Genomic DNA, 144,179 nt, shown 5'->3' with positions numbered 1-144,179 from the left:
AACAGCTAGAAATCACAGCTGAAAGGACACTGGACTTGAAGGATGTCTCAGAGTGTGCTTGGTTGGTTCTGTTAGTTTACTGACTTTAATCTATTTCTTTTCTTTTTTTATTTATTTTATTATTTCTCTGTAAACCTCATCTTTGTAGAGAGGAATAGCACACCAATAATGAGGTTGGTTAGCTTGAATGTTAGCATCATTGTGTGTTTTAGTTTTATCGTATGGGGTTGTCGGTTAGTTTGTAGTCATGGTTAGTGTTTTTCTTTATATCTGTTTCAGTCTTTGTGTCTCTTTTCACTTGTTAGTCAGTATGCTCATCTGTTTTCCCTCTTACCGCTCTCTCTCTCCACTCCCCCTCGTCCCTCCACTGCCAGCTATATTCTCCTCACTCTGTTAACCTCATATTAAATTCAGGGACTAAACCTACAACCCCACTGCATGGACAGTTTCCAAGACAGTGGGAAGTGGGTTTCAGATTATCCACACACCTCTCAGTGGATACTGGGATCTGCAGATAGATTTTGAATCAAAGCTCCACCCTTATATAAATGTCAAAACTGCAAAAAGGACCGCCCTCAACCTACAGTCCAACTACAGAATTGAACAAAGCAAGAGGAAATACAAAGGAAGAATAGGAGATTGAACAAATAAAAGTAAAATAATCCCCTCCATGCCTGAGTAACAGAATTAAAGAAGATGAAGAAGTGTAGGGAAGGAAAAAGAAGGAAGGAAAAATCTACACAAACGAAGACAAACCAAAAGAAGAATATAGGTCTCACACAGACACTGAGAAAACAGACTTTGGAACACAATCAATGAAGAGCACCCAGAATGACTGGTCACATGCAATAAATCAGACAACAAGACATTAATAGAGAGATTTTAAAAAATTGAGGAGTGACAAGAGTAAAATAGGAAGGAGCTGATGATAGAAATAACAGCAGAAAAGAATACTGTGATGGAAATAATTAAAAAACTGATAAGAATGGAAACCAGAATTAGCCAAGCAAAAGAAAAAATCTGAGTTTAAAAACCAAAATACAGAACTAACCCAAACTGTCAAAAACAGAGAAAAGAAGTTTAAAAAGATAGAACAAAACTTACAAGAGATGAATGAATACTAAAAGAGACCGACCAAGAGTAATTGGCCTTGCTGAGGCTGAGAGAGAGAGTCAGAGGCCACACTGGAACAAGCATTTCATGAAATCACTCAAGATAACTTCCTTCATCTCATCAGTGATGCAAGAATTCAATCACAAGAGATTCAGAGAACCTCTGCAAGAAAACAGATGAGAAGACCAACTCCAAGACACATAATAGTTCACCTAAACAAAGCAGGTGTAAAATAAAAAATCCTAAAGGTAGCAAGATATAAATGAATCCCTGTGTACTCTCTTTTATCAGGGAGGGAGAATTGAAATCTTTCCCAGATATCCAGTCCTTAAGAACCTACGCTGCCAATAGACCCACCTCTACAAGAAACACTTAAGAAAGTACTGAACACAGAAGAAAAGGAATAAAAGACAACTGCGTTCTTCACAAGAGTACAGGCAAAGGATTAAAAACAAATATGAACCAACTCCAAAACCAAAAAAAAAGAAAACAAGCAAACAGGAACAACTACAACAACTCTGTAAGAATGTTGTGATAGGGATCAACTGTCACATTTCAATAATTAGCCTGAATGTAAATGGACTAAATGCACCACTGAAAAGACATAGAATGGCAAAATGAATAAAATATCACCAGACAACAATTTATTGCCTTCAAGAGACTCACTAGAAAGGACACTCACAGACTCAAAGTAAGAGGATGGGAAACAACTTTTCAGGCAAACGGATGACAAAAGAAACAAGGAGTCGCGATCTGAATTTCAGACAAAATACCGTTTAAGCAATCAAAACTTTTAAAAAGATACAGAAGGCCACTACATAATGATAAAAGGTCCAATCAATCAACAAAAAATATCCATCCTGAACATATATGCATCGAATAGAGGAATGCCACCTTTCACAAAGCAGCTTCTAGGTAAACTCCAAAAAGATATTGACACTAACATTACCATAGCTGGGGACTTCAATAGCCCACTCACAATCCTGGATAGATCATCAGGACAAAAAATCAACAACAAGATGCAGAACTTCAATGTGACTCTTGGCCAAATGGACTTAATTTATACCTACAGAACACTTCATCCAATGGCCATAGAATTACATCCTACTCATCACCACAGGGGACATACTCTAATAACGACCACAAACTTTGTCATAAATCAAGCAAAAGCAAATTTTAAAAGATCAAAATTTTGCCATGCACCTTCTCAGACCACAGTGGAATAAAAATAAACCTGAACACCAACAACCTACCCCCAAAACCCGCAATGACATGGACACTAAACAGCATGATGCTAAGCAACAACTGGGTCATTGATGAAATCAAAACAGATATTAAAAGATACTTGAAAACAAATGAATATGAAGTAGCATCTTACCAAAATCTCTAGGATGCCATGAAAGCTGTAGTAAGAGGGGAGTTCATATCTTTACACACAAACATGAAGAAAATGGAAGGATCACAAATAAATAGCCTAACACCTAAGGAAACTGGAAAAGCAAGACCACCAAAACTCTAACTTCAGCAGAAGAATCCAGATCAGCAAATTAAAAACCCAAATCCAGGACATTGAAGACAATAAGATAATACAAAAAAAAAAAATGAAACAAAAAGCTGGTTCTTTGAAAGGATAAACAAGATCAACAGTCCCCTAGCTAGAGTGACCAAAAAAAAGGAGAGAGAAAACCCAAATAAACATGAACAGAAACAAAAAAGTTGAAATCACACCTGACCCTGAAAAAATACAAATGATCATTAGAGACTACTTTGTACACTGGTATGGAAACCAACCTGAAAACCTTAAGGAAATGGAAGACTTTCTGATATCACACAACCTGCCTAGGTTAAAACAAGAAGAAATCGAGTCCCTAAATAGTCCAATAACAATCAAGTAAATTGATTATGTAATAAGAAATTACCTACAAAAAATATCCCCAGACCAGATGGCTGTCCAGCAGAATTCTATAAGACATTGAAGGAGGAGATGATACCAATTCTACTGAAAGCATTCCAGGAGTTTGAGAAAGATGGAACCCTCCCCAAATCATTTTATGAAGTTAACATCACATTGATACCCAAGCCAGGTAAAGACTCAACAAAGAAAGAGAAATAAAGGCCAATATGTTTGATGAATATAGATGCTAAAATTCTCAACAAGATCCTAGCAAATCAGATTTTACAACATGTCTCGAAAAATCATCCATTATGACCAAGTAGGCATCAACCATGGGATGCAAGGCTGGTTCAACATTCATAAAACCATAAATGTAATTAAATATATCAAGAGATGTCAAAACAAAAACCACATGATTATATCATTAGATACAGAAAAAGCTTTTGATAAAATACAGCACCCCTTCTTCATAAAAACCCTCAAACATCTAGGCATACGAGAAACAGATCTCAAAATAGTAAATGCCATCTATAAGAATCCCACATCCAGCATACTTCTAAACAGACAAAAATTGAAAACATTTCCCTTGAAAACTGGAGCAAGACAAGGATGCCCACTCTCAGCTCTCCGGTTCAATATACTATTAGAGCAATCAGAGAAGAGTAGGCAATCAGGGGTATCCAAATAGGAAAAGAGGAATTTATGTTATCTCTCTGGCAGACGATATGATTGTGCATCTTGAAAATAAAAGAGAATCTGTCAAAAACCTCCTGGCATTGGTAAAGGACTTTGGCAAAGTGTCAGGGTATAAAATAAATGTACAAAAGACATTCACATTTCTTTACACCAAAAATAAACAAACAGAAACCCAAATAAAAAGCACAATTCCATTCACAATAGCCACAAAATAAATGAAATACCTTGACATCCTCCTAACTAGAAATGAGAAAGACCTTTACAATGAAAACTACAAAACACTGCTCAAAGAAATCAAAGATGACACAAATGGGTGGAAAAATATCCCATGATCATGGATTGGAAGAATCAACATTGTGAAGATGTCCATCATACCTAAGGCAATCTACAGATATACAGAAATACCCATTAATTACCAGCAACATTCTTCTCAGAGCTAGAAAAACAATACAGGAATTTATATGGAAATACAAATGACCAAGAATAGCCAGAACAATTCTCAGCAAAAGAAAAAAAAAAAAACAAAGCAGGAGGTATCACATCACCAGACTTCAAACTTTACTATAAAGCTACAATGATTGAAACAGCTTGGTATTGGTACAGGAACAGGCATATAGACCAATGGAATAGAATTGAGATTCCAGAAACAATACCTCAATTTCTCAACTAACTCATCTTAGACAAAGACTCCACCACATACCACTGGGGAGAGGAGAAACTATTCAGTGAATGGTGCTGGGAAAACTGGCCAAACACATGCAGAAGAATCAAACAAGACCCCTATTTTTCCCCATACACAAAAATTAACTCTAAATGGATCATAGACCTAAATGTAAAACCTCAAACCACAGAACCTTAGAAAATTCAGGACACAGCCTTATGGAAATTGGAACTGTCATCCAATTCCTGAACAAAACCCTAAATGCACAGGCCATAAGAGATAAGATAGACAAGTGGGACCTCATTAAACTGACAAGCTTCTGCAAAGCCAAAGAAACCATCAAGAGAGCAGGGAGACAACCAACAGACTGGGAATAAGTATTTGCCAACTCAATGTCTGACAAAGGCCTAATATCTTGGATCTACAAGGAAATCAAAAGTGCTGAAAAGAAAAAAATGAACAACCCCATTACAAAGTGGGCAAAAGATATGAACAGACACTTCTCCAAAGAAGACATCTGAGTGGCCAACAGACACATGAAGAATAGTTCAACCTCACTAATCATCAAGGAGATGCAACTTAAAACTACACTGAGATACCAGTCAGAATGGTCATTATCAAGAACTCAAAAAATAACAGATGCTGTACAGGATGTGGTGACAAGGGAACACTTCTACACTGTTGGTGGGAGTGTAAACTAGTGCAGCCTCTGTGAAAATCATTGTGGTGATTCCTAAAAGTTCTAAAAATCGGCCTTCCATATGACCCCGCAATCCCCCTGCTGAGAATATTCCCTGAAGCACTAAAATCACTCTATAAAAAAGATGCCTGCACACATATGGTTATTGCAACATTTTTCAGAATAGCAAGATCATGGAAGCAACTATGCTGTCCATCAAAAGAGGACTGGATTTCAAAAATGTGTTACATATACAGAATGGAATATTATGCAGTCATAAAAAAGAACAAAATCATGAATTCTGCAGCAACCTGAATGGAACTGGAATTCATAATACTGAGTGATCTCTCACAGGAACAAAGATCTGAGTATCAAATGTTCTCACTCATAAGTGGTCCTTTAAAAACTACTGAAATACTATAAAAATGGATTGACAGTGGTGGGAAACTATGGGGGGCAGGGAGGGGAAGGGAGGTGGGATTAACAGTAGTCGATATTGGTCTGGGGATGGGGTGCATGCCTCATCAACAATGGTATCTGCAAAATACATATTTCTATACCTAACCCTTAACTGTACCCCACAATTTTAAAATAAAAAATATGAAAAAAAGTAAAATAGATCAGAAATACAAGTTATACAAACAAATTCAATCCCTCTAAATCACTCATCCACTAAAAAAGAGTGGGTTGTGTATTTATTATGTGCATATCAACAAACTTTAAAATATTTCAAAAATAAACTTGTGGCAAAAAAAGGTTTTCCAATTTTTTCAAAGGACATAAAATATCTTTTATCTCTGCCTATGTTGGCTGCACACTTAGCGGTACAGTAAGCTTACATCTGGCTCATTTGATGGCCAAGGTTGTCCTGGACAAGTACATGACTACTCTCAATATGATGCTTCTTGCTGCAAAAATGGGAAATGGCCACAGTACTGGGCAGTTGTGAAGACTGTATTAAACCACTTAAGCAATATGGAAAATTACATTCTTAAATGAGCAATTAATTTGAAAGATTGTCCTGTGCACATTTGTAACTAAGAGATTGTGCAGTTATCAGTTATATTGTAGCTTCTTTAACTTCCTGCATGTCCCCTTTTACCTGGTGGAGCTGAACTAATCTGAGTAGACTATCACACGTGAAAAGACATAATTGAAATATGAAACTATTTGTATTTAAAAGTTTACTGTACACCTTGAAGGATTGTTTAGTGCACATATCACTTCAAACTGTGATGGATTTTTAAAAAGTTAAATGAGGATTAAATATTAAATCAGAGTTAAAAATCACCTCTTACCAAATAAACATTTAATTTAGTACAAAAAAAACCATAATTCTTGGTACATAATATGTTACCAAAATATACTTTCTTGGATTGTGGTCTCCACTGTTATTTTTCTTTTCTTTCATGTTTATTTATGGATTTTAATTTTTTTTAACTAGGATTCAGCTGATAAGTCATGAGTTTACTCTCTCATTAACAATTTATTTATACATCTATTGTATTTTGATGGATTGATATACCTGATGCTACACTAATTAGTCTCAATATAATCATATTAAATCACAACTGTTTTCCTTCCTATCAACAATTCATTCATTCTATTGCATTTTAATGCACTGATATACATGATGGTCCACTAATGAGTCTCAATATAATCTTATTGAGTTGCAGAAGTTTTCAACAAATATTCACTCTGGATGAGTGAAGTATAAGAATTTAGATGATATATTTATTTATGTTGTGTAATTTGGTCTAATGTCCATACCATGCCTGCTGCACCATCCCATCCTGCCAACACACCCAGTACCAAACCAATCAGCAGCTACTGGCTAACCCACACTATGCCTCCCACAGTTCGGCCTGATGGGAGGGTCTGGAGAACAGCAAGAACCCTGAGACTGGGCAAAGACTACATTGACCAACCCACCACAGCCGGCTACGCCCAGCTCCACCTGCCTCCAGCTTGAGATCTAAGGTAATAAAATCAAACTGGGAGAGACAGAAACCCATCTCCCATGCTAGATCGACACAGATCAGACTTGAATGGCAGACTACTCAGGCAGCAAACTGACTGAGCTTAGATCTGATCACATCTGCCCCTGCAGCAGGCCTGGGGCAACAGATCTTAGCTGTGAACAACCCTACCAGCCTGCAATAAGAATGAGAGATCAGAGCTGAAAAGACATTGGACCTAGAGAAATGATCTAAGAGCATACTTAGTTCTCTTGTATATATTTTTTCTATTTGTATTATTTGGGTGTTTGCTTTATTTATCTTTTTTTCCTCTTTTTCTCTCTTCTTACAATTGATAGAATTTTCATACTTGCTTTGTTTCTCTTAGTTTACTGATTTTTTTTCTTTAGACTTCTTGTTTGTGTAGGGCAGGGGTCCTCAAACTTTTAAAACAGGGGACCAGTTCCCTGTCCCTCAGACCATTGGAGGGGCAGAGTATAGTTTAAAAAAAAAAAGAATTTGTTCATAGTTTTTTTTTTTAATTATAGTCCGCCCCCCCCAACAGTCTGAGTGACAGTGAACTGGCCCCCTGTTTTAAAAGTTTGAGGACCTCTGGTGTAGGGGAATAGTAGCAAAAAGATTGATTGATTTGTGTCTCTGTATGATTGTCTATATGCTTTAGTTTTTCATTTTTTGTTTTTGTATTGTTTTTATTCTTTTCTTTCTTTTTTCTGTCTTTGTGTCTCTTTTCACTTATTAGTCAGTATATTAGTCTGGTTCCCTGGTTACTCTTCTCACTCTCCACCTTCCTCTTCCTCCCCTCCCCTGTTCCATTGCTTTCCTTTTTCTTACCTCACTTTACTTTCAGAAAGTAAACCTATTCCCCCCTGCAGGAACAGATTGCAAGTCAGTGGGAAGTAGGTTCCAGAGTATTTATACACCTGTCAGTGGATAGTGGAATTTGTAGATAGATTTTGAATCACAGCTTCCCTCTCAATTCAATCTCAAAACTGCACAAAAAAGTATAACCCTCAACACACAGTCAATCTTCAGAAGTAGACAAAGCTAGAGGATTCACAAAGGAAGAAAAGGAGCTCAAGCAAACAGAAGTAAAAGTAAACCTGTCACCCCAGAACAACAAAATAAAGGAAGAGGGGGGGAAAAGGAAAAAGAGGGGAGTAAAACCTACTCAAATGAAGAAAAACCAAAAGAAAAACATAGATCTCACACACACCCCTGGGAGATTTCAGAATGCAAACAATGAAGAGCTCCCAGAATGACTGGTCACATACTACAAACCCAGACATCAAAACACTAATAGAGAGAATAAAAAGAATTGAGGAGAGATAGAGGAAAATAGGAAGGAGTTGATAATGGAGAAAACAGCAATAAAGAATATTTTGAGTGAAATAAATAACAAACTAATGAGCATGGAAAGCAAAATTAATCAAACAGAAAAAAGAATCTCAAGCTTGAGACCAAAATATAGAAGCAACCCAAACTGTCCTAACCATAGGAAAGACGCTTAAAAAGTCAGAACAAACCTTCAAGAGATGAGTAATTACTTCAACAGACCGAACCTAAGAGTAATTGGACTTCCTGAGGCAGAGAAATAGACAGAGACAATCCTGGAACAAACATTCCATGAAATTATTCAAGAAAACTTCCCTCATCTCATCAGTGACATGAAAATTCAAACACAAGTGATTCAGAGAACCTCTGCAAGACAACAAATGAGAATACTAACTCCCAGACACATAATAATTTTCTTAAACAAAGTAGGTATTAAAGAATAAATCCTAAAGGCAGCAGGAGAAAAAGGTCAGACTACCTACTGTGGTTGACCAATTAGAATAGCAGCAGACTCATCCCACAGAAACACTTCAGGCTAGAAGAGCTTGGAACTCAATCTTCAAAGCCCTCAAAGACAATCAGTTTCAACCAAGAATAACCTACCCAGCTAAACTAAGCTTCAACAGTGAGGGAGAACTAAAATATTTTCCAGACATTCAATCCCTAAAAATTATGCTGCCTCTATACCAGCCTTACAAGAAACACTTAAGAAAAGGAAAAAAAAAGATGAAAGGGAAAAAAGAGCAAAAATATTCTTTACAAGAGTGCTAGAAAAAGGTTGAAAACACACATAAATCAACACAAAAATCAAAAGAAACACAACAAACAAACATGCTCAACAACAACTCTATAAGAACCCCATGACAGGGATAAACTCTCATGTTTCAATAATTAGCCTGAAAGTGAATGACCAAATGCACCACCAAAAAGACATTGAATGGAAAAATGGATAAAATATCACAAGGCAACAATACTATATTTTCTCCAAGAGACTCATCTCACCAGAAATGGCGCTCACAGAACCAAAATAAAAGGATGGCATCAAAATTTCAGGTAAATGGAACACAAAAGGAAGCTGGATTCACCATTTTAATCTCAGACAAAATACACATTAAGCCATTAAGATTTTAAAAAGATAAAGAAGGTCACTATATAATGATAAAATGTTCAATCTATCAACAAGAAATATCCACCCTAAAGATATATGCAACCAAGAAAGGAGCACCAAAGTTCATAAAGCAACTTCTATGGAAACTTAAAAAAGAGATTGACTCTAACACTATCACAGCTGGGGACTTTAATACCCCACTCCCAACCCTGGACATATCATCAAGGCAAAGAACCAGCAAGGAGATAGGAAACTTATTGAGACTTGAACAAATGGAACTAATTGGTACCTACAGAGCACTCCACCCAACAACTACAGAATATACATTCTACTCATCACCACAAGGAACGTACTCCAAGATTGATCACATCATTGGCCATAAATCAAGCATAAGCAAACTTCATAAGACTGAAATTTTGCCACGAACTTTCTCAGAACACAGTGGAATAAAAATAAAAATCAACACCAACAAAGTTCCCCCAAAACCCACAAAGACATGGACGCTAAACAGGATGATGCTAAGCAACTCCAGGGTCAATGATGAAATCAAAACAAGGATTAAAGGGAACCTGTAATCAAATGAAAATGAAGAAACATCTTACCAAAACCTCTGGAATGCTGTGAAAGAAGTACTAAGAGGGAAATTCGTATTTTTAAAAACACACATGAAGAAAATGGAATGATCACAAGTTACCACCCTAACAAGCCACCTAAGGAAGCTGGAAATGCAAGACCACCAAAACTCTAACTTTAGCAGAAGAATCTACATCACCAATATAAAAGCCCAAATTCGGAACACTGAAGACAAAAAGACAGTACATAAAATAAATGAAACAAAGCTGGTTATTTGAAAAGATAAACAAGATAGATGGTCCCCTAGCCAGATTGACTGAGAAAAAGAGAGAAAAAGCCCACTTAAACTCATTCAGAAACACAAAAGATGAAGTCACAACTGACCCAGAAGAAATACAAAAGATTATCAGAGACTACTATGTACAATTGTATGGAAACAAACTTGAAAACCTAAAGGAAATGGAGGACTTTTTAATATCACACAACCTCTCTAGGATGAAACAAGAAGACACTGAGACCCTAAATAGACCAATAACAACCAAGAAAATTAATTATGTCATAAGAAAACTACCAACAAAAAAATGTCCTGGACCAGATGGCTTTCCAGCAGAATTCTACAAAGCATACAAGGAGTAACTGAAATCAATCCTATTGAAAGCATTCCAGGTGATTGAGAAAGATAATACTCTCCCCAAATCATTTTATGAAGCTAATATCACACTGATATCCAAGCCAGGTAAAGACCCAACAAAGAAAGAGAACTTCAGGCCAATATCTTTGATGAACATAGATGCTAAAATTCTCCACAACATCCTAGTAAACTGGATTCAACAACACATCTCAAAAATCATCCTTCATGACCAAGTAGGCTTCATCCCTGGAATGCAAGAGTGCTTCAACATTTGTAAGAACATAAACATAATTAAATATATCAACAAATGTAAAAACAAAAACCACATGATTATATCATTAGATGAAGAAGAAGCTTTTGATAAAATCCAGCATCCTTCTTGATGAAAACCCTCAAACATCTAGGCATACGTGGCTCATACCTCGAAACAGTGAAAGCCATCAAAGAGAAACCCACAGCCATCACACTCCTAAACAGACCAAAATCGGAACAATTTCCACCAAAAACTGGAACAAGACAAGGATGTCCACTCTCTCCCCTCCTGTTGAACACAGTTTTGGAAGTCCTAGAATGAACAATCAGAGAAGAGAAGGCTATCAGGGGTATCCAGAGAGGATAAGAGGTAGTCAAGATATCTCTCTTTGCAGATGACATGATTGTATTCCTTGAAAACCCAACAGAATTTGCCAAACCCCCCCTGGCACTGATAAAGGACTTTGACAAATCTCTGGTTATAAAATAAATGTACAAAAGACAATCCCATTTCTATACACCAACAATAAACAAACAGAAATCAAAATAAAAAAGCACAATTCCATTTAAAATAGCCACAAAAAAGTGAAATACCTTGATATCTTCCTAACCAGAGATGTAAAAGACCGTTACAATGAAAACTACTAAACACTGCTCAAATAAATCAAACATGACAAAAACAAGTGGAAAAATATTCCATGCTCATGGATTGGAAGAAACAACATTGTTAAGATGTCCATTTGACCTAAGGCAATCTACAGATTTAATGCAATACCCATCAAATTAGCAGAAGCATCCTTCTCAGACCTAGAAAAAACAATACAGGCATTCATGTGGAAACATAAACGACCAAGAATAATCAAAACAATCCTCACCAAAAAACAAAGCAAGAGGTATCACACTCCCAGACTTTAAACTATACTATAAAGCTACAATAATCAAAACAGACTGGTATTGGTACAAGAACAGGCATATAGACCAATGGAATAGAATTGAGATTCCAGAAGCAAAACCTCCATTTCTCAACTAATACATCTTTGACAAAGCCGCCACCACCCACTACTGGGGAGAAGAGAATCTATTCAGTAGATGGTGCTGGGAAAACTGACTGATCACATGCAGAATATTGAAACAGGATCCCTACCTATCCCCTACACAAAAATTAACTCTAAATGAATCAGAGACCTACATGAAAACCTCAAACTGTAAGAACCTTGGAAAATGCAGGAGACACTCATGGAAGTTGGAACTGGCAACCAAATCCTGATCAAAACCCGAAATGACCAGGTCATAAGGGCTAAGATACACAAGTGGGACCTCATTAAACTGAGAAGCTTCTGCAAAACCAAAGAAACCATGAATAGAGCAGGGAGACAGCCCATAGACTGGAAAAAATATTTGCCAACTCCACGTCTGATAAAGGCCTAACATCAAGGATCTATAAGGAACTCAAATGTGCTGAAAAGAAAAAATAAACAGCCCCGTTACAAAGTAGGTTAAAGATATGAAGAGACAGCTCCTAAAACAAGACATATGAGTAGCCAACAGACAATGAAAAAATGTTCAGCCTCACTAGTCATCAAGGAGATGTAAATTAAAACTCCACTGAGATATCACCTAACTCCAGTCAGAATGACCATCATCAAAAACTCAAAAAAATAACAGATACTGGAAAGGATGTGATAAAAAGGCAACACTTCGACAGTCTTGGTGGGAGTGTAAACTAGTACAGCCTCTGTGGAAATCAGTGTGGCAATTCCTAAGAGATCTAAAAACTGACCTTCCATATGACTCCGCATTCCCCCTACTGGGAATATACCCAGAAGAACTCAGGTCACTCTGTTAAAAATACCTGCACATGTGTGTTGATCGAAGCATTGTTCACAATAGCAAGAACATGGAACCAACTGTGCTGCCCATCAAAAGAGGACTGGATTTTTTAAAATGTGGTATATATATATATGCAATGGAATATTATGCAGCCATAAAGAAGAACAAAATCATGAACTTCGCAGCAAAATGACTGGAATTAGAGTTCATAGTACTGAGTGATCTCTCACAGAAACAAGAGCTGAGTGTCACATGTTCTCACTCATAAGTGGACCTTGAAAAAATACCGTATTACTGTAGGAAAGGCATTGAAAGTAGCAGGAAACTGCGGGGAGTAGGTGAGAGGTGGGTAGCTGGGATTGACAGTTGTCGATATCCGCCTGGGGAAGGGGGGGCACACCTCATCAATAAGGGTACCTGCACAATGAACATTTGTATACCTAACCCTGAATTGTGTCCCACAATTTTAAAATAAAAATTAAAAGAGAAAAAAAAAAGGCTTCAATATAAAGTAGCTTGACCTAGGTATACCAAATGGTGTGAGGACAAGAAAAGAGAATTACAGAATGGTAAAAGGCCCAAGGGCAAAATACAAGTAATAGAAGTAAAGTGGAGAGGAGAACAAGATCTGAGGGAGAAAATTGTGTGGAGAAGGATGGGAAGGAGTGCATAGGGCAAGGTGAAAAAGGAAAGAAATACCAATGTATTCGTAGCTCCATCAAAACGTTTATGAAAAGATAGGACAGCTGCATATTCAACACTTAGATGTCAAATCATTGTCTATGGATCCCACCAAGGGGACTCAAAACAGTTGCTATATGAAAAGAAGATCATTGTTCATGTCTCTGTTTTTCCTCTCTAGTGAAATCCTCATGCCATTTGTGTGTCAATAGAGTCAATATTTTCTCCCTGAAGAGATATTATGTTTCCTTTAGACAGTTCAGTGTCTACATCTCTTATGTGGTTAAAGCTTATTACTTTTGGAGGGTGCCTAGTCTACTGAAGCTGCATGACTGGACAATGGGTTTCCACTTCTTTGTGGGTCAGAGAAGCAAAATCCTTCTGGAGCAAAACTTGCCCTATGCTGTTCTTGGAATGCATTTCAGGGTGGGTGAGGATGCAGCTGCTGCCCTACTAATCTGCCAAGAGTCACATGAAACACCTCACACTCAGAAGAAACTCTATTCATTGTCTGCTCTCATTTTACTGTCCATCTACTATGTGCTAACCTGTCACCCCCGTGTCCTCTGAAAATGGAATTCAGGCTCTGCTTTAAATCATTCATTAGTTACTCAGATATAAAGTTCTTGTTTAAATAGATTTTCATTTTTTTCTCATAAGTTCTATCTCCTTAGGTTTATTCTTTAAATAAAAGGGAATAACATAAGAAAAAAGTGACCAGGAATCCTTAGGGACCCCTGAGAACTGGGCATAGAAGACAGCTAGAGACTCCCAAACCAGAGTTGTACACCAAATTTAGCTGATACCAAGACCATCCAGCGTTCCCTGTGTCTTTATGCCCCCAAGAATTCGGTAACTTCAGAGCAATACCTTGGACAAATACCTTCAATGACTGCACTTCAGTCTCCCTCCCAAGACAGTGAAGACTTGCTTAAGCAAAAAATTGCAAGGCCCTAAACAGCCGAGCTGTTATTTCATTCCTTCCTTTAGTTTTTCACTTTCATGAAATAACACAGCTTTATTGACAAAGTGTCAGGGAATTTGCAATGATCAAACTGTGTCACTTTTCATATACTGCTTGCTTTTAAATAGAGAAGCCAGTGAATTCACTAAGATTCATATAATATTAGGCAGAATAAGTGCTAAGAAATAACTTAAGCTGTGTGTGGGTTTCTGTAGCCAGCTGTCTCTGAGAAAGACATATTTGAGAAGAGACCTGAGTGAAGGAAGCTCTTGCCTTAAGTAAAGTCATGAGACTGAGGAGGAAATACCAAGCATCATTGCTTATTTATCTCCCTTAGGATGAAGTACATGATCCAACATTCTGAGGAGTTCTTCATTTCTTGCACTAATGGAAGTGCACCATTTTCTTCTATAACCCTCATTTAGCTCTAAACTATTTGTTTCTGGATCTTCTAATTAGAGAAAACAGTAATAGAATTCAAATGCAAAAATCTCTGTAGTTCTACTTTCTTCAGAAACTGAGGAAAGAGCATCCCTTGAGCCTACGATTTCCAGGTTACACCGAGTTATGATCACTCACAGCACACCTGTCTAGTTGATAAAGTGAGGCCCTGTCTGTATAACAATAATATGCTACAAACAATAATAATAATAATTTAGGCATCTCTTTGGTGTGTAGAATATATTGATTTCATTATAGTAATTTTGGTTAATAATAAATTTTATCCAAAGATGCTTCTTGTTCATTTAATTGAAGAATAATTATGCTATTTTTTAAAATTTTGTTTGTTTAAAATTGCAGTAACAATTCTCACCTTAATTGTACATTATAACTTAATATGGTGCTAACACCAACTATGTACAACGCACCAAATGTTTCTCAATATTTATTCTTAGATTGAATATACAAAATAACATAAAGTTGGACAATCCTCATGGATTATATAAGTGTTTTTGTCTGATTGAACTACTGATTGCAAGTAATCATATGACACATGCAATCAATTTTATTAAGGTTGCATAAAATCAAGTATTTTCAAAGTTTTAGTCTATTCTCAGCTGTACCTTCAAAGAAACTAAAAGGTAAATTATTTATTTTAACCAGAATAATGAATAGATATGTATAGAGAGAAGAATCGAGTCAGTGTCATAAATTTTATAATAAATTGTTTAGAAAATGATCACAAAGTACATTCCATTTTTAAATAATCGAAAAATCATTTCTGGCAACAAAATAAATGTGAAATGCTATGAAAACTTGTCAAAGAGTTATACTGACATAGGCATCAACTGATTGTTTAGCCAACTTCTTCAACGTACATACACATACATTTCTAGTAGCATTTAGAAAAAACATACACTTCCAAGACAAGTTAATCTCCCCATCTAAAGGCTGTAATAGAATTTTATGGTGGGAAACAGAAATTGCCATATTTCAGATTCCCATAATGACAAATAATAACCCAATCCTCAGAGTATAAAGTCTTCTTATGGGCACATGTTAAAACTTCTTACATGATTACAAATCTCAGAAACCATAAATCACCTTAGACAAAACCTAGAATAGTGCTGTCTAAAATGAAGTATCCAACCTAAAGGAATGAGAGCAACATCTAGCAAACCAACAGCTCAGTCAGGACAAAAAGCTACTTCCAGATTCAGAAGGCTGTTCCCCAGGCCTTATTCAGACCCATGTTTCACATTTGATCCTCCACAATATCCACAGAAGTTATATCACCGATATCTTAATCCTTATTTACTTACAAGTTTGGATGACAAGAGCACTTTCAAAAAAGAAAGAAACACAATCTTCCTATTGTAACAGAGAAAAGAGAAGAACAAAGAATCTTCAGACACAAGAGATGTAACATAAAATGATATGCGGAGGAGCTCTCTCCTCTTTCTGTTCTTTATTGGTGTAAAAAAACTGTCACCACACATTTTATCAAAGAGTCCTTATTTTTTAAAAAATAAAACATTTAAATAAGATGAAATTTCTTGAAAACTTTAAGATATAAAATGAGCGATTTCAGATGTATTCCTCTTCAGTGAGAGTGTTCCAGGGCACATGTATGTGTTTTTGACCCTCATCTTCTATCCTGGTGTGGAATGCGGTAAAAGAATAAGTCCGTATGTCCATAGCTTTATCAAAACTTTTATAAAACCTAGAATATCTACATATTAATCACTTGCACATTAACTTGCTGTCCAGGGACCCCACACAGGACTCAAAACAGCTGCTATATGGAAAGTAGAATATAGTTTAGTTTTTTCCACCACCAATAGAAGTCTTGTGCCCATTAATAAGTCAAAAAAATTAATATTCACACTTTGGCAACTTGATATGGTCCCTTCATACAATTCAGTGACAATGTCTCTTCTGTGATTAAAGTTCAGACATCTAAAGGGTGGTTGATATTCTGAGATGCATGCCTGGACAATATATTTATCATTTCCATATGTCTGAAAAGCAAACCATTTCTAGAGCAGAACTTGCCCTGGGATCTCCTTTTCAGGGAGTGTATTGGGAGATGGATGAGGATGCAGCTGCTGCCCTATCAGGTTACCTGGAGTCACACAGAGAACCTTACACTAAGAAGAGACCTTATTCCTTGTCTGTTCCCACTTTGCTGTCCATCTGCTAGATGTGCTTATGTACCTCTTTGTGACCTTGGAAGATGTGTCAGGGTTAACTTGAAATTGTTCTTTCACATTTTTATTCCTCAGCTAAAGTTCACATAGATTATTCACACTGATTTCACATCTGCTTCTTCCAAGTTCTAGCTGCTCACATAAATTCTTTAATAAAAGGGTCTACAGCGAAGACAAGTTATCCTCAAACGTCCTCAGGAACTAAACATAGATACCACCAAAAAGCACAGAAAGATGAGGGTAGGGTGTGTGCAAAGTACAGCTGATATCAGGACCATCCTCTGTTCCTTTTGTCCTTATGCCTCAGGAATACAGTGACCTCAGAGCAGCACTATGGATACCTACCTGCAGTGACCACGACTCTTCTTTCTACTCCACCTACAGTAGATTTCTCTAGGGGAAAACGTGGCAGTAGTGGGAATCTGCCTGTGCCGGGAGGCATACCCCATCAACAAGAGTACTTGCATAATGACCATTTGTATACGTAATCCTAAATTGTACCCCATATGTTTAAAAAACATTTTTTAATAAAAAAAGGGAAATGTGGAATTCCCCAAATGTCTTCAAGTTAGTTCTTTTCTATTTTTTTATTTATACATCTATTTACTCAATCAACACAGTATTACTGAATATCTGTTTACAGTGTCAAGAATACTGCATGAACAAACTGTGTCACTGCCCAAATAGAGCCCAAATAGAGCTCACAACAGAAAAGGCAGGGAATACACTAAGAAGAATATAATGTTATGTAGAAGATGTGCTATGAAAACAACCAAAGGTGGGTGCGAGGTCAGGGACCAGCTTTCTCTGAGGAACACTTATTTAGGGAGAGAGCCAAGTAAAGGGAGCTCTCTACCTGAGCAGAACCAGGACATTGGGGAGGGATTAGCATGCACCATGGCTTCATTTATCTCACCTGAAGAAAACTGAAGAACACATGGTCTGATGGGTTGGTTATTTTTTCATATGATGCCCACAGTTTTATTTTTTTAGTACTTCCATTCATATGATGCACTGAAATATTGGTTCTGTTATAAATGAATACTTACAAGAGATTATAATATAAAATTTTAAAGAAAATGTGCCTCTAGTTTTAGCTATTCCAGAGATTAGGGCAGGAAGTTCTCCTGAGGCCAGGTATTACAGGTTACAATGAGAAATAATCTGGACTCCACTGCAGCCTAAGCAAGAGAGGGAGTGGCAATTTCTGAAATAAACAAGGTGGGGAGATATGAGAATCTATTAATTTTTGTTTTTTTCATTTGTTATGCAAGAATATACCACCTGTATTATTGTAATTTTTGCTAATCACATCTTTTTTTTTTTTGAGTTGGAGTCTCACTCTGTCGCCCAGACTGGAGTGCAGTGGCCGCTCCCGGCCACCACAGCCTCGACCTGTTGGGCTCCGGCGATCCTTCTGCCTCAGCCTTCCAAGTAGCCGGAATTACAGGCATGCGCTACCATGCCCAGCTGATTTTTTGATTTATTATAGAGATGATGTCTTGCTGCCCAGGCGGGTCTCGAACTCAAAAGACTGACTGTCCTTTAACTAATAGAATAATTATATTATTGCATTCTAATGCCATTTATTTAAAATTATAATCATCTTCACCACTATAACTGTATTTAAAACCCAATCCAATGTTCAGTGGTAAAGGTTCCTCCTGGTGCATCATTAATCCAGATTACAGGTATTCAGGAAAAAGTGGGCTGCAGATGCTAGAGAAAGCCCACAGGCAGGAGATGCAGGAGCTAGATCATGGAAGTCAGTTCTGCTCAAACTGAAATGACAATGGCAAAGGGAAATGTTGCAACAGACAACTCATATTTTACTAAAAGATGATGTAATTTGATGTTTAACTTCACATCTCTAAGTTATGTGCCATATTGTTACTTCTTAATTTCTCATTTCTTAAGATATTATTGCTTAGGGTACCATATAGATCACGAGGAATCAGCTCTCTCCACTCTCCCACTCCTTTACCACCACAACTACCACAGACTTGCATTCTCCCCATTATCTCCTCCTTTCAATATTGTTATGCAATCTTGAAGGTTAGATTAGCAATCTGATTTTCGTTACAATGGGGGTGGAACAATTTCCATATTATGACTACTATGATAAGGGCTCTAATGGAGACGGCAAACAACATTCAACAACAAATAGACGATGTAAGAAAAGAGATAAACATTTAGGACAGCATCAAGAAGATAATCTCAGAGGTTTTTTTGTTTTGTTTTGTTTTTTTAGGGAAGAGACACAGACCCCATTTCTGTACTTCTTTCGTGAATGGACTCAGGATCCTACTGTATTGCTCAACTGATCTTGAACTTCTGGTCTCAAGAAATCCTCCCTCCACAACCTCTCAAGCTGCTGGGTTTACACGTGAGAGTTTCCACACCGGGCTAGAAAAACGCTGCAACAGAAGTCAAAAATGCCTGTGTTGAGTTGATTTTGAGACTGCAAATTGCTGAGCTTCTGGATATCTCTAAAACTAAAAAGCAAACAAAAATTAGAGGAAAAAATCTAGAACAGAATGTCCAATAACAATTAGACAACTACCAAAGGTATAACTTTTGCTTTTAAAAAAAGGAAGAAAAAGAAAACCTTACGTTGGATGTCAAACCACTAATTCAGGAAGCTCAGAGAACACCAACCAGGATAAATAACAAAAAATCCTTCCTGGAGAACATGATATATAAATTTCCAAAAATTAAACATTTAAACTATTTTAGGAGAACTAAAAGGAACAAACAATTTCCCATCTAGAATTGAAAAAAAAAAGTATCCGGCTTCTCAGGAACAAATAAAAGTAATGGAATAGTGGAGTAAAATTTAAAATTATTGAGAGAAAAAGCCCATCAATTAAGGGTGTAGTGCCCTGAGAAAATGTCCTTCAGAACTTCAAGAAAAATATTGATGTATTCAGACAACAAAACTTGATTAAGTTACTCCCAGTAGATCTATCTGGGAAGAAATATAAGCAGTCTGAAAAGAGAAGAAAAACAATAAAGTGGAATAGTGTTATTTGAAAATGTTCTTGAAGTAGGTGTAAATGCTGTTGTAAATGCTTACACTGAACACTGAAACACTGAAAAAGAGGATCTGATATGCTAAGAAAGGAGATACAACGAAATAATATAAAAAATTCACCTAAAATCACAAATGGTAAAACAAGAGTGAATGGCAAAAATTAGAAACAAAATAGAACAAGAAATAAACAGTAACAAATATGCTAAATATGAATCCTATTATATCTAAAATAACTTGGAAGGTCAATGGTCTAACTGAAAATTATTTTCAGCCACGATTTGGAAATAATCTAAATGTTCAAAAAAGCACGTTTTAAAATCTATTGCAGATTTATAACAAAAATATTAAACAGTAGTGAAATACAAAAGATCAGATTTTATACATTACAAATAGAAAGAAATAAGTTTTTCTTTGTACTTGAGGCCAACCATTCACGATATAGTGGAAGCTGGAAGATGGTGGAGGCAGAGGTGAAGAACAAAGGAATTCATAGAGGCTACAGAAGTTCAGAAGCCATCTGCCATCTGGGTGAAATCAGAGACCTTTGAAATGGGGAGTCCAACACACAAGAGCAAGAAGTGCACTGAAAACTTACAGCTCAGACAGGAGAGAGTTGCACTCAATGTGGAAAGCAGCTGTGCAGACCTTGCCCTGGCCCACAACCCTCATCCTGTTGACCACAACATTCCCAGTAGCTGAGTACTTGGTCCCAGGATCTACATTCACTGTTTCTTTATTGTTCTTTTTTTCTTTCTTAGATCTGATAATATAGTTTATTTAGAAAGTAGGTTATAGGGGCAGAGAGAGGAGATACACCTCTCCAAGGTAGGGGGGAGGGACAAGACAGGAAAACACAGCAGCCAAAGCCCAATGAACACATGGCCTAGTCAGTGCTTAACAAAAACAATGACCTATTCACTGTTTCTTATTACATGAATCCTTTTCCAGTAGTATAAAGATTTTCTGTAGTAAACCATCCAGTATAAAGACTCGAATAGTCAATTATTTTAAAATATCTAATTCACTAAAGTATGCGTAAAATTCTCTAGGAAACTGATGACTATAAGTTTGCTACTAAAATTAAAATGAATTCTGCATACATAAATGTGCATACATTTGTTAAAAATTGTGCTATCTATACATAACACGTAACTCTTAAGTTGTGACTAGTCTATGAAATTAGTATACAATCCTATTAAACCTCTGATTAACGCCAGCAGGTTAATGCTACCTTTCTAGTCAACTGCACATCGGTATAGGTCTTCCTCCATATGCTGCTTCACCTCCCTTTTGGTGTCTGTTTCAGGCAAGAAAGGAAGGAGACACAAGAAGACTTAATGCTTGCATCAAGAAAGTAAGGCCTTTCAGAAACCTTCACACGTATGCTTAGGTTGTATTGGGCAGAACTATGTCACATGAAAACTGCCACTTCTGAAAGACATGGAGAAACCAGGTGTACCAGGTGCAGCCTTGAGAGTTGCTGGTCTTGTCACACAATGGCTCTTCCAAATTTTTCAGTCTGAACTTACTAAAACTTCCTCGTTCATATTAATTACAACTGAAACTAGATCCACAGATACACTAGAACTAAAACAAAGGGCTTTCGAATGAGTAGACATGGGCAGGAATCCAAGCTCTAGCTCTCACCAGCTGCAGATATGGACACTAATTTTTTCTCCTTAAAGGTTTTCTAGTATACTCAAAGGACATAAAATATCTTTCATTTCTACCTATGTAGGCTGTCAATCCTGCATTTTCTTGTGTCAGTTAACAGTTCAGTAATTCTACACTGGCATATTAGCTGGCCAAAGTTGTTCTGGACAAGTACATGACCTCTCAATTTATTCTTTTTCTTGGTAAAATGAGAAAAGGGCCCTGTTCTGGGCAGTTCTGAGAACTCTCTAAACCCACCCAAGCAACTGGAAAAATTAAAGTGTCCATGGAAAATTACATTTTAAATGAACAATTCTTTGGAGGACAATTTGTGCCCAATTTTTTTTTTTGCAAAAATCTGTCAACCCGCAAAAATACCTTCAAACCTCAGTGTTAAAAGGCCTCTGCCAAGCTGCTTGCTTTACTGAAAACACATTGAAAAGCTGTTTTTCTGGCTACCACATAGCTTTACTCTTCTTATAATTTTTTATTTTAACATGTGAAGTCCAATTCCGGGTTAGTTATACAAATATTCATTGATCAGGAATTTTTTGAAGAATTACACAATGTTCAGCATTTGATCTGTACTGAATGGGCCCTGTTGAAATCAGCAGCATATAGAAATGAGACACTGTATTCCACAGCTGAATTTGCAACTAAGAGATTGAAGAATTATCTCTTTTAAAGGTACCTTAACTTCTTGCCAGCCTACTCTTTACAATGGGGCCCTGAATGTATCTGAGTAGATTATTACCACAAGAAAATAAAATATGGAAAAAAAGCCTATTTGCACTTGAAAGTTTCCTGCACATCTAGAAGGATTGTTCAGGACACTTACCACCTCAAACAGTATTGAATTTTCAGCAATTTAAATAAGAAGATATTACAAATCACCTCTTGCTAAATACAGTAAACATAGAATTCAGTAAAACAAATAAAAATAAATTTTGGTCTGGAACATGTAACCAAAATATACCTTCTGAGATAATGGATTCCACTGCTATTTTTCGTGTATGTTAACTTCTATATTTTAATTTCCAGCCAGGTTTAAGATGAAAAGTCATCAGTTGTCCCTCTCACCAACAATGTACTCATTCATCTATTATATTTTTATGGAATGATACACCTGCTGCTATACCAATTATTCTAACTAACTATAATCTTGAACTCAGAAGGGTTTTTATCAAATGCTCACTCTGGATGAGTGACATGTAAGAATTGGGGTGATATCATTTTTATTCCTGTGTGCAGTTCGGTCTAAAGGCCATGCCTTGCTTCGAAGTAAATGAAAGGTTTCACTTATAAAATAACTTAACCTAAGCAAACAAAATGCAGTAAGGTCAAGAAAAGAGAGAAGAAGAGAATAAGAGTGAATAAAGTCCCAAGGCCAAAAGGACAGAAAAGTGGAGGAAAGGTGGAAGGAGAAAACAACATCTGAGGGAGAAAATTCTGGGATGGTGGACAGAAAGGGGGTGGGGTTGGAACCATTGACTCACAGCGAGTGATAGCCCAGGGGACATAAAAGCCGGGTTGTTCCAGGTAGGAAAGCAGCCTGAGTCCAGGAGAGGTACCCAGGAAAAGCTCCTGAAGCTACAGCAGCTGCAGTCCCCAGAGGTTGGCTGAAAAGCCCCAAGCAGGAGAGGCCGGGTCCAGAATGGCTCATCAATAATGGTTCCTTCGTATAGGAATCTGTCTACTGCTGAGTCAGCCTTCCAGAGCGGCCAAGCCCGCGTGGATGGACGAAGTTATCAAAGCATGCGACCGCCATTTAATCCGCGCCCAGATCGACGTTTGTGGCAGGAGCACCGTGGAAAGGAAGGCTCGGAGCCTGGAAGATGCTTTTCTGGCTTCAGGACCGACCGCAGGTGAGAGTTGCCGCCCCTTTGCCTTCCACAGTTCCCATTGGCTGTCCCTGGGTGGCCGACCAATGGAAACCGCGGGTCGTTGGCTACACGCGCTCTGCCGCCACTCCTCTATCGCTAGTGCTTAATGTTTGGCTTTTCTTTTGTAAGGTGCTTTAATAGGAAGAGTCTCATCGTGAGTTCACCAGGGAGACTGACAAGTGAGGGAAGAGTCAGTTCCCTCACCCGAGAGTTCAGTGGTGTCCACTTGGCTGCCAGATGTATAGGGTGGAAATGAGGTGTATCCGCCTAAGAACCTGCCGGGGGCCAAGTGCACTCCTGGATCTCACTGAAAGTCTGCGGTGGCTGCACAAGGGAGTGCTAGTAAGCAGCATTTGGACGTGGCACCTCGAATTGAGAGGAAAGGGGGAAAAAAGTGAGGTGATGAACTGGTTATCAGCCGATTTGTACGCTAAGGGCACCGAGGCAACACTCAGACCTCTGTTAGGGTCCTGGGATGACAGAAAACTCTTGACATTGTTGAAAATCTGGGCTGCGGCCTAGGGCATCGGAAACATCTTTTAATAAACAGTTCAAAAATGAAATGATAAACAAAAGGAAAAGAAAGAGAAGGAAGATGAGAGGGAGAGAGTGAGAATGAGAGGAGGGAACAATTAAAATTTTTCCTGAAAAGAGTTTGCAGAGCACATTATATTGTAATACATTTATTTAGACATATGTCTATTTCCCTAGAAGATGATTTGCAATTTTTTAAAAATTTAAAAGATTTTTATTGATACCTAGCACATAATTTAAAGGGAAATCACCAGAGAAAATATTTCCTGCAGATGAGATGTAAGATCAAGATTTCCATTTCTAGGTAGGTATTATTTGGGGAATATATGGCACTAATTTTTTATTCATTTGAATTTTCAGTTGTCTACTTTTGGCTAATTGATATTTTTCTATGAACATTACTATAGTTTTTCTGAATGCTCCTTCATATGAATATTCCCTCTAACATTGTTCTTTTCTTTTTTAACATATTGCACCTTCCTTCATCAATGAAGATGCAGAAACCTCAAATACGATATCCAAATTCATGAATAATTTGCCAAAGGAGCTGAAGGCAACACTGTCTGAGAGGGAGCCATCATCACCAGAGCTACAGCACTATGGTCCTGAATCCAACAATCCAAAACTAAGCTTTGAGGAACTGAAACACATATTTTTAATAGACATAGAGAAGTTGATGACAGCATTCCTTCAGAATCAAAATCCTCAGGTTTGCATACTCAGTCCTGAAAAAAGAGACAGTTTGATATGACACCAGTTTTGAAATGTTGCCAAGTTGGTTGCACCAAAGGCTACCTTGCCAGATGGTGCTGAGATGAGCTCATTGTGCTTCCTTCATCTCACATTCGCTGGTCCTGATGACATTTTCTGTCTCTGTCTGGTGCCACAGATTATTGGAACCTAAGAGATCATTATTAATGTTTAGAATCTTCATTTGGTGTATAAAAAAATTAACCTCATATTAGTATAGTTTCTGTTACTAACAAATTTTAGGCTGGGAAATCCTTTTGATTTTAACAGTGTGGTTGCATTTTTGCTTTTGATTGTTGTTAACTTACAATTAGAATAAAATAATTATCACTTTAACCATGCATAATACCTTGACTTAATACAATGCCTAACACCAGGTCAAAAAATGACCAAACTTTTTAATAAATAATAAGTCTTAGAGTGGGTATGCATCAGTCTAAAACACATGGACTTTCCCAATAAATCTTGAAATGCTTTGTGTCATATTGAGCTACTAATTGAAAGAAATCGGATAACACACCATATGAATAGTATTTGCTGGAGGCAATGAAAGCTCAAATGCTGGTTAAACTAGGGTCTATTCTCAGTAAAACACCTAGGATTCTAAAAATAAATTATTTGAGCATAAGATGGAATAGATATATGTGATAGAACACACAAGTCAGTGTCATAAGTTACAGAAGAAGTAATTTGATGAGGATTAGTTAAGTATGTTAACTTGTTAAATAATTTACAAACCATTTCTCGAAGCAAAATAACTAACATGATATGAAAGCTTGTCAAAATGGTATACTGACTTAGTTATTGACTTAGAATTTAGTTTATCTCTTCAAATTATATACACTTTATTTTTACCTGCATATACGGAAAAAATACTCCTAATTGGCAAGTTAATATCCCATCAAATGTGTAAGCAAAATTTACAAATGAAGACAGCAATTCTCATATTTCAAATTCCCATAATTGCTAAATAATAACCAAGATTAGAGTTTAGTAAGACCTCACCAAGGCACATTTTAAACCTTTATAAATTATTGAGATAAAAGATCTAAATCCACCTTGAATACAACCTGGAAGTGTACTGTGTGAAATGGACATTACAACCTAGAAAAATGGAGGCAACACCCAACAAAGTTACAGCTCAGGCTGGACAAAGAGTCACATCCAGACTCCTGAGTCTTCTTCCTAGGCCATCTTGACTGCTTCCTAGGCCATCTTGACTCACGTTCCACATCAGACGCTCCACAAAATCCATAGAGAAAAAAACCAAAATCCAGAAGCACATATACTTACATTATTACATGGCCACTTAAAAATGACAAGAGAAAAACTCTGCCCATTGCTTCAGATAAAAGATAAGAACAAGTAGTCTTCAAATACCAGGTATGTAAAGTAAAATGATAGAATCAGTTGATTTGTCCTGTCATGTATTTTATACTGGTTAAAAATCTTCCTGGTATATTCACATCGTATAGTACTTTTTTTGAAAAAAGAAAATGTTTAAGCAATACGTCATTTCTGGAAAGCATTATGATGTATAATGAGAATGTTCAGATGTGGACCTTTCCGGTGAGAGCATCCCAAGGCACATCTATGTGCTTATTGTCCCTCATATTCTTTCATGGATGGGGGTGTAGGAAAGGAGATAAACTAGAGAGTTCATTGGTCTACCACAACTTTTATGAAAACAGAGGATATCTATATACTATTCACTTATACATCAAATTTTGTCTCTGAATCCCACCAAGGGGACTCAAAATAGTTGCTATACAGAAGGAAGATGACAGCTCTCTGCTCACGTTTCTGTTTTTCCTCCTGCAATGAAAGCCTCATGCCATTTGTGTGTCAACAAAGATAATATTCTCCATCGAGGACTTGATGTGGTTCCTTTAGAAGATTTCAGTTTCTTCATATCTTCTGTGATTACAGCTTATTACTTCTGCAGAGTGTTTGGTCTGTTGAAGGTACATGAGTGGACTATAGTTTTCTCATGCTTTATAAATCTCAGAAGCAGAGCCTTTCTGGATAGAAACTTACCCTGGTGTGCCATTATGGGAATGTATTTGGTGATACATAAAGGTACAGCAGCTGCCCTCTCTGCCTATCCAGAGTCACGCAGACAACCTCACACTAAGAATTGACCTTATTCATTGTTTCCTCTTCTTACTGTCCATCTACCACATATGCTAAACTACCTCCAACTTGGCCTCTAAAAATAGGTTTCATGCTCAGCTCCAAATCATTCATTAAGATTTTGATACCTCAGATATAAAGTTCTCATTTCTTAAATTGATTGTACTCTACAAGTTCTATTTCCTTAGAATTATCTTTCAAACTAAAGTCGATAAGATGGAGAATGATATGACCAGGGACCCTTGGAGCTCTGAGATAACAGGGCATAGACAGCAGGTAGAGACTCATAATCCTGAAGGTGTGTGTCAAGTACACACAACAGGGCCAGGAACTGCTCTTTGTGTCTTTAACCTCCATTAATTCAATGACTTTAGAATAGCACCTTGCACAACAACCAGCACTGACTAAAATTCCTTCTTCTATTCCAGTCACCGTAGACTTGTTTAGAAAAAAATTTTCAGGCCCAAGACTGCCTAAATGCTACTTTACTCCTTCCTTTAGTTACTCACTTTCATTAAATATTATAGATTTATTCAACTTCTACTTAAAGTGTAAGGAATGCTGTAACAAAAAAACCATGACACTGATGATATGTGGCTTATATTTTAATAGAGAAGGCAGGAAATATACTAAGAATTATATAATGTTAGGTAGAATAAGTGTTGTGAGAAAACTAAAGCTGGATGAGGGTGTCTGTGACCAGATGTCTCTGAAGAAAACATATTTGAGAAGATAACTGAATAAAGAGAGCCCTTTACTTCAGTATAAACAAGAGACTGGAGATGGAAGGGCAAGAATTATCGCTTCCCTTTTCTCCCTTGTGGATAGTACCTATCCTATTTTCCAATGAGTTCTTCATTTATTGCACTAATGGAAGTGAACCACATTCTTTTGTAGCCTTCATAATCACATTTAGTTCTAAACTGTTGGATTCTGGTTAAAGGCTTTCTCCTTTGAGAAAACAGTAACAGAATAAAGATGTGAGCATCTCTGTAGTTTTAGCTTCTCCAGGGCCTGAGGTAAGAGTGTCCCTTGATACCAGACTTTCCAGGTTTTATTGAGTGATGATCACTCACAGCACTCCAGTCTAGGAAACAGAGTGAGGACCTAACTCTATGAATAAGAAAAATAATAATAACAATAATACATAAGAAATCTTTATGAATATTTAGATTTTTCATTTGGTGTGTAGACTATATTGTTTTCCATGTTGTAATTTTTGTTAATAATAATTTTTATCTCAAAAAACTAGTTGTCCATCATACTGCAGTATAAATGCTATTGCTTTTCAATTCTGTTTATTTAAAAATCACATCACCATCATTTGAATTGTACATATAACTTAATAGACTGCCTAATTCAGTTAAATAATCAAATGTTTTAAATATTTATTTTTAGATTGAATATACATTACAACTTAATAGTTAGACTTTTCAAATAGAATTTATAAGTGTTACGTCTCATTGAATTACTAATTATAAACAATTTTTATTGCCCTTTAGTTAATTTAATTTTATTAAGCCACTTAAAATCAGGTAGTTTTCAAAGTAGCAATCTACCTTTAACTGAACCTCTAAGAAACATAAAGATAAACTATTTATTTAAACAGAATAGATATGTATAGAGGAGAAGAAAAAAGTCAGGGTTATAAAAGTCAGAATAACTAGTTTTATAAAGAAACATAAAGTATGTCCACTTCATAAAGAATTTACAAGACAATTCTGGAGGGAAAATAACTGTGAAATGATGTGAAAATAGGACAAAGAGTTAGACTGACTTAGTTACCAACTTAGTCTTCAGCTGGCCTCTACAACTTACATACACAATCATTTCCACCACCTTTACTGGAGAAAAATACGCATACATGGCAAGTTAATCTCCCCATCTATGGTCATAACCAGAATTTTAGAAAGGAAAATAGCAATTTTGATATTTCAGATTCCCATAATGACTAATAATAACCAAATCTCCATAGTTTATTAAAGTCTCACAATAGCACATTGTAAAGCTTCTTAAATGATTGCAAAATCTCAGAGACCATACATCACGTTGGACAAAATCTGGAAGAGTGTTGTCTGAAATGGAGATTACAACCTAGAAGATTCAGAGCAATATCAAGCAAATCAACTGCTCAATCAGAATAAAGAGTCATCTCCAGACTCAGAAGACTGCTTTCCAAATCCTATCCAGACCCATGTTCCACATTTGGTCCTCCACAAAATCCATAGAAGCAAATTCCCTGAAAATGAGAATACTCATTTTCTGGTTTTGAGGACATGACCACTACTAAAATATGAATAAAGAAAAACAATCTTCCTAAAATAACAAATAAAAGGGAAGAACAAGGAATTTTCAGATACATGAGATTTAACATAAAATTATACAAGAAATAGCTCTCTCCTCTTTCTGTACTTCATTTAAATAGAAAAACTGTACCTTGGAATCCCAAGAGAATCTGTCAAAAACTTCCTTGCACTCATAAGGGACTTTAGCAAAATCTCAGGATATAAAATAAATGTGCAAAAGACAGTCCCATTTCTATACACCAACAATGGACAAACTGAAACCCAAATAAAAAGCACAATCCCATTGACAATAGCCACAAAAAATGAATTACCTTGGCATATTCCTAACCAGAGCCATGAAAAAACTTTACAACGAAAACTACAAAACACTGCTCAAATAAATCAAGATAATACAAACAAATGGAAAAATATTTCATGCTCATGGGTTGGAGGAATCAGCCTTGTTAAGATGTCCATCCTACTAAAGGGAATCTATAGATTTAGCACAATACCCATTAAATTAGAAAGGACAATACAGGAATTCATATGGAAACATAAACAACCATGATTAGCCAAAACAATCCTTAGAAAAATAAAAAGTAGGGGCATCACACTCCCAAGCTTTAATGATTATTATAAAGCTATAATTATCAAAACAACGTGGTATTGGCACAAGAACAGGCATACTGACCAATGGAACAGGATAGTGATTCCAGAAGCACAACCTCAATTCCTAAGCCAAGTCATCTTTGACAAAGCCTCCACTAAAAATCACCTGGGAGAGGACAACCTATTCAGTAAATGGTGCTCAGAAAACTGACTGACCACATGCAGAAGATTCAAACAAGACCCCTACCTATAACCATACACAAAAGTCAACTCTAAACGGATCAAAGACCTAAATATAAAATCTTAACCAATAAGAATCCGCTAAGGGAAATTGGAACTGTCAACCAATTTCTGACAAAAACCCCAGTGTCCATGCCATAAGAGATAACATAGGCAAGTGAAATCTCATCAAACTGACAAGTTTCTGCAAAGTCAAAGAATCCATCAAGAGAGTGGAACACAACTCACAGACTGGGAAAAAATATTTGCCAACCATATGTCTGACAAAGACCAAACATCTAGGATCTACAAGGAGCTCAGATGTGCTGAAAAGAAAAAAGCAAACAACCCCATTACAAAGTGGGCAAAATATAAGAATAGACATTTCTCAAAAGACATACAAGCAGTCAACAAATACATGAAAAAATACTCAGCCTCGCTTGTCATAAAAAAATGCAAATTAAAACTACACAGAGATACCACCTTACTCCAGTCAGGATGGCCATCATCAAAACAGTTGGCTGATTCCTAAAAGATCTAAAAATCAACCTTCCGCTGGGATCGGTGTCTCAGCCTGTAATCCCACACCTTTGGGAGGCTGAGGTGAGTGCATTGCCTGAGCCCGTGGGGTCAAGACCCACCTGGGCAGCATGACCTCATCTCTACAATAAATAAAATAATCAGCCGGGCATGGTAGCACATGCCTCTAATTCTGGCTACTTGGAAGGCTGAGGTGGAAGGATCATCAGAGCCCAGCAGGTTGAGGCTGCGGTGGCCAGGAGTAGCCACTGCACTCCAGTCTGGGTGACAGAGTGAGACTCCAACTCAAATAATAATAATAATAATAAAAATACAATAAAATAAAAATCGACCTTCCATATGGCCGCACAATACCCCTACAGGGAATATACCCGGGGGAACTCAAATCACTCTATGTAAAAGACACCTACACATATATGTTTATTGCAGCATTCTTCACAATAGCAAAAACATGGAACAAACCGTGGTGCCCATCAGAAGAGGACTGGGTAAAAAATGTGGTACGTATCTATAATGGAATATTACACAGTCACAAAGAAGGACAAAATCATGAACTTCAGAGTAACCTGGATGGACTTAGAATCTATAATACTGAATGACCTATCACAGAAAAAAAGAAATGAGTATCATGTATTCTCACTTATAAGCGCTCTTGATCAGAATTAGCCAAGCAGAAGAAAGAATATCAGAGCTTGAAGACCAAAATGCAGAACTAACCCAAACTGTCAAAAACAGAGAAAAGAAACTTTAAAAGACACACAAAAAACCTTTAAGAGATGAGTGATTACTTCAAGAGACCCAACCTAAGAGTAATTGGCCATCCTGAGGCAGAGAAGGAATCAGAGGATACACTGGAACAAACATTTCATGAAATCATTCAAGAAAACTTGCCTCATCTCATCAGTGATGCAAAAATTCAAACACAAGAGATTCAGAGAACCCCTGCAAGACAACAAATGAGAAGACCAACTCCCAGACACATCATAATTCACCTAAACTAAGTAGGTTTAAAAAAAAAGCCCTAAAGCCAGCAAGAGATAAATGAATCCCTGAGCACTCTCTTTTATCAGTGAGGGAGAATTGAAATCTTTCCCAGATATAAATCCATAAGAAACTACGCTGCCACCACACCACCTCTACAAGAACCACTAAGATGTACTGAACACATAAGAAAAGGAAAAAAGAACAACAATGTTCTTCACAAGAGCACAGGCAAAAGATTAAAAACACACATGAACCAACTCCAAAATCAAAAGAAAGACAACAAACAAAAAGGAACAACAGCAAAAACTCTGTAAGAACGTAATGATAGGGACCAACTGTCACATTTCAATAATTAGCCTGAATGTGAATGGACTAAATGCACAGTGAAAAGACAGAGAATGGCAAAATGGATAAAATATCACCAGGCAACAATTTATTGCCTTCAAGAGACTCACCTCACTAGGAAGGACACTCTACAGACTCAAAGTAAGAGGATGTGAAACAAATGTTCAGGTGAACGGAACACGAAAGATGGAGGGAATTGTGATCTTAATTTCCCTTTAAACTATCAAAAATTAAAAAAGATACAGAAGGCCACTACATAATGATAAAAGGTTCAATTCATCAACAAGAAATATCCATCCTAAATATATATGCACCCAACATAAGAGCAACAACTTTCATAAAGCTGCTTCTAGGTAAACTCAAAAAAGATATTGACTCTAACAATACCATAACTGGGAACTTTAATACCCCACTCACAACCTTAGACAGATCATCAGACAAAAAATAAGTAACGAGATCTGGAATCTCAATGTGACTCTTGACCAAATGGACATAATTGACACCTGCAGAACACTCCATCCAACGACCACAGAATATGCATTCTACTCATCACTGCATTGAACGTACTCTAAAATTGACCACATACTTGGCCATAAATCAAGCATAAGCAAATTTTAAAAGATCGAAATTTTGCCATGCATCTTCTTGCCACAGTGGAATAAAAATAAATATCAACATCAACAAGTTTCCCCCAAAACCCAGAAAGACATGGACACTAAACAGCATGATGCTAAATAACTCCTGGGTCAATAAAGAAATCAAAACAGAGATTAAAAGATACCCAAAACCAAATCAAAATGTAGAACCATCTTACCAAAATCTCTGGGATGCCATGAAAGCTGCAGTAAGAGGGGAATTCATATCTATACAAACACACATGAAGAAAATGAAAGGATCACAAATTAACAGCCTAACAAGTCACCTAAGGAAGCTTGAAAAGGAAGAAAACCAAAACCCTAACTTCAGCAGAAGAATCCAGATCACCAAAATAAAAGCCCAAATCCAGGACATAGAAGACAAAAAGATGATACAAAAAAATAAATGAAACAAAAAGCTGGTTCTTTAAAAGAATAAACAAGATCTATGGTTCCCTAGCTAGACTAACCAAGAAAAAGAGATTAAAAGGCCAAATAAACACAATCAGAAACATAAAAGATGAAATCACATCTGACCCCGAAGAAATACAAAAGATCATTAGGCACCACTATGTACACCAGTATGGAAACAAAATTTGAAAACCTTAAGGAAATCGAAGACTTTCTGATATCACACAACCTGCCTAGGTTGAAAGAAGAAGACATTGAGACCCCAAGTTGCCAATAACAATCAAGGAATTTGAATATGTTATAAGAAAATTACCTACAGAAAAAGCCCTGGACAAGATGCCTCTCCAGCAGAATTCTATGAGACATTTAAGGAGGAGCTGATACCAATCCTACTGAAAGTATTCTAGGAGTATGAGAAGGATGGAATCCTCCCCAAATCGTTTTATAAAGCTAATATCACATTGCTACCTAAGCCAGGTAAAGACCCCCCAAAAAAGAGAACTACAGGTCAAGATCTTTGATGAACATAGATGCTAAAATTCTCAACAAGATCCTAGCAAACGAGATTCAACAACACATCTCAAAAATCATCTATCATGACCAAGTAGTTTTCAATCCTGGGACACAAAGCTCGTTCTACATTCGTAAAACCATAAGTGTAATTAAATATATCAATAGATGACAAAAAAAACCTCATCGTTATTTCATTAGATGCAAAAAAAGTTTTTGATATAATCCACCACCGCTTCTTGATAAAAACCCTTGAACATCTAGTCATATGTGAAAAATACCTCAAAATAGTAAAAGCCATCTACAAGAAACCCATAGCCAGCATACTCCTAAACAGACAAAAATTAGAACCATTTACCTTGAAAACTGGAACAAGACAAGGATGTCCACTCTCACCCCTCCTGGTCAATATAGTATTGGAATTCCTGGCTAGAGCAATCAGTGAAGAGAAGGCAATCAGGGGTATCCAAATAGAAAAAGGGGAAGTCAAGTTATCTCTCTGGCAGACGACATGATTGTGTACCTTTAAAATCCAAGAGAATCAAAGTATAAGGGTATAAAATAAATGTGCAAAAGACATTCATCTTTATGCCAGTAATAAACAAACAGAAATACAAATAAAAAGCACAAGTCCGTTCACAATAGCCACACAAAAAAATGAAATACCTTGGCATCTTCCTAACCAGAAATGTGAAAGACCTTTACAATGAAAACTATAAAACACTGCTCAAAGAAATCAAAGATGGCACAAGCAAGTGGAAAAATATCCCATGCTCATGGATTAGAAGAATCAACATTGTGAAGATGTCCATTTTGCCTAAAGCAATCTAGATATTTAATGCAATACTCATCAAATTACCAGCAAGATTCTTCTCAGAGCTAGAAAAAAACAATACAGGAATTCATATGAAAACACAAACGAACACGAATAGCCAGAACAATCCTCAGCAAAAAAAAAAAAAAAAAAAAAGCAGGAGGTATCACACTACCCGACTTCAAACTTTACTATAAAGCTACAATAATCAAAACAGTTTGAAATTGGTACAGCAACAGGCATATAGACCAATGGAATAGATTTGAGATTCCAGAAGCAAAACCTCAATTTCTCAACCAACTCATCTTCGATAAAGCCGCCACCACCACTACTGGGGAGAAGAGAATCTATTCAGTAAATGGTGCTGGGAAAACTGACAGACCACATGCAGAAGATTGAAAGAGGACCCCTACCTACCCCCTACACAAAAATTAACTCTAAATGTATCAGAGACCTAAACGAAAACCTCAAATTGTAATAAACTTAGAAAATGCAGGAGACAATCATGGAAGATGGAACTGGCAACCGATTCCTGATCAAAACCCGAAATGCCCAGGCCATAAGGATAAGACAGACAAGAGAGATCTCTTTAAACTCACAAGCTTCTGCAAAGCCAAAGAAACCATCAAGAGAGCAGGGAGACAGCACACAGACTGGGAAAAATATTTGCTAACCGCAATGCTGCCAAAGACCTAACATCAAGGATCTACAAGGAATTCAAATGTGTTGAAAAGAAGCTAAACAGCCCAATTGCAAAGTGGGCTAAAGGTATAAATAGACAGCTCTCAAAAGAAGACATATGAGCAGCCAACAGACACATGAAAAAATGTTTAGCCTCACTAGTCATCAAGGAGATGCAAATTAAAACTGCACTGAGATATCACCTAACTACAGTAAGAATGGCCATCATCAATAACTCAAAAAATAACAGATGCTGGAGAGGATGTGGTGAAAAGGGAACACTTTGACACTCTTGGTGGGAGCGTAAACTAGTACAGCCTCTGTGGAAATCAGTGTTGCAATTCCTAAAAGTTCTAAAAATTGACCTTCCATATGACCCCGCAATTCCCCTACTGGGAATATACCCAGAAGAACACAGGTCACTCTGTTAAAAAGATACCTGCACATGCATATTTACCGCAGCATTGTTCACAATAGCAAGAATGTGGAACCAACCGTGCTGCCCAACAAAAGAGGACTGGATTTTTTAAAAAGTGATATATATATGGAATGCTACACAGCCATAAAGAAGAACAAAATCATGACCTTCGCAGCAATGTGAATGGAATTAGAGTTTATAATACTGAGTGATCTCTCACAGAAACAAAGAGCTGAGTATCACATGTTCTCACTCATAAGTGGACCTTGAACAAATACAGTATTGCTGTAGGAAAGGCATTGAAAGTAGTAGGAAACTGCGGGGATGGGGGTGGGAAGCGGGTAGCTGGGATTGATAGTAGTCGATATCCACCTGGGGAAGTGGAGGCAAACCTCATCAATAAGGGTAGTTGTACCATGAACATTTGTATATCTAACCCTGAATTGTATCCTACCATTTCAAAATAAAAATTAAAAGAGAAAAAAGCAGGCTTAAATATAAAGTAACTTGACCTAATTATACCAAATGGTATGAGGGTAAGAAAAGAGAGAATTACAGAATGGTAAAAGGCCCAAGGGTAAAATGACAAGTAATGGAAGTAAAGTGGAGAGGAGAACAAGAGCTGAGGGAGAAAATTCTGTGGAGAAGTGTGGAAAAGTAGTGAATAGGGTAAGGTGAAAAAGGAAAGAAATATCAGTGTATTCGTAGCTCCATCAAAACTTTTATGAAAAGATAGGATAGTCTCATATCAAACACTTAGATGTCAAATCATTGTCCATGGATACCACTAAGGGGACTCAAAACAGTTGCCATATGAAAGGAAGATCATTGTTCATGTCTCTGTTTTTCCTCCTCTAGTGAAATCCTCATGCCATTTGTGTGTCAATAGAGTCAATACTGTCTCCCTGAAGACATGACATGGCTCCTTTAGACAGTTCAGTATCTACATCTCTTAGGTGATTAAAGCTTATAACTTTTGGAGGGTGCCTAGTCTGCTGAAGGTGCATGACTGGACAATAAGTTTCTCATTCTTTGTGGGTCAGAGAAGCAAAACCTCTCTGGAGCAAAACCTGCCCTAGCATATGCTGTTTTGGAATGCATTCAGGATGGGTGAGGATGCAGCTGCTGCCCTATTAGTCTGTCAAGAGTCACATGAAACACCTCACACTCAGAAGAAACCTTCTTCTCCGTCTGCTCTCATTTTACTGTCCATTTACTATGTGCTAACCTGTCACCCACGTGTCCTCTGGAAATGGAGTTCAGGCTCAGCTTTAAATAATTCACTAATTCCTCAGATATAAAGTTCTTGTTTAAATAGATATTCAATTTTTTCCCACAAGTTCTGTCTCCTTAGGTTTATTCTTATAATAAATAGTTTAGAAAAAGATCATAAAGTAAATTCCATTTTTAAAGAATGGAGAAATCATTTCTTGACACAAAATAACTGTGAAATGCTAAGGGAAGTTGTCAAAGAGTTAAACTGACATAGGCATCAATTTATTCTTTACCCAGCTTCTTCAACTTTATATACACACTCATTTGTATTAGCAATTAGAGAAAAAACACACTTGCACGACAAGTTAATCTCCCCATCTAAAGGCTGTAAATAGAATTTTATGGAGGGAAACAGAAATTGCCATATTTCAAATTCCCGTAATGACTAATAATAACCCAATCTTCAGAGTACAAAGTCTTCACAAGGGCACATGTTAAAACTTAAATGATTACAAATCTCAGAGACCATAAATCACCTTAGACAAAATCTAGAAGAGTGCTGTCTAAAATGGAGTAGCCAACCTAGAGAAATGAGAGCAACATCTAGCAAACCAACAGCTCAGTCAGGATAAAAACCCACTTCCAGACTCAGAAGGCTGTTCCCCAGGCCCTATTCAGACCCATGTTTCACATTTGATCCTTCACAAAATCCACAGAAGCAATACCACCAAAATCTTGATACTTGTTTGCTTGCAAGTTTTGATGACAAGAGCACTTTCAAAAAATAAAGAAAAACAATCTTCCTATTGTAACAGAGAAAAGAGAAGAACATGGAATCTTCAGACACAAGAGATATAACATAAAATTATATACAGAGGAGTTTTCTCTTCTTTCTGTTCTTTATTGGTGTAAAAAAAACTGTCACCACACATTTTATCAAATAGTCCTATTTTTTTAAAAAGAAAACATTTAAACAACATAAAATTTCTTGGAAACTTTATGATATAAAATGAGCTATTTCAGATGTATTCGTCTTCAGTGAGTGTTCCAAGGCACATATATGTGTTTTTTGCCCCTCATCTTTTATCCTGGTGTGGGATGCAGTAGAAGAATATGCCAGTATGTCCATAGCTTTATCAAAACTTTTATATAAAACTATGATATTTACATATTAATAACTTGCACATCAAATTGCTGTCCAGGGACCCCACACAGGACTCAAAACAGCTGATATATGGAAAGTAGAATATAGCTTAGTTTTTCCACCATGAATAGAAGTCTTGTATCCATTTGGAGGCCAAAATAATTAATATTCACTCTAGGGCAACTTGATATGGTTCCTTCAGACAGTTCAGTGACAACATCTCTTCTTTGATTAAAGTTCAGACCACTAAAGGGTGGTTGATATTCTGAGATGTATGCCTGGACAATATATTTATCATTTGCATATGTCTGAGAAGCAAAGCATTTCTTGACCAGTACTTGTCCTGGGATCTCCTTTTCAGGGAGTGTATTGGGAGATGGATGAGGATGCAGCTGCTGCCCTATCAGGTTACCTGGAGACATACAGAGAACCTTATACAAAGAAGAGACCTTATTCCTTGTCTGCTCCCATTTTGCTGTTCATCTGCTAGATGTGCTTATATATCTCTTTGTGACCTTGGAAGATAGGATTCAGGGTTAACTTAAAACTGTTCTTTCAGATTTTTATTCCTCAACTAAAGTTCACATAGATTATTCACATAGATTTCACATCTGCTTCTATCAAGTTCTAGCTCCTCACATATATTCTTTAGTAAAAGGGTCTACAGCGAAGACAAGTTATCCTCAAAAGTCCTCAGGAACTAAACATAGAACCACAAAGCACACAGAGCTGAGGGTAGGGTGTGTGTCAAGTACAGCTGATATCAGGACCATCCACTGCTCCTTGTGTCCATATGCCTCATGAATGCAGTGACCTCAGAGCAGCACACTGGAAAACTACCTGCAGTGACTGCACTTCCTCTGTCTACTCCACCTTCAGTAGATTTCTTTAGGGAAAACGTGGCAGGGACAGGAGGCATACCTCAATAACAGGGGTTCCTGCATAATGAACATTTGTAAACGTAACCCTGAATTGTACTCCACATCTTTAAAAAACATTTTTTAATAAAACATAAAAGGAAAATGTGGAATTCCCCAAATGTCTTCAAGTTAGTTCTTTTCTATTCCTTTATTTATACATCTATTTACTCAATCAACACAGAATTACTAAACACCTGTTAACAGTGTCAAGGATACTGCATGAACAAACTGTGTCACTGCCCAAATAGAGCTCACATTCTAACAGAAAAGGCAGGGAATACACTAAGAAGAATATAATGTTAGGTAGAAGAAGAGCTATGAAAACAACCAAAGGCTGGTGCGAGGTCAGGGACCAGCTTTCTCTGAGGAACACTTATTTAGGGAGAGAGCCAAGTAAAGGAAACGCCCTACCTGAGTAGAAGCAGGACACTGGCGAAGGATTAGCATGCACCATGGTTTCATTTATCTCACCTGAAGAAAATTGAAGAACCCATGATCTGTTGGGTTGGTTATTTTTTCATTTGATGCCCACAGTTTTATTTTTTAGTACTTCCATTCATATGTTGCACTGAAATATTGGTTGGGTTATAAATGTATACTTACAAGAGATTATAATATAAAATTTAAAATAAAATGTGCCTCTAGTCTTAGCTACTCCAGAGATTGGGGATTCGTTTCCGCTGATGCCTGGCATTACACATTACAGTGAGAAATAATCGGGACTCCACTGCAGTCAATCAACAGAGAAAGTGCCAATTTCTGAAAGAAACAAGATGGAGAGATATGAGAATCTATTAATTTTTGTTTTTCATTTGTTATGCAAGAATATACCGCCTGTATAATTGCAATTTTTGTTAATAACATTATCTCAAAAGACTGGCTGTATTTTAATTAATAGTATAATTATATTATTGCATTTTACTGCCATTTATTTAAAATTACAATCAATCTTCACCATTATAACTATATTTCAAACCCACTCCAGTGTTCAGTGGTAAAGGGTTACTCCTGGTGCATCATTAATCCAAATGGCAGGTGTTCAGGAAAGAGTGGGCTGCAGAAGCTGGAGAAAGCCCACAGGCAGGAGATGCAGGTGCCTGAACATGGAAGTCAGTTCTGCTTAAACTGAAATGACAATGGAAAAGGGAAATGTTTCAACAGGCAAATCATATTTTACTAATAGATGATGTAATTTGATATTTAACTTCATGTCTCTAAGTAACATGCCGTGTTGGTACTTCTTAATTTCTCATTTCTTAAGATATCGGAGTATCAAGAAGATAATCTCAGATTTTTTCTTTTTTTTTTTAGGGAGGAGACACAGACCCCATTTCTCCTTTTATTCATTTATGAACTTCTTTGGTGAATACACTCAGGATCCTACTGTGTTGCTCACCTAGTCTTGAACTTCTGGCCTCAAGAAATCCCTCCTCCACAACCTCTCCAGGTGCTGGTTTTACACGTGAAAGCCAGCATAACTGGTCAGAAAAATGCTGTAACAGAATTCAAAAATGCCTGTGTTGAGTAGATTTTGAGACTACAAATTGCTGAGCTTCCAGATATCCCTAAAACTAAAAAGCAAACAAAAATTACGGAAAAAAAGTCTAGAAAAGAATGTCCAATAACAATGGGAAACTACCAAAGGTGTAATTTTTGCATTAAAAAAAAAGAAAGAAAGAAAATGAAAAACACGTTGAATGTCACACCACTGATTCAGGAAGCTCAGAGAGCACAAACCAGGATAAATAACAAAATATCCTTCCCGGAGAACATGATATATAAATTTCCAAAAATTAAACATTTAATTATTTTAGAAGAATTAAAAGGAACAAACACTATCCCATCTAGAATTGAAAAAAAAGAAAGTATCTAACTTCTCAGGAACAAATAAAAGTAACAGAATAGTGGAATAAAATTTAAAATTATTGAGAGAAAAAGCCCATCAACAAAGGGTGTAGTGCCCTGAGAAATTCTCCTTCAAAACTTCAAGAGAAAGAATGACATATTCAGACAACAAAACTAGAGTAAGTTGTTCCCAGTAGATCTATCTGGGAAGAAATATAAGCAGTCTGAAGAGAGAAGAAAAATGATAAAGTGTGATAGTGTTATTGGAAAATGTGCTTGAAGTAGGTGTAAACGCTGTTGTAAAGCTTAGCAACTACTATACACTGAAAAAGAGGATAACTGATATGCTAAGAAAGGAGATAAAATGAAATAATATAAAAAATTCACCTAAAATTACAAATGGTAAAACAAGAGAGAATGACAAAAATTAGAAGCAAAATAGAACAAGAAATAAACAGTAACAAATATGCTAATATTAATCCAATTATATCTGCAATAACTTGGAATGTCAATGGTCTAATTGCAAATTATTTTCAGCAAAAATTTGGAAATAAGATAAATGTCTAACAAAGCACGTTTTAAAATCTATTGCAGATTTATAACAAAAATATTACACAGTGGTGAAATATAAGAGAACAGATCTTATGTCTTAAAAATAAAAAGAAAGAAGTTTTTTCTTTGAATTTGAAGACAACAATTCATGATACAGTGGAAACTGGAAGATGGTGGATGAAGAGGCCACAAACAAGGAAATTCAGGGGCTACAGAAGGTCAGAAGCCATCTGCCATCTGGGTGAAGTCAGAAAGAGCACTCTTTGAAATGGAGAGTCCAACACACAAGAGCAAGAAGAGCACCGAAAACTTACAGCTAAGACAGGAGAAAGATGCACCCAATGTGGAGAGTAGCTGTGCAGAGCTTGCCCTGGCCCACATCCCTCATCTTGTCCTCCACAACATTCTCAGTAGCTGAGCACTTGGTCGCAGGATCTACATTCACTGTTTCTTTATTGTTCTTTTTTTTCTTTCTTAGATCTGAAAATATAGTTTATCTAGAAAGTAAGTTAGAGATAAAGAGAGAGGAGATTCACCTCTTCAATGTAGGGGGAGGGGCAAGACAGGAAAACACAGGAGCCAAAGTCCAATGAACCCATAGCGAAGTCAGTGCTTAACAAAAACAGTGACCTATACACTGTTTCTTATTACATGAATCCTTTTTCAGTAGTACAAAGATTTTCTGTAGTGAACCATCCAGTATAAAGACTCGAATAGTCAATTATTTTAAGATATCTAATTCACTAAAGTATGCCAGAAATTCCCTAAGAAACTGATGACCATAAGTTTGCTACTAAAATTAAAATGAATTCTGCATACATAAACGTGCATACATTTTTTTTAAATTGTGCTGTCTATACATAACAGATAACTCTTAAGTTGTGAATAAATATTCTATAAAATTAGTATAAACTCTGGTTTAACCTCTGATTAACGCCAGCAGGCTAATGCTACCTTTCTGGTCAACTGCACATAGCTATAGGTCTACCTCCATATAATGATTCACTCTCTTTTGGTGTCTGTTTCAGGCAAGAAAGGAAGTAGTCACAAAAAGGCTTAATGCTTGCATCAGGAAAGTAAGGCCTTTCAGAGACCTTCATACTTGTGCTTTGGTTGTATTGGGCAGAACTGTCACATAAACTGCCACTTCTGAAAGACATGGAGAAACCAGGTGTACCAGGTGCAGCCTTGAGAGTTGCTGGTCTTGTCACACAATGGCTCTTTCAAATTTTTCAGTCTAAACATATTAATACTTCCTCATTCATAATAATTCCAACTGAAACTGGATCCACAGATACACTAGAACTAAAACAAAGGCCTTTGGAATGAGGAGACATGGGCAGGAATCCAAGCTCTAGCACTTACCAGCTGCAGATATGGACACACTAATTTTTTCTCCTTGGAAGGTTTTCTAGTATCCTCAAAGGACACAAAATTTCTTTCATTTCTGACTATGTAGGCTGTCAATCCTGCATTTTCCTGTGTCGGTTAGCAGTTCAGTAATTCTACACTGGCACATTAGCTGGCCAACGGTGTTCTGGACAAGTACATGACCTCTCAATCTATTCCTTTTCTTGGCAAAATGAGAAAAGGACAGAAAGGGGGTGGTACAACAGAAAGGGGGGAGCTGGAACCATTGACTCACAGTGAGTGATAGCCCAGGGGACATAAAAGCCGGGTTGTTCCAGGTAGGAAAGCAGCCTGAAGTCCAGGAGAGGCACCTAGGAAAAGCTCCTGAAGCCACAGCAGCTGCAGTTTCCAGAGGTTGGCTGAAAAACCCCAAGCAGGAGAGGCCAGGTCCAGAATGGCTCAGCAATACTGGTTCCTTCTGCTAGGAATCTGTCTACTGCGTAGCCAGCCTACCAGAGCGGCCAAACCCGCGTGGATGGACGAAGTTATCAAAGCAGGCGGCCGCGATTTAATCCTCACCCAGATCGACGTTTGTGGCAGGAGCACCGTGGAAAGGAAGGCTCGGAGCCTGGAAGATGCTTTTCTGCATTCAGGACCGACTGCAGGTGGGAGCTGCCGCCCCTTTGCCTTCCGCACTTCCCATATGTTGTCCCTGGGCGGCCGACCAATGGGAACGGCGGATCTTTGGCCACCCGCGCTCTGCCGCCACTCCGGTATCGCTGGTGCTTAAAGTTTGGGCTTTTCTTTTGCAAGTTGCTTTAATATGAGGAGTCTCACCGTGAGCTCACCAGGGAGACTGAGAAGTGAGGGAAGAGTCAGTTTCCTCACCCGAGAGTTCAGTGGTGTCCACTTGGCTGCCATATATACAAGGTGGAAATGAGGTGAATTCGCCTAAGCACCTGCAGGTGGCCAAGGGCACTTCTGGATCTCACAGAAAGTCTGCACTGGCCGCACAAGGGAGTGCTAGTAAGCAGCATTTGGACGTGGCACCTCGAATTGAGAGGAAAGGTGGGAAAAAGTGAGATGATGACCTGGTTATCAGCCGATTTGTACGTTAGGGGCACCGAGGCAGCCCTCAGACCTCTGTTAGGGTCCTGGAAAGAGAAAACTCTTGACATTGTCGAAAATCTGGGCTCTGGCCTAGGGCATCAGAAACATCTTTTAATAAATAAATCAAAAATGAAATGAGTAAGAAAAGGAAAAGAAAGAGAAGGAAGATGGGAGGGAGAGAGTGAGAATGAGAGGAAGGAATATTTAAAATTTTTCCTAAAAAGAGTTTGCAGAGCACGTTATATATTAATATATTTATTTACACAAATGTCTATTATGTAGAAGATGATTTGCGATTTTTTAAAAATTTAAAAGTCTTTATTGATACACAGTACATAATTTTACTGAAAATCACCAGAGAAAATATTTCCTGCATATGAGATGTAAGATCAATGTTTCCATTACTAGGTAGGTATTATTTTAGGAGTATATGGTACTAATTTTTTATTCATTTGAGTTTTCAGATGTCTACTTTTGGCTAATTGATATTTTTCTATGAACATTATCATAGTTTTTCTGAGTGCTCCTTCATATGAATATTCCCTCTAACATTGTTCTTTTCTTTTTAAACTTATTGCGCCTTCCTTCATCAATAAAGATGCAGACACCTCAAATACGATATCCAAATTCATGAATAATTTGCCAAAGGAGCTGAAGGCAACACTGTCTGAGAGGGAGTCATCATCACCAGAGCTACAACACTATAGTCCTGTATCCAACAATCCAACACTAAGCTTTGAGGAACTTAAAATATATACTTCTAATACACATAGAGAAGTTGATGTTAGCATTCCTTCAGAATCAAAATCCTCAGGTTTGCATACTCAGTCCCGAAAAAAGAGACAGTTTGATACGTCACCGGTTGCGAAATGTTGTCGAGTTGGTTGCACCAAAGGCTACCTTGCCAGATGGTGCTGAGATGAGCTCATTGTGCTTCCTTCATCTCACATTCGCTGGTCCTGATGACATTTTCTGTCTCTGTCTGGTGCCACTGATTATTGGAACCTAAGAGATCATTATTAATGTTTAGAATCTTCATTTGGTTTATTAGAAAATTAACCTCATATTGTATAGTTTCTGTTACCAACAAATTTTAGGCTGAAAAGTCTCTTTGATTTTAACAGTATGGTTATATTATTGCTTTTGATTGTTGCTAACTTACAATTAGAATAAAATAATTATCACTTTAACCATGCATAATACCTTGACTTAATACAATGCCTCACACCAGGTCGTAAAATGAACCAAATTTTTTAATAATTAATAAGTCTTAGACTGAATATGCATCAATCTAAAACACGTGGACTTTCCCAATAAATTTTGAGATGTTTTGTGTCATATTGAGCTACTAAATGAAAGAAATCGGTTAACACACCACATCAATAATATTTACTGGAGGCAATCGATATTCAAATGCTGTTTAAACTAGGATTCTATTCTCAGTACAACATCTAGGATTCTAAAAATAAATTATTTGAGCATAAAATGGAATAGATATATGTGATAGAACAAACAAGTCAGTGCCATAAGATACAGAAAAACTAGTTTGATGAGGAATAATTATGTTAACTTTTAGAATAATTTATAAACCATTTCATGAAGCAAAATAACTGTAACATGATATGAAAGCTTGTGAAAGAGGTATACTGACATAGTTATCGGCTTAGAATTTAGTCAATCTCTTCAAACTATATGCACATGCATTTTTACCTGCATATACAGAAAAAATACTCCTAATTGGCAAGTTAATATCCCATCAAATGTATAAACAAAATCTTAAAAATGAAGACAGCAATTCTCATATTTCAAATTCCCATAATTGCTAAATAATAAACAAGATTAGGGTTTAATAAGTCATCACCAAGGGCACATTGTAAACCTTTATAGATTATTGCGATCAAAGACCTTAATCCACCTTGAATACAACCTGGAAGTGTACTGTGTGAAATGGGCATTCCAACCTAGAAAAATGGAGGCAACACCCAACAAAGTTACAGCTCAGGCTAGACAAAGAGTCACTGCCAGACTCAGGATGCTGCTTCCCAGGCCATCTTGACCAATGTTCCACATCAGATACTCCACAAAATCCATAGTGAAAAAAACCGAAAATCCAGAAGCACATATACTTACATTATTACTTGACCACTTACAAATGACAAGAGAAAAAACTGTGTTCATTGTTTCAGATAAAAGATAAGAACAAGTAGTTTTCAGATACAAGGTATGTAAAGTAAAATGATAGAGTCAGTTGATTTGTTTTCTCATGTATTTTGTACTGGTTAAAAATCTTCCTGGCATAACACACCATATATTCCTTTTTTAAAAAAAAGAAAATGTTTAAGCAATATGTCATTTCTGGAAAGCATTATGATATATAATGAGAAAGTTCAGATGTGGACCTCTCCGGTGAGAACATCCCAGGGCACATCTACATGCTTCTTATCCCTCATATTCTTTCATGTAATGGGGTGCAGGAAAGGAGATAAACCAGAGTGTTCATAGCTATACCACAACTTTTATGAAAAGAGAGGATATCTACATAATAATCATGTATGCATCAAATTTTGTCTCTGAATTTCACCAGGGGGACTCAAAATAGTTGCTATACAGAAGGAAGATGACAGCTTTCTGTTCACATTTCTGTTTTTCCTCCTCCAATGAAAGCTTCATCCCGTCTGTTTGTCAACAAAGATAATATTATCCCCTGAGGGCTTGATGTGGTTCCTTTAAAACAATTCAGTTTCTACATATCTTCTGTGATTACAGCTTATTACTTCTGCAGAGTGTCTGGTCTGTTGAAGGTACATGAGTAGACTATAGTTTTCTCACGCTTTATAAATCTCAGAAGCAGAGCCTTGCTGGATAGAAACTTACCTGGGAGTGCCATTCTGGCAATGCATTTGGTGATACATAAAGATACAGCAGCTGCACTTTCAGCTTATCCAGAGTCACACAGACATCCTCACACAAAGTATTGACCTTATTCATTGTTTCCTCTCTTCACTGTCCATCTACCAGATGTGCTAATCTATCTCTAATTTGTCCTCTAAAAACAGGTTTCATGCTCAGCTCTAAATCATTCATTCAGATTTTGATCCTTCAGATATAAAGTACTCATTTCATAGATTGGGTGTACTCTCCTACAAGTTCTACTTGCTTAGGATTATCATTCAAATTAAAGGGGATGAGATGGAGAATGATATGACTAGGGACTCTTAGAGCTCTGTGATAACAGGGTATGGACACCAGGTAGAGACTCACAATCCTGAGGGTATGTGCCAAATACACACAACAGGGCCAGGAACTGCTCTTTGTGTCTTTAACCTCCATTAATTTAGTGACTTTAGAACAGCACCTTTGACAACAACCAGCAGTGACTAGAATTCCTTTTTCTACTCCTGTCATAGTAGACTTGTTTAGGGAAAAATTTTCAAGCCCAAGACTGCCTAACTGCTACTTCATTCCTTCCTCAGGGATGCTGCAACAAAGAAACCAAGACACTGATGATATGCTGCTTATATTTTGATAGAGAAGGCAGGAAATATACTAAGAATTATATAATGTTAGGCAGAATAAGTGCTGTGAAGAAAACTAAAGCTGGATGAGGGTGTCTGTGACCAGATGTCTCTGAGGCAAACATATCTGAGAAGATAACTGAATAAAGGGAGCTCTTTATTTCAGTATAAACAGAAGACTGGAGATGGAAGGGCAATCATTATTGCTTCGTTTTTCTCCCTTGGAAAATAGTACCTGATCCTATTTTTCAATGGGTTTTTCATATATTGCACTAATGGAAGTACACCAAATCCTTTTGTAGCCTTCATAATCACATTTAGCTCTAAACTATTTGTTTCTGGTTAAAGGCTTTCTCCTTTGAGAAAAGAGTAACAGAATAAAGATGTGAGCATCTCTGTAGTTTTAGTTTATCCAGGGCCTGAGGTAAGAGCATCCTTTAATACCAGGATTTCCAGATTTCTTTGAGTTATGATCACACACAGCACTCCAGTCTAGGAAACAGAGTGATGACCTAACTCTATGAATAAGAAAATTATAATTATGATAATACCATAAGAAATCTTCATGAATATTTACATTTTTCATTTGGTGTGTAGACTACATTGTTTTCCATATTGTAATTTTTGTTATTAATAATTTTTATCTCAAAAGGCTAGCTGTTCATCGTATTGTAGTATAAATATGTTATTGCTTTTCAATTCTGTTTATTTGAAATCATAATAACATCATCATCATTTTAATTGTACATAATAACTTAATACACTGCCTAATCCAGTAATATAAAGTAATCAAATGTTTTGAACATTTATTTTTGAATGAATATACACTACAATTTAATAGTTAGACTTTTCTAATAGAATTTATGTTACGTCTCATTGAATTACTAATTGTAAACAATTTTTATTGCCCTTTAATTAATTTAATTTTATTAAGCCATAAAAAATCAGGTACTTTTCAAAGTAGCAATCCACCTTTAACTGAACCTCTAAGAAACTTAAAGGTAAACGATTTATTTAAACAGAATAGATATGTATAGAAGAGAAGAAGCAAGTCAGGATTATAAAAGTCAGAATAACTAGTTTTGTAAAGAAACATAAAGTATGTCCACTTCATAAAGAATTTACAAGACAATTCTGGAGGGAAAATAACTGTGAAATGATGTGAAAACAGGACAAAGAGATATACTGACTTAGTTACCAACTTACTCTTCAGTTGGCCTCTTCAACTTACACACACATTCATTTCCACCACCTTTAATGGAGAAAAATACACATACATGGCAAGTTAATCTCCCCATCTATGGTCTGTAACCAGAATTTTAGAGAGGAAAATAGCAATTTCAATATTTCAAATTCCCATAATGACTAATTATAACCAAATCTCCAGAGTTTATTAAAGTCTCACAATGACACGTTGTAAAACTTCTTAAATGATTGCAAAATCTCAGAGACTATACACCACCTTGGACAAAATCTGGAAGAGTGCTGTCTGAAATGGAGATTCCAACCTAAAAGAATAAGAGTAACCTCAAGCAAATCAACTGATCAGCAGGGCTCGATGGTTCAGCCTGTAATCCATGCTTTGGGAGGCTGAGGTGAGTGGATTGCCTGAGCCCGCGGGTTCGAGACCCGCCTGGGCAAATTTGACAGACCTCATCTCTACAATAAATCAAAAATCAGCAGGGCATGGTAGCACGTGCCTATAGTTCCAGCTACTTGGAAGGCTGAGGTGGAAGGATCACCAGAGTCCAGCAGTTTGAGGCTGCAATGGCCGGAAGCAGCCACTGCACTCCACTCTGGGCGACAGAGTGAGAATCCTACTCAAAAAAAAAAAAAAATCACCTGTTCAATCAGATAAATAGCCATCTCCAGACTCAGAAGACTACTTTCCAGAGTCTATCTAGGCCCATATTCCACATTTAGTACTCCACAAAATCCACAGAGGCAAATTCCCTGAAAAAGAGAATACTTATTTTCTGGTTTTGAAGACATAACCACTTCTAAAAAATGAATAAAGAAAAACAATCTTCCTAAAATAACAAATAAAAGGGAATAACAAGGAATTTTCAGATACATGGGATCTAACATAAAATAATATAAGAAATAGCTCTCTCCTCTTTCTGTACTTTATTTAGATAGAAAAAATGTACCTTTAAATCCCACGAGCATCTGTCAAAAACTTCCTTGCACTCATAAAGGACTTTAGCAAAACCTCAGAATATAAAATAAATGTGCAAAAGACAGTCCCATTTCTATACACCAACAATAAACAAACTGAAACCCAAATAAAAAGCACAATCCCATCGACAATAGCCACAAAAAAAATGAATTGCCTTGGTATCTTCCTAACCAGAACTATGAAAGAACTTTACAATGAAAACTACAAAACACTGCTGAAATAAATCAAAGATGATACAAACAAATGGAATAATATTTCATGCTCATGGGTTGGAGGAATCAACATTGTTAAGATGTTCATCCTACCCAAGGCAATCTATAGATTTAGCACAATACCCATTAAATTAGAAATGACAATACAGGAATGCATATGGAAACATAAACAACCATGATAAGCCAAAACATTCCTTAGAAAAATGAAAAGCAGGAGGTATCACACTCCCAGACTTTAATATTTACTATAAAGCTACAGTAATCAAAACAACCGGGTATTGTTACAAGAACAGGCATTCCGAACAATGGAGCAGGATAAAGATTCCAGAAGCAAAACCTCAATTTCTCAACCAACTCATCTTGATCAAAACCTCCACCAACAATCACCTGGGAGAGGACAACCTATGCAGTAATGGTGCTGGGAAAACTGTCTGACCACATGCAGAAGATTAAAACAAAGCCCCTACCTTTAACCATACACAAAAGTCAACTCTAAATGGATCAAAGACCTAAATATAAAATGTCAAACAATAAGAATCGCTGAAACTGCAGGAGACTCCCATAGGGAAATTGGAACTGTCAACCAATTTCTGACAAAAACCCCAAGTGTCCATGCAATAAGACATAACATAGACAAGTGAGATATCATCAAACTGAAAAGCTTCTGCAAAGTCAAAGAATCCTCAAGAGAGCAGGGGCACAACTTACAGACCGGAAAAAATATTTGACATATGTCTGACAAAGACCAAACATCTAGGATCTAGAAGAAACTCAAATGTGCTGAAAAGAAAAAAACAAACAACCCCATTAAAAAGTCGGCAAATTATATGAAGAGACATTTCTCAAAAGACATACAATTACTCAACAATTACATGAAAAAATACTCAGCCTCACTAGTCATAAAAAATGCAAATTAAAACTACACTGAAGCCGGGCTTGGTGGCTCAGCCTGTAATCCCGCGCCTTTGGGAGGCTGAGGTGAGTGGATTGCTTGAACCCGCGGGTTCGAGACCCGCCTGGGCAGCGAGACCTTATCTCTACAATAAATCAAAAAATCAGCCGGGCGTGGTAGCGCATGCCTGTAATTCCGGCTACTCGGAAGGCTGAGACGGAAGGATCACCGGAACCCAGCAGGTAAGGCAGTGGAGACTGGGAGCGGCCACTGCACTCCAGTCTGGGCTACCGAGTGAGACTCCAACTCAAAAAAAAAAACCCCAAAGCTACACTGAGATACCATCTTACTCCAGTCAGGACGGCTATCATCAAAACAATTTGTTGATTCCTAAAAGATCTAAAAATCGACCTTCCATATGGCCCCACAATACCCCTACTGGGAATATACCCAGAGGAACTCAAATCACTCTATGAAAAAGACACCTCACATGTATGTTATTGGAGCATTGTTCACAATAGCAAAAACATGGAACCAACCATGCTGCCCATCAGAAGAGGACTGGGTAAAAAATGTGGTATGTATCCATAATGGAATATTACACAGCCACAAAAAAGGACAAAATCATGAACTTCCGAGCAACCCGGATGGACTTAGAATCTATAATACGGAATGACCTATCAGAGAAAAAAAGAACTAAGTATCACATATTCTCACTCTTGATAATAAGCACTCTTGATCAATTATTGTAATACTATGATAAAAGTTTTGGCAGTAATGGGATACTGCTGGTGGGAGGCAGCAGGATAAGTACTGGTGGAAATCTTCTGAGGGAGGGGGGCATACCTCATTAACAAGGGTACCTGCATATTGAACATTTGTATACATAACCCTGAATTGTACCCCACATCTTTAAATTTAAAAATTAAAAAAGAGAAAAACTGCCACGTAATATCTTATCATTTAGTTCCATTTTTTAATTGAGCAAGATGTAATTTCCTGAAAGTTTTATGATGCAAAATGAGGTATTTCAGATGTGGACATCTCTGGTAAGAGTATTCCAAGGCACATCTATATCCTTTGTCCCCTCCACTTCTATCATGGGGTGAGATGCAGTGGGAAGGGTATTCCAGCATGTCCATAGCTTTACCAAAACTTTAATGAAAAGTTAGGCCATCTACATGTTAACCACTTACACATCAACTTGTTTTCCAGGGACCTCACTAAGGGGATTCAAAGCAGCTGCTATATGGCTGATAGTTCATTGCACAATTGTCATTTTTTCCACCTCCAGTGGAAGCCTTGTCCCATTTATAGGTCAAGATAATAAATATTCTCTCTTGGATGACTTGATTTGTGTGGTCCCTTTAGAAGGAGCAGTGTCAACATCTCTCCTGTGTCTATTACTTATAGGAGTTTCTAATATGCTGAAAATGCATGACTGCATAATCAGTTTATCGTTCTGCACAGGTCAGAGAAACAAAGGGTTTCTGGATCAGAACTTACCCTAGGATCTCTCCATCAGGGAGTACCTTGGTGGAGGTATGAGGATGCAGCTTCTGCCCTATCATGTTGCCTGGAGTCACACAGAGAACCTCACCCTAAGATGGTATTAATTCATCGTCTTCTCCCATTTAAATGTCCATCTACTAGATGTGGTAACCTCCTCTTATGAGTCCTCTGAAGTTGTGGTTCAAGGTCAACTTTAACCCATTCATCCAGATTTTGATTCCACAGATTTACATAATTTACATAGATTTAATTTACATAGATTTCAGCTATGCTTTGTTCAAGTTCTAAATCCTCACATCTATTCTTTACTAAATGGGTATATGATGGAAACCAACGATCCTCAAAGGTCCCTGAGAACTAAACCAACCACCAGGAAGAGCTCACAAACCTGATGATGTGTACCAAGTACAGTTGACATCAGGACTATCCACTGCTCTCAGGGTCTTTATGCCTCATGAATTCACTGACCTCAGAACAGCACCATGGACAACTACTTCAGTGACTGTCCTTCTCCTCCCTCCTCAGCCACAGTATTTGTTTGGGAAAAAATTTGGGAGTCCTAACATACCTTTGTATTACTTTTTTTCCCTTTGTTTATGCCTTTCTTCACCCAGTCAAAACAAATTTATTGAATATCTACATAAAGTGTCAGCGATATGCAGTGAACAAATCGTGTCTCTACACATAAACAATTTACTTTTTTAATTGTGAAGGCAGGAAATACACTAGAATTAACATAATGTTAGGTAAAATAAGTGGTATGAATAGAAGTAAAGATGGGTATGTGAAGTCACGGACTGGTTGTGTCTGCAGAAGACATAATCGAGGAGAAATCTAAGTAAAGGGGGCTCTTTAACTGAGTAGAGTCATGAAACTAGGTAGGGATTATCATGCACCATTGCTTCATTTATCTCACCTGAAGAAAATCATGAACCCAAGTTCAGATGGGTTGTCATTTTTTCAAATGAAACACACAATATTGCTTTGTAGTCCTCTGATTCATATTTTGCACTGACATACATTTGTTGAGTCATAATCTTTACATCTGAGTAATATAATATAATTAAACTTGTAAACTTGCCTGTAGTTTTGGTGACTTCACAGGCTGAGGAAGAAGGAAACCTTGAGGCCTGGTGTTCCAAATTACAGTGAGAAATGATCCAACCTGTGCTGTAGTCTAGTCAACAAAGTGAGAATCTGTCTCTGAAGAAAAAGGTGGGGGATTGTAAAATATATTAATTTTTATTTTTCATGTGTTATGCAAGAAAATGTTACATGAACTTTGTAATTTCTGTTAATTTTTATCCAACAAGACTTCCTGTCTTTTAATTAACATAATTATTGTGTTATTGCTTTTTTTTAAAATGTGGAATACATTTCAGGGTTAGGTACACAAACATTGATTATGCATATACCCTTGCTGATGAGGTGTGCCCCTCCCTCCCCTGGCAGATTCCCTCAACTGCCAATCCCATCCTCCCTCCCCTGGCAGTTTCCCACTACTGCCAATCCCTTTCTTATCATATTATGACAATTGGTCAAGTTTTGCTTATAAATGAGAGCATGTGGTACTCTGTTCTTTATTGTTATTGCTTTTTAATACTTTTGTTTTTGAGTTGGAGTCTCACTCTGTCGCCCAGACTGGAGTGCAGTGGCCGCTCCTGGCCAACGCAGCCTCGACCTGCTGGGCTGCGGTGATCCTTCCGCCTCAGCCTTCTGAGTAGCTGAAATTACAGGCGTGTGCTACCATGCCCGGCTGATTTTTTGATTTATTGTAGAGATGAGGTCTTGTTGCCCAGGCGGGTCTCGAACCCGCGGGCTCAGGCAATCCACTCACCTTAGCCTCCCAAAGGCGCGGGATTACAGGCTGAGCCACCGAGCCTGGCTTTTAATGCTTTTTTTTTAAAACATTACAATAAATTTTCATCGCTGTAAATGTATTTGTAATCTACTCCAGTGTTCACTGGTAAACAGCAACTACTGGTGCATTATGTCTCCAGATTGCAGGTGTTCAGACAAAAATGAGATGTGGAGGCTCAGGAAAGTCCTCAGACAATAGATTCGAGTGATAGAACTTGAAAATCAGGTCAGCTCAAACTGAAATGACAATGGTAAAGAGATGTACTTCAAAAAGCAATTAATATTTTACTTACAGACAATTTTACCTTGATGTTTAACTTCACATCTCTAAGTAACATCACCATGTTGGTATTTCTCACTTTGTTATTTCTTAAGATATTAGTTCTTGGTGTACCATCTTCATTATGAGGAATTAGCTCTCTTAACTCTCCCATCCTTTACCACCACAACCACTAGAGATTTGCACTCTTCCCATTCTCCCATGCTTCCAATATTTTATGATATCATGAAAGTAAAGGACAAAATGAGTTTTTACACTACAATGGTGGTGAAACACTTTTAACATTATGATTAATATGATAACCGCTCTAATGGAGACCATAAATAATGTTCAACAACCAGTATACAATGTCAGAAGAGAGATAGAAATTTGAGGAAATTTTGTTGTCTTTTCAAACTTCCTTTCTATATTTTTAACAGTTAGGTTTAAAAATGAGACAGCATGGTAAAGTTGACAAATTTTCGGTCTAAGTTCAAGTTTTAAGTCTATCAATTCCCACTTCTTGAGCCTTGAACATCTCAGAGCTCCAATTTCCTCATCTGTACAATTAAGATAATATCTATCTCTTATGATAGTTGAGAGGATAGGAATGAAATAACATAGAGCGTAGAGCAGTTTCTAGCTTGTAAAGACTAAATAAATATTAGTTATTAATTATTTTCATTTATGAAACTATCACTTATTAGACACAAAATTAACTCAAAAAAAGATATTCTAGGAAAGAATCAAGAAGATACGCTCATATACATTTTTTTAAAGGGGGAGAACACAGACCTCACTTCACCTTTTCATCATTTATTTATTTATGTATTTCATAGACACAGGTTTTTGCTGTGTTGTTCAATTTGTCTTGAACATCTGTCCTCAAGCAATCTTTACACCACAGTTATACATGTGTGCGCCACCACACCCAGCCAGAAACAGGCTATAACAGAAGAGAAGAATGCCTTTGTTGAGCTTATTTGGAACTAGAAATTGTTGAGCTTGAGAATATCTCTATAAGCTTCTCAAGAACTAAAAACAAACAAAAAATGCTGAAATAAAAACCCAGAATGGAGTGTCCAAGAATTGTAGGAAAAGTAAAAAAAAGTATAAATTTTGCATTAAAAGATACTACAAGAAGAAAAATGTATGCTGGATGACAAACCACTGGTTCAGGAAATTCAGAGAATACTAACCTTGATTATTAACAAAAAAAATCCTCACCTGTTCATAGGATAATTAAAAACCTGAAAATTAATGATTAAAAATATTTTAGAAGAATCAAAGGAACAAAGCACCTTCCCATCTAAAAGAGAAGAAGAATTATATCTGACTCTCCAGAAAAAAAAAAAAAGTAAGAGGACAGTGAAGTGAAATATTAAAATTGTGAGAGGAAAAGCACATCAACTGAGGGTCTGTGCCCATGTGAAATTGTCCTTCAAAGCAGCAGGATAAATAAGACTTGTTCAAAGAAAAAATAATTGACCAAGTTCTTCCCAGTAGACCTACCTGATAAGAAATATAAACCAATTTTAGAGACAAGGAAAACAGTAAAGGGGCATAGGGTTATTTGAGATAGCCTTAGATTACTTTCAAATGCATATTGTAATGCTTGTCACCCAACTAAAACAGTAAAAATTAATAATAATAAACACCCAAAAAAGTAAGTGATATGCAAAGAATAGATTAAAAGTTGAAATTTTATGAAAAGTTCTACTAAAATTACAAGTGGTAGAACAAGCATGATGACAAAAATTAGAAGTTAAATAGAGCAAAATAGAAACAGTATCAAATATAGTAAATATTGATTCAACTATGTCTGCAACAATTTACATGTCAGTGATCTAAATGCAAATTATTTTCAGCAACAATTTGGAAATAATCTAAATGTCCACAAATGAATGTTTAAAATGTATGACAGATTTATAGCAATAATAATACATACTGGTGATCATAGATGAGAACAGTTTTATATCTTTAAAAAAAGAATGAGAAGTTTCTCTTTGAACTGGTGGTCAAACATTCCGAACAGATGGAAGCTTGAAGTAGGTGCATGCAGAACCCATTCATGCAATGAAGGTAAGGAATTTAGTAAGGGTTTATAAAAGGTCACAGGCCACCTTCAATCTGGGGAATGTCAGAAATGAAGATTTCAACACAGAAGAGCGAGGCAATGTCCTGAAAATTTGCAACTTGGACAGGTAAGATGTACACACAGATAAAGAAAGCAGCTCTATAGACCTTGCACTTTTCTTTCTCTCTCATCCTTTCTTCCACAACATCCTGGCAGCAGAACACCTAGTTCCAGAATCTACATTCACTTTTTCTTATTTTGTGACTCATTTTTCAGTGGCTCAAAGATTTTGTGTAATATACAATCCAGTATAAAGACTCAAATAGTCACTTCAATCTTTAAGATATCTAATCCATTCTAAAGTATGCCTACAATTCTCTAAGAAAACTGATGTCTATAAGTTTACTTGTCAAATAAAAAGTGTATTCTGCATACAAACAATATATATTTATATTTCTTTTTAAGATTGTGCTCACTATAGATAATAGAAAATTCTTAAACAGAGGCTGAAAAGAGCCTATGAAATTATCAACACTGTTTAATCCCTGTATAATGCCAGGAGGCCAATTCTACCATCCTAGTCAGCTACACGTAGCATATAGGCCTTTCTACTTGGGCTCCCCCATCAGGGTCCCAAGTTGGCTGCCTCACCTCCCTTTACATGTATGTTTCAGGCAGGAAAGGAAGGAGAAACTAAAAGGCTTAGGGCTTGCTTCAGGAAAGTAGAGGGTTTTCAGAAACCTCCACACTTGTGCATAGGATGTATTGGGCACAGCTGCGTTACATGGACACTACTAATTGTGAAAGACATGGAGAAACCATGTCTAACACTTACAGCCTTGAGAGTGAAATGAACTAAATCAGTTAATTAAATCAAATTGCTAAATCAAATTGCTAGCAAAATAATAGTATCAACCAACTTACTCCATTTTGTTTAAAACTTTCATCTTAGCAACCGGCCTGACCTAAGAATCAATGCCTATGTGTGATTACAATAACATTCCCATGACCCCAGGCCTCCAGCTTTATCTCCTTTCGGCAGGTCATGCTGACCATTTCCTTCTGACTGTCACAGAACTCCTTAGCCATAAGTTCCGTGTGATTGTATGTATTGTTAACTGAAATCAAATGTTACACTTTGACATTTTTATACTTTTTCTTATATTTTGGTAGTGACCTAGCCTAGTTAACTCTATTATATAATGATTAATTTTTTTCTTGTCTCTATATAATTACCTTAAATTATATCTTTGTGGCAGAATTCCGGGATCTTTCTGGGCACTGACTATACCTATTACATGAAATTAATCAAAGCACACTAACAATTAAAGTTCCCATTTTGGTTGCAAAGTTGTTAGTTAATAGTTGCTATGCTCACTAATTTGCTATGTAGCCAATGTTGCAGATTTTACCAAAAAAAGCTTGCCAGACTGCACCAATTTGTCAAGTTTTCTTTCCTACTCATGGCCCACGTGCTTAATAAATTCATAATGAACTAAACTCAACTTGCTGGCACAGCTTCTTCCCGCTTACTCAGTCATAACAAAAGTTGCTGCTTTCATACATAAAATGACTCTTTCAAGGACATTAATGTGTACTTATTAACCTTCCCCAATCAGATGTACTACAACTGGAACTGGCTCCACAGGGATCCAGTGAAATCCAAGAAAAGGGCTTTGAAATCCAGTAAACATGGCTTGATATCCCAGTTCTAGTACTTGGCAGCTGTGTGTGTGGACACATTAATTTGTTCTCTTTAAAAAGATTTTCTGGACTTCTGGCAAGATGGCGACGGGGCAGCATGGTCTGTGACAATCCGCAAAAAAGAATACACATAAAGACTCTAGCTCTCTCCCCATGGGCTGCAGCTCCAATCGTTGGCAGCCTGCTCTTCACAGGGAGATCAGCCACCCTCACCGCTGAAACATCAAGGTGGTCTGGGCCACAGACACAGCCAAATATGCGGCCGTCATGGCCATCACCCCGCCCATGCCTGAGGTGACCCACGACTAGATCGCCGCTGCTGAGGCTGCTGTTGTCCCTACCAATGCCACGACGCACCAAGCCCCCTCGTCCAGAGCCACGCTCGTGGAGCTCCTTTGTGTACCGGGAGGCAACTGCGCCACCACGGCTACCGGCTACCCTCACTCACTCCCTCCTGTCCTGGTTGCTGACTTGCAGGCTTCAGCAGCTGCAGATAAAGATAGACAGGAGCGGTGAGATAGCACCACCTGCTGGGGATCCAAGGTAACAACATTAAAAGGGGAATGACAGAAGCTCTTCCCCCTTGATAAATAGACAAGGCCAGATCTGAGTAATTGACTGGGCAGGGATCCCCGATCTGAACTGCCCTTCACAGCAGGCCAGGGGCAACTGACCCTAACCGTGAACATATCTACCAACCTGTAAATACAGCTAGAAAACAGAGCTAAATACATGAAAAAATACTCAGCCTCGCTAGTCATAAAAAAATGCAAATTAAAACTACACAGAGATACCACCTTACTCCAGTCAGGATGACCATCATCAAAACAGTTGGTTGATTCCTAAAAGATCTAAAAATCAACCTTCCGCTGGGCTCGGTGGCTCAGCCTGTAATCCCACACCTTTGGGAGGCTGAGGTGAGTGGATTGCCTGAGCCCATGGGGTCAAGACCCACCTGGGCAGCATGACCTCATCTCTACAATAAATAAAATAATCAGCCGGGCATGGTAGCACATGCCTCTAATTCTGGCTACTTGGAAGGCTGAGGTGGAAGGATCACCAGAGCCCAGCAGGTTGAGGCTGCGGTGGCCAGGAGTAGCCACTGCACTCCAGTCTGGGTGACAGAGTGAGACTCCACCTCAAAAAATAATAATAATAGTAAAAATAAAATAAAATAAAAATCGACCTTCCATGTGGTCACACAATACCCCTACTGGGAATATACTTGGAGGAACTCAAATCACTCTATGTAAAAGACACCTACACATATATGTTTATTGCAGCATTCTTCACAATAGCAAAAACATGGAACAAACCGTGGTGCCCATCAGAAGAGGACTGGGTAAAAAATGTGGTACGTATCTATAATGGAATATTACACAGTCACAAAGAAGGACAAAATCATGAACTTCAGAGCAACCTGGATGGACTTCAAATCTATAATACTGAATGACCTATCACAGAAAAAAAGAAATGAGTATCACGTATCCTCACTCATAAGTGCTCTTGATCAGAATTAGCCAAGCAGAAGAAAGAATCGCAGAGTTTGAAGACCAAAATGCAGAACTAACTCAAACTGTCAAAAACAGAGAAAAGAAGTTTAAAAAGACAGAAAAAAAACATTAAGAGATGAATGAGTACTTCAAGAGACCCAACCAAAGAGTAATTGGCCGTTCAGAGGCAGAGAAACAGTCAGAGGACAAACTGGAACAAACATTTCATGAAATCATTCAAGAAAACTTGCCTCATCTCATCAGTGATACAAAAATTCAAACACAAGAGATCAGAGAACCTCTGGAAGACCACAAATAAGAAAACCAACTCCCAGACATATCATAATTCACCTACACTAAGTAGGTAAAAAAGAAAAAAGCCTAAAGGCAGCAAGAGATAAATGAATCCATGTGTACTCTCTTTTATCAATGAGGGAGAATTGAAATCTTTCCCAGAAATCCAATCTATAAGAAACTACGCTGCCACCAGACCACCTCTACAATAAACACTTAAGAAAGTACTAAACACAGAAGGAAAGGAAAAAAGAACAACAACGTTCTTCACAAGAGCACAGGCAAAAGACTAAAAACACACATGAACCAACTCCAAAATCAAAAGAAAGACAACAAACAAACAGGAACAACAACAATAACTCTGTAAGAACTTTATGAAAGGGATCAACTCTCACATTTCAATAATTAGCCTGAATGTGAATGGACTAAATGCACCACTGAAAAGACGTAGAATGGCAAAATGGATAAAATATCACCAGGCAACAATTTATTGCCTTCAAGAGACTCACCTCACTAGGAAGGACACCCACAGACTCAAAGTAAGAGGATGGGAAACAAATTTTCAGGTTAACAGAACACAAAAGATGGAGGGAATCATGATCTTAATTTCAGACAAAATACCCCTTAAACTATCAAAAATTTAAAAAGATACAGAAGGCCACTACATAATGATAAAAAGGTTCAATCCATCGACAAGAAATATCCATCCTAAATATATATGCACCCAACATAAGAACAACAACTTTCAAAAAGCTGCTTCTAGGTAAACTCAAAAAAGATATTGACTCTAACAATACCATAACTGGGGAATTCAATACCCCACTCACAATCCTAGCCAGATCATCAGGACAAAAAATAAGCAATGAGATCTGAAATCTCAACATGACTCTTGACCAAATGGACAAAATTGACACCTACAGAACACTCCATCCAACAACCACAGAATATGCATTCTACTCATCACTGCATTGAACGTACTCTAAAATTAACCACATACTTGGCCATAAATCAAGCATAAACAAATTTTAAAAGATTGAAATTTTGCCATGTACCTTCTCAGACCACAGTGGAATAAAAATAAATATCAACATGGACAAGGTTCCCCCAAAACCCAGAAAGACATGGACACTAAACAGCATGATGCTGAATAACTCCTGGGTCAATGAAGAAATCAAAACAGAGATTAAAAGATATTGAAACCAAATGAAAATGTAGAAGCATCTTACCAAAATCTCTGGGATGCCATGAAAGCTGCAGTAAGAGGGAAATTCATATCTCTACAAACACACATGAAGAAAATGAAAGGATCACAAATTAACAGCCTAACAAGTCACCTAAGGAAGCTTGAAAAGGAAGAAAACCAAAACCCTCACTTCAGCAGAAGAATCCAGATCACCAAAATAAAAGCCCAAATCCAGGACATAGAAGACAAAAAGATGATACAAAAAATAAATAAAACAAAAAGCTGGTTCTTTAAAAGGATAAAAAAGATCTATGGTCCCCTAGCTAGATTGACCAAGAAAAAGATATAAAAAGCCCAAATAAACACAATCAGAAACATAAAAGATAAAATCAAATCTGACCCTGAAGAAATACAAAAGATCATTAGACACTACTATGTACACCTGTAAAGAAACAAACCTGAAAACCTTAAGGAAATAGAAGAATTTCTGATATCACACAACCTGCCCAGGTTGAAAGAAGAAGAAATCGAGACCCCCAAATTGCCAATAACAATCAAGGAAATTAAATATGTTATTTAAAAAACTACCTGCAGAAAAAAGCCCTGGACCAGATGGCTGTCCAGTAGAATTCTGTAAGACATTTAAGGAGGAGCTGATACCAAGCCTACTGAAAGCATTCTAGGAGTATGAGAAAGATGGAATCCTCCCCAATCATTTTATAAAGCTAATATCACATTGCTACATAAGCCAGGTAAAGACCCAACAAAAAAGAGAACTACAGGCCAATATCTTTGATGAACATAGATGCTAAAATTCTCAACAAGATCCTAGCAAACCGGATTCAGCAACACATCTCAAAAAACACCCTTCATGACCAAATAGGCTTCAACTCTGGGATGCAAAGCTGGTTCAACATTCATAAAACCATATATGCAATTAAATATATCAAAAGATGTCAAAACAAAAACTTCATTATAATTTCATTAGATACAAAAAAAGTTGTTGATAAAATCCACCACCCCTTCTTGATAAAAACCGTTGAACATCTAGGCATGTGAAAAATACCTCAAGATAGTAAAAGCTATCTACAAGAAACCCACAGTCAGCATACTCCTAAACAGACAAAAATTGGAACCATTTCCCTTGAAAACTGGAACAAGACAAGGATGTCCTCTCTCAGCCCTCCTGTACAATATAGTATTGAAAGTCCTGGCTAGAGCAATCAGAGAAGAGAAGGCAATCAGGGGTATCCAAATAGGAAAAGGGGAAGTCAGGTTATCTCTCTGGCAGGCGACATGATTGTGTACCTTTAAAATCCAAGCGAATCTGTCAAAAACCTCCTTGCACTGATAAATGACTTTGCCAAATATAAGGGTATAAAATGAATGTGCAAAGACATTCGCATTTCTTTACACCAAAAATGAAAAAACAGAAATACAAATAAAAAGCACAATTCCGTTCACAGTAGCCACAAAAAAAATGGCATCTTCCTAACCAGAAACATGAAAGACCTTTACAATAAAAAATACAAAACACTGCTCAAAGAAACCAAAGATGACACAAACAAGTGAAAAAATATCCCATGCTCATGGATTAGAAGAATCAACATTGTGAGGATGTCCATGTTACCTAAAGCAATCTAGAGATTTAATGCAGTACTCATCAAATTACCAGCAAGATTCTTCTCAGAGCTAGAAAAAACAATACAGGAATTCACATGGAAACACAAATAAACACGAATAGCCAGAACAATCCTCAGTAAAAAAAAAAAAAAAAAAAAAGCAGGATATATCACACTACCAGACTTCAAAATTTACTATAAAGCTACAATAATCAAAACAGCTTGGTATTGGTATGAACAGGCATATACACCAATGGAATAGAATTGAGATTCCAGAAGCAAAACCTCCATTTCCCAACCAACCATCTTTGCCAAAGCCACCACAAACCACTACTGGGGAGAAGAGAATCTATTCAGTAAATGGTTCTGGGAAAACTGACGGACCACATGCAGAAGATTGAAAGAGGACCCCTACCTATCCCCTACACAAAAATTAACTCTAAATGAATCAGAGACCTAAATGAAAACCTCAAACTGTAAGAACCTTAGAAAATGCAGGAGACACTCATGGAAGTTGGAACTGGCAACCGATTTCTGATCATAACCCGAAATGCCCAGGCCATAAGGAATAAGACAAGTGAGACCTCTTTAAACTGACAAGCTTCTGCAAAACCAAAGAAACCATCAAGAGAGCAGGAAGACAGCCCACAGACTGGAAAAAATATTTGCCAACTGCACGTCTGCCAAAGACCTAACATCAAGGATCTACAAGGAACTCAAATGTGTTGAAAAGAAAAAATAAACAGCCCCATTGCAAAGTGGGCTAAAGATATGAATAGACAGCTCTCAAAACAAGACATATGAGGGGCGAAAAGACACATGAAAAAACGGTCAGCCTCACTTGTCATCAAGGAGATGCAAATTAAAACTACACTGAGATATCACCTAACTACAGTCAGAATGGCCATCATCAAAAACTCAAAAAATAACAGATGCTGGAGAGGATGTGGTGAAAAGGGAACACTTTGACACTCTTAGTGGGAGTGTAAACTAGTACAGCCTCTGTGAAAATCAGTGTGGCAATTCCTAAAAGTTCTAAAAATTGACCTTCCATATGACCCCACAATTCCCCTATTGGGAATATACCCAGAAGAACTCAGATCACTCTGTTAAAAAGAAACCTGCACGTGTATGTTTATCATAGCATTGTTCACAATAGCAAGAACATGGAACCAACTGTGCTGCCCATCAAAAGAGGACTGAATTTTTTAAAAAGTGGTTCATATATACAATGGTATATTATGCAGCCATAAAGAAGAACAAAATCATGAACTTCACAGCAATGTGAATGGAATTAGAGTTTATAATACTGAGTGATCTCTCACAGAAACAAAGAGCTGAGTATCACATGTTCTCACTTATAAGTGGACCTTGAACAAATACCATATTACTGTAGGAAAGGCATTGAAAGTAGCAGGAAACTATGGGGAGGGGGTGAGAAGTGGTTAGCTGTGACTGACAGTAGTCGATATCTGTCTGGGGAAGGGGAGGCACACCTCATCAATAAGGGTACATGCACCATGAACATTTGTAGACCTAACCCTGAATTGTGTCCCACAAATTCACAATAAAAATTAAAAGAGGAAAAAAAAAGTCTTCATATATAAAGTAACTTAACCTAGGTATGCCAAATGGTGTGAGGGCAAGAAAAGAGAGAATTACAGAATGGTAAAAGGCCCAAGGGCAAAATGACAAGTAATGGAAGTAAATTGGAGAGGAGAACAAGAGCTGGGGGGGGGGAGAAAATTCTGTGGAGAAGTGTGGAAAAGCAGTGAATAGGGTAAGGTGAAAAAGGAAAGAAATACCAGTGTATTCGTAGCTCCATCAAAACTTTTATGAAAAGATAGGACAGCTACATATCAAACACTTAGATGTCAAATCATTGTCCATGGTTCCCACCAAGGGGACTCAAAACAGTTCCTATGGGAAAGGAAGATCATTATTCATGTCTCTGTTTTTCCTCCTCTAGTGAAATCCTCATGCCATTTGTGTGTCAATAGAGTCAATACTGTCTCCGTGAAGACATGATATGGCTCCTTTAGACAGTTCAGTGTCTACATCTCTTATGTGATTAAAGTTTATTACTTTTGGAGGGTGCCTGGTCTGCTGATGGTGCATGACTAGACAATGGGTTTCTCATTCTTTGTGGATCAGACAAGCAAAACCTCTCTGGAGCAAAACTTGCCCTAGGATATGCTGTTCTTGGAATGCATTTCAGGATGGGTGAGGATGCAGCTGCTGCCCGATTAGTCTGCCAAGAGTCACATGAAACACCTCACACTCAGAAGAAACCTTATTCCTTGCCTGCTCTCATTTTACTATCCATTTACTATGTGCTAACCTGTCACCCATGTGTCCTCTGAAAATGGAGTTCAGGCTCAGCTTTAAATCATTCATTAATTCCTCAGATATAAAGTTCTTGTTTAAATAGATTTTCATTTTTTTTTCCCCACAAGTTCTATCTCCTTAGGTTTATTCTTATAGCAAATAGTTTAGAAAAGGATCATAAAGTACATTCCATTTTTAAAGAATCGACAAATCATTTCTGGAAACAAAATAACTGTGAAATGCTATGAAAACTTGTCAAAGAGTTAAACTGACATAGGCATCAACTTATTCTTTACCCACCTTCTTCAACTTTATATACACATTCATTTGTATTAACATTTAGAGAAAAAACACACTTGCATGACAAGTTAATCTTCCTATCTAAAGGCTGTAAATAGAATTTTATGGAGGGTAACAGAAATTGCCATATTTCAAATTCCCATAATGACTAATAATAACCAAATCTTCAGAGTATAAAGTCTTCACAAGGGCACATGTTAAAACTTCTTAAATGATTACAAATCTCAGAGACCATAAATCACCTTAGACAAAATCTAGAAGAGTGCTGTCTAAAATGAAGTATCCAACCTAGAGGAATGAGAGAAACATCTAGCAAACCACAGCTCAGTCAGGATAAAAAGCCACTTCCAGACACAGAAGGCTGTTCCTCAAGCCCTATTCAGACCCATGTTTCACTTTTGATCCTCCACAAAACCCACAGAGGCAATATCACCAAAATCTTGATACTTGTTTACTTATAAGTTTTGATGACAAAAGCACTTTCAAAAAATAAAGAAAAACAATCTTCCTATTGTAACAGAAAAAAGAGAAGAACAAGGAATCTTCAGACACAAGAGATGTAACATAAAATTATATACGGAAGAGCTTTCTCCTCTTTCTGTTCTTTATTGGTGTAAAAAAACTGTCACCACACATTTTATCAAATAGTCCTATTTTTAAAAAAATAAAACATTTAAACAAGATGAAATTTCTTCAAAACTTTATGATATAAAATGAGCTATTTCAGACTTATTCCTCTTCAGTGAGAGTGTTCCAAGGCACATGAATGTGTTTTTGCCCCTCATCTTCTATCCTGGTGTGGGATGCAGTAGAAGAATATGCCAGTATGTCCATGGCTTTATCAAAACCTTTACAAAAAACTATGATATTTACATATGAATCACTTGCACATCAAATTGCTGTCCAGGGACCTCACACAGGGCTCAAAACAGATGATATATGGAAAGTAGAATATAGCTTAGTTTTTCCACCACCAATAGAAATCTTGCATCCATTTGGAGGCCAACATAATTAATATTCATTCTTGGGAAACTTGATATGGTCCCTTCAGACAGTTCAGTGACAACATCTCTTCTGTGATTAAAGTTCAGACCACTAAAGGGTGGTTGATATTCTGAGATGTATGCCTGGACAATATATTTATCGTTTTCATATGTCTGAGAAGCAAAGCCTTTCTTGACCAGAACTTGCCCTACTTTTCAGGGAGTGTACTGGGAGATGGATGAGGATACAGCTGCTGCCCTATCAGGTTACCTGGAGACACACAGAGAACCTTACACAAAGAAGAGACCTTATTCCTTGTCTGCTCCCATTTTGCTGTTCTTCTGCTAGATGTGCTTATGTACCTCTTTGTGACCTTGGAAGATATGATTTAGGGTTAACTTAAAACTGTTCTTTCAGATTTTTATTCCTCAGCTAAAGTTCACATAGATAAATCATATAGATTTCAGATCTGCTTCTTTCAAGTTCTAGCTCCTTACATATATTCTTTAATAAAACGGTCTTCATTGAAGACATGTTATCCTCAAAAGTCCTCAGGAACTAAACATAGAACCACAAAGAAGCACACATTCAACAACAAATAGACGATGTAAGAAAAGAGATAGACATTTTAGGACAGCATCAAGAAGATAATCCCAGTTTTCATTTTTGTTTTGTTTTGTTTTTTAGGGAGGAGACTCAGACTCCATTTTTCCTTTTATTCTTTTATTTACTTCTTTGGTGAATAGACTCAGGATCCCACTGTATTGCTCAACTGGTCTTGAACTTCTGGCCTCAAGAAATCCTCCCTCCACAATCTCTCAAGGTGCTTGTTTTACACTTGAGAGCCAACACAACAGGTCAGAAAAATGCTGTAACAGAAGTGAAAAATGCCTCTGTTAAGTTGATTTTCAGACTACAAGTTGCTGAGCTTCCAGATATCCCTAAAACTAAAAAGCAAACAAAAATTATGGGAAAAAATCTAGAACAGAATGTCCAATAACAATGGGAAACTACCATGGTGTAACTTTTGCATTAAAAAAAAGCAAGATAAAGAAAAACTTACGTTGAATGTCAAACCACTGGTTCAGGATGCTCAGAGAACACCAACCAGTATAAATAACAAATTATCCTTCCCAGAGAACATGATATATAAAAAAATTTCCCAAAATTAAACATTTAAAATATTTTAGAAGAATTAAAAGGAACAAACACTATCCCATCTAGAATTGAAAAAAGAAAGTATCCAACTTCTCAGGAACAAATAAAAGTAACAGAATAGTGGAGTAGAATTTAAAATTATTGAGAGAAAAAGTCCATCAACAAAGGGTGTAGTGCCATGAGAAATTCTCTTTCAAAACTTCAAGAGAAAGAATGACATATTCAGACAACAAAACTAGAGTAAGTTGTTCCCAGTAGATATATCTGGGAAGAAATATAAGCAGTCTGAAGAGAGAAGAAAAATGATAAAGTGGAATAGTGTTATTGGAAAAAGTGCTTGAAGTAGGTGTAAATGCTGTTGTAAAGCTTAGCAACTACTAAACACTGAAAAAGAGGATAACTGATATGCTAAGAAGGGAGATAAAATGAAATAATGTAAAAAATTCAGCCAGGCTCGGTGGCTCAGCCTGTAATCCCACGCCTTTGGGAGGCTGAGGTGAGTGGATTGCCTGAGCCCACGGGTTTGAGACCCGCCCGGCAGGTGAGACCTCATCTCTACAATAAATCAAAACATCATCCAGGTGTGGTAGCGCATGCCTGTAGTTCCAGCTACTTGGAAGGCTGAGGCGGAAGGATCGCCGGAGCCCAGCAGGTCGAGGCTGCGGTGACCGGGAGCGGCCACTGCACTCCAGTCTGGGCGACAGAGTGAGACTCCAACTCAAAAAAAAAAAAAATTCACCTAAAATTACAAATAGTAAAACAAGAGAGAATGGCAAAAATTAGAGGTAAAATAGAACAAGAAATAAACAGTACCAAATATGCTAATATTAATCTGCAATATCTTGGAATGTCAATGGTCGAATTGCAAATTATTTTCAGCAAAAATTTGGAAATAAGCTAAATGTCTAACAAAGCATGTTTTAAAATCTATTGCAGATTTATAACAAAAATATTGTAGAGTGGTGAAATATCAGAGAGCAGATCTTATATCTTAAAAATAAAAAGAAAGAAGTTTTTCTTTGAACTTGAAAACAACCATTCACGATACAGTGGACACTGGAAGATGGTGGAGGCAGAGGCCATAAACAAGGAAATTCATAGGGGCTACAGAAGCTCAGAAATCATCTGTCATCTGAGTGAAGTCAGAAAGATCACTCTTTGAAATGGGGAGTCCAACACACAGGAGAAAGAAGGGCGCTGAAAACTTACAGCTAAGACAGGAGAAAGATGCACCCAATGTAGAGAGTAGCTGTGCAGACCTTGCCCTGGCCCACATCCCTCATCTTGTCCTGCACAACATTCTCAGTAGCTGAGCACTTGGTCGCAGGATCTACATTCACTGTTTCCTTATTGTTCTTTTTTTCTTTCTTAGATCTGAAAATATAGTTTATTTAGAAAGTAAGTTAAAGATAAAGAGAGAGATTCACCTCTCCAAGGTAGGCGGGAGGGACAAGACAGGAAAACACAACAGCCAAGGCCCAATAAACCCATACCCAAGTCAGTGCTTAACAAAAACAATGACCTATTCACTGTTTCTTATTACATGAATCCTTTTGCAGTAGTACAAAGATTTTCTGTAGTGAACCATCAAGTATAAAGACTCGAATAGTCAATTATTTTAAGATATCTAATTCACCAAAGTACGCCAAAAATTCTCTAAGAAACTGATGACTATAAGTTTGCTACTCAAATTAAAATGAATTCTGCATCCATAAATGTGCATACAAGTTTTAAAAATTGTGCTATCTACACATAACAGATAACTCTTAAGCTGTGAATAAATATTCTATAAAATTAGTATAAATTCTGGTTTAACCTCTGATTGACGCCAGCAGGCTAATGCTACCTTTCTGGTCAACTGCACATAGCTATGGATCTTCCTCCAAATGATGCTTCACCTCTCTTTTGGTGTCTGTTTCAGGCAAGAAAGGAAGGGGACACAAGAAGACTTAATGCTTACTTTCTAAATAAACTATATTTTCAGATCTAAGAAAGAAAAAAAAGAACAGTAAAGAAACAGTGAATGAAGATCCTGCGACCAAGTGCTCAGCTACTGAGAATGTAAGAAAGTAAGGCCTTTCAGAAACCTTCACACTTGTGCTTAGGTTGTATTGGGCAGAACTGTGTCACATGGAAACTGCCACTTCTGAAAGACATGAAGAAAACAGGTGTACCATGTACAGCCTTGAGAGTTGCTGGTCTTGTCACACAACGGCTCTTTCAAATTTTTCAGCCTAAACTTATTAAAACTTCCTCGTTCAAATTAATTCCAACTGAAACTGGATCCACTGATACACTAGAACTAAAACAAAGGGCTTTGGAATGAGTAGACATGGGCAGGAATCCAAGCTCTGGCACTTACTAGCTGCAGATATGGACACACTAATTTTTTCTCCTTAAAGGTTTTCTAGTATACTCGAAGGACACAAAATTTCTTTCATTTCTTACGATGTAGGCTGTCAATCCTGCATTTTCCTGTGTGCGTTAGCAGTTCGGTAATTCTACACTGGCACATTAGCTGGCCAAGTTGTTCTGGACAAGTACATGACTTCTCAATGTATTCCTTTTCTTGGTAAAATGAGAAAAGCCTCCTGTTCTGGGCAGTTCTGAGGACTCTCTAAACCCACCTAAGCAATAGGAAAAATTAAAGTGTCCCTAGAAAATTGCATTTAAAATGAGCAATTCTTTGGACAAAATTTGTGCACAATTTTTTTTTTTGCAAATATCTGTCAACCCACAAAAATACCTTCAAACCTCAGTCTTTAAAGGCCTCTGCCAAGCTGATTGTTTTACTGAAAACACATTGAAAAACTGTTTTTCTGGCTACCACATAGCTTTACTCTTCTCATAATTTTTTATTTTAATATGTGAGGTCCAATTCTGGGTTAGGTAAACAAATATTCATTGATCAGGAAACTTTTGAAGAATTACACAATGTTCAGCATTTGACCAGTACTGAATGGGCCTTGTTGAAATCAGCAGCATATAGTAATGAGACATTGTAATCCACAGTTGAATTTGCAACTAAGAGATTGAAGAGTTGTTATTTATTTTAAAGCTACCCTAACTTCTTGTCTGTCTTCTCTTTAAAATGAGGCACTGAATGTATCTGATTAAATTATTAACACAAGAAAATAAATTATGTAAAAATAAGCCTATTTGCACTTGAAAGTTTACTGCACGTCTAGAAGGATTGCTCAGGACACTTACCACCTCAAACAGTTTTAATTTTCAGCAACTTAAACTAGAAGATATTACAAATCATCTCTTGCTAAATACAGTAAACATAGAATTCAGTAAAACAAATATAAATAAATTTTGGTCTGTAACATGTTACCAAAATATACCTTCTGGGATAATGCATTCCACTGCTATTTTTCTTGTATGTTTACTTCTACAGATTTTAATTTCTTGCCAGGTTTAAGATGAAACGTCATCAGTTGTACCTCTCACCAACAATGTACTCATTCAATTATATTACATTTTTATGGATTGATACACCTGGTGCTATACCAATTATTCTAACTAACTATAATCTTGAGGTCAGAAGGGTTTTTATCAAATGCTCACTCTGGAAGAGTGACGTGTAAGAACTGGGGTGATATCATTTTTATACCTGTGTGTAGTTTGGTGTGAAGGCCATGCCTTATTTCGAAATAAATGAAAGCTTTCATTTATAAAATAACTAAACCTAAGCAAACAAAATGGAGCAAGGACAAGAAAAGAAAGAAGAACAGAATAAGAGGGATAAAAGGCCCAAGGACAAAAGGACAGAAAAGTGGAGAAAAGGTGGAAGGTGGAAGGGGAGAACAACAGCTGAGTGAGAAAATTCTGGGGCGGAGGACAGAAAGGGGGAGATACAACAGAAAGGGGGTGGAGCTGGAACCATTGACTAACAGCGAGTGATAGCCCAGGGGACATAAAAGCCGGGTTGTTCCAGGTAGGAAAGCAGCCTGAGTCCAGGAGAGGCACCCAGGAAAAGCTCCTGAAGCCACAGCAGCTGCAGTCCCCAGAGGTTGGCTGAAAAGCCCCAAGCAGGAGAGGCCACGTCCAGAATGGCTCACCAATACTTATTCCTTCTGCTAGGAATCTGCTGCTGAGCCAGCCTTCCAGAGCGGCCAAACTCGCGTGTATGAACGAAGTTATCAAAGCATGCGGCCGCGATTTAATCCGCGCCCAGATCGACGTTTGTGGCAGGAGCACCGTGGGAAGGAAGGATCGGAGCCTGGAAGGTGCTTCTCTGATTCAGGACTAAGTGCAGGTGAGAGCTGCCGCCCCTTTGCCTTCTGCACTTCCCATTGGTTATCCCTGGGCGGCCGACCAACGGGAGCAGCGGATCCTTGGCTACCCGCGCACGGCCGCCACTCCGCTATCGCTGGTGCTTGAATTTGGGCTTTTCTTCTGTAAGGTGCTTTTATAGGAAGAGTCTCACCGTGAGCTCACCAGGGAGACCGACAAGTGAGGGAAGAGTCAGTTCCCTTACCCAAGAGTTCAGTGGTGTCCACTTGGCTGCCAGACATACAGGGTGGAAATGAGGTGAATTCGCCTAAGAACCTGCAGGTGGCCAAGGGCACTTCTGGATCTAACGGAAAGTCTGCGCTGAACGCACAAGGGAGTTCTAGTAAGCAGCATTTGGACACGGCACCTCGAATTGAGAGGAAAGGGGGGGAGAGTGAGGAGATGACCTGGTTATCAGTCGATTTCTACGCTAAGGGCACTGAGGCAGCACTCAGACCTCTGTTAGGGTCCTGGAATAAGAGAAAACTCTTGACATTGTCGAAAATCTGGGCTGTGGCCAAGGGTATCGGAAAAATCTTTTAATGCATAAATCAAAAATGAGATGAGAAAGAAAAGGAAAAGAAAGAGAAAGAAGATGGGAGGGAGAGAGTGAGAATGAGAGGAAGGACCATTGAAAATATTTCCTGAAAAGAGTTTGCAGAGCAACTATATATTAATATATTTATTTAGACAAATGTCTATTTCCTTAGAAGATGACTTTCGATTTTTTAAAAATTTAAGTCTTTATTGATACCCAATACATAATTTAACTGAAAATCACCAGATAAAATATTTCCTGCATATAGGATGTAAGATCAATGTTTCCATTACTAGGTAGGTATTATTTTAGGAGTATATGGTACTAATTTTTTATTCAGTTGAGTTTTCAGAAGTCTACTTTTGGCTAATTGATATTTTTCTATGAACATTATCATACTTTTTTCTGAATGCTCCTCATATGAATATTCCCTCTAACATTGTTCTTTTCTTTTTTAACTTATTGTGCCTTCCTTCATCAATGAAGATGCAGACACTTCAAATATGATATCTGAATTCATAAATAATTTGCCAATGGAGCTGAAGGCAACACTGTCTGAGAGGGAGCCATCATCACCAGAGCTACAGCACTATAGTCCTGTATCCAACAATCCAACACTAAGCTTTGAGGAACTTAAAATATATACTTCTAATACACATAGAGAAGTTGATGGTAGCATTCCTTCAGAATCAAAATCCTCAGGTTTGCATACTCAGTCCCGAAAAAAGAGACAGTTTGATACATCACCGGTTGTGAAATGTTGTCGAGTTGGTTGCACAAAAGGCTACCTTGCCAGATGGTGCTGAGATGAGCTCATTGTGCTTCCTTCATCTCACATTCGCTGGTCCTGATGACATTTTCTGTCTCTGTCTGGTGCCACTGATTACTGGAACCTAAGAGATCGTTATTAATGTTTAGAATCTTCATTTGGTGTATAAGAAAATTAACCTCATATTATATAGTTTCTGTTACAAAGAAATTTTAGGCTGAGAAGTCTTTTTGATTTTGACAATATGGTTACATTATTCCTTTTGATTCTTGTTAACTTACAATTAGAAAAAAAAATTATCACTTTAACCATGCATAATACCTTGACTTAATACAATGCCTAACACCAGGTCATAAAATGAACCAAACTTTTTAATAAACAATAAGTCTTAGAGTGGATATGCATCAATCTAAAATACATGGACTTTCCCAATAAATCTTGAAATGTTTTGTGTCATATTGAGCTACTAACTGAAAGAAATCAGATAACACACCACATCAACACTATTTACTGGAGGCAATGGAAACTCAAATGCTGTTTAAACTAGGGTTCTTTTCTCAGTACAACATCTAGGATTCTAAAAATAAATTATTTGAGCTTAAAATGGAATAAATATATCTGACAGAACAAACAAGTCAGTGTCATAAGTTACAAAACAACTAGTTTGATGAGGATTAATTATGCTAAATTTTTAAATAATTTACAAACGATTTCTTGAAGCAAAATGACTGCAACATGATATGAAAACTTGTCAAAGAGGTATACTGACATAGTTATTGACTTAGAATTTAGTTGATCTCTTCAAACTATATACACATGCATTTTTACCTGCATACACAGAAAAAATACTCCTAATTGGCAAGTTAATATCCCATCAAATGTATAAACAAAATCTTAAAAATGAAGACAGCAATTCTCATATTTCAAATTCCCATAATTGCTAAATAATAAACAAGATTAGAGTTTAATAAGTCCTCACCAAGGGCACATTGTAAACCTTTATCGATTATTGCGATCAAAATCCTTAATCCACCTTGAATACAACCTGGAAGTGTGCTGTGTGAAATGGGTATTCCAACCTAGAAAAATGGAGGCAACACCCAACAAAGTTACAGTTCAGACTGGACAAAGAGTCACCTCCATACTCAGGATGCTGCTTCCCAGGTCATCTTGACCCATATTTCACATCAGATACTCCACAAAATCCATAGAGAAAATAACCCAAAACCCAGAAGCACATATACTTACATTATTACTTGGCCACTTAAAAATGACAAGACTCTGCTCATTGTTTCAGATAAAAGATAAGAACAAGTAGTTTTCAGATACAAGGTATGTAAAGTAAAATGATAGAGTCAGTTGATTTGTTGTCTCATGTATTTTATACTGGTTAAAAATCTTCCTGGCATATTCACACCATATATTCCTTTTTTTAAAAAAAAGAAAATGTTTAAGTAATATGTCACTTCTGGAAAGCATTATGATGTACAATGAGAAAGTTCAGATGTGGACCTCTCCGGTGAGAACATCCCAAGGCACATCTATGTGCTTTTTTCCCTCATATTCTTTCATAGGATGGGGTGCAGGAAAGGAGATAGACCAGAGCGTTCATAGCTCTACCACAACTTTTATGAAAAAAGGGGATATCTACATAGTAATCACTTATACATCAAATTTTGCCTCTGAATCCCACCAAGGGGACTCAAAATACTTGCTATACAGAAGGAAGATGACAGCTCTCTGCTCACGTTTGTTTTCCCTCCTCCAATGAAAGCCTCATGCCATCAGTGTGTCAACAAAGATAATATTATTCCCTGAGGACTTGAAGTGGTTCTTTTAGAACAATTCGGTTTCTATATATCTTCTGTGATTACAGCTTATTACTTCGGCAGAGTGTCTGGTTTGATGAAGGTACATGAGTGGACTATAGGTTTCTCACGCTTTGGAAATCTCAGAAGCAGAATTTTCTGGAGAGAAACTTACCCTAGAGTACCATTCTGGCAATGCATTTGGTGATACATAAAGATACAGCAGCTGCACTTTCAGCCTATCCAGAGTCCCACAGACATCCTCACACTAATAATTGACCTTATTCATTGTTTCCTCTCCTTACTGTTCATCTAAAAGGTGTGCTAATCTACCTCTAATTTGTCCTCTAAAAATAGGTTTCATGGTCAGCTCTAACTCATTCATTCAGATTTTGATCCCTCAGATATAAAGTACTAATTTCATAGATTGGGTGTACTCTCCTACTAGTTCTATTTCCTTAGGATTATCTTTCAAATTAAAGGGGATAAGATGGAGAATGACATGACTAGGGACCCTTTGAGCTCTGTGATAACAGGGCATAGACACCAGTCCTGAGGGTGTGTGCCAAGTACACACAACAGAGCCAGGAACTGCTCTTTGTGTCTTTAAGCCCCATTAATTCAGTGACTTTAGAACAGCACCTTGGACAACAACCAGCAGTGACTAGAATTCCTTCTTCTACTCCTGTCACAGTAGACTTCTTTAGGGGAAAATTTTTTGGCCCAAGACTGCCTAACTGCTATTTCATTCCTTCCTCAGGGATGCTTCAACAAGAAACCATGACACTGATGATATACTGCTTATATTTTAATAGAGAAGGCAGGAAATATACTAAGAATTATATAATAATAGGTAGAATAAGTGCTGTGAAGAAAACTAAAGCTGGATGAGGTTGTCTGTGACCAGATGTCTCTAAGGCAAACATATCTGAGAAGATAACTGAATAAAGGGAACTCTTTACTTCAGTATAAACAGGAGACTGGAGATGGAAGGGCAAGCATTATTGCTTCATTTCTCTCCCTTGGAAGATTGTACCTGATCCTATTTTTCAATGGGTTCTTCCTATATTGCACTAATGGAAGTGCACCACATTCTTTCGTAGCCTTCATAATCACATTTAGCTCTAAACTATTTGTTTCTGGTTAAAAGCTTTCACCTTTGAGAAAACAGTAATAGAATAAAGATGTGAGCATCTCTGTAGTTTTATCTTCTCCAGGGCCTGAGGTAAGAGCATCCACTGATACCAGGATTTCCAGATTTCATTGAGTTGTGATCACATACAACACTCCAGTCTAGGAAACAGAGTAAGGACCTAACTCTATGAATAAGAAAATAATAATAATAATAGTACAAGAAATCTTCATGAATAATTAGAGTTTTCGTTTGGTGTGTAGACTACATTGTTTTCCATATTGTAATTTTTGTTATTAATAATTTTTATCTCAAAAGGCTAGTTGTCCATCTTACTGTAGTATAAATATATTATTGCTTTTCAATTCTATTTATTTAAAATCATAATAACATAATCATTTTAATTGTACATAATAACTTAATACACTGCCTAATCCAGTAATATGAAGTAATCAAATCTTTCGAACATTTATTTTTAGAATGAATATACACTACAACTTAAAAGTTAGACTTTTCTAATAGATTTTATAAGTGTCATATCTCATTGAATTACTAATTGTAAACAGTTTTTATTGCCCTTTAATTAATTTAATTTTATTAAGCCACATAGAATCAGGTACTTTTCAAAGTATCAATCCACCTTTAACTGAACCTCTAAGAAACTTAAAGGTAAACTATTTATTTAAACAGAATAGATATGTATAGAAGAGAAGAAACAAGTCAGGGTTATAAAAATCACAATAACTAGTTTTGTAAAGAAACATAAAGTAAGTCCACTTCATAAAGAATTTACAAAACAATTCTGGAGGGAAAATAACTGTGAAATGATGTGAAAACAGGACAAAGAGATATACTGCCTTACCAACTTAGTCTTCAGCTGGCCTCTTCAACTTACACACAAAATCATTTCCACCACCTTTCGTGGGGAAAAATACACATACATGGCAAGTTAATCTCCCCATCTATGGTCTGTAACCAGAATTTTAGAGAGGAAAATAGCAATTTCGATATTTCAAATTCCCTTAATGACTAATAATAATCAAATCTCCAGAGTTTATTAAAGTCTCACAAGGGCACATTGTAAAGCTTCTTAAATGATTGCAAAATCTCAGAGATCATAGTCCACCTTGGACAAAATCTGGAAGAGTGCTGTCTGAAATGGAGATTTCAACCTAGAAGAATAAGAGCAACATCAAGCAAATAAACTGCTCAGGAGGGCTCAGTGGCTTAGCCTGTAATCCCACGCCTTGGAAGGCTGAGGTGAGTGGATTGCCTGAGCCCGCGGGTTTGAGACCCACCTGGGCAACTTCGAGAGACCTCATCTCTACAATAAATCAAAAATCAGTAGGGTGTGGTAGCACGTGCCTGTAGTTCCATCTACTTGGAAGGCTGAGGTGGAAGAATCGCTGCAGCCCAGCAAGTCGAGTCTCAGTGACCAGAAGCGGCCACTGCACTCCACTCTGGGCGAGAGAGTGAGACTCCAATTCAAAAAAAAAAAAAAATCAACTGCTCAATCAGACAAAGAGCCATCTCCAGATTCAGAAGACTGCTTTCCAGAGTCTATCCAGGCCTATGTTCCACATTTAGTCCTCCACAAAATCCATAGAGGCAAATACCCTGAAAATGAGAATACTTATTTTCTGGTTTTGAAGACATGACCACTTCTAATATATGAATAAAGAAAAACAATCTTCCTAAAATAACAAATAAAAGGGAAGAACAAGGAATTTTCAGATACACGGGATCTAATATACAATTATACAAGAAATAGCTCTCTCCTCTTACTGTACTTTATTACATAGAAAAACTGTGCCTTGAAATCCCAAGAGAATCTGTCAAAAACTTCCTTGCACTCATAAAGGACTTTAGCAAAACCTCAGAATATAAAATAAATGTGCAAAAGACAGTCCCATTCCTATACACCAACAATGAACAAACTGAAACACAAATAAAAAGCACAATTCCATTGACAATAGCCACAAAAAAGTGAATTACCTTGGCATCTTCCTAACCAGAGCCATAAAAGAACTTTACAATGAAAACTACAAAACACTGCTGAAATAAATAAAAGATGATACAAACAAATGGAATAATATTTCATGCTCACGGATTGGAGGAATCAACATTGTTAAAATGTCCATCCTACCCAAGGCAATCTATAGGTTTAGCACAATACCCATTAAATTAGAAATGACATTACAGGAATGCATATGGAAACATAAACAACCATGATTAGCCAAAATATTCCTTAGAAAAATGAAAAGCAGGAGGTATCACACTCCCAGACTTTAATGTTTATTATAAAGCTACAATAAACAAAACAACCAGGTATTGGTACAAGAACAGGCATACTGAACAATGGAACAGGATAAAGATTCCAGAAGCAAAACCTCAATTTCTCAATTTCTCCACTCATCTTTGACAAAAACCTCCACTAACAATCACCTGGGAGAAGAAAACCTATTCAGTAATGGTGCTGGGAAAACTGTCTGACCGCATGCAGAAGATTAAAACAAAGACCCTACCTATAACCATACACAAAAGTCAACTCTAAATGGATCAAAGACCTAAATATAAAATCTCAAACAATAAGAATCTCTGAAAATGTAGGAGACGCCCATAGGGAAATTGAAACTGTCAACCAATTTCTGACAAAAACCCCAAGTGTCCATGCCATAAGACATAACATAGACAAGTGAGATGTCATCAAACTGACAAGTTTCTGCAAAGTCAAAGAATCCATCAAGAGAGCAGGGACACAACACACAAACTGGAAAAAAATATTTGCCAACCATATATCTGACAAAGACCAAACAGATAGGATTTACAAGAAACTCAAATGTGCTGAAAAGAAAAAAACAAACAACCTTATTACAAAGTGGGCAAAATACATGAATAGACATTTCTCAAAAGACATACAATCACTCAACAAATACATGAAAAAATACTCAGCCTCACTAGTCATAAATAAATGCAAATTAAAACTACACTGAGATATCATCTTACTCCAGTCAGGATGGCTATCATCAAAACAATTGTTTACCCAGGCTCGGAGGCTCAGCCTGTAATCCCGCACCTTTGGGAGGCTGAGGTGAGTGGATTGCCTGAGCCCGCGGGTTTGAGACCCACCTGCGCAGCGAGACCTCATCTCTACAATAAATCAAACAATCAGCCGGGCTCGGTAGCGCATGCCTGTAATTCCGGCTACTTGGAAGGCAGAGTCAGAAGGATCGCCGGAGCCCAGCAAGTCGAGGCTGCGGTGACCGGAAGCGGCCACTGCACTCCAGTCTGGGCGAGAGTGAGACTCCAACTCAAAAACAAACACAAAAAAAAAACAGTTGGTTGATTCCTAAAAGATCTAAAAATCGACCTTCCATATGGCCCCACAATACCCCTACTGGGAATATACCCAGAGGAACTCAAATCACTCTATGAAAAAGACACCTAGACATGTATGTTTATTGGAGCATTGTTCACAATAGCAAAAACATGGAACCAACCATGCTGCCCATCAGAAGAGGACTGGGTAAAAATTGTGGTACATATCCATAATGGAATATTACACAGCCACAAAGAAGGACAAAATCGTGAACTTCAGAGCAACCTGGATGGACTTAGAATCTATAATGCTGAATGACCTATCACAGAAAAAAAGAACTAAGTATCACAGTCTCACTCTTCATAATAAGCGCTCTTGATCAATTATTGTAATACAATGATAAAAGTTTGGGCAGTAATGGGATACAGGTGGAGGGGCAGCAGGATAAGTTCTAGTGGGAATCTTCTGAGTTAGGGGGGTACACCTCATCAACAAGGGTACCTGCATATTGAACGTTTATATACATAACCCTGAATTGTACCCCACATCTTTAAATTTAAAAATTAAAAAAGAGAAAAACTGTTCACGTAATATCTTATCATTTAGTTCCATTTTTTTAATTGAACAAGATGTAATTTTCTGAAAGTTTTATGATGCAAAATGAGGTATTTCAGATGTGGACATCTCCGGTAAGAGTATTCCAAGGCACATCTATGTCCTTTGGCCCCTCCCCTTCTATCATGGGCGAGATGCAGTGGCAAGGGTATGCCAGCATGTCCATAGCTTTACCAAAACTTGTTTGAAAAGTTAGGCCATCTACATGTTAATCACTTATACTTCAACTTGTTTTCTAGGGACCCCACTAAGGTGATTCAAAGCAGCTGCTATATGGCTGATAGTTCATTGCACACTTGTCATTTTTGCCACCTCCAGTGGAAGCCTTGTGCCCATTTATAGGTCAAGATAATAAATATTCTCTCTTGGATGACTTGATTTGTGTGGTCCCTTTAAAGTGCAGTGTCAACATCACTCCTGTGTCTATTACTTATAGGTAGTGTCTGATACGCTGAAAATTCATGACTGCATAATCAGTTTATCATTCTGCACAGGTAGGAGAAACAAAGGGTTTCTGGAGCAGAACTTACCATGGGATCTCTCCTTCAGGGAGTGCCTTGGTGGAGGTATGAGGATGCAGCTTCTGCCCTATTATGTTGCCTGAAGTCACACAGAGACCTCACCCTAAAATGGCATTCATTGTCTTCTCTCATGTAAATGTCCATCTACTAAATATTGTAACCTCCTCTTATGAGTCCTTTGAAGTTGTGGTTTAAGGTCAACTTTAACCCATTCATTCAGATTTTGATTCCACAGATAAAGTTCTAATTTACATAGATTTCAGCTATGCTTTGCTCAAGTTCTAAATCCTCACATCTTTACTAAATGGGTATATGATGGAAACCAGCAATCCTCAAAGGTCCCTGAGAACTAAACCAACCACCAGGAAGAGCTCACAAACCTGATGGTGTGTGCCAAGTACAGTTGACATCAGGACTATCCCCTGCTCTCAGGGTCTTTATGCCTCACGAATTCACTGACCTCAGAGCAGCACCAAGGACAACTACTTCAGTGACTGTACTTCCTCCTTCCTCCTCAGCCACAGATTAGAGAAAAAACTTGGGAGTCCCAAAATGCCTTTGTATTACTTTTTTTCCCCTTTATTTATGCCCTTCTTCACCCAGTCAAAACAAATTTATTGAATATCTACTTAAAGTGTCAGCGATACTGCAATGAACAAATCCTGTCTCTACACATAAACAATTTACTTTTTTAATTGAGAAGGCAGGAAATACACTGGGAATTAACATAATATTAGGTAAAATAAGTGGTATGAATAGAAGTAAAGATAGGTACGTGAAGTCAGGGACTGGTTGTGTCTGCAGAAGACATATTTGAGGAGAAATCTATAAAGGGGGCTCTTTATCTGAGTAGAGTCATGAAACTGGGTAGGGATTATCATGCACCATTGCTTTATTTATCTCACCTGAAGAAAATCATGAACCCAAGTTCAGATGGGTTGTCATTTTTTCAAATGAAACACACAATATTGCTTTGTAGTCCTCTGATTCATATTTTGCACTGACATATTTGTTGAGTCATGATCTTTACATCTGAGTAATATAATAATATAATTAAACTTGTAAACTTGTCTGTATTTCTGGCTACTTCACAGGCTGAGGAAGAAGGAAACCTTGAGGCCTGGTGTCTCCAAATTACGGTGAGAAATGATCCAACCTGTGCTGTAGTCTAGTCAACAAAGTGAGAATCTGTCTCTGAAGAAAAAGGTGGGGAATTGTAAAATATATTAATTTTTATTTTTCATGTGTTATACAAGAAAGTATTACATGAACTTTGCAGTTTCTGTTAATTTTTATCCAAAAAGACTTGCTGTCTTTTAATTAACATAATAATTATGTTATTGCTTGTTTTTAAAGATGTGGGATACATTTCAGGGTTAGGTACACAAATGCTGATTATGCAGATACCCTTGCTGATGAGGTGTGCCCCTCCCTCCCCTGGTAGATTCCTTCAATTGCCAATCCCATCCTCCCTCCCCTGGCAGTTTCCCACTACTGCTAATCCCTTTCTTATAGTGTTATGATAATTGGTCAAGTTTCGCTTATAAATGAGAGCATGTGGTACTCTGTTCTTTGTTGTTATTGCTTTTTAATGCTTTTTAAAAACATTACAATAAATCTTCATCGCTGTAAATGTATTTGTAATCTACTCCAGTGTTCACTGGTAAACAGAAACTACTGGTGCATTATGTCTCCAGATTGCAGGTGTTCGGGCAAAAAAGGGTTGTGGAGGTTCAGGAAAGTTCTCAGACAACAGACGCAAGTGATTGAACTTGGAGATCAGGTCAGCTCAAACTGAAATGACAATGGTAAAGAGATGTACTCCAACAAGCAACAAATATTTTACTTATAGACAATTTTACCTTGATGTTTAACTTCACATCTCTAAGTAACATCACCATATTGGTATTTCTAAATTTGTTATTTCTTAATATATTAGTTCTTGGTGTACTATCTTCATTATGAGGAATTAGCTCTCTTAACTCACCCATCTTTTATCACCACAGCCACTGGAGATTTGCCCTCTTCCCATTCTCCCATGTTTCCAATATTTTTATGATAACATGAAAGTAAAGAACAAAATCAGTTTTTACACTACAATGGTGGTGAAACACTTTTAACATTATGATTCATATGATAAGGGCTCCAATGGAGACCATACATAATGTTCAACAACCAATATACAATGTCAGAAGAGAGAGAGAAATTTTAGAAAATTTCCTTGTCTTTTCAAGCTTCCTTTCTATATTTTTAACAGTTAGGGTTAAAAATGAGACAGTATGGTAAAGTTGATAAATTTTCAGATTCTAAGTTCAAGTTTTAACTCTATCAATTCCCACCTCTTGAGCCTTGAGCATCTCAGAGCTCCAATTTCCTCAGCTGTACAATTAAGATAATATCTATCTCTTATGATAGTTGTGAGGATAGAAATGAAATAACATAAAGTATAGAGCGGTTTCTAGCATGTAAAGACTAAATAAATATTAGTTATTAATTATTTTCATTTATGAAACAGTATCACTCATTAGACATAAAGTTAACTCAAAAAAAGATATTCTAGGAAAGAATCAAAAAGATATGCTCATATACATTTTTTAAAGGGAGAGAACACAGACCTCACTTCACCTTTTCACCATTTATTTATTTATGTATTTCATAGACACAGGTTCTTGCTGTGTTGTTCAATTTGTCTTGAACTTCTGTCCTCAAGCAATCTTTCCACCACAATTATACATGTGTGGGCCACCAAACCCAGTCAGAAACATGCTGTAACAGAAGAGAAGAATGCCTTTGTTGAGCTGATTTGGAACTAGAAATTGCTGAGCTTGAGAATATCTCTATAAACCTCTCAAGAACTAAAAAACACACACAAAAAAATGCTGAAATAAAAACCCAGAACAGAGTGTCCAAGAATTATCCAAGAAGTGTTCAAGAAGAGTAAAAAAAAAAAGTATAACTTTTGCATAAAAAGATACCACAAGAAGAAAAATGTATGCTGGATGACAAGCCACTGGTTCCGGAAATTCAGACTACACCAACCTTGATTATTAACAAAAAATCCTCACTGGTCATAGGATATTTAAAAACCTGAAAATTAAAGATTAAAAATATTTTAGAAGAATCAAAGGAACAAAGCAACTTCCCATCTAAAAGAGAAGAATTATATCTGACTTCCCAGAAAAAAATACAAATAAGACAACAGTAAAGTGAAATATTAAAATTGTGAGAGGAAAAGCACATCAACTGAGGGTCTGTGCCCATGTGAAATTGCCCTTCAAAGCAGCAGGAGAAATAAAGACTTGTTTAGAGAAAAAAAAATCGACCAAGTTCTTTCCAGTAGACCTATCTAGTAAGAAATATAAACCAATTTTAGAGATAAGGAAAATGGTAAAGGGGGATAGTGTTATTTGAGGTAGCCTTAGATTACTTGTAAATGCATATTGTAATGCTTGGCACCCAACAAAACAGTAAAAATTTTTTTTAAAAAAACACCCAAAAAGGTAAGTAATATGCAAAGAATAGATATAAAATGAAATTTTCTGAAAAGTTCTACTAAAATTACAAGTGGTAGAACAAGGATGAGGACAAAAATTAGAAGTAAAATAGAGCAAAAGAGAAACAGTATCAAATATAGTAAATATTGATGCAACTGTATCTGCTACATTTTACATGTCAATGATCTAAATGCAAATTATTTTCAGCAACAATTTGGAAATAATCTAAATGTCCAAAAATGAATGTTTAAAATATATGACAGATTTATAACAATAATAATACATAGTGGTGATCATAGATGAGCAGAGTTTTATATCTTTAAAAAAAGAAAAAGTTTCTCTTGGAACTGGTGGTCAAACCTTCAGAACGGAGTGGAAGCTTGAAGGAGGTGCATGCAGAACCCATAAACAAAGCAATTCAGTAAGGGTTTACAGAAGGTCACAGGCCACCTTCAATCTGGGGGATGTCAGAAATGAAGGTTTCAACACAGAAGAGTGAGGCAATGTCCTGAAAATTTGCAACTTGGACAGGTAAGATGTACACACAGATAAAGAAAGCAGCTCTGTAGACCTTGTACTTTTCTTTCTCTCTCATCCTTTCTTCCACAACATCCTGGCAGCAGAACACCTAGTCCCAGAATCTACATTCACTTTTTCTTATTATGTGACTCATTTTTCAGTGGCTCAAAGATTTTGTGTAATATACAATCCAGTATAAAGACTCAAATAGTCACTTCACTCTTTAAGATATCTAATCCATTCTAAAGTATGCCTACAATTCTCTAAAAAACCGATGGCTATAAGTTCACCTGTCAAATAAAAAGTGTATTCTGCATACAAAAAATATGTATTTATACTTCTTTTTAAGATTCTGCTCTCTATAGATAATAGAAAATTCTTAAACAGTAACGGAAAAGGCCTATGAAATTATCAACACTGTTTAATCCCTGTATAATGCCAGGAGGCCAATTCTACCATCCTAGTCATCTACACATAGCATATAGGCCTTTCTCCTTGGCTCCCACATTGGCTGCCTCACCTCCCTTTACATATCTGTTTCAGGCAGAAAAGGAAGGAGAAACAAAAAGGTTTAGGGCTCACTTCAGGAAAGTAGAGGGTTTTCAGAAACCGCCACACTTGTACTTAGGATGTATTGGCACAACTGTGTTACATGGACACTACTACTCGTGAAAGACATAGAGAAACCGTATCTAACACTTACAGCCTTGAGAGTGAAATGAGCTAAATCAGTTAATTAAATCAAATTGCTAAATCAAATTGCTGGCAAAATAATAATATCAACCAACTTACTCCATTTTGTTTAAAACTTTCATCTTACAACGGGCCTGACCTAAGAATCAATGCCTACGTGTGACTACAATAACATTCCCATGACCACAGGCCCCCAGCTTTGTCACCTTTGGGCTCCTTAGCCATAAGTTCCTGTGATTGTATGTATTCTTAACTGAAATCACATGTTATACTTTGACATTTTTATACTTTTTCTTATATTCTGTTAGTGACCTAACCAAGTTAACTCTATCATTTAATGATTAATTTTTTTCCTTTCTCTATATAACTACTTTAAATTATATCTTTGTGCCAGAATTCCGGGATCTTTCTGGGCACTGACTATACCTAGGACATGAAATTAATCAAATCACCCTAACAATTGAAGTTCCCATTTTGATTGCAAAGTTGTTAGTTAATAGTTGCTGTGGTCAATAATTTGCTATGTAGCCAATGCTGCAATTTTTACCTATAAAAGCTTGTCACAGACTGCACCAATTTGTCAAGAGTTTTCATTCCTACTCATGGCCCACGTGCTTAATAAATTCATAATGAACTAAACTCATCTTGCTGACACAGCTTCTTCTTGCTTGCTCGGTCATAACAAGAGTTGCTGCTTTCACACATAAAATGACTCTTTCAAGGACATTAATGTGTACTTATTAACCTTCCCCATTCAGATGTACTACAACTGGAACGACTCCACAGGGATCCAGTGGAATCCAAGAAAAGGGCTTTGAAATCCAGTAAACATGGCTTGATATCCCAGTTCTAGTACTTGCCAGTTGTGTGTGGACACATTAATTTGTTCTCTTTAAAAAGGTTTTCTGGATTTCTGGTAAGATGGTGATGGGGCAGCATGGTCTGTGAGACAATCTGCAAAAAAGAATACACATAAAGACTCTAGCTCTCTCCCCATGGGCTGCAACTCCCATCGTTGGCAGCCTGTTCTTCACAGGGAGATCAGCCACCCTTACTGCTGAAACATCAAGGTGGTCTGGGCCGCAATCACAGCCGCAGATGCAGCTGTCATGGCCATCGCCCCACCCATGCCTGAGGTGACCCACAACTTCAGACCGTGAAGCCCCTGCAAGCACGATCTACTGAGACCGCCACTGAGGCTGCCACTGTCCCTGCCAAGACCACACCACACCACACTCCTCACCCAGAGCCAGGCTCGTGGAGTTCCTTCGTGTACCAGGAGGAAACTGCCGCCACTGCGGCTACCGGCTACCCTCGCTCGCTCCCTCCTGTCCTGGTCGCTGACTTGCAGGCTTCAGCAGCTGCAGATAAAGATCAACAGGAGTGATGAGATATCACCACCTGCTGGGGATCCAAGGTAACAACATAAAAAGGGAAAATGACAGAAGCTTTTCCCCCTTGATAAATTGACAAAGCCATATCCGAGTAATTGACTGGGCAGGGAGCCCAGATCTGAACTACCCTTCACAGCAGGTTAGCGGCAACTGAGCCTAACTGTGAACAAATATACCAACCTGCAAAAACAGCTAGAAAACAGAGTTAAAAGGGCTTTGGACTTGAAGGAAGTCTCAGAGTATGCTTGGTTGCTTCTGTTAGTTTACTGACTTTAATCTATTCCTTTTCTTTTTTATTTTATTTTATTATTTCTCTGTAAACCTCTTCTTTGTATAGAGGACTAGCACACCAATAAGGAGGATGGTTAGCTTGTATGTTAGCAACATTGCATGTTTTAGTTTTTTCGTATGGTTGTTGGTTAGTTTGTAGTCGTGGTTAGTGTTTTTCTTTTTATTTGTTTCAGTCTTTGTGTCTCTTTTCACTTATTCGTTATGCTCATCTGTTTTCCCTCTTACTCCTTTCACTATCCACTCCCCTCTTCCCACCGCTGCCTGCTCTATTCTCCCCCCTGTGTTAACCTCATATTGCTTTCAGGGAGTAAACCTAAAACCCCACTGCACTGACAGATTCCAAGGCGGTGGAAAGTGGGTTTCAGATTATCCACACACCTGTCAGCTGATACCGGGATATGCAGATAGATTTAGAATGAGAGTTCCCCCCTTAATTAAATCACAAAACTGCAAAAAGGACCACCCCCAACCTACAGTCCAACACCAGAATTGAACAAAGCAAGAGGAAATACATTAGTAAGAATAGGAGATTGAACAAATAGAAGTAAAAACATCCCCTCCACCCCTGAACAACAGAATTAAAGAAGACGGGGAAGTGGAGGGAAGGAAAAAGTAGGGAGGAAAAATCTGCACAATTGAAGTAAAACCAAAAGAAGAATATAGGTCTTACACAGATCCCTGGGATGTCAGAGACTGAGAAAACAGACTTCAGAACACCAACAATGAAAAGCCCCTGAATGACTGTTCACATGTAACAAACCCAGACATGAAGACATTAATAGCAAGAATAAAAAAATTGAGGCGAGACAAGAGGAAAATTGGAAGTAGCTGATGACACAAATAACAGCAGTAAAGAATACTGTGATAGCAATAAATAAAAAACTAATAAGCATGGAAAGCAGAATTAGCCAAGCAGAAGAAAGAAAAACTAATCCAAACTGTCAAAACAGAGAAAAGAAGCTAAAAAGACAGGAAAAAACCTTCCAGAGATGGATGATTACTTTAAGAGACCCTAGGAATAATTGTCCTTCCTGAGGCAGAGTCAGAGGCCACACTGGAACAAACATTTCATGAAATCATTCAAGAAAACTTCCTTCATCTCATCAGTGATGCAAAAATTCAAACACAAGAGATTCAGAGAAACCCTGCAAAAAACTGATTAGAAGACCAACTCACAGACACATCATAATTCACCTAAACAAAATAGGTATAAAAGAAAAAATCCTAAAAACAGCAAGAGAAAAATGAATCCCTATGCACTCTCTTTTAATAGTGAGGGAGAATTGAAATCTTTCCCAGATATCCAATCCCTAAGAACCTACGCTGCCACCAGACCACCTCTACAAGAAACACTTAAGAAAGTACTGAACACAGTAGAAAAGGAAAAAAAAACATCAACGACTTCACAAGAGCACAGGCAAAAGATTAAAAACACACATGAACCAACTCCAAGATCAAAAGAAAGACAACAAACAGGAGCAACTTACAAGTTCAACTCTGTAAGAACTTTATGATAGGGTTCAACTCTGACATTTCAATAATTAGCCAGAATGTGAATGGACTAAATGTACCACTGAAAAGACATAGAATGGTAAAATGGATAAAATATCACCAGGCAACAATTTATTGCCTTCAAGAGACTCACTTCACTAAAAAGGACACTCAAAGATTCAAAGTAAGAGGATAGGAAACAAATTTTCAGGCGAATGGAACACAAAAGAAAGGAGGAGTCACGATCTTAATTTCAGACAAAATACCTTTTAAGCCATCAAAAATTTAAAAACATACATAAGGCCATTATATAATGATAAAAGGTTCAATCCATCAACAAGAAATATCCATCCTAAACATATATGCATCCAACATAGTAGTGCCACCTATCATAAAACAACTTCTAGGTAAACTCAAAAAAGATATTAACTCTAACAGTACCATAGCTGGGAACTTCAATACCCCACTCACAACCCTGCACAGATCATCAGGACAAAAAATCAGCAAGATGATACGGAACCTCAATGTCACACTTGATCAAATGGACTTAATTGATACCTACAGAACACGCCTCCAATGACCATAGAATTACATTCTACTCATCACCACATGGAACATACTCTAAAATCGACCACAAACTTGGCCATAAACCAAGCAAAAGCAAATGTAAAAAGATCAAAATATTACCATGCACCTTCTCGGACCACAGTGCATAAAAATAAACATCAACACCAACAAGTGTTCCCCAAAACCCACAAAGACATGGACACTAAACAGCATGATGCTAAACAACACCTGGGTCAATGATGAAATCAAAACAGAGATTAAAAGATACCTCAAAAAACAAATGAAAATGAAGAAGCATTTCACCAAAATCTCTGGGATGCCATGAATACTGTAGTAAGAGGGGAATTCATATCTCTACACACGCATATGAAGAAAATGGAAGAATCACAAACAGCCTAACACCTAAGGAAGCTAAAAAAGCAAGACCACCAAAACCTTAACTTCACCAGAAGAATCCAGATCATGAACATAAAAGTACAAATAAGGACATAGAAGACAAAAAGATAATACAAAAAATAAACAAAACAAAAAGCTGGTTCTTTGAAAGCATAAACAAGATCAATGTTCCCCTAGCTAGACTGACCAAAAAAGAGAGAAAAAGCCCAAATCAACATAAAAAGAAACATAAAAGATGAAATCACATCTGACCCTGAAGAAATACAAAAAATCATTAGAGACTATTATGTACACTTGTATGGAAACAAACTTGAAAACCTTAAGGAAATGGAAGACTTTCTGATATCACACAACCTGCCTAGGTTGAAACAAGAAGAAATCGAGACCCTAAATTGACCGATAACAATCAAGGAAATTGACTATGTAATAAGAAAACTACCTACAAAAAAAAAGCCCTGGATCAGAGGGCTTTCCAGCAGAATTCTGTAAGACGCTTAAGGAGGAGCTGATACCAATCCTACTGAAAGTATTCCAGGAGATTCAGAAAGATGGACCCATCCCCAGATCATTTTATGAAACTAACAACACATTGCAACCCAAGCCAGGTAATGACCCAACAAAGAAAGAGAACTACAGGCCAATATCTTTGAAGAATTCTCTTCAAAGAATATCTTTGAGAATGCTAAAATTCTCAACAAGATCCTAGCAAACCAGATTCAACAAAACATCTCAAAAATCATCCATCATGAACAAGTAGGCTTCAACCATGGGTTGCAAGACTGGTTCAACTTTCATAAAACCATAAATTTAATTAAATATATCAACAGATGTCAGAACAAAAACCACATGATTATGTCATTAGATGCAGAAAAAACTTTTGATAAAATGCAGCACCCCTTCATGATAAAAGCCCTCAAACATCTAGACATATGAGGAACATACCTCAAAATAGTTAACACTATCTACAGGAAACCCACAGCCAGCATATTTTCTAAACAAACATTAATTGAAACAATTTCCCTTGAAAACTGGAACAAGACAAGGATGCCCACTCTCACCCCTTCTGTTCAATATAGTATTGGAAGCCCTGGCTAGAGCAATCAGACATGAGAAGGCAATCAGGGGTATCCAAATAGGAAAAGAGGAAGTCAAGTTATCTCTCTGGCAGACGACATGATTGTGTACCTTGAAAAAGCAAGAGAATCTGTCAAAAACCTCCTTGCATTGATAAAGACCTTTGGCAAAGTCTCAGGGTATAAAAATGTGCAAAAGACATTCGCATTTCTTTACACCAATAATAAACAGAACCCAAATAAAAAACACAATTCCGCTCACAATAGCCACAAAATAAATGAAAAACCTTGGCATCTTCCTAACCAGAAATGTGAAAGACCTTTACAATGAAAACTATAAAACACTGCTTAAAAAAATCAAAGATGACATAAACGAGGGGAAAAATATCCCATGCTCATGGATTGGAAGAATCAACATTGTGAAGATGTCCATCCTAACTAAGGCAATCTACAGATTTAATGCAATTCCAATCAAATTACCAGAAACATTCTTCCAGACCTAGAAAAAATAATACAGGAATTCATATGGAAACACAAACGACCAAGAATAGCCAGAACAATCCTTGGCAAAAAAACAAAACAGGAGGCATCACATTACCAGTCTTCAAACTTTACTATAAAGCTACAATAATCAAAACAGCTTGGTATTGGTACAGGAACAGGCTTATAGACCAATGGAATAGAATTGAGATTCCAGAGGCAAAACCTCAATTTCACAACCAACTCATCTTTGACAAAGCCTCCACCACCTACCACTGGGGAGAGGAGAACTTATTCAGTAAATGGTGCTGGGAAAACTGGCTGACCACATGCAGAAGACTTAAACAAGACCCCTATCCATCCCCATACAAAAAATTAACTCTAAATGGATCATAGACAAAAATGTAAAACCTCAAACCATAGAACCTTGGAAAATGCAGGAAATACCCTTATGGAAATTAGAACTGGCAAAAAAATTCCTAAACAAAATCTGAAACACACAGGTTGTAAGAGATAAGATAGACAAGTGGGACCTCATTAAACTGACAAGCTTCTGCAAAGCCAAAGAAACCATCAAGAGAGCAGGGAGACAACCAACAGACTGGGAATAAGTATTTGCCAACTCCATGTCTGACAAAAACCTAACATCTTGGATCTACAAGGAACTCAAACATGCTGAAAAGAAAAAAACGAACAACCCCATTACAAAGTGGGCAAAAGATATGAACAGACATTTCTCAAAAGAAGACATTCGAGCAGCCAACAGACACATGAAGAAATGGTCAACCTCACTAATCATCAAGGAGATGCAAATTAAAACTACACTAAGATATAACCTAACTCCAGTCAGAATGGCCATTATAAATAACAAAAAATAACAGATGCTGGAGAGGATGTAGTGAAAAGGGAACACTTCAACACTGTTGGTGGGAGTGTAAACTAGTGAAACATCTGTAGAAATTAGTGTGGTGATTCCTAAAAGCTCTAAAAATTGACCTTCCATATGACCCCACAATCCCCCTACTGGGAATATACCCCGAAGAACTCAAATCACTGTATGAAAAAGATACCTGCACACGTATGTTTATCGCAGCATTGTTCACAATAGCAAAATCATGGAAACAACCATGCTGTCCATCAAAAGAGGAATGGATTTTAAAAATGTGTTACATATACACAATGGAATATTACACAGCCATTAAAAAAAAAGCAAAGTCATGAATTTCGCAGCAACCTGGATGGAACTGCAATTCATAATACTGAATGATCTCTCACAAAGACAAAGATCAGAGTATCACATGTTCTCACTCATAAGTGGTCCTTGAACAACTATCGTAATACTATTAGAAAAGGGTTGACAGTGGTGGGAAACTATGGGAGGCAGGGAGGGGAAACTATGGGAGGCAGTAGTCATTATTGGTCTGGGGATGGGGAGGCACACCTCATCAACAAGGGTACGTGCACAATGCATATTTGTATACCTAACTCTTAACTGTATGACACAATTTTAAAATAAAAAATATGGAAAAAAAAGAAAAACAGAACAGAAATGCAAGTTATACAAACAAATTCAATCCCTCTAAATCACTCATTCACTAAAAAATAGTGGTTTTGTATTTATTATGTGGCATATCGACAAACTTTAAAATATTTCAAAAATAAACTGGTGACAATAAAAAAAAGTTTTCCTAATTTTTTCAAAGGTCATAAAGTGTCTTTTATCTCTACTATGTAGGCTGCACACTTAGCAGTACAGTAAGCCTACATCTGGCTCATTTCATGGCCAAAGTTGTCCTGGACAAGTACATGACCACACTTAATTTGATGCTTCTTGTTGCAAAAATGGGAAAGTGGCCACTCGGCCGGGTAGTTGTGAAGACTCTATAAAACCACCTAAGCAATATGCAAAGTTACATTCTTAAATAGGCAATTAATTTGGAGGATAGTCCTGTGCACATTTGTAACTAAGAGATTGTGCAGTTATCAGTTATATTGTAGCTTCCTTAATTTCCTGCATGTCTCCTTTTACCTGGTGGAGCCAAACTAATCTGAGTAGATTACCAACACATAAAAAAAAATGGAAATATGAAACTATTTGTATTTAAAAGTTTACTGTACATCTTGAAGTGTTGTTTAATGCACATATCACTTCAAACAGTGATGGATTTTTTTAAAGTTAAATGAAAATTAAATACTATATCAGAGTAAAAATCACCTCCTCCCAAATAAAGCAAACATTTAATTCAGAACAAAAAATAAACATAATTCTTGGTACATAATATGGTTTTTTGTTTTTTTTTTTTGGTTTTTTTTGAGTTGGAGTCTCACTGTGTCACGCAGACTGGAGTGCAGTGGCCGCTCCCGGCCACCGCAGCCTTGACCCACTGGGCTCCGGTGATCCTTCTGCCTCAGCAGTCCAAGTAGCTGGAACTACAGGCATGCACTACCATGCCCAGCTCATTTTTGATTTATTACCAAAATATACTTTCTTGGATTGTGGACTCCATGGTTATTTTTCTTTTCTTTCATGTTTATTTATGGACTTTAATTTTTTTTTAACCAGGATTCAGATGAAAAGTCTTGAGTTTACTCTCTCATCAACAATTTATTCAAACTTCTATTGTATTTTAATGGACTGATATACCTGATGCTACACTAATTAGTCTCAATATAATCATATTAAGTCACAAGAGTTTTCCTTCCTATCAACAATTCATTCATTCATCTATTGTATTTTTATGCATTGATATATGTAATGTTCCACTAATGAGTCTCAATATAATCTTATTAAGTTGCAGGCGTTTTCAACAAATATTCACTCATGATGAGTGAGGTGTAAGAATTTAGGTGATATCATATTTATTTCTGTTGTGCAATTTGGTCTGATGTCCATACCATGCCAGCTGCACCATCCCATCCTGCCAACCAACCCAGTGTCACACCTATCAGCAGCTACTGGCTAACCCACACTCTGCCTCCCCAAGTTCAACCTGGTGGGAGGGTCTGGAGAACAGCTAGAGCCCTGAGACCAGGCAGAGACTGCATTGACCCACTCAGCACAGTTGGGGCCACCCAGCTCCACCTGCCTCCAGCTTGAGATCTAAGGTAATAAAATCAAACTGGGAGAGACAGAAACCACTGCCCATACTAGATCAGACACAGATCAGACTTGAATGGCAGACTTCTCAGGCAGAAAGCTGACTGACCTTAGATCTGATCAACCCTCCTCCTGCAGCAGACCTGGGGCATCAGATCTTAGCAGTGAACAACCCTACCAGCTTGCAATAAGAGTGAGAGAACAGAAGTGATAGGACATTGGACTTAGAGAAACGATCTAAGAGTGTGCTTGGTACCCTTGTTTTTATTTTTTCTAATTGTGTTCTTTGTATGCGTGTTTTACTTATCTTTTTTCTTTCTTTTCTTTTTTTCTTTCTTCTTACTGTTGATAGCATTTTCATACTTGCTTTGTCTCTGTTAGTTTATGATTTTATTTATTTAGACTTCATGTTTGTGTAGGGGAATAGTAACAAAAAGAAGATTGATTGACTTGTGTGTCTGTATGATTGTCTGTATGGCTTAGTTTTTCCTTTTTTGTTTATATTTTGGTTTTTTCTTTCTTTTCTTTCTCTTTTCTGTCTTTGTGTCTCTTCTCATTTATTAGTTGGCATGTTTGTCTGGCTTCCCTCTTACGTGTCTCACTCTCAACCTTCCTCTTCCTCCCTCCCCTGTCCCATATCTTTCCTTTTTCTTACCCCATTTTACTTTCAGGGAGTAAACCTATCCCCCCCCCCCTGCATGGACAGATTGTAAGGCAGTGGGAAGTAGGTTCCAGAGTATTTATACACCTGTCAGTGGATAGTGGGATCTGCAGACAGATTTTGAATCACAGCTTTCCTCTCAATTCAACCTCAAAACTGCAAAAAAAAAAAAAAAAAGAAGTACAACCCTCAATCCACAGTCAATCTTCAGAAGTAGACAAAGCTAGAGGATACACACAAGGAATAATGGGAAATCAAGCAAATAGAAGTAAAAGCAACCCTGTAGCACCAGAAGAACAAAGTTAAAGAAGAGGGGCAGAAAGGAAAAAGTGGGGAGCAAAACCCACTCAAATGAAGAAAAACCAAAAGAAAAACATAGATCTCACACACTCCCCTGGGAGATTTCAGAATGCAAACAATGAAGAGCACCCAGAATGACTGGTCTCATACTACAAACCAAGACAGTAAAACACTAATAGAGAGAATAATAAGAATTGAGGAGAGATAAGAGGAAAATAGGAAGGAGTTGAAAACAGCACAAACAGCAGTAAAGAATACTGTGATTGAAATAAATAACAAACTAATGAGCATGGAAAGCAGAATTAGTCTAGCAGAAAAATCTCAAGCTTGAGGACCAAAATATAGAACTAACCCAAATGTCCAAACCATAGAAAATAAACTTAATAAGTCAGAATAAATCTTCAAGAGATGAGTAATTACTTCAAGAGACTGAACCTAAGAGTAACTGGACTTCCTGAGGCAGAAAAAGAGACAGAGACAATCCTGGAACAAACATTCCATGAAATCATTCAAGAAAATGTCCCTCATCTCATCAGTGACATGAAAATTCAAACACAAGAGATTCAGAGAACCTCTGCATGACAAGAAATGAGAAGACCAACTCCAAGACACATAATAACTTGCTTAAACAAAGTAGGTATTAAAGGAAAAATCCTAAAGGCAACAAGAGAAAAAGGTCAGACTACCTACTGGGGAAGGCCAAGTAGAATAGCAGCAGATTCATCTCACAGAAACACTTCGGACTAGAAGAGCTTGGAACCCAATCTTCAAAGGTCTCAAAGATAATCAATTTCAACCAAGAATAACCAACTCAGCTAAACTAAGCTTCGTCAGTGAGAGAGAATTAAAATCTTTCCCAGACATTCAATCCCTAAAAACTCATGCTGCCTCAATACTAGCCCTATAAGAAACACTTAAGAAAGAGGAGAAACACAGATGAAAAGGGAAAAACCCCCAACAATATTCTTTACAAGAGTGCTAGAAAAAGCTTGAAAACACATATAAATCAACCCAAAAATCAAAAGAAACATGACAAACAAACAGGATCAACGACAACTCTATAAGAACCCCATGACAGGGATAAACTCTGAATGTGAATGGACTAAATGCACCACTGAAAAGATTGGATGGCAAAATGGATACAATCTCACAAGGCAACAATATATTGTCTCCAAGAGACTCATCTCACCAAAAAATGGCAATCAGAATCAAAGTAAAAGGATGGGAAGCAAAATTTCAGGTAAATAGAACACAAAAGGAAACTGGATTTGCAATTTTAAACTCAGACAAAATATCCATTAAGCTATCAAAATTTTAAAAAGATGAAGGTCACTATATAATGATAAAATGTTCAATTCATCAACAAGAAATATCCACCCTAAACATATATGCACCCAACAAAGGAGCACCAAAGTTTGTAAAGCAACTTCTATGGAAACTTAAAAAAGAGATTGACTCCAACACTATCACAGCTGGGGACTTTATTACCCCACTCACAACCCTGGACAGATCATCAAGACATAGAACCAGCAAGGAGATATGGAACCTCAATGAGATTCTTGAACAGATGGGCCTAATTGGTATCTGCAGAGCACCCTACCCAACAGCTACAGAATTTACATTCTGCTCATCACCACAAGAAACGTACTCCAAGATCGATCACATCATTGGCCATAAATCAAGCTTAAGCAAATTTCATAAGACTGAAATTTTGCCACGTACCTTCTCAGACCACAGTGGAATAAAATTAAATATCAACACCAACAAAGTTTCCACACACCCATAAAGACTAGGATGCTACACAGGATGATACTAAGCAGCTCCAGGGTCAATGATGAAATCAAAACAGAGATTAAAAGGTACCTGGAAACAAATGAAAATGAAGAGACATCTTACCAAAACCTCTGGGATGCAATGAAAGAAGTAGTAAGAGGGGAATTCATATCTTCAAAAACACACATGAAGAAAATGGAAAGTTCACAAGTTAACAGCCTAATAAGTCACCTAAGGAAGCTGGAAATGCAAGACCACCAAAACCCTAACTTTAGCAGAAGAATCTACACCACCAAAGCAAAAGGCGAAATCCAGAACATTGAAGACAAAAAAGATAATACAAAAAATAAAAGAAAAAAATCTGGTTCTTTGAAAGGATAAACAAGATAGATGGTCCCCTAACCAGACTGACCAAGAAAAAGAGAGGAAAAACCCAAATAAACTCAATCAGAAACACAAAATATGAAGTCACAACTGACCTGGAAGAAATACAAAAGATTATCAGAGATAACTATGTACAATTGTATGAAAACAAACTTGAAAACCTAAAGGAAATGGAAGACTTTCTAACATCACAGAAACTCTCTAGGTAGAAACAAGAAGACACTGAGACCCTAAATAGACCAATAACAATCAAAGAATTAATTATGCCATAAGAAAACTACTAACAAAATAAAGTCCTGGACCAGATGGCTTTCCAGCAGAATTCTACAAAGCATAAAAGGAGGAACTGAAAACAATCCTACTGAAAGTATTCCAGGTGATATAGAAAGATGGAACTCACCCCAAATGATTTTATGAAGCTAATATCACATTGATATCCAAGCTAGGTAAAGACCCAACAAAGAAAGAGAACTTCAGGCCAATATCTTTGATGAACATAGATGCTAAAATTTTCCACAAGATCCTAGCAAACTGGACTCAACAACACATCTCAGATATCATCCATCATGACCAAGTAGGCTTCACCTCTGGGATGCAAGACTGGATTAACATTTGTAAGACCATAAACATAATTAAATATATCAACAAATGTAAAAACAAAAACTCATGATTATATCATTAGATGCAGAAGAAGCTTTTGATAAAATCCAGCATCCCTTATTGTTGAAAACCCTCAAACATCTAGGCATATGTGGCACATACCTCAAAATAGAAAAGCCATCTACGAGAAACCCACAGCCATCACACTCCTAAACAGAGAAAAACTGGAACAATTTCCACTGAAAACTGGAACAAGTCAAGGATGCCCACTCTCTCCCCTCCTGTTCAACATAGTTTTGGAAGTCCTGGATAGAGCAATCAGAGAAGAGAAGGCAATCAGGGGTATCCAGATAGGAAAAGAGGAAGTCAAGATATCTCTCTTTGCAGATGACATGATTGTATACCTTGAAAACCCGAGAGAATCTGCTAAAAACTTCCTGGCATTGATAAAGGACTTTGGCAAATCTCAGGGTATAAAATAAATGTACAAAGGCAATCCCATTTCAACACACCAAAAATAAACAAACAGAAATCAAAATTAAAAGCACAATACCATTTACAATAGCCACAAAAAATGAGATAACTTGACATCTTCCTAACCAGAGACGTAAAAGACCTTTACAATGAAAACTACAAAATACTGCTCCAATAAATCAAGCATGACATAAACAAGTGGAAAAATATTCCATGCTCATGGATTGGAAGAACCAACATTGTTAAGATTTCCATTTTACCTAAGGCAATCTACAGATTTAATGCAAGACCCATCAAATTACCAGCAACATTCTTCTCAGACCAAGTTTAGCTGATCCAGTGTTCCTTGTGTGTTTATGCCCCAAGAATTCGGTGACTTCAGAGCTATACCTTGGACAACTGCCTTCAGTGACTACACTTCAGTCTCCCACCCAAGACAGAGAAGACTTGCTTAAAAAACAAAGTGCAAGGTCCAAACAGCCTAGCTGTTATTTCATTCCTTCCTTTAGTTTTTCACTTTCATTAAATAACACAGATTTATTGACACTTAATGTGTCAGGGAATTTGCAATGAACAAACTGTCACTTTTCATATACTGCTTGAATTTTAATAGAGAAGCAGAGAATTCACTAAGATTCATATAATGTTAGGTAGAACAAGTGCTAAGAAGAAACTTAAGCTGTGTGTGGCTTTCTGTAGCCAGCTGTCTCTGAAAAAGACATATCTGAGAAGAGACCTGAGTGAAGGAGGATCTTTACTTAGGTAAAGTCGGGAGACTGAGGAGGGAATACCAAGCATCATTGCTTCATTTATCTCCCTTGGAATGAAGTACATGATCCAATATTCCAAATGATCCAAATGAGAAGTTCTTCATCTCTTGCAATAATGAGAGTGCACCATTTTCTTCTATAACCCTCATTCTGGATCTTCTCATTAGACAAAACAGTATTAGAAATCAAATGCAAACATCTCTGTAGTTCTACTTTCTTCAGAAACTGAGGAAAGAGCATACCTTGAGCCCAGGATTTCCAGGTTACACCAAGTTATGATCACTCACAGAACACCTGTCTTGGTGACAAAGTGAAGCCCTGTTTCTATAACAATAATATACTACAAACAGTAACAATAATAATTTAGGAATCTCTTTTATTTGGTGTGTAGAATATATTGATTTCCTTGTTGTAATTTGGTTAATAATAAATTTTATCCCAAGATGCTTCTTGTCCATTTATTTAATTGAAGAATAATTATGCTATTTTTAAAATTTGGGTTTATTTAAAATTGCAGTAACATTTCATCACTTTAATTGCACATTATAACTTAATATGGTGCCTAACACCAGCTATGTACAATGCACCAAATGTTTTTTAATATTTATTCTTAGATTGAATATACAAAATAACACAAAGTTGGATGATCCTCATTGATTTTATAAATGTTTTTGTCTTATAGTACTACTGATTGCAAATAATCATATGGCACATTCAATCATTTAATTTTATTAAGGTCACATAAAATCAAGTATTTTCAAAGTTTTAGCCTGCACTCAGCTGTATCTTCAAAGAAACTAAAAGGTAAATTAATCATTTTAACTGTAATAATGAATAGATATGTATAGAGAGAAGAATCAAGTCAGTGTCATAAATTTTATAATTTTATGATAAATAGTTTAGAAAATGATCATAAAGTAGAAGTTAATCTCCCAATCTAAAGGCTGTAAATAAAATTTTGTGGAGGGAAACAGAAATTGCCAAATTTCAAAATTCTATAATGACTAATAATAACCAAGTCTTCAGAGTATAATCTTCACAAGGACACATGTTAAAACTTCTTAAATGATTACAAATCTCAGAGACCATAAATCACCTTAGACAAAATCTAGAAGAGTGCTGTCTAAAATGGAGTATCCAACCTAGAGGAATGAGAGCAACATCTAGCAAACCAACAGCTCAGTCAGGAGAAAAAGCCACTTCCAGACTCAGAAGGCTGTTCCCCAGGCCCTATTCAGACCCATGTTTCACATTTGATCCTCCACAAAATCCACAGAGGCAATATTACCGAAATCTTGATCCATACTTACTTACAAGTTTTGATGACAAGAGCACTTTCAAAAAATAAAGAAACACAATCTTCCTATTGTTACAACAGAGAAAAGGGAAAAACAAGGAATCCTCAGACACAAGAGATATAACATAAAATTATATACAGAGGAGCTTTCTCCTCTTTCTGTTCTTTATTGGTGTAAAAAAACTGTCACCACACATTTTTTCAAATAGTCCTAATATTTTTTAAAATAAAACATTTAAACAAGATGAAATTTCTTGAAAACTTTATGATGTAAAATGAGCTATTTTAGATGTATTCCTCTTCAGTGAGAGTGTTCCAAGGCACACAGATGTGTTTTTTGCCCCTCATCTTCTATCCTGGTGCAGGATGCAGTAGAAGAATAAGTCAGTATGTACATAGCTTTATCAAAACTTTTATAAAAAGCTAGGATATCTACATATTTAGCCCTTGCACATCAAATTGCTGTCCAGGGACCCCACACAGGACTAAAAATAACAGCTACTATATGGAAAGTAGAATATAGCTTAGTTTTTTAACCATCAATAGAAGTCTTGTACCCATTTGTAGGTCAACATAATTAATATTCACTCTTGGGCAACTTGATGTGGTCCCTTCAGACAGTTCAGTGACAACATCTCTTCTGTGATTAAAGTTCAGACCTCTAAAGGGTGGTTGATATTCTGAGATGCATGCCTGGACAATATATTTATTGTTTGCATATGTCTGAAAAGCAAAGCATTTCTAGAGCAGATCTTGCCCTGGGATCTCCTTTTCAGGAAGTGTATTGGGAAATGGATGAGGATGCAGCTGCTCCCCTATCAGGTTACCAGGAGTCACACAGAGAACCTTACACTAAGAAGAGACCTTATACCTTGTCTGCTCCCATTTTCTGTCCATCTGCTAGATGTGCTTATGTACCTCTTTGTGACTTGGAAGATGTGATTCAGGGTTAACTTGAAACTGTTCTTTCAAATTTTTATTCCTCAACTAAAGTTCACATAGATTATTCACATAGATTTAACTTCTGCTTCTTTCAAGTTCCAGCCCCTCACATATATTCTTTAATAAAAGGGTCTACAGTGAAGACAAGTATTCCTCAAAAGTCCTCAGGAACTAAACATATATACCCCAAAGGAGCACACAAAACTAAGGGTAGGGTGTGTGCCAAGTACAGCTGATATCAGGACCATCCACTGTTCCTTGTGTCCTTATGCCTCATGAATGCAGTGACCTCAGAGCCGCACCATGGAAAACTACCTGCAGTGACTGCGGTTCCTCTTTCTACTCTACCTACAGTAGATTTCTTCAGGGGAAAATGTGGCAGTAGGGGGAAACTGCCTGGGACGGGAGGCATACCTCATCAACAAGGGTTCCAGCATAATGAACATTTGTATACTTAACCATGAATTGTACCCCACAGCTTTAAAAAACATTTTTTAATGAAAAAAAAGGAAAATGTGGAATTGCCTAAATGTCTTCAAGTTAGTTCTTTTCTAATCCTTTATTTATACATCCATTTACTCAATCAACACAGAATTACTGAACATCTGTTTACAGTGACAAGGATACTGCATGAACAAACTGTGTCACTGCCCAAAAAGAGTTCACATTCTATCAGAAAATGCAGGGAATGTACTAAGAAGAATATAATGTTAGGTATAAGAAGTGCTATGAAAACAACCAAAGGTTGGTGCGAGGTCAGGGACCAGCTTTCTCTGAGGAACACTTATTTGGGGAGAGAGTCAAGTAAAGGGAGTTCTCTGCCTGAGTAGAACCAGGACACTGGGGAGGGATTAGCACGCACTATGGATTCTTTTTTTTTTTTTTTTGAGTTGGAGTCTCACTCTGTCGCCCAGACTGGAGTGCAGTGGCCGCTCCTGGCCACCGCAGCCTCGACCTGCAGGGCTCAGGCAATCCTTCTGCCTCAGCCTTCCGAGTAGCCGGAATTACAGGCAAGCGCTACCATGCCCAGCTGATTTTTTGATTTATTGTAGAGATGAGGTCTCGCTGCCCAGGCGGGTCTCAAACCCGTGGGCTCCGGCAATCCACTCATCTCAGTGTCCCAAAGGCACAGGATTACAGGCTGAGCCACCGAGCCCGGCTACTTATGGCTTCTTTTATCTCACCTGAAGAATATTGAAGAAACCATGATCTGATGGGTTGGTTACTTTTTCATATGATGCCCACAGGTTTATTTTTTAATACTTTCATTCATATGTTGCACTGAAATATTGGTTGGGTTATAAATGTTATCTTACAAGGGATTGTAATATAAAATTTAAGAGAAAATGTGCCTCTAGTCTTAGCTACTCCACAGATTGGGGCAGGAGGTTCCCTTAAGGCCAGGCGTTACAGGTTGCAGTGAAAAATAATCTGGACTAATGAACACTTGCAGACTAAGCAACAGAGGGAGTGACAATTACTAGACTATACATGGTGGGGAGATATGAGAATCTATTAATTTTTGTTTTTTCATTTGTTATACAAGAATATATCACCTGTATTATTGTAATTTTTGTTAGTAACATTATCTCAAAAAACTGGCTGTCTTTTAATTAATAGCATGATTATATTATTGCATTTTAATGCCATTTATTTAAACTTACAATCAATCTTCACCATTATAACTGTATTTAAAACCCACTCCAGTGTTCAGTGGTAAAAGGTTACTCCTGGTACATCATTAATCTATATGGCAGGTATTCAGGAAAAAGTGGGCTGCAGATGCTAGAGAAAGCCCACAGGCCGAAGATGCAGGTGCTAGATCATGGAAGTCAGTTCTGCTCAAACTGAAATGACAATGGCAAAGGGAAATGTTTCAACGGGAAACTCATATTTTACTAATAGATGATGTAATTTGATGTTTAACTTCACGTCTCTAAGTACCATGCCATGTTGGTACTTCTTAATTTCTCATTTCTTAAGATATTATTTCTTAGGGTACCATGTAGATCACGAGGAATCAGCACTGTTAACTCTCCCACTCCTTTACCACCACCACAACTATCACAGACTTGCATTCTCCCCATTCTCTCCTTCTTTCAATATTGTTATGCAATCATGAAGGTTAGATCAGCAATCAGGTTTTCGTTACAATGGAGGTTGAACACTTTCCATATTATGACTAATATGATAAGGGCTCTAATGGAGACAGCAAACAACATTCAACAACAAATAGACGATGTAAGAAAAAGAAAGACATTTTAGGACAGCATCAAGAAGATAATCTCAGATTTTTTTTTTTTAATGAGGAGACACAGACCCCATTTCTCCTTTTATTCTTTTATGTACTTCTTTGGTGAATAGACTCAGGATCCTACTGTGTTGCTCAACTGGTCTTGAACTTCTGGCCTCAAGAAATCCTCCTTTTACAACCTCTGAAGGTGCTGGCTTTACACATGAGAGTCACCACACCAGGCCAGAAAAATGCTGCAACAGAAGTCAAAAATGCCCTTGTTGAGCTGATTTTGAGACTACAAATTGCTGAGCATCCAGATATGTCTAAAACTAAAAAGCAAACAAAACTTATGGGAAAAAATCTAGAACAGAATAAACAGTAACAGTGGGACAACTACCAAAGGAGTAACTTTTCCATTAAAAAAAAAAAAAGAAAGAAAAACTTAAGTTGAATGTCAAACCACTGATTCAGGAAGCTCAGAGAACACCAACCAGGATAAATAACAAAATATCCTTCCTGGAGAACATGATATATAAATTTCCAAAAATTAAACATTTAAAATATTTTAGAAGAATGAAAAGAAACAAAAACTTTCCCATCTAGAATTGAAAAAAATATAAAGTACCCGGCTTCTCAGTAACAAATAAAAGTAACGGAATAGTGGAGTAAAATTTAAAATTATTGAGAGAAAAAGCCCATCAACTAAGGGTGTAGTGCCCTGAGAAATTCTCCTTCAAAACTTCAAGAGAAAGAATGACATATTCAGACAACAAAACTTGAATAAGTTGTTCTCAGTACATCTACCTCGGAAGAAATACAAGCAGTCTAAAGAGAGAAGAAAAATGATAAAGTAGGATAGTGTTATTTGAAAATGTGCTTGAAGTAGGTGTAAATACCGTTGTAAATGCTTAGCAACCACTAAACACTGAAAAGGAGGATATCTGATGCTAAGAAAGGAGATAAAATGAAATAATATAAAAAATTCACCTAAAATTACAAATGGTAAAACAAGAGGGAATGGCAAAAATTAGAACCAAAATAGAACAAGAAATAAACAGTAATAAATATGCTAAATATTAATCCAATTATATCTGCAATAACTTAGAATGTCAATGGTCTAATTGCAAATTATTTTCAGCCTCAATTGGGAAATAATCTAAACGTCTAACAAAGCACGTGTTAAGATCTATTGTAGATTTATAACAAAAATATTACACAGTGGTGAAATATAAAAGAGCAGACCTCATATTTTAAAAAGAAAAAGAAAAAAGTTTTTCTTTGAACTTGAAGACAACCATTCACGATACAGTGGACACTGAAAGATGGTAGAGGCAGAGGCCACAAAGAAGGGAATTCATAGGGGCTACAAAAGCTCAGAGGTCTGCCATCTGGGTGAAGTCAGAAAGAGCACTCTTTGAAATGGGGAGTCCAACACATAAGAGCAAGAAATGCACTGACAACTTACAACTCAGACAGGAGAAAGATGCACCCAATGTAAAAAGTAGCTGTGCAGACCTTCCCCAGGCTCACATCCCTCATCCTGGCCTCCACAACATTCCCAGTAGCTGAGCACTTGATCCCAGGATCTATATTCACTGTTTCTTTATTGTTCTTTTTATCTTTCTTAGATCTGAAAATATAGTTTATTTAGAAAGTAAGTTAGAAAGAGAGAGGAGATTCACCTATCCAAGGCAGGGGAAACGGACAAGACAGGAAAACACAGCAGCCAAAGTCCAATGAACACATGGCCTAGTCAGTGTTTAACAAAAACAATGATCTATCCACTGTTTATTATTACATGAATCCTTTTCCAGTAGTACAAAGATTTTCTGTAGTAAACCATCCAGAGTAAAGACTCGAATAGTCAATTATTTTAAGATATCTAATTCACTAAAGTATGCCTAAAATTCTCTAAGAAACTGATGACTATAAGTTTGCTACTCAAATTAAAATGAATTCTGCATACATAAATGTGTATACATTTTTAAAAATTGTGCTGTGTACACATAATATATAACTTTTAAGTTGTCAATAAATAGTCTATAAAATTAGTACACAATCCTGTTAAACCTCTGATCAATGCCAGTGGGATACTGCTACCTTTCTAGTCAACTACACAGAGCTATAGGTCTTCCTCTATATGCTGCTTCACCTCCCTTTTGGTGTCTGTTTCAGGCAAGAAAGGAAGGGGACACAAGAAGATTTAATGCTTGCCTCAAGAAAGTAAGGCCTTTCAGAAACCTTCACACTTCTGCTTAGGTTGTATTGGGCAGAACTGTGTCACATGGAAAATGCCACTTCTGAAAGACATGGAGAAAACAGGTGTACCATGTACAGCCTTGAGAGTTGCTGGTCTTGTCACACAATGGCTCTATCAAATTTCTCAGTCTAAATTTATTAAAACTTCCTCGTTCACATTAATTCCAACAGAAACTGGATCCACAGATACACTAGAACTAAAAGAAAGGGCTTTGGAATGAGTAGACATGGGCAGAAATCCAAGCTCTAGCACTTACCAGCTGCAGTTATGGACACACTAATTTTTTCGCCTTAGAAGGTTTTCTAGTATACTCAAAGGACATAAAATATCTTACATTTCTGCCTATGTAGGCTGTCAATCCTGCATTTTCCTGTGTCGGTTAGCAGTTCAGTAATTCTACACTGGCACATTAGCTGGCCAAAGTTGCTCTGGACAAGTACATGACCTCTCAATCTATACGTTTTCTTGGCAAAATGAGAAGAGGCCCTTGTTCTGGGCAGTTCTGAGAACTGTCTAAACCCAACTAAGCAATAGGAAAAATTAAAATGTCCCTGGAAAATTACATTTTAAATGAGCAATTCTTTGGAGGACAATTTGTGCAAAATTTTTTTTTGTTTTTGGCAAAAATCTGTCAACCCATAAAATACCTTCAAACCTCAGTCCTGAAAGACCTCAACCAAGCTGCTTGCTTTACTGAAAACACATTGAAAATCTGTTTTTCTGGCTACCACATAGCTTTACTCTTATAATAATTTTTCATTTTAATATATGAGACCCAATTACAGGTTAGGTATACAAATATTCATTGATCAGGAACTTTTGAAGAATTACAAAATGTTCAGCATTTGACCAGTACTGAATGGGCCCTGTTGAAATCAGCAGCATATAGAAATGGGACATTGTATTCCATAGCTGAATTTGCAAGTAAGAGATTGAAGAGTTATTATGTATGTTAAAGCTACCTTAACTTTTTGCCTATCTAGCCTTTACAATGGGGCACTGAATGTATCTGTGTAGATTATTAACACAACAAAATAAATTAATGAAAAATAAGCCTATTGGCACTTGAAAGTTTCCTGCAAATCTAGATGGATTGTTCAGGACACGTACCACCTCAAACAGTTTTGAATTTTCAGCAACTTAAATTAGAAGATATTACAAATCACCTCTTGCTAAATACAATAAACGTAGAATTCAGTAAAACAAATAAAAATAAATTTTGGTCTGGAACATGTTACCAAAATATACTTTCTGGGATAAAGGATTCCACTGCTGTTTTTCTTGTATGTTTACTTCTACAGATTTTAATTTCCTGCCAGGTTTAAGATAAGTCATCAGTTTTCCCTCTCACCAACAATGTACTCATTCATCTATTATATTTTTATGGATTGAAACACCTGGTGCTATATCAATTAGTCTAGCTAACTATAATCTTGAGGTCAGAAGGGTATTTATCAAATGCTCACTCTGGAAGAGTGACGTGTAAGAATTGGGGTGATATCATTTTTATTCCTGTGTGTAGTTTGGTGTAAAGGCCATGCCTTGCTTCGAAGTAAATGAAAGGTTTCATTTATAAAATAACTTAACCTAAGCAAACAAAATGGAGTAGGGCAAGAAAAGTGAGAAGAACAGAATAATAGGGACAAAAGGCCCAAGGACAAAGGACAGAAAAGTGGAGGAAAGGTGGAGGGGGAGAACAACTGAGGGAGAAAATTCTGTGGCGAGGCATGGAAACGGGGTGGAGCTGGAACTATTGACTCAAATCGAGTGATAGCCCAGGGGACATAAAAGCAAGTTGTTCCAGGTAGGAAAGCAGCCTGAAGTCCAGGAGAGGCACCCAGGAAAAGTTCCTGAAGCCACAGCAGCTGCAGTCCCAGAGGTTGGCTGAAAAGCCCCCGGAGCAGGAGAGGCCAGGCCCAGAATGGCTCATCAATACTTGTTCCTTCTGCTAGGAATCTGTCTGCTGTTGAGCCAGCCTTCCAGAGCGGCCAAGCCCGCGTGGATGGACGAAGTTATCAAAGCATGCGGCCGCCATTTAATCCGCACCCAGATCGACGTTTGTGGCAGGAGCACCGTGGGAAGGAAGGCTCGGAGCCTGGAAGATGCTTTTCTGGCTTCAGGACCGACTGCAGGTGAGAGCTGCCGCCCCTTTGCCTTCCGCACTTCCCATTGATTATCTCTGGGCGGCCGACCAATGGGAACGGTGGATCGTTGGCTACAAGCGCTCTGCCGCCACTCCGCTATCGCTGGTGCTTAAAGTTTGGGCTTTTCTTTTGTAAGGTACTTTTAAAGGAAGAGTCTCACCGTGAGCTCACCAGGGAGACTGAAAAGTGAGGGAAGAGTCAGTTCCCTCACCCGAGAGTTCAGTGGTGTCGACTTGGCTGCCAGATATATAGGGTGGAAATGAGGTGTATCCACCTAAGAACCTGCAGGGGGCCGAGTGCACTTCTGGATCTCACTGAAAGTCTGCGGTGGCTGCACAAGGGAGTGCTAGTAAGCAGCATTTGGACGTGGCACCTCGAATTGAGAGGAAAGGGGGAAAAAAGTGAGGTGATGAACTGGTTATCAGCCTATCTGTACACTAAGGGCACCGAGGCAGCACTCAGACCTCTGTTAGGGTCCTGGAATGACAAGAGTCTTGACATTGTCAAAACTCTGGGCTGTGGCCTAAGGTTTCGGAAACATCTTTTAATAAATCAATCAAAAATGAAATGAGAAAGAAAAGAAAAAGAAAAAGAAGGAAAATGGGAGGGAGAGAGTGAGAATGAGAGGTAGGAACATTTAAAATATTTCCTGAAAAGAATTTGCAGAGCACATTATATATTAATATATTTATTTAGACAAATGTCTATATACTTAGAAGATGATTTGTGATTTTTAAAAATGTATTGATACCCAGTACATAATTTAACTGGTAATCACCAGAGAAAATATTTCCTGCAGATGAGATGTAAGATCAATGTTTCAATTACTAGGTAGGTATTATTTGGGGAGTGTATGGTACTAATTTTTTATTCATTTGAGTTTTCAGATGTCTACTTTTGGCTAATTGATATTTTTCTGTGAACATTATCATAGTTTCTCTGAATGCTCCTTCATATGAATATTCCCTCTAACATTTTTCTTTTCTTTTTTAACTTATTGGGCCTTCCTTCATCAATGAAGATGCAGACACCTCAAATACGATATCCAAGTTCATGAATAATTTGCCAAAGGAGCTGAAGGCAACACTGTCTGAGAGGGGCCATCTTCACTAGAGCTACAACACTATGGTCCTGTATCCAACAATCCAAAACTAAGCTTCGAGGAACTTAAAACATGTATTTCTAAGATATAGAGAAATTGATGACAGCACTCCTTCAGAAACAAAATCCTCAGGTTTGCATACTAACTCCGGAAAAAAGAGACAGTTTGATATGTCACCAGTTATGAAATGTCGCCAAGTTGGTTGCACCAAAGTCTACCTTGCCAGATGGTGCTGAGATGAGCTCATTGTGCATCCTTCATCTCACATTCGCTGGGCCTGATGACATTTTCTGTCTCTGTCTGGTGTCACTGATAACTGGAATCTAAGAGATCATTATTAATGTTTGGAATCTTCATTTGGTGTATAAGAAAATTAACCTCTTATTAGTATAGTTTCTGTTACTAACAAATTTTAGGCTGAGAAGTCTTTTTGATTTTAACAGTGTGGCTACATTATTACTTTTGATTGTCGTTAACTTACAAATAGAACAAATAATTATCACTTTAACCATGCATAATACCTTGGCTTAATGCAATGCCTAACACCTGGTCATAAAATGACCCAAACTTTTTAATAAATAATAAGTCTTAGAGTAGATATGCATCAATTTAAAACCCATGGACTTTCCCAATAAATCTTGAAATGTATTGTGTCATATTGAGCTACTAATTGAAAGAAATCGAATAACACACCACATCATAATATTTACTGGAGGCAATGGAAACTCAAATGCTGTTTAAACTAGGGTTCTATTCTCAGTACAACATCTAGAATTCTAAAAATAAATTATTTGAGCATAAAATGGAATAGATATATGTGTTAGAACAAACAAGTCAGTGTCATAAGTTACAAAAGAACTACTTTGATCAGGATTAACTATGTTAACTTTTTAAATAATTTACAAACGATTTCTCGAAGCAGAATAACTGTAACATGATATGAAAGCTTGTCAAAGTGGTATACTGACATCGTTATCGACTTAGAATTTAGTCAATCTCTTCAAACTATATACACATGCATTTTTACCTGCATATACAGAAAAAATACTCCTAATCGGCAAGTTAATATCCTGTCAAATGTGCAAACAAAATTTACAAATTAAGACATTCTCATATTACAAATTCCCATAATTGCTAAATAATAAGCAAGATTAGAATTTAGTAAGTCCTCACCAAGGGCACATTGCAAACCTTTATAAATTATTGCAATCAAAGACCTTAATCCCACCTTGAATACAACCTGGAAGTGTACTTGTGTGAATTGGGCATTCCTACCTAGAAAAATCGAGGCTACACCCAACAAAGTTACAGCTCAGGCTGGACAAAGAGTAACCTTCAGACTCAAGATGCTGCTTCCTAGGCCATCTTGTCCCACGTTCCACAACAGATGCTCCACAAAATCCATAGAGAAAAACCCCAAAATCCAGAAGCACATATACTTACATTATTGCATGACCACTTAAAAATGACAAGAGAAAAAACTGCCCATTGTTTCAGATAAAAGGTAAGAACAAGTATTCTTCAGATACAAGGTATGTAAATAAAATGATAGAGTCAGTTGATTTGTTGCCTCATGTATTTTATATAGTTCTTTTTTTAAAAAAAGAAAATGTTTAAGCAATATGTCATTTCTGGAAAGCATTATGATGTATAATGAGAAAGTTCAGATGTGGACCTCTCCGGTGAGAGCATTCCAAGGCACATCTATGTGCTTTTTGTCGCTCATATTCTTTCATGGAGTGGGGTGCAGAAAAGGAGATGAACCAGAGTGTTCATAGCTCTACCACAACTTTTATGAAAAGAGAGCATATCTACATATTAATCACTTATACATCAAATTTTGTCTCTGAATCCCACCAAGGGGACTCAAAATAGTTGCTATACAGAAGAAAGATGACAGCTGTCTGCTCACGTTTTCTGTTTTTCCTCCTCTAATGAAAGCATCATGCCATCTGTATGTCAACAAAGCTAATATTATCCCCCGAGGACTTGATGTGGTTCCTTTAGAACAATTCAGTTTCTACGTATCTTCTGTGATTACAGCTTATTACTTCTGCAGAGCTTCTGGTCTGTTGAGGGGACATGACTGGACTATAGGTTTCTCACGCTTTCTAAATCTCAGAAGCAGAGCCTTTCTGGAGAGAACTTACCCTGGTGTGCCATTCTGGGAATTCATTTGTTGATACAAAAAGATACAGCAGCTGCCCTCTCAGCCTATCCAGAGTGAGGCAGACAACCTCACAGTAAGAACTGATCTTATTCATTGTTTCCTCTCCTTACTGTTCATCTACCAGATGTGCTAATTTAACTCCAGTTTGTCCTCTAAAAGTAGTTTTCATGCTCAGCACTAAATCATTCATTCAGATTTTGATCCCTCAGATATAAAGTACTCATTTGATAGATTGGGTGTACTCTCCAAGTCCTATTTCCTTAGGTTTAATCTTTCAAATTAAAGGGGATAAGATGGAGAATGACATGACCAGGGACGCTTAGAGCTCTGTGATAACAGGGCATAGACACCAGGTAGAGACTCACAATCCTGAGGGTGTGTGCCAAGTACACACAACAGGGCCAGGAACTTCTCTTTGTGTCTTTAAACCCCATTAATTCAGCGACTTTAGAACAGCACCTTGGACAACAACCAGCAGTGACTAAAATTCCTTCCTCTACTCCAGTCACAGTAGACTTGTTTAAGGAAAAATTTTCAGGCTCAAGACTGCCTAACTGCTACTTCATTCCTTCCTATAGTTACTCACTTTCATTAACTCTCATAGATTAATTGAACATCTACATAAAGTGCCAGGGATGCTACAACAAAGAAACCATGACACTGATGATATGTTGCTTATATTTTAATAGAGAAGGCAGGAAATATACTAAGAATTATATAATGTTAGGTAGAATAAGTGCTGTGAAGAAAACTCAAGTTGGATGAGGGTGTCTGTGACCAGATGTCTCCGAGGAAAACATATTTGAGAAGATAACTGAATAAAGGGAGTTCTTTACTTCAGTATCAACAGGAGACTGGAGATGGAAGGATAAGCATTATGCTTCATTTTTCTCCCTTGGAAGATAGTTTCTGATCCTATTTTTCAATGGGTTCTGATCCTATTTTTCAATGGGTTCTTCATATATTGCACTAATGGAAGTGCACCACATTCTTTTGTAGACTTCATAATCAAAAAACATTTAGCTCTTAACTATTTGTTTCTGGTTAAAGTCTTTCTCCTTTGAGAAAACAGTAATAGAATAAAGATGTGAGCATCTCTGTAGTTTTAGTTTCTCCAGGGCCTGAGGTAACAGCATCCTTTAATACCAAAATTACAAGATTTCATTGAGTTATGATCACTCACAGCACTCCAGTCTAGGAAACAGAGTGAGGACCTAACTCTACGAATAAGAAAAATAATAATAACAATAATACTATAAGAAATCATTATGAATATTTAGATATTTCATTTGGTGTGTAGACTACATTGTTTTCCATATTGTAATTTTTGTTAATTATTTTTATCTCAAAAGGCTAGTAGTCCATCTTACTGCAGTATGAAGATGTTATTGCTTTTCAATTCTGTTTATTTAAAATCACAATAGCATCATCATAATTTTAATTGTACATAATAACTTAATACACTGCAGAATCCAGTTATATAAATAATCAAATGCTTTGAATAATTATTTTTAGACAAATACACATTACAACTTAAAAGTTAGACTTTTCTAATAAATTTTCTGTGTTACGTCTCATTGAATTACTATTTGTAAACAATTTTTATTGCCCTTTAGCTAATTTAATTTTATTAAACCACATAAAACCAGGTACTTTTCAAAGTAGCAATCCACCTTTAACTGCACCTCTAAGAAACTTAAAAGTAAACTATTTAAACAGAATCAATATGTACAGAAGAGAAGAAACAAGTCAGGGTTATAAAAGTCAGAATAACTAGTTTTGTAAAGAAACATAAAGTATGTCCACTTCATAAAGTATTTAAAAGAGAATTCTGGAGGGAAAATAACTGTGAAATTATGTGAAAACAGGACAAAGAGTTATACTGACTTACTTACCAACTTAGTCTTCAGCTGGCCTCTACAACTTACACACACATTCATTTCTACCACCTTTAGTGGAGAAAAATACACATACATGGCAAGTTAATCTGCTCATCTACGGTATGTAACCAGAATTTTAAAGAGGAAAATAGCAATTTTGATATTTTAAATTCCCATAATGACTAATAATAACCAAATCTCCAGTTTATTAAAGTCTCACAAGGGCACATTGTAAAGCTTCTTAAATGATTGCAAAATCTCAGAGAACATACACCACCTTGTACAAAATCTGGAAGAGTGTTGTCCGAAATGGAGATTCCAACCTAGAATAATAAGAGCAACATCAAGCAAATCAACTGCTCAATCAGAATAAAGAGCCATCTCCACACTCAGAAGACTGCTTTGCAGAGCCTATCCAGGCCCATGTTCCACATTTGGTCCTCCACAAAATCCTTAGAGAAAAATGCCCTGAAAATAAGAATATTTATTTTCTGGTTTTGAGGACATGACCACTTCTAAAATATGAATAAAGAAAAGCAATCTTTCTAAAATAAGAGGGGAGAACAAGGAATTTTCAGATACACAGAATCTAACAAAATAATACAAGAAATAGCTCTCTCTCCTCTTTCTGTACTTCATTTACATAGAAAAACTGTATCTTGAAATCCCAAGAGAATCTGTCAAAAACTTCCTTGCACTCATAAAGGACTTTAGCAAAACCTCAGGATATAAAATAAATGTGCAAAAGACAGTCCCATTTCTAGACACCAACAAAGAACAAACTGAAACCCAAATAAAAAGCACAATCCCATTGACAATAGCCACAAAAAAATGAATTACCTTGGCACCTTCCTAACCAGAGCTGTGAAAGAACTTTACAACGAAAACTACAAAGCACTGCTAAAATAAATCAAAGATGATACAAGCAAATGGAAAAATATTTCATGCTCATGGGTTGGAGGAATCAACATTGTTAAGATGTCCATCCTACCCAAGGCAATCTATAGACTTAGCACAATACCCATTAAATTAGAAATGACAATACAGGAATGCATATGGAAACATAAACAACCATGATTGGCCAAAACAATCCTTAGAAAAATAAAAAGCAGGAGGTATCACACTCCCAGACTTAAATGTTTATTATAAAGCTACAATAATCAAAACAACCTGGTACTGGTACAAGAACAGGTATACTGACCAATGGAACAGGATAATGATTCCAGAAGCAAACCTCAATTTCTCAACCAACTCATCTTTGACAAAGCCTCCATTAACAATCACCTGGGAGAGGACAACCTATTCAGTAAATGGTGCTGGGAAAACTGACTGACCACATGCAGAAGATTAAAACAAGGCCCCTACCTGTAATAATACACAAAAGTCAACTCCAAATGGATCAAAGACCAAAATATAAAATCTCAAACAGTAAGAATCTCTGAAAATGCAGGAGACACCCATAGGGAAATTGGAACTGTCAACCAATTTCTGATAAAATCGCCAGGTGTCCATGCCATAAGAGATAACGTGGACAAGTGAGATCTGAACAAACTGACAAGTTTCTGCAAAGCCAAAGAATCCATCAAGATAGCAGGGGCACAACTCACAGACTGGGAAAAAATATTTGCCAACCATATGTCTGACAAAGATCAAACATCTAGGATTTACAAGAAATTCAAATGTGTGAAAAGAAAAAAATAACAACCCCATTACAAAGTGGGCAAAATATGTGAATAGACATTTCTCAAAAAACATACAAGCAGTCAACAAATATATGAAAAAATACTCAGCCTCACCAGTCATAAGAAAATGTAAATTAAAACTACACAGAGATACCACCTTACTCCAGTCAGGATGGCCATCATCAAAACAGTTTGTTGATTCCTAAAAAATCTAAAAATCCACCTTCCATATAGCCCCACAATATCCCTACTGGGAATATACCCAGAGGAACTGAAAACACTAAATGAAATAGAAACCTACATATGTATGTTTATTGCAGCATTATTCACAATAGCAAAAACATGGAACCAACCATACTGCCCATCAGAAGAGGACTGGATAAAAAATGTGGTACATATCCATAATGGAATATTACACAGTCACAAAGAAGGAAAAAATCATGAACTTCAGAGCTACCTGGATGGACTTAGAATCTGTAATACTGAATGACCTATCACAGAAAAAAAGAACTGAGTGTGACGTATTCTCACTCATAGGCGCTCTTGATCAATTATTGTAATACTATGATAAAAGTTTTGGCAGTAATGGGATATTGCTGGTGGGGGGCGGCAAGATAAGTACTAGTGGAAATCTTCTGGGGGAGGGGAGCACACCTCATCAACAAGGGTACCTGCATAATGAACAGTTGTATACATAACCCTGAATTGTACCCCACATCTTTAAATTTAAAAATTAAAAAAGAGAAAAACTGCTGGGCTCGGTGGCTCAGCCTGTAATCCCGCGCCTTTGGGAGGCTGAGGTGAGTGGATTGCCTGAGCCCGCGGGTTCGAGACCTGCCTGGGCAGTGAGATCTCATCTCTACAATAAATTAAAAAAAAAAAATCAGCCGGGCGTGGTAGCGCATACCTGTAATTCCGGCTATTTGGAAGGCTGAGGCGGAAGGATCACCGGAGCCAAGCAGGTTGAGGCTGCGGTGGCCAGGAGGGGCCACTACACTCCAATCTGGGTGACAGAGTGAGACTCCAACTCAAAAAAAACCAAAAAGAGAAAAACTGTCACTTAACATCTTATCATTTAGTCCCATTTTTTTAATTGAGCAAGATATAATTTCCTGAAAGTTTTATGATGCAAAATGAGGTATTTCAGATGTGGACTTCTCTGGTGAGAGCATTCCAAGGCGCATCTATGTCCTTTGACCCCTTCCCTTCTATCATGGGGTGAGATGCAGTGGGAAGGGAATGCCAACATATCCATAGCTTTACCAAAACTTGTTTGAAAAGTTAGGCCATTTACATGTTAACGACTTACACATCAACTTGTTTTCCAGGGACTCCACTAAGGGGACTCAAAGCAGCTGCTATATGGCTGATAGTTCATTGCACACTTGTTAGTTTTTCCACCTCCAGTGGAAGCCTTGTGCCCACTTATAGGTCAAGATAATAAATATTCTCTCTTGGATGACTTGATTTGTGTGGTCCCTTTAGAAGGTGCAGTGTCAACATCACTCCTGTGTTTATTACATATAGGGGGTGTCGGATACGCTGAAAATTCATGACTGCATAATCAGTTTATCGTTCTGCACAGGTCAGAGAAATAAAGGGTTTCTGGAGCAGAACTTACCTGGGATCTCTCCTTCAGGGAGTGTCTTGGTGGAGGTATAAGGATGCAGCTTCTGCCCTATCATGTTGCCTGGAGTCACACGGAGAACCTCACCCTAAGATGGTATTAATTCATTGTCTTCTCCCATATAACTGTCCATCTACTATATGTGGCAAGCTCCTCTTATGAGTGCTTTGAGGTTGTGGTTCAAAGTTAACTTTAACCCATTCATTCAGATTTTGATTCCACAGAAAAATTTCTTATTTACATAGATTTCAGCTATGCTTGGTTCAAGTTCTAAATCCTCACATCTATTCTTTACTAAATAGGTTATGGTGGAAACCAACGATCCTCAAAGGTCCCTGAGAAATAAATCAACCACCAGGAAGAGCTCACAAACCTGATGGTGTGTTCCAAGTACAGTTGATATCAGGACTATCCACTATTCTCTGTGTTTTATGCCTCGTGAATTCACTGACCTCAGAGCAGCACCATGGACAGCTACTTCAGTGACTACTTCCTCCTCCCCCTCAGTCACAGTATTTGTTTATGAAAAAACTTAGGAGTCCCACAATGTCTTTGTATTACTTCTTTTTCCCTTTGTTTATGCCCTTCTTCACCCATTCAGAACAAATTTATTGAATATCAGCAATACTGCAATGAACAAATCGTGCCTCTACACATAAACAATTTACTTTTTTAATTTAAAAGGCAGGAAATACACTGAGAATTAACATAATGTTAGGTAAAATAAGTGGTATGAATAGAAGTAAAGATGGGTACGTGAAGTCAGAGACTGTTTGTGTCTGCAGAAGACATATTTGAGGAGAAATCTAAGTAAAGGGAGCTCTTTATCTGAGTAGAGTCATTAAACTGGGGAGGGATTATCATGCACCATTGCTTCATTTATCTCACCTGAAGAAAATCATGAACCCATGTTCAGATGGGTTGTCATTTTTTCAAATGAAGGACACAATATTGCTTTGTAGTACTCTGATTCATATTTTGAACTAACATATTTGCTGAGCTATGATCCTTAAGTCTGAGTAATAATTAAAATGTAAACTTGTCTGTAGTTTTGGCTACTTCACAGGCTGAGGAAGATGGAAACCTTGAGGCCTGGTGTTCCAAATTACAGTGAGAAGTGATCCTACCTGTGCTGCAGTCTAGTCAACAAAATAAGAATCTGTCTCTGAAAAATAAAAGGTGGGGGATTTTAAAATATATTAATTTTTACTTTTCATGTGTTATGCAAGAAAATATTACTTGAACTTTGTAATTTCTGCTAATTTTTATCCAATAAGGCTTGCTGTCTTTTAATTAACATAATAATTATATTATTGCTTTTTTAAAAAGATGTGGGATACATTTCAGGGTTAGGCACACAAACGTTGATTATGCAGATACCCTTGCTGATGAAGTGTGCCCCTCCACCCCCTGGAAGTTTACCTCAACTGCCAATCCCATTCCCCCTCCCCTGGCAGTTTCCCTCTACTGCCAATCCCTTTCTTATAGTATTACGATAATTGGTCAAGTTTTGCTTATAAATAAGAGCATGTGGTACTCTGTTCTTTGTTGTTATTGCTTTTTAATGCTATTTTTTAACATTACAATAAATCTTCACTGCTGTAAGTGTATTTATAATCTACTCCAGTGTTCACTGGTAAACAGCAACTCCTGGTGCAATATATCTCCAGATTGCAGGTGTTCAGACAAAAATGGGCTGTAGAGGCTCAGGAAAGTCCTCAGACAACAGAGGCAAGTGATAGAACTTGGAAATCAGGTCAGCACAAACTGAAATGACAATGGCAAAGAGATGTACTTCAACAAGCAACTAATACTTTACTTATAGACAACATTACCTTGATGTTTAACTTCACATCTCTAAGTAACATGACCATGTTGGTATTTCACAGTTTGTTATTTCTTAAGATATTAGTCCTTGGTGTACCATATACATTATGAGGAATTAGCTCTCTTAACTCTCCCATCCTTTACCACCACAGCCACTATAGACTTGCACTCTTCCCATTCTCCCATGCTTCCAATGTTTTTATGTAATCATGAAAGTAAGGGACAAAATCAGTTTTTAACTACAATGGTGGTGAAACACATTTAACATTATGATTGATATGATAAGGGCTCCAATGGAGACCATAAATAACGTTCAACAACCAATATACAGTGTCAGAAGAGAGATAGAAATTTTAGGAAATTCTGTTGTCTTTTTATGCTTCCTTTCTATGTTTTTAACAGTTAGAGTAAAAAATGAGACAGTACAGAAACGTTGATAAATTTTCAGATTCTAAGTTTAAGTTTTAACTCTATCAATTCCCAGCTCTGTGAGCCTTGAGCATCTCAGAGCTCCAATATCCTCATTTGTAAAATTAAGATAATATCGATCTCTTATGATAGTTGAGAGGATAGAAATGAAATAACAGGAAGCATACAGCAATTTCTAGTATGTACGGACTAAATAAGTATGTTTTTAATTATTTTCATTTATGAAACAGTATCAATCATTAGACAAAAAGTTAATTCAAAATAGGAAATTCTAGGAAAGAATCAAGAAGATATGCTCATATACATTTTTTTAAGAGAGAGGACACAGACTTCACTTCACCTTTTAATCATTTATTTATTGATGCATTTCATAGACACAGATTCTTGCTGTGTTGTTCAAGTTGTCTTGAACTTCTGTCCTCAAGCAATCTTTCCACCACAGTTATACATGTGTGGGCCCCCATACCCAGCCAGAAACATGCTGTAACAGAAGAGAAGAATGCCTTTATTGAGCTGATTTGGAACTAGAAATTGCTGAACTTTAGAATATCTCAATAAACTTCTCAGGAACTGAAAAACAAACAAAAAATGCTGAAATAAAAACCCAGAACAGAGTGTCCAAGAATTATGGGAAAAGGAAAAAAAGGTATAACTTTTGCATTAAAAAGATACCAGAAGAAGAAATATATATATGGGATGACAAGCCACTGGTTCAGGAAATTCAGAGAACACCAAACTTGATTATTAACAAAAAATTCTCACCTGGTCATAGGGTATTTAAAAACCTGAAAATTAAAGATTAAAAATATTTTAGAAGAATCAAAGGAACAAAGCACCTTCCCATCTAAAAGAGAAAAAGAATTATATCTGACTTCCCAGAAAAAAAAATACAAGTAAGAGGACAGTGAAGTGAAATATTAAAATTGTGAGAGGAAAAGCCCATCAACTGAGGGTCTGTGCCCATGTGAAATTGTCCTTCAAAGCTGCAGGAGAAATAAAGACTTGTTCAGAGAAGAAAAAATTGAGCAGGTTCTTCGCAGTAGACCTACCTGGTAAGAAATATTAACCAATTTGAGAGATAAGGAAAATGGTAAAGGGGGATAGTGTTATTTGAGGTAGACTTAGATTAGTTGTAAGTGCATATTGTAATGCTTATAACCCAACTAAAACAGTAAAAAAAAAAAAAACCCAAAAAGGTAACTGATATGCAAAGAAAAGAGATAAAATGAAATTTTATGAAAAGTTCTACTAAAATTACAAGTGGTAGAACAAGAATGATGACAAAAATTACAAGTAAAATAGAGCAAAAGACAAACAGTATCAAGAATAGTAAATATTAATTCAACTATATCTGCAACATTTTGACATTTCAATGATCAAAATGCAAATTATTTTCATCAACAATTTGAAATTAATCTAAATGTCCACCAATGAAAGTTTAAAATATATGACAGATTTATAACTTAATAATACATAGTGGTGACCATAGATGAGCAGAGTTTTATATCTTTAAAAAAAGAATAAGAAGTTTCTCCTGGAACTGGTGGTCAAACCTTCAGAATGGAGTGGAAGCTTGAAGGAGGTGCAGGCAGAGCCCATAAACAAAGGAATTCAGTAAGGGTTTATAGAAGGTCACAGGCCACCTTCAATCTGGGGGAAGTCAGAAATGAAAGTTTCAACACAGAAGAGTGAGGCAGTGTCCTGAATATTTGCGACTTGGACAGGTAGGATGTACACACAGATAAAGAAAGCAGCTCTGTATACCTTGCCCTTTTCCCTATCTCTCATCCTTTCGTCCACAACATCCTGGCAGCAGAAAACCCTGTCCCAGAATCTACATTCACTTTTTCTTATTATGTGACTCATTTTTCAGTGGCTCAAAGATTTTGTGTAATATTCAATCCAGTATAAAGACTCAAATTGTCACTTCAATCTTTAACATATCTAATCCATTCTGAAGTATGCCTACAATTCTCTTAGAAAACTGATGGCTATAAGTTTGCTTGTCAAATAAAAAATGTATTCTGTATACAAAAAATATATATTTATACTTCTTTTTAAGATAGTGCTCTCTATAGATAATAGAAAATTTTTAAACAGTAACTAAAAAGAGCCTATGAAATTATTAACTCTGTTTAATCCCTGTATAATGCCAGGAGGCTAATTCTACCATCCTAATCAGCTAGACATAGCATATAGGCCTTTCTCCTTAGGCTACCACCTCAAGGTCCCAAGTTGGCTGCCTCACCTCCCTTTATGTGTCTGTTTCAGGCAGGAAAGGAAGGAGAAACAAAAAGACTTAGGGTTTGCTTCAGAAATGTAGAGGTTTTCCAGAAACCTTCACACTTGTGCTTAGGATGTATTAGGCACAACTGTATTACATGGACACTACTACTTGTAAAAGACATGGAGAAACCATGTCTAACACTTACAGGCTTGAGAGTGAATTGAGCTAAATCAGTTAATAAAATCAAATTGCTAGCAAAATCAAAATATTAACCAATGTACTCCATTTTGTTTAAAACTTTCATCTTAGTAACCTGCCTGACTTAAGAATCAATGCCTACGTGTGATTACAGTAACGTTCCCATGACCACAGGCCCCCAGCTTTGTCACCTTTGGGCAGGTCATGGTACCATTTCCTGCTGACTGTTACAGAACTCCTTAGCCATAAGTTCCATGTGATTGTGTGTGCTGTTAACTGAAATCAAATGTTACACTTTTACATTTTTATACTTTGTTCTTATATTCTGTTAGTGACCTAACCAAGTTAACTCTACTGTATAATGAGTTTTTTCCTTGTATCTATGTAACTACCTTAAACTATATCTTAGTGGCAGAACTCCAGGGACATTCTGGGCACTGGCTATACTTAGGACATGAAATTAATCAAAGCACCCTAAAAATTGAAGTTCCAATTTTGGTTGCAAAGTTGTTAGTTAATAGTTGCTATGGCCAATAATTTGCTATGTAGCTAATGACGCAAATTTTACCTATAAAGCTTGTCACAGACTGCACCAATTTGTCAAGAGTTTTCATTCCTACTCATGGTCTGTGCACTTAATAAATTCATAATTAATTAAACTCAACATGCTGGCATAGTTTCTTCTCACTTACTGGGTCATAACAAGAGCTGTTGCTTTCATACATAAAATGACACTTTCAAGGACATTAATGTGTACTTATTAATCTTCCCCCTTCAGATGAACTACAACTGGAACTGGCTCCACAGGATTCAGTGGAATCAAAGAAAGGGGCTTTGAAATCCATAGATATGGCTTGATATCACAGTTCTACTACTTGCCAGCTGTGTGTGTGGACACATTAATTTGTTCTCTTTAAAAAGGTTTTCTGGACTTCTGGCAAGATGGCGATGGAGCAGCATGGTCTGTGAGACCCTCCACGCAAAATAACACACATACAGACTCTAACTCTCTTCCCATGGGTTGCAGCTCCCATCTTCAGCAGCCTGCTCTTCCCAGGGAGCTCAGCTGCCCTCACCACTCAAACATCACCGTGGTCCCAGCGGGCGCTGTATCTGTGGATGGTGCCACCAGGCCATCGTCCTGCCCATGCCCGAGGCGACCCACGACTTCAGACTGTGAAGCCCCTGCCAGCACGATCTACTGAGACTGCCGCTGCTGGGGCTGCCACTGCCACTGCCAACACCACACCACACCACGCCCCTTGCCCAGAGCCAGGCTCATGGAGCTCCTTTGTGCACCAGAATGCAACTGCCACCACCACAGCTACCAGCTACCGTCGCAGGCTCCCTCCCACCTTGGTCACGACTTGCAGGCTTCAGCAGCTACAGATAAAGATCAACTGGAGCGGTGAGATACCACCACCTGCTGGGGATCCAAGGTAACAAAATTAAAAGGGGAAAGACAGAAGCTTTTCCCGACTGATATATAGACAAGACCAGATCTGAGTAATAGACTGGGCAGGGAGCCAACTCTGACCTGCCCTTCAAAGCAGGCCAGGGGCAACTGAACCTAACTGTGAACTAATCTACCAGCCTGCAAAAACGGCTAGAAATCAGAGCTGAAAGGATTTTGGACTTGAAGGAAGTCTCAGAGGGTGCTTGGCTGGTTCTGTTAGTTTACTGACTTTAATCTATTCCTTTTCTTTTTTTATTTTATTTTATTACTTCTCTGTAAATGCCATATTTGTATAGAGGAATAGCACAACAATAAGGAGGTTGGTTAGATTGTATGTTAGCATCATTGCATGTTTTAGGTTTTTAGTATGGTTGTCAGTGAGTTTGTAGTCATGGTTAGTGTTTTTCTTTTTATTTGTTTCAGTCTTTGTTTCTCTTTCCACTTGTTAGTCGGTATGCTCATCTGTTTTCCCTCTTACTCCTCTCTCTATCCACCCTCTTCTTCCCACCACTGCCTGTTCTATTCTACCAATTTGTTAACCTCATATTGCTTTCAGGGAATAAACTGACAATTCCACTGCATGTACAGATTCCAAGACAGTGGGAAGTGTGTTTCAGATTATTCACACAACTGTTGGAAGATACCGTGATCCGCAGATAGATTTTGAATCACAGTTCCCATTTAATTAAATCTCAGAACTGCAAAAAGAACCACCCCCAACCTACAGTCCCACACCAGAATTGAACAAAGCAAGAGGAAATACATAAGAAAGAATAGGAGATTGAACAAATAGAAGTAAAAACGTCCCCTCCACCCCTGAATAACAGAATTAAAGAAGACGGGGAAGTGGAGGGAAGGAAAAAGTAGGGAAGAAAAATCTTCACAATTGAAGAAAAAATAAAAGAAGAATATAGGTCTCAAACAGACCCCTGGGATATCAGAGACTAAGAAAACAGACTAAGAATTCAGAACACAAACAATGAAGAGCCCCCAGAATGACTGCTCACATGCAACAAACCCAGGCATCAAGACATTAATAGAGAGAATAAAAAAATTGAGAAGAGACAAGAGGAAAATAGGAAGGAGCTGATGACAGAAATAACAGCAGAAAAGAATACTGTGATGGAAATAAATAAAAAAAACTAATAGGCATGGAAAGCAGAATTAGTCAAGCAGAATAAAAAGTCTCAGAGGTTGAAGACCAAAATACAGAATTAACCCAAACTGTCAAAAACAGAGAAAAGAAGCTTAAAAAGACAGAATAAAAGCTTCAAGAAATGAATGATTACTTCAAGAGATCCAACCTAAGAGTAATTGGCCATCCTGAAGCAGAGAAAGAGCCAGAGGCCACAATGGAACAAACATTTCATGAAATCGTTCAGGAAAACTTCCCTCATCTCATCAGTGATGCAAAAATTCAAACACAAGAGATTCAGAGAACCCCTGCAAGAAAACAGATTAGAAGATCAACTCGCAGACACATCATAATTCACCTAAACAAAGTAGGTATAAAAGAAAAAATTCTAAAGGCAGCAAGAGAAAAGTGAATCCTTATGAACTCTCTTTTATCAGTGAGGGAGAATTGAAATCTTTTCCAGATATCCAAACCCTAAGAAACTACGCTGCCACCAGACCACCTCTAAAAGAAGCACTTAAGAAAGTACTGAACACAGAAGAAAAGGAGAAAAGAACAACAATGTTCTTCACAAGAGCACATGCAAGAGATTAAAAACACACATGAACTAACTCCAAAACCAAAAGAAAGAAAACAAACAAACAGGAACAACAACAACAACTCTGGAAGAACCTTATGATAGGGATCAACTCTCACATTTCAATAATTAACCTGAATGTGAATGGGCTAAATGCACCACTGAAAAGCCATAGAATGGCAAACTGGATAACATATCACCAGGCAACAATTTATTACCTTCTGGAGACTCACCTGACTAAAAAGGACACTCCAAGACTCAAAGTAAGATGATGGGAAACAAATTTTCAGGTGAATGGAACACAAAAGAAAGGAGGAGTTGCAATCTTAATCTCAGACAAAATACTCTTTAGGCTATCAAAAATTTAAAAACATGCAGAAGGCCACTATATAATGATAAAAGATTCAATCCATCAGCAAGAAATACCCATCCAGCCGGGTTTGGTGGCTCAGCCTGTAATCCCGTGACTTTGGGAGGCTGAGGTGAGTGGATTGCCTGAGCCCACAGGTTTGAGACCCACCTGGCAACTTGGTGAGACCTCATCTCTACAATAAATCAAAAATTAGCCAGGCGTGGTAGCACGTGCCTGCAGTTCCAGCTACTTGGAAGGCTGAGGTGGAAGGATCGCCAGAGCCCAGCAGGTCGAGGCTACGGTGGCTGGGAGCAGCCACTGCACTCAAGTCTGGGTGACAGAGTGAGACTCCAACACAAAAAAAAAAAAAAGAAAAAGAAATATCCATCCTAAATATCCAACACAGGAGCACCAACTTTCATAAAGCAGCTTCTAGGTAAACTCAAAAAAGATATTGACTCTAACACTACCATAGCTGGGGACTTCAATACCCCACTCACAACCCTAGACAGGTCATCAGGACAAAAAATCAACAACGAGATTCAGAACCTCAATATGACTCTTGACCAAATGGACTTAATTGATACCTACAGAACACTCCATTCAACAACCACAGAATTGCATTCTACTCATCACCACATGGAACATACTCTAAAATCAACCACATACTTGGTCATAAATCAAGAATAGGCAAATTTAAAAAGATCGAAATTTTGTCATGCACCTTCTTGGACCACAATGGAATAAAAATAAACATCAACTCCAACAAGTTTCCCCCAAAACCCACAAAGACATGGACACTAAACAGTATGATGTTAAACAACAACTTGGTCAATGATGAAATCGAAACAGAGATTAAAAGATACCCGAAAACAAATGAAAATGAAGAAGATTCTTACCAAAATCTCTGGGATGCCATGAAAGATGTAGTAATAGGGGAATTCATATCTTTATGCATGCACATGAAGAAAATGGAAGAATCAGAAATTAACAGCCTAATACCTAAGGAAGCTGGAAAAGTAAGATCACCAAAACCCTAACTTCAGCAGAAGAATCCAGATCACCAAATTAAAAGCCCAAATCCAGGACATACAAGACAAAAAGATTATACAAAAAATAAATGAAACAAAAAATCTGGTTCTTTGAAAGGATAAACAAGATCAATGGTCACCTAGCTAGACTGACCAAAAAAGAGAGAAAAAGTGCATATAAACATGATCAGAAACATAAAAGATGAAATCACATCTGACCCTGAAGAAATACAAAAGATCAACAGAGACTACTATGTACACTTGAATGGAAACAAACTTGAAAACCATAAGGAAATGGAAGACTTTCTGATATCACACAACCTGTCTAGGTTGAAACAAGAAGAAATCGAGACCCTAAATAGACCACTAACAGTCAAGGAAATTGACTATGTAATAAGAAAACTACCTACAAAAATGCCCTGGACTAGATGGCTTTCCAGCAGAACTCAATAAGACATTTAAGGAGGAGCTGATACCAATCCTACTGAAAGTATTCCAGGAGATTAAGAAAGATGAAATCCTCCCCAAATCATTTTATGAAGTGAAGTTTACATTGTTACATAAGCCAGATAAAGACCCAACAAAGAAAGAGAACTACAGGCAAATATCTTTGATGAATATAGATGCTAAAATTTTCCACAAGATCTTAGCAAACAAGATTCAACAACACATCTCAAAAATCATCCATCATGACCAAGTAGGCTTCAAACCTGGGATGCAAGGCTGGTTCAACATTCATAAAACCATAAATGTAATTAAATATATCAACAGATGTCAAAACAAAAACAACAGGATTATATCATTAGATTCAGAAAAAGCTTCTGATAAAATCCAGCACTCCTTGATAAAAACCCTCAAACATCTAGGCATACGTGGAACATACCTCAAAATAGTAAAAGCTATCTACAAGAAACCCAAAGCCAGCATACTTCTAAACAGACAAAAATTGAAACCATTTCCCTTGAAAACTAAAACAAGACAAGGATGCCCACTCTCATCCCTCATGTTCAATCATTGAAGTCCTGCCTAGAGCAATCAGAGAAGAGAAGGCAATCAGGGGTATCAAAATAGGAAAAGAGGAAGTCAAGTTATCTCTCTGACAGATGGCATGATTGTGTACCTTGAAAATCCAAGAGAATCTGTCAAAAACCTCCTTGAACTGATAAACGACTTTTCCAAAGTCTCAGGGTATAAAATAAAAGTGCAAAAGACATTTGCATTTCTTTACACCAATAATAAACAAACAGAAACCCAAATAAAAAGCACAATTCCGTTCACAATAGCCACCAAAAAATGAAATACCTTGGCATCTTCCTAACCAGAAATATAAAAGACCTTTACAATGAAAACTACAAAACACTTCTCAAAGAAATCAAAGATGACACAAACGAGTGGAAAAATATCCCATGCTCATAGATTGGAAGAATCAACATTGTGAAGATGTCCATCCTAACTAAGGCAATCTACAGATTTAATGCAATACCCATCAAATTACGAGGAACATTCTTCTCAGACCTAGAAAAAACAATACAGAAATTCATATGGAAACATAAATGACCAAGAATAGCCAGAACAATTCTCAGCAAAAAAAAAGAACAAAGCAGGAGGTATCACATTACCAGACTTCAAACTTTACTATAAAGCTACAATAATCAAAACAGCTTGATATTGGTACAGGAACAGGCATATAGACCAATGGAATAGAATTAAGATTCCAGAAGCAAAACCTCAATTTCTCAACCAACTCATCTTTGACAAAGTCTCTCCACCTACCACTGGGGAGAGATGAACCTATTCAGTAAATGGTTCTGGGAAAACTGACTGACCACATGCTGAAGACTCAAACAAGACCCCTATCTACCCCATACACAAAAATTAACTCTTAATGGATCAGACCTAAATGTAAACTCTCAAACCATAGAACCTTAGAAAATACAGAATACACCCTTATGGAAATTGGAACTTGCATCCAATTCCTGAACAAAATGCACGGGCCATAAGAGATAAGATAGACAAGTGGGACTTCATTAAATTGACAAGCTTCTGCAAAGCCAAAGAAACCATCAAGAGAGCAGGGAGACAGCCAACAGACTGGGAATAAGTATTTGCCAACTCCATGTCTGACAAAGGCCTAATATCTTGGATCTACAAGGAACTCAAACATGCCAAAAAGAAAAAAAAATCCCATTACAAAGTGGGCAAAAGATATGAACAGCCAGTTTTCAAAAGAAGACATCTGAGCAACCAACAGACACATGAATAAATATTCGACCTCACTAATCATCAAGAAGATGTAAATTAAAACTACACTGAGATACCACCTAACCCAAGTCAGAATGGCCATTATCAATAACTTAAAAAATGACAGATGCTGGAGAGGATGTAGTGAAAAGGGAATTCTTCTACACTGTTGGTGAGAGTGTAAACTAGTGCGGCCATTCTGGAAATCACTGTGTCAATTTCTAAAAGTTCTAAAAATTGACTTCCATATGACCCCGCAATGCCCCTACTGGGAATATACCCTGAAGAACTCAAATTACTCTATAAAAAAGATACCTGCACACGTATGTTTATCGCAGCATTGTTCACAATAGCAAGATCATGGAACCAACCATCCTATCTATCAAAAGAGCACTGGATTGAAACATTGTGTTACATATACACAATGGAATATTATGCAGTCATAAAAAAAGAACAAAATCATGAATTTCACAGCAACCTGGATGGAACTATAATTCATAATACTGAGTGATCTCTCACCAAAGGAAAGATCTGAATATCACATGTTCTCACTCATAAGTGGTCCATGAACAACTACCATTATACTATAAGAAAAAATTGACAGTAGCAGGAAAATATGGGGGGGCAGGGAGGGGAAAGGAAGTTTGATTAACAGTAGTCAATATCAGTCTGGGGATGGGGGGCACACCTCATCAACAAGGATATTTGTATACCTAACCCTTAACTGTACCCCATAATTTCACAATGCATATTTGTATACCTATCACTGAATTGTACCCCATAATTTCAAAATAAAAAATATGGAAAAAAAGGAAAATAGATCACAAATACAAATTATACAAATAAATTCAATCTCACTAAATCACTCATTCACTAAAAAAAAGTGGTTTTTGTATTTATTATGTGCACATCAACGCATTTTAAAATATTTCAGAAATAACCTAGTGGAAATATTTTTTAAAAGGTTTTCTAATTTTTTCAAAGGACATAAAATATATTTTATCTCTCCCTATGTAGGCTGCACACTTAGCAGTACAGTAAGCCTACATCTGGCTCATTTGATGGCCAAAGGTGTCCTGGACAAGTACATGACCACTCTCAATTTGATCCTTCTTGCTGTAACAATGAGAAAGTGGCCACATTACTGTGCAGTTGTGAAGGCTGTATAAAGCCACCTAAGCAATGTGGAATGTTACATTCTTAAATGAGCAATTAATTTGGAGGACAGTCCTGTGCACATTTATAACTAAGAGATTGTGCAGGTATCAGTTATATTGTAGCTTCCTTAACTTCCTGCAGGTCTCCTTTTACATGGTGGAGCCGAACTAATCTGAGTAGTTTATCAACACAAAAAAGATATTATTGAAATATGAAACTATTTGTATTTAAAAGTTTACTGTACATCTTGAAGGGTTGTTTAGTACACCTATCACTTCAAACTGTGATGGATTTTTAAAAAGTTAAATGAGAATTAAATGTTAAATCAGAGTTTAAAGTCACCTCTTACCAAATAAAGCAAACATTTAATTTAGTACAAAAAATAAAAATAATACTTGGTACATTATACCAAAATATGCTTTCTTGGAATGTAGACTCCACTGCTATTTTTCTTTTCCTTCATGTTTATTTATGGACTTTAATTCTTTTTTTACAAGGATGCAGATGAAAAGACATGAGTTTACTCTCTCATCAACAATTTATTCATGCATCTATTGTATTTTGATGGATTGATATACCAGATGCTAAACTAATTAGTCTCAATATAATCATATTAAGTCACAAGAGTTTTCATTTCTATCAACAATGAACTCATTCATCTATTGCATTTTTATGCATTGATATACGTAATGTTCCACTAATGAGTTTCAATATAATCTTATTAAGCTGCAGGAATTTTCAACAAACATTCACTCTGGATGAGTGAGGTGTAAGAATTTAGGTGATATCATATTTATTTCTATTGTGTAATTTGGTCTCATGTCCATACCATGCCTGCTGCACCATCCCATCCTGCCCCATCCCATCCTACCCAACCCACCCACTGCCACACCGATCTGCAGCTACTGGCTAACCCACACTCTGCCTCCCCAATTTTGACCTGGCAGGAGGGTCTGGAGAACAGTTAGAGCCCTGAGACCAGGCAGAGACTGCATTGACCCACCCAGCACAGCTGGCTCTGCCCTGCTCCACCAGCCTTCAGCTTGAGATCTAAGGTAATAAAAGCAAACTGGGAGAGACAGAAGCCCATCTCCCATGCTAGATCGGACACAGATCAGATTGAATGGCAGACTTCTCAGGCAGCAAGCTGACTGGGCTTAGATCTGATCAAACCTCCCCCTGCAGCAGGCCTGGGGAATCAGATCTTAGCTGTGAACAACCCTACCAGCCTGCAATAAGAGCGAGAGATCAGAGCTGAAAGGACATTGGACTTAGAGAAAGGACCTAAGAGAGTGCTTGGTTCCCTTGTATTTATTTTTTCTATTTGTATTCTTTGTATGTTTGTTTTACTTTTTTCTTTCTTTCCCCTTTTTCTATCTTCTTACTGTTGATATCATTTTCATACTTGCTTTGTCTCTGTTAGTTTACTGATTTTTTTTCTTTAGACTTCATGTTTCTGTAGGGGAATAGTAACAAAACGAAGATTGATTAGCTTGTGTGTCTGTATGATTGTATGCTTTAATTTTTCATTTTTTGTTTTTGTTTTATTTTTATTCTTTTCTTTCGCTTATCTGTCTTTGTGTCTCTTTTCATTTATTAGTCAGTATATTTGTCTGGTTTCCCTGTTACTCTTATCACTCTCCACCTTCCTCTTCCTCCCCTCTCCTGTTCCATTCCTTTCCATTTTCTTACCCCATTTTACTTTCATGGAGTAAACCTATTCCCCCCTGCATGGACGGATTGCAAGGCAGTGGGAAGTTGGTTCCAGAGTATTTATTCAACTGCCAGTGGATCGTGGAATTTGCAGACAGATTTTGAATCACAGCTTCCCTCTTAATTCAATCTCAAAACTGAAAAAAAAATACAACCCTCAACACACAGTCAATCTTCTGAAGTAGACAAAGCTAGAAGATTCACACAAGGAATAATAGGAGATCAATCAAACAGATATAAAAGCAACCCTATCACCCCTGAACAACAATAGTAAAGAATGGAGGGAGGAAAAAGTGGGGAGTAAAACCTACTCAAATGAAGAAAAACCAAAAGAAAAACATAGATCTCATACACCCCTGGGAGATTTCAGAATGCAAACAATGAAGAGCCCCCAGAATGACTGGTCACATACTACAAACCCAGACATCAAAACACTAATAGAATAAAAAGAATAGAGGAGAGATAAGAGGAAATTAGGAAGGAGTTGATAACAAAGAAAACAGCAGTAAAGAATACTGTAATTTAAATAAATAACAAAATAATGAGCATGGAAAGCAGAATTAATCAAACAGAAGAAAAAATCTCAAGCTTGAAGACCAAATTATAGAACAAACCCAAACTGTCCAAACCATAGAAAAAAAGCTTAAAAAGTCAGACTAAAACCTTCAAGAGATGAGTAATTACCTCAACAGACCAAACGTAAGAGTAATTGGACTTCCTGAGGCAGAAAAAGAGACAGAGATGATCCTGGAACAAGCATTCCATGAAATTATTCAAGAAAACTTCCATCATCTCATCAGCAACATGAAAATTCAAACACAAGAGATTCAGAGAACATCTGCAAGACAACAAATGAGAGGACCAACTCCTAGACACATAATAATTTGCTTAAACAAAGTAGGTATTAAAGAAAAAATCCTAAAGGGAGCAAGAAAAAAAGGTCAGACTACCAAATGGGGAAGACCAATTAGAATAGCAACAGATTCATCTCACAAAAACACTTCAGGCTAGAAGAACTTGGAAACCAATCTTCAAAACCCTCAAAGATAATCAATTTCAACCAAGAATAACTAAACTACCCAGCTAAACTAAGCTTCAACAGTGAGGGAGAATTAAAATCTTTCTCAGACATTCAATCCCTAAAAACTTAGACTGACTTGATACCAGCCTTACAAGAAACACTTAAGAAAGGGAAAAAACACAGATGAAAGGGAAAAAGAGCAACAATATTCATTACAAGAGTGCTAGAAAAAGGTTGAAAACACACATAAATCAACACAAAAATCAAAAGAAACACAACAAACAAGCAGGATCAACAACAACTCTATAAGAACCCCATGACAGGGTTAAACTCTCACATTTCAATAATTAGCCTGAATGTGAATGGACTAAATGCACCACTGAAAAGACATAGAATGGCAAAATGAATAAAAAGCACAAGGCAACAATATATTGTCTACAAGAGACTCATCTCACCAGAAATGGCACTCACAGAATCAAAGTAAAAGAATGGGAAGCAAAATTTCAGGTAAATGGAACATAAAAGGAAGCTGGATTTGCAATTTTAATTTCAGACAAAATACTCATTAAGCCATCAAAATTTTAAAAAGATGAAGAATGTCACTACATAATGATAAAATGTTCGATTCATCAACAAGAAATATCCACCCTAAACATATATAAACCCAACAAAGGAGCACCAAAGTTCGTAAAGCAACTTCTATGGAAACTTAAAAAAGAGATTGACTCTAACACTATCACAGCTGGGGACTCCAATACCCCACTCACAACCCTGGACAGATCATCAAGGCAAAGAACCAGCAAGGAGATACGGAACCTCAATGAGACTGTTGAGCAAATGGACCTAATTGGTACCTATAGAGCAATCCACCCAACAACTACAGAATATACATTCTACTCATCACTACAAGGAACGTATTCCAAGATCAATCACATCATTGCCCATAAATTAAGCATAAGCAAATTTCATAGTACTGAAATTTTGCCACGTACCTTCTCAGACCACAGTGGAGTAAAAATAAATATCAACACCAACAAAGGTCCCCCAAAACCCACAAAGACATGGACGCTAAACAGGATGATGCTAAGCAACTCCAGGGTCAATGATGAAATCAAAACAGAGATTAAAAGGTAAAAGATACCTGGAAATAAATGAAAATGAAGAAACATCTTACCAAAACCTCTGGGATACTACTTCTTCATGAAAGAAGTAGTAAGAGGGGAATTCATATCTTTAAAAACACACATGAAGAAAATAGAAAATTCACAAGTTAACAGCCTAACAAGTCACCTAAGGAAGCTGGAAATACCAGACCACCAAAACCCTAACTTTAGCAGAAGAATCTACATCACCAAAATAAAAGCTCAAATCCAGAACGTTGAAGACAAAAAGATAATACAAAAATAAACAAAACAAAAAACTGGTTCTTTGAAAGGATAAACAAGATAGATGATCCCCTAGCCAGAATGATCAAGAAAAAGAGAGAAAAGCCCAAATAAACTCAATCAGACACACAAAAGATGAAGTCACAACTGACCCAGAAGAAATACAAAAGATTACCAGAGACTACTATGTACAATTGTATGGAAACAAACTTGAAAACCTAAAGGAAATGGAGGACTTTCTAAAAACACAAGCACTCTAGGTTGAAACAAGAAGACACTGAGACCCTAAATAGACCAATAACAATCAGGAAATTAATTATTTCATATAAAAGCTACCAACAAAAAAAAAGTTCTGGACCAGATGGCTTTCCAGCAGAATTCTACAAAGCATACAAGGAGGAATTGAAACCAATCCTATTGAAAGTATTCCAGGCGATTGTGAAAGATGGTACTATCCCCAAATCATTTTATGAAGCTAATATCACATTGATATCCACGCCAGGTAAAGGCCCAACAAAGAAAGAGAACTTCAGGCCAATATCTTTGATGAATATAGATGCTAAAATTCTCCACAAGATCCTAGTAAACTGGATTCAACAACACATCTCAAAAATCATGAATCAAGACCAAGTAGGCTTCATCCCTGAGATGCAAGACTGGTTCAACATTCGTAAGACCATAAACATAATTAAATACATAAACAAATGTAAAAACAAAAACCACATAATTATATCATTAGATGCAGAAGAACTTTTGATAAAATCCAGCATCCCTTCTTGATGAAAACCCTCAAATAGCTAGGCATATGTGGCACATACCTCATAATAGTAAAAGCCATCTACGAGAAACCCACAGCCATCACACTCCTAAACAGATCAAAATTGGAACATTTTCCACTGAAAATTGGAACAAGACACGGATGCCCACTCTCTCCCCTCCTATTCAACATAGTTTTGGAAGTCCTGGATAGAGCAATCAGAGAAGAGAAGGCAATCAGGGGTATCCAGATAGGAAAAGAGGAAGTCATGATATCTCTCTTTGCAGATGACATGATTGTATACCCTGAAAACCCAAGAGAATCTGCTTAAAAACTCCTGGCACTGATAAAAGACTTTGGCAAATCACAGGGTATAAAATAAATGTACAAAAGACAATCCCATTTCTCTCCACCAAAAATAAATAAACAGAAATCAAAATAAAAAGCACAATTCCATTTACAATAGCCACAAAAAAAATGAAATACCTTGATATCTTCCTAACCAGAGAAATAATAGACCTTTACAAAGAAAACAACAAAACACTGCTAAAATAAATCAAACATGACAAAAACAAGTGGAAAAATATTCCATGCTCATGGATTGGAAAAACCAACATTGTTAAGATGTCCATTTTACCTAAGGCAATCTACAAATTTAATGCATACCCATCAAATTAACACCAACAGTCTTCTCAGACCTAGAAAAAACAATACAGGCATTCTTATGGAAACATAAACAACCAAGAATAACCAAAACAATCCTCACCAAAAGTACAAAGCAGGAAGTATCACACTCTAGGACTTTAAACTATACTATAAAGCTACAATAATCAAAAGAGACTGGTACTGGTACAAGAACAGGCATATAGACCAATGGAATGGAATTGAGATTTCAGAAGCAAAACCTCAATTTCTCAACCAACTCATCATCAGCAAAGCCTCCACCACCCACTACTGGGAGAAGAGAACCCATTCAGTGAATGGTACTGGGAAAACTGACTGACCACATGCAGAAGATTGAAACAGGACCCCTAACTATCCCCTACACAAAAATTAAAACTAAATGAATCAGAGACCTAAATGAAAACCTGAAACTGTAAAAACCTTAGAAACAGCAGAAGACACTCATAGAAGTTGGAACTGGCAACCAATTGCTGATCAAAACCCGAAATGCCCAGATCATAAGGGATTAGATAGACAAGTTGGACCTCATTAGACTGACAAGTTTCTGCAAAACCAAAGAAACCATCAAAAGAGCAGGGAGAAGGCCCACAGACTGGAAAAAATATTTGCCAACTCCACGTCTGACAAAGACCTAACATCAAGGATCTACAAGGAACTCTAAATGTGCTGAAAAGAAAAAATAAACAGCCCCATTACAAAGTGAGCTAAAGATATGAATGGACAGTTATCAAAACAAGACATATGAGCAGTCAACAGATACATGAAAAAATGTTCAGCCTCATTAGTCATCAAGGAGATGCAAATTAAAACTCCACTGAGATATCACCTAACTCCATTCAGAATGGCCATCATCAATAACTCAAAAAATAACAGATGCTAGAGAGGATGTGGTGAAAAGGGAACACTTGGACACTCTTGCTGGGAGTGTAAACTACTACAGCCTCTATGGAAATCAGTGTGGCAATTCCTAAAAGTTCTAAAAATTGACCTTCCATATGACCCCGCAATTTCCGTACTGGGAATATACCCAGAACAACTCAGGTCACTCTGTTAAAAAGATACCTGCACATGTGTGTTTATCGCAGCATTGTTCACAATAGCAAGAACATGGAATGAACTATGCTACCCATCAAAAGAGGAATGGATTTTTTTAAAAGTGCTACATATATACCATGGAATATTACACAGCTGTAAAGAACACAATCATGAACTTTACAGCAATGTGAATGGAATTAGAGTTTATAATACTAGTGATCACTCACAGAAACAAAGAGCTGAGTATCACATGTCTCACACATAAGTGGACCTTGAACAAATACCATATTACTGTAGGAAAGGCATCGAAAGTAGCAGGAAACTGAGGGGAGGGGGGTGGGAGTTGGGTATCTGGGATTGACAGTAGTTGATATCTGCCTGGGGAGGGGGGGCACACCACATCAATAAGGGTACCTGCACAATGAACATTTGTATACCTAACCCTGAATTGTATCCCACAATTTCAAAATAATAATTAAAAGAGAAAATAAAAGGCTTCATTTATAAAGGAACTTGACTTAGGTATACCAAATGGTGTTAGGGCAAGAAAAGAGACAATTACACAACGGTAAACAGCCCAAGGACAAAATAACAAGTAATGGGAGTAAAGTGGAGAGAATAAGAGCTGAGGGAGAAAATTCTGTGGAGAAGGGTGGGAAAGGAGTGCATAGGGTAAGGTGAAAAAGGAAAGAAATACCAGTGTATTCGTAGCTCCATCAAAACTTTTATGAAAAGATAGGACAGTTATATATTCAACACTTAGATGTCAAATCGTTGTCCAAGTATCCCACCAAGGGGACACAAAACAGTTGCTATATGAAAGGAAGATCATTGTTCATGTCTCTGTTTTTCCTCCTCTAGTGAAATCCACATGCCATTTGTGTGTCAATAGAGTCAATATCGTCTCCCTAAAGACATGATATGGTTCCTTTAGACAGTTCAGTGTCTATGTCTCTTATGTGGAAAGCTCATTACTTTTGAAGGGTGCCTAGTCTGCTGAAGGTGCATGACTGGACAATGGGTTCCTCATTCTTTGGGGGTCAGAGAAGCAAAACCTCTCTGGAGCAGAGAAGCAAAACCTCTCTGGAACTAAGAACAGCATAACCCTAGGATATGCTGTTCTTCGAATGCATTTCAGGATGGGTGAGGATACAGCTGCTGTCCTATTAGTCTTCCAAGAGTCACATGAAACACCTCACACTCAGAAGAAACCTTATTCATTATCTGCTCTCATTTTACTGTCTGTCTACTATGCGCTAACCTGTCACCCACGTGTCCTCTGAAAATGGAGTTCAGGCTCAGCTTTAAATCATTCATTAATTCCTCAGATATAAGGTTCTTGTTTAAATAGATTTTCATTTTTTTTCTCACAAGTTCTATCTCCTTAGGTTTATTCTTTAAATAAAAAGGAAGAACATAAGAAAAAAGTGACCAGGAATCCTTAGGGCTCCCTGAGAACTGGGCATAGAAGACAGCTAGAGATTCACATATCAGAGTTGTAAAGCAAGTTTAACTGATACCAAGGCCGTCCAGTGTTCCCTGTGTCTTTATGCCACAAGAATTAGGAGACTTCAGAGCAATACCTTGAACAACTTCAGTGACTGCACTTCAGTCTCCCACCCAAGACAGAGAAGACTTGCTTAAAAAAAAATTGCAAGGTCCCAAACGGCCTAGCTGTTATTTCATTCCTTCCTTTAGTTTTTCACCTTCATTAAATAAGAAAGATTTATTGACACTTAACATATCAGGGAATTTGCAATGAACAAACTATGTCACTTTTCATATATTGCTTGCATTTTAATAGAGAAGCCAGAGAATTCACTAAGATTCAGATAATGTTAGGTAGAATAAGTGCTAAGAAGAAACTTAAGCTATGTATGGGTTTCTGTAGCCGGCTGTCTCTGAGAAAGACATATCTGAGAAGAGACCTGAGTGAAGGAAGCTCTTGACTTAAGTCATGAGACTGAGGGGGGAATACCAAGCATCATTGCTTCATTTATCTCCCTTGGGATGAAGTACACAATCCAATATTCTGAAGAGTTCTTCATTTCTTGCACTAATGGAAGTGCACCATTTTCTTCTATAACCCTCATTTAGCTCTAAACTATTTGTTTCTGGAACGTCTCATTAGAGAAAACAGTAATAGAATTCAAATGCAAACATCTCTGTTGTTCTAGTTTCTTCAGAAACTGAGGAAAGAGCATCCCTTGACCCAGGATTTCCAGGATATACTGAGTTATGATCATTCACAGCACACTTGTCTAGGTGACATATAGAGGCCCTGTCTCTATAACATACTGCAAACAATAATAATAATAATTTAGGAATCTCTTTTATTTGGTGTGTAGAATACATTGATTTCCTTGTTGTAATTTGGGTTAATAATAATTTTTATCCCAAAATGCTTCTTGTCAATTTAATTGAAGAATAATTATGCTGTTTTTAAAATTTTTGTTTATTTTGAATTGCAATAAAAATGCATCACTTTAATTGTACATTATAACTTAATATGTTGCCTAAAACCAGCTATAAACAATGCACCAAATGTTTTTTAATATTTATTCTTAGATTGAATATACAAAATAACATAAAAGTTGGATGATCCTCATAGATTTTGCAAGTGTTTTTGTCTTATAGAACTATTGATTGCAAATAATCATCTGACACATTCAATCAATTTTATTAAGGTCACATAAAATCAAGTATTTTCAACATTTTAGTCTGTTCTCAGCTGTACCTTCAAAGAAACTAAAAGGTAAATTATTTATTTTAACCAGAATAATGAATAGATATATATAGAAGAGAAGAATCAAGTCAGTGTCATCAAGTTTATAATAAATAGTTTAGAAAATAATCATAAAGTCCATTCCATTTTTAAGAATCGACAAATTATTTCTTGAAACAAAATAACTGTGAGATGCTATGAAAACTTGTCAAGGAGTTATACTGACATAGGCATTAACTGAATCTTTAGCCACCTTCTTCTACTTATATACACATTCATTACTACTAGCATTTAGAGAAAAAATACACTTCTATGACAAGTCAATCTACCCATCTAAAGTCTGTAAATAGAATTTTATGGAGGGAAACAGAAATTGCCATATTTCAAATTCCCATTTTGACTAATAATAACCCAATCTTCAGAGTATATAGTCTTCGCAAGGGCACATGTTAAAACTTCTTAAATTATTACAAATCTCAGAGACCATAAATCACCTTAGACAAAACCTAGAAGTGCTGTCTAAAATGGAGTATCCAACCTAGAGGAATGAGACCAACATCTAGCAAACCAACAGCTCAGTCAGGACAAAAAGGAACTTCCAGACTCAGAAGGCTGTTCCCCAGGCCCTATTCAGACCCATGTTTCACATTTGATCCTCCACAATATCCACAGAGGCAATATCACCAAAATCTTGATCCTTATTTGCTTACAAGTTTTGATGACAAGATCACTTTCAAAAAATAAAGAAAGAAACACAATCTTCCAATTGTTACAGAGAAAAGAGAAGAACAAGGAATCTTCAGACAGAAGAGATATAACATAAAATTATATACAGAAGAGCTTTCTCCTCTTTCTGTTCTTTATTGACTTAAAAACCTATCACCACACATTTTATAAAATAGTCCTAAATTTTTTAAAAATAAAACATTTAAACAATATGAAATTTCTTGAAACATTATGGTATCAATGAGCTATTTCAGATGTATTCCAAGGTACGTGTATGTGTTTTTGGCCCCTCGTCTTCTATTTTGGTGTGGGATGCAGTAGAAGAGTATGCCAGTATGTCCATAGCTTTATCAAAACTTTTATAAAAAAACAGGATATCGCCGGGCTCGGTGGCTCAGACTGTAATCCTGCCCTTTGGGAGGCTGAGGTGAGTGGATTGCCTGAGCCTGCAGGTTCAAGACGCACCTGGGCAGCAGGACCTCATCTCTACAATAAATCAAAAAATCAACCGGGTGTGGTAGCGCATGCCTGTAATTCCAGCTACTTGGAAGGTTGAGGCAGAAGGATCGCCAGAGCCCAGCAGGTCGAGGCTGCGATGGCTGGGAGCGGCCACTGCACTTCAGTCTGGGTGACAGAGTGAGACTCCAACCCAAAAACAAAACAAAACAAAACAAAAAACAGGATATCTACATATTAATCACTTGCACATCAAATTGCTGTGCAGGGACCCCACCTAGGACTCAAAACAGTTGCTATATGGAAAGTAGAATATAGCTTAGTTTTTCCAACACCAATAGAAGTCTTGTACCCATTTGAAGGTCAACTTAATTAATATTCACACTTGGGCAACTTGATATAGTCCCTTCAGACAGTTCAGTGACAACATCTCTTCTGTGATTAAAGTTCAGACCTCCAAATGGTGGTTGATATTCTGAGATGCATGCCTGGACAATATATTTATCATTTGCATATGTCTGAAAAAGCAAAACATTTCTTGAGCAGAACTTGCCCTGGGACCTCCTTTTCAGGGAGTGTATTGGGAGATGGATGATGCAGCTGCTGCCCTATCAGGTTACCAGGAGTCACACAGAGAACCTTACACTAATAAGAGACCTTATTCCTTGTCTGCTCCCATTTTGCTGTCCATCTGCTAGATGTGCTTATGTACCTCTTTGTGACCTTGGAAGATGTGATTCAGGGTTAACTAGAAACTATTCACTCAGATTTTTATTCCTCAGCTAAAGTTCACATAGATTATTCACATAGATTTCAGATCTGCTTCTTTCAAGTTCTAGCCCCTCACATATACTCTTTAATTAAAGGGTCTATAATGAAGACAAGTTATCCTCAAAAGTCCTCAGGAACTAAACATACATACCACAAAAAAGCACACAAAGATCAGGGTACGTATGTGCCAAGTACAGCTGATATCAGGACCGTCCACTGCTCCTTGTGTCCTCATGCCTCATGAATGCAGTGACCTCAGAGCAGCACCATGGATAACTACCTGCAGTGACTGCACTTCCTCTTTCTACTCCACCTAAAGTAGATTTCTATAGAGAAAAAGATGGCAGTAGTGGGAATCTTCCTGGGATGGGAGGCATGCCTCATCAACAAGGGTACCTGCATAATGAACATTTATATATGTAACCCTGAAATGTACCCCACATCATTAAAAAACATTTTTTAATAAAAAAAATAAAAGGAAAATGTGGAATTCCCCAAATGTCTTCAAGTTAGTTCTTTTCTAATCCTTTATTTATACATCTATTTACAGTCAACACAGAATTACTGAACATCTGTTTACAGTGTCAAGGATACTGCATAAAAAAACTGTGTCACTGCCCAAAAAGAGCTCACATTCTAACAGAAAAAGCAGGGAGTACACTAAGAAGAATATAATGCTAGGTAGAAGAAGTGCTATGAAAATAACCAAAGGTGGGTGCGAGGTCAGGGACCAGTTTCCTCTGAGGAACACTTATTTGGGGAGAGAGCCAAGTAAAGGGAGCTCTCTACCTGAGTAGAACCAGGACACTGGGGAGGGATTAGCATGCACCATGGCTTCATTTATGTCACCTGAAGAAAACTGAAAAACCCATGATCTGATGGGTTGGTTATTTTTTCATATGATGCCCACAGTTTTATTTTTTAGTACTTCCAGTCATATGTTGCACTGAAATATTTGTTGGGTTATAAATGTATACTTGCAAGAGATTATAATATAAAATTTAAAAGAAAATGTGCCTCTAGTCTTAGCTACTCCAGAGATTGGGGCGGGAGTTTCCCTTCAGACCAGGCATTACAGATTACAGTGAGAAATAATCTGGACTCCACTGCAGCCTAAGCAACACAGGAAGTGCCAATTTCTGAAATAAATAAGGTAGGGAGATATGAGAATCTATTAATTTTTGCTTTTTCATTTGTTATGCAAGAATATACCACCTGTGTAATTGTAATTTTTGTTAATAGCATTATCTCAAAAGACTGGCTGTTTTTAGTTAACAGTATAATTATATTATTGTATTTTACTACCATTTATTTAAAATTACAAACAATCTTCACCACTATAACTGTATTTAAAACCCACTCCAGTGTTCAGTGATAAAGGGTTACTCCTGGTGCATATTAATCCAGATGGCAGGTTTTCAGGAAAATGTGGGCTGCAGAAGCTAGAGAAAGCTCACAGGCAGGAGATGCAGGTGCTAGAATGTGGAAGTCAGTTCTGCTCAAACTGAAATGACAATGACAAAGGGAACTGTTTCAACGGGCAACTCATATTTTACTAATATATGGTGTAATTTGACATTTAACTTCACGTCTCTAAGTAACATGCCATGTGGTACTTTTTAATTTCTCATTTCTTAGGATATTATTTCTTGGAGTATCATATAGATCTCGAGGATCCGCTCTCTTAACTCTCCTACTGCTTTACCACCACCACAACTATCACAGACTTGCATTCTCCCCATTCTCGCTACCTTTCGATATTGTTATGCAATCATGAAGGTTAGATCAGCAATCAGTTTTTCCGTTACAATGGGGGTGGAACACTTTCCATATTATGACTAATATGATAAAGGCTCTAATGGAGACAGCAAACATCATTCAACAACAAATAGACGATGTAAGAAAAGAGATAGACATTTTAGGACAGCATCAAGAAGATAATCTTAGATATTTTCTTTTTTCTTGTTTTTTAGGGAGGAGACACAGACCCCATTTCTCCTTTTATTCATTTATGTACTTCTTTGGTGAATAGACTCAGGATCCTACTGTGTTGCTCAACTGTTCTTGAATTTCTGGCCTCATGCAATCCTCCCTCCACAACTTCTCAAGGTGCTGGTTTTACACGTGAGAACCACCACACCTGGCCAGAAAAATGCTGTAACAGAAGTCAAAAATGCCTGTGTCGAGTTGATTTTGAGACTACAAATTGCTGAGCTTCCGGATATCTCTAAAACAAAAAGCAAACAAAAATTACGGGAAAAAACCTAGAACAGAATGTCCAGTAACAGCGGGACAACTACCAAAGGTATAACTTTTGCATTAAAAAATAAACAAGAAAAAGAAAAACTTATGTTGAATGTCAAACCACTGATTCAGGAAGCTCAGAGAATACCAACCAGGATAAATAACAAAATATCCTTCTCGGAGAACATGATAAATAAATTTCCAAAAATTAAGCATTTAAAATAATTTAGAAGAATTAAAAGGAACAAACACTTTCCCATCTAGAATTGAAAAAAAAGAAAGTACCCAGTTTCTCGGGAACAAATAAAAGTAATGGAATAGTGGAGTAAAATTTAAAATTATTGAGAGAAAAAGTCCATCAACTAAGGGTGTAGTGCCCTGAGAAATTCTCCTTCAAAACTTCAAGAGAAAGAATGATGTATTCAGACAACAAAACTTGAGTAAGTTGTTTCCAGTAGATCTATCTGGGAAGAAATATAAGCAGTCTGAAGAAAGAAGGTAAATGATAAAGTAGGATACTGTTATTTGAAAATGTGCTGGAAGTAGGTGTAAATGCTGTTGTAAGCTTAGCAACCACTAAACACTAAAATAAGATGTTAACTGAAATGCTAAGAAAGGAGATAAAACGAAATAATATAAAAAATTCACCTAAAATTACAAATGGTAAAACAAGAGGGAATGGCAAAAATTAGAAGCAAAATAGAACAAGAAATAAACAGTAACAAATATGCTAAATATTAATTCAATTATCTACTATAACTTGGAATGTCAATGGTCTAGTTGCAAATTATTTTCAGCAAAAATGTGGAAATAATCTAAATGTCTAACAAAGCACGTTTTAAAATCTATTGCAGATTTATAACAAAGATATTAAACAGTAGTGAAATACAAAAGATCAAATTTTATACATTACAAATAGAAAGAAAGAAGTTTCTCTTTCAACTTGAGGCCAACCATTCACGATACAGTGGAAGCTGAAAGATGGTGGAGGCAGAGGCCAAGAACAAAGGAATTCATAGAGGCTACAGAAGCTCAGAAGCCATCTGCCATCTGGGTGAAATAAGAGGCCTTTGAAATGGGGAGTCCAACACATAAGGGCAAGAAGTGCACTGAAAACTTACAGCTCAGACAGGAGAAAGATGCACTCAGTCTAGAAAGCAGCTGTGCAGACCTTGCCCTAGCCCATAACCCTCACCATCTCCTCCACAACATTTCCAGTAGCGGAGTACTTGGTTCCAGGATTTACATTCACTGTTTCTTTATTGTTCTTTTTTTCTTTCTTAGTTCTGAAAATAAGTTTATTCAGAAAGTAAGTTACAGAGAAAGAGAGAGGAGATTCATCTCTCCAAGGCATGGGAGAGGAACAAGACAGGAAAACACAGCAGCCAAAGCCCAATGAACTCATGTCCAAGTCAGTGCTTAACAAAAACAATGACTTATCCACTGTTTCTTATTACATGAATCCTTTTCCTGTAGTACAAAGATTTTCTGTAGTAAACCATCCAGTACAAAGACTGGAATAGTCAATTATTTTAAGATATTTAATTCACTAAAGTATATCTAAAATTCTCTAGAAAACTGATGACTATAAGTTTGCTACTAAAATTACAGTGATTTCTGCATACATAAATGTGCATACATTTGTTAAAAATTGTGTTGTCCATACATAATAGATAACTCCTAAGTTGTGAATAGTCTACAAAATTAGTATACAATCCTATCAAACCTCTGATTAACGCCAGCAGCTTAATGCTACCTTTCTAGTCAACTACACATAGCTATAGGTCTTCCTCTATATGCTGCTTCACCTCCCTTTTGGTGTCTGTTTCAGGCAAGAAAGTAAGGGGACACAAGAAGGCTTAATGCTTGCCTCAAGAAAGTAAGGCCTTTCAGAAACCTTCACACTTGTGCTTAGGTTGTATTGGGCAGAACTGTGTCACATGGAAAATGCCATTTCTGAAAGACATGGAGAAAACAGGTATACCATGTACAGACTTGAGTGTTGCTGGTCTTCTCACACAATGGCTCTTTCAAATTTCTCAGTTTAAATTTATTAAAACTTCG

This window comes from Carlito syrichta, unplaced genomic scaffold (assembly GCF_000164805.1).
Source record: "Carlito syrichta isolate Samal-C Ts95f unplaced genomic scaffold, Tarsius_syrichta-2.0.1 Scaffold303586, whole genome shotgun sequence".
NCBI classification, from domain to species: domain Eukaryota; kingdom Metazoa; phylum Chordata; class Mammalia; order Primates; family Tarsiidae; genus Carlito; species Carlito syrichta.
Note: the sequence above shows the minus strand (reverse complement) of the source record.